The sequence below is a fragment of the Silurus aristotelis genome (genome assembly GCF_946808225.1).
Source record: "Silurus aristotelis genome assembly, chromosome: 2".
Lineage (NCBI taxonomy): Eukaryota > Metazoa > Chordata > Actinopteri > Siluriformes > Siluridae > Silurus > Silurus aristotelis.
In genome coordinates, this window is record NC_139575.1 from 26,432,623 (window position 1) to 26,576,801 (window position 144,179).

General features: G+C 38.3%; 5 protein-coding genes across 6 annotated transcripts; 2 read left to right on the plus strand and 3 right to left on the minus strand.

The window, feature by feature from the left end:
- Positions 1-21,715: 21,715 nt before the first annotated feature.
- avpr2b.1 (arginine vasopressin receptor 2b, tandem duplicate, 1) lies at positions 21,716-24,838 on the minus strand. The gene is made up of 2 exons (XM_083534151.1): positions 23,280-24,838; positions 21,716-22,675 (listed from the first exon to the last, which is right to left on the minus strand). Exons 1-2 carry the CDS (start codon positions 24,121-24,123, stop codon positions 22,476-22,478), a joined length of 1,044 nt encoding a protein of 347 aa, XP_083390277.1. The 5' UTR covers positions 24,124-24,838; the 3' UTR covers positions 21,716-22,475.
- A 2,787-nt stretch (positions 24,839-27,625) lies between these two features.
- Positions 27,626-32,800, minus strand: trnt1 (tRNA nucleotidyl transferase, CCA-adding, 1). Of its 2 annotated transcripts, none has more exons than XM_083533714.1 (8): positions 32,674-32,800; positions 32,195-32,333; positions 31,709-31,902; positions 30,714-30,852; positions 30,502-30,628; positions 29,659-29,852; positions 29,196-29,449; positions 27,626-28,507 (listed from the first exon to the last, which is right to left on the minus strand). In XM_083533714.1, the coding sequence occupies exons 2-8, from the start codon at positions 32,331-32,333 to the stop codon at positions 28,259-28,261; spliced, it is 1,296 nt and encodes a 431-aa protein (XP_083389840.1). In that variant the 5' UTR covers positions 32,674-32,800; the 3' UTR covers positions 27,626-28,258. The 2 variants fall into 2 exon arrangements, with proteins under 2 accessions (XP_083389840.1, XP_083389841.1); XM_083533715.1 differs by having other exon boundaries at positions 32,195-32,351; positions 32,674-32,799.
- A 37-nt stretch (positions 32,801-32,837) lies between these two features.
- arl6ip5a (ADP-ribosylation factor-like 6 interacting protein 5a) lies at positions 32,838-40,169 on the plus strand. The gene is made up of 3 exons (XM_083534628.1): positions 32,838-33,258; positions 38,727-38,944; positions 39,291-40,169. Exons 1-3 carry the CDS (start codon positions 33,023-33,025, stop codon positions 39,464-39,466), a joined length of 630 nt encoding a protein of 209 aa, XP_083390754.1. The 5' UTR covers positions 32,838-33,022; the 3' UTR covers positions 39,467-40,169.
- frmd4ba (FERM domain containing 4Ba) lies at positions 39,640-85,336 on the minus strand. Its single transcript, XM_083532236.1, has 25 exons — positions 85,191-85,336; positions 72,038-72,103; positions 71,800-71,894; positions 71,393-71,485; positions 71,045-71,129; positions 67,861-67,917; positions 67,238-67,260; positions 62,059-62,142; positions 61,379-61,444; positions 61,113-61,170; positions 60,758-60,844; positions 54,661-54,737; positions 53,904-54,042; positions 53,378-53,519; positions 52,904-53,037; positions 52,695-52,811; positions 51,895-52,120; positions 51,645-51,698; positions 51,415-51,541; positions 50,718-50,882; positions 49,644-50,380; positions 49,207-49,339; positions 48,569-48,768; positions 44,893-47,651; positions 39,640-44,329 (listed from the first exon to the last, which is right to left on the minus strand). The coding sequence occupies exons 2-24, from the start codon at positions 72,101-72,103 to the stop codon at positions 47,641-47,643; spliced, it is 2,976 nt and encodes a 991-aa protein (XP_083388362.1). The 5' UTR covers positions 85,191-85,336; the 3' UTR covers positions 39,640-44,329; positions 44,893-47,640.
- A 41,023-nt stretch (positions 85,337-126,359) lies between these two features.
- On the plus strand, positions 126,360-129,576 carry mitfa (melanocyte inducing transcription factor a; the record flags this gene model as incomplete). Its single annotated transcript, XM_083533887.1, is given in 12 exon segments — positions 126,360-126,548; positions 126,756-126,968; positions 127,400-127,495; positions 127,591-127,708; positions 127,966-128,046; positions 128,309-128,365; positions 128,464-128,539; positions 128,704-128,851; positions 129,171-129,448; positions 129,450-129,506; positions 129,508-129,524; positions 129,527-129,576. Coding segments are annotated over 12 exon segments (1,224 nt in total). The 5' UTR covers positions 126,360-126,515.
- Positions 129,577-144,179: the final 14,603 nt, after the last annotated feature.

The window sequence follows — 144,179 nt, forward strand, 5'->3', positions numbered from 1 at the left end:
ATCAGTCCCAATATCTACACAAGATATGTCACTGTAACATCTAAGGCTTATGTAAGCCTCATATATGTGCCGTACCATCTGGTAGGTTAAATCAAGATCTTTTCGTTCTTGACAGATTATCTAATCAAACATAGCACAGAAACATAGTGAGTTATACAAACCTATTTTAATCAGTTACTTCACATTGTGTTCACATAAATTACCTGTAATCAGCTGCCCTCTGAAATAGCTTTAATGGAAGTCTCCTCAGAGCATGAAATTGAAGCAGTTAGCATTTCTACCTCTTTCAGACTCACCCACCTGAATGAAACACAAATTAGTGTCTAACACATTTGTGCAAATTACATTTGTAATCACATTCACCCTCATCACCCTCATCTCTATTTAAAAATGTAAGACTTTTTTGTCTTATTGGAAAAAGAAATTGAGAAACAATGGTTTATTTTGCACTATTTACAGTAAATGTAATTCTGGCGCTGTATCTTTTAACTGTCTTTCACTCATCAGAGTCACTGGGTTCATTGTGGTGTCTGTGTGTGTGTGTGTGTGTGTGTGTGTGTGTGTGTGTGTGTGTGTGTGTGTGTGTGTGTGTGTGTGTGTGTGTGTGTGTGTGTGTGTGTATGGGGCCAGAGGGGTATTTAAAAATTGTACTATTAAATAAAAAACAATGGCTCTATGGTTTTCACATTAGTAAGCAAAATTGTTTTAATTCAAAGCACTTCAGCAGTTTTTGTATTCTGCTGTATTCTGCTTTCAGCATTATTTCTTTCCAACATGGTCCTTAAGGTTTGTGAGTTTGTAATGATTTGCACAAAGTATTAGAAGGGACAGCATGTTTAGTTTTTCCTGAAATGCACTTAAATAAATACTAACATTACAGTTATGCATAGTAAAGCTGTCCAAACTGAAAATATTACGATAAAAAAACAAAACTTATAAAAGTACCTAAGTACAGTAGGAATGTATAAATGCTTTTTTTTTACCAGTCACCACTGTATAAATTAGAAGAAAAATCTGTTTTACTATAAGTTTTCATCAGTTTTTATATTTTCAGAGAATAAAGTGGACGTAAATAATCAAATGTAATATATAACATATATCAGAGAGCAAATTAGATTGACACATGATTTCTCCAGTGAGATTTTGGTATATGTCTTTTGCTGTCACCTATTGTTAAGGTATGTATTGTTAATAGGCATAGTGTCATATGTGTATAATGTCATAAACAAGAACTCTTTGCAGGTAGATCTTGATTCTGAATTCAAACACTCAAGCTATAATTAAAATTTTAAAACAGCTCTACACAACTCAAAATTAAACATTTATACTTTTTAATTGTATAAAAATTAGTGCTCATGCATCCAAATCTTGACAAACTGAAATAAATGATTGTTCTAAACATTCTTTTTTTTGTTTGTAATGTATTTTGCATACATTTCTACTGTACAACTGTGTCTTATACCCTTTCTTGTTCTCAGACCTTGCATTAGGGATACTTTGTTTAACTTAAACCCATCTGTGCTTTGCCGAGTAATTGATTTTTCACCCTGAAAAGAACCGGTTTTAAGCTAACTGCTTGGTCCATTGGCCTACTTACTCACTATACATTTATTCTGTAATCTAGGTCAATTTTGTGTTCTCAGTCCTTAAAAGAATTTGAGGCTAAGGTTGATTTTTCTATTCTTTCTTTCACATAATCAGTTTGGCTTTTGTTGGGAAAAAGCTGGAGCTTGTCACTCACACACACACACACACACACACACACACACACACACACACACACACACACACACACACACACACACATATATATGGGGGAGTGGTGGCTCCAGCGGTTAAGGCGCTGGGTTGCCGATCGGAAGGTCTGGGGTTCAAGCCCCGGTATCGCCAGGCTGCCACTCTTGGGCCCTTGAGCAAGGCCCTTAACCCTCTATGCTCCGGGGGTCCCTTACGAGGGAATTATCAAGGCCTGTGACGTCGGAGTGACGTAGGGCCGCCTTCCCGTGGGCTCACCACCTGCAGGAGGGACCGTAAGGGACGGTGCTGTGAGGATTGGGCAGCAGTCGAAGGCGGGGGCCTGCTTAGACTGCTGCCCCCGCGACCCGAATTATGGATAAGCGGGAGAAAATGAATGAATGAATATATATATATATATATATATATATATATATATATACATATATATATATATACATATATACATACAGTGGTACCTCGACATACGAGTTTAATTCGTTCAGTAACCTTGCTCGTATGTCAAATTGCTCGTATTACAAAGCAAATTTCCCCATTGAAATTAATTGAAATGCCATTAATCCGTTCCAGCCCCCAAAATGCGACCCCAGTTGCTTTTGTTACGTGTTTTTGAATAAGAAAAAATTATTTATAAATGACAAATATTGTATAAAAACATAATAAAAGAGAATGTAAAGATATAATAAGGTTTTATTCAGTGTATTTTCCTTGGAGATTTGAGCTAACGAAAACACTGGTGGTGTGTGTGTGTGTGTGTGTGTGTGTGTGTGTGTGAGAGAGAGTTTGCGGAGGGGGGGTAGAGGCGATAAGCGGAGGCAGAGGGAAAACTCGTTTTTTACTAATCACTCCTGCACACTACGTATTCCTAAACTTTACATTTTTTACTTTTTCTTCTTTGCTTATTGTTACTTATCCGCTTGAACTTTTCCCGGCGGCAGCGTAACAACTCATTAGTTCATGCTCGTGGAATGATGAGATGGACAACATTAGCCGATGCATATTACTTGGTTTTATGAAGATAGATTCGCAGGGTTACAGTATAATATAACTCCCAGGTGAATAAACTTGGATCACACAGGAAAAACCTCCAGCCCGCACACTTCTTTCCCGCACTACACTACCCATAATGCATTTTACTCTGGACTTCAATACCCAGAGATAGAAGCCTTAAAGAAACAGCTCTCATTTTCCCTCTAATCATATGCAACACTATCTTAATTTTCGTCACAATCTTCGCTTTCTGGCTTTGATTCGCCATCTTGCAGCGGCGTCTCGAGCTCGTATCTCAAGTTTTTGCTCGCGTATCAAAGCAAAAAATCGACCGAGTGACAGCTCGTATCTCAAAAGTCTCGTATGTCGATGTACCACTGTGTGTGTATATATATATATAAAAATCTCTCCACACATTCTCTTATCTTTGAGCAGTGCATTTTTTTTTTCATTACCTGACCCCAAACTTGCATCCATTGTGTCAGCAAATGAAAGGATTGAAAGGATTTTAAGACTTTAGGAAACAGAGAAATACATCAATTATATAATAACACACCCATTCCAATGTTGCAAAAAAAATTCTATTTTTAAAAGCAGATCCAATTTACTACCATCATCCATATCATAGTGCTTCATGTTAGGCTCCACATATGGGCACTAAATAAATGTTGCAAACTTAGTTTTAAGTTAGTAACATAAATGTTTACTTTATCATATTCATCTAAGAGCTCACAATTACAATTACTGAACACTTTCTAGATCTTTACTGTGTGTTGCTTGATGTATATACAAGAGACACATCTCTACTTGGATATTATATGGACAAAAAAATATGTTATATAACATCAGCCAATCAGCCAATCATACCACAGCAGCACAAAGCAAAAGCAGGTCAAGAACTTCATGTGATATTCATATCAAACAGAATAAAGAAAAAGTGTGATCTCTTTGATTGTGCTATGGCTACAGATGGGCTGGATTAATTATTTCATAAACTGATCTCTTGGGATTTGCACACACAGCCAACAGCCAAGGTTTACACAGTAAAGTTCAGAAAAAAAAAAAAAAAAATTGTGTGACAGATGTGTAGGGGGAAAGCTTTGATAAGAGGGGCCATAAAAATGGACAAATCAGTTGAAATCTCTCTACAACAGTGGGAGCTTTATAGTCTCTCAGCATGCACAACACATCAAACCCAGAGGTGGATTCAATTCAGTTCAATATTATTTTTGTATGGCATTTTGTTTTACAATGGACGCTGTCTCAAAGCAGCTTTACACAGATAAAGTGATAATAAGGGTTATGTAAAATAATGTGTAAGTTTATTGCATATAAGTTAGTTCCTTATAATTGTTTATCCTTGATGAGCAAGCCAGTGGTGACTGTGGCAAGGAAAAACTTCGTGAGATGGTATGAGGAAGAAATCTTAAGAGGAACCAGACTCAAAAGGGAACCCATCCTCATCTGGGTGGCAACAAATGTCCATTGATTGCAGTCCTATTTTTGAGGTGGGTAGTAATAGGTGGGTAAATGCGGAACTATTCATTTAACCTATGGTCCTAAGGCATTGTACTAGACTGTTAATATTAATTACAGTCCAAATAAGTCCTCAACGTTCTTGTGGTGCTCAGTGGCTTCATGAATCTTTAGGCTGTAGGTGTGGAACCATCCCCAGCTGCACAAAGTGGTCTCAATTGAGAAGGACTCCATCCAGAGGTAGGAAGTCAGGATAAACCAGGAGATTCAAAGAGAAGAAAGGACTCTTGTCACTGCATGTTAAGCATTGTTTAACTGTTTAAGGACACTATACAATGTGATCTAAGACCTAAGGAAGACAAATTGCTAGATTAAATAAATACGTATTCAGCCTCAACTTGAACACCGAGACTTTTTTTGAGTCTCGAACACTAATTGGAAGGCTGTTCCATAACTACAAGGCTTTGTGAGAGGACGTTCTGCCCCCTTCTGTAGTCTTTATTGTTTTTGGTACCAACAAATAACCTGCACCTTTGATCTAAGTACATGTGGGGGATCATAATTTATCAAAAGTTTTCTCAAATACTTTGGCGCCAGACCATTTAGTGCTTTATACGTCAGCAGAAGTATTTTGTAATCAATACGAAATTTAGGTGGATGAGCTATAAAAACAGGGGATGACATAAGGCTCCACTCCTGTCAGCCAAGAACAGGAATCTAAGGTTGTCATGGGCACAGGCACATCAAAAAAATCACCTGCTGTTTTTCAGTCTTCAGCTGTCTATTTCAATAACTCTATGCCAATAATAACATAATAGATTCTTGTGATCCAGTGTCACAAAGCACAATTTATATCCAGTTGGTTCCCTGAACACGTGCACTTCAAATGACATAAAAAATCAGCACATCTGAATCCACTAATGTACAACTGGGATTTAATAGTGCATGAGATTTGCAGCATTATTGTGCAGCTGGCATGTTTCCAACAGCGTTAAACTGATGGGTTCACCATCAGTGTCACATCTTGAGTCTGTAGGAGAAGGTGCTTGCCATAAATGGTAGAAATTCAGCTATTTACAGTTTTTCTCAGTTGCTTTGGAGCATTTCTCGAATCATCCTTAAGATTTGCAAATCAGTAAGTGCACTCTCAAAACAATGTGTACAAACAGCACAATACATTGGATTTCTTGCAAAAGCCTTAGTTCTTCTCTCAGAAGTAAGTATTTGTGTCAATAAACATATCATTATCATCAGAAAAACAAGTCCTCTTATCATTGTTTACAAACAAGATAGTCAAAATGTTTATTCATTTTTTTAATATGACAATGCTTTATTTTAGTATTTCCTATGTTTTGGATTACAAGTATTGAAAATGCACAAGGCTGAATGTCTTCTAAGTGGCATCTATACACATTACTGTATGTTGGATATTGACTGTAAGAGACCGGACAGGATTCACACTTTTTTTTGGACTGACAAAAAAAAATACAATTTAAAGTCATTGTGATAGAAAATAAAAGACAAAGATTAAAATTCAAAAAGATAAACATAGGAAACACTTCTTAGGAACTCAGAACTGTGCATGTCGCTCTATACAGTGCAATCTGTCTATACATTTACATTTACATTTGTGGCATTTAATTCAATTCAATTCATTTTTATTTGTATAGCGCTTTTAACAATGAACATTGTCTCAAAGCAGCTTTACACAGATAATGCGGTGATTAAAAATGAATATGTTCTTTATGAGTAAGTTTGTCCCTGATGAGCAAGCCGGTGGCGACTGTGGCAAGGAAAAACTCCCCGAGATGGCATAAGGAAGAAACCTTGAGAGGAACCAGACTCAAGAGGGAACCCATCCTCATCTGGGTTACACCGAATGTCCATTTGTGGCAGATATACAATGTTGCGGGGTACAGTGATGATGATCAAAAGCGAAATGTATTCCTGAGTCAGTGTAGGAGACTGTTGACATCAACTACAGTCCAATCCATCCTCAAAGCTCCCGTTCTTACTCCGGAATTTCATGGAACCACCCAAGGCGTTGATGACAAACCTTCCCCAGCTGCACAGAGTTGCCTCCAGTCAAAGAGAACACTATCCAGAGGCAGGCCTGGATGAAGTAGGAAGATCCACGGAGGGGAGAGGGGCAGGAACAGTGGTCACTGGAGCCTCAGGAGCATGTTTAACTCGACCGAGAGAGAGAGAGAGAGAGAGAGAGAGAGAGAGAGAGAAAAAGAGGGTGACAGGAAGAGAAGGATATGGATTATTAAGTGTACCTATTGTTGCATGAGAGTTAAAGTCACTGTGCAGTTTGGACTCCGGCAAGACTCGCTATGGCAGCATAACTAAAAGGGAGAACCAGAAGGCAACACAGACATGAGGGATCTCTGGGATAAGAGACGACCCACCACACCACCGTCAACAAACCTGAGTGAACGCGTGAATGTGAGAGGACGACAGCATACAAATATCCCAGTTCACCAAACACTCTATATCCATGTTCCCTCCAGATCTGAGCCTTTACCTGAGAAAAAAATCTACTGATTAAAGGCTTGACTGAATAAATATGTTTTCAACCTCGACTTAAACACTGAGACTGTGTCTGAGTCCCGAACACTGATAGGAAGGCTGTTCCATAACTGCGGGGCTTTATAAGAGAAAGATCTGCCCCCTGCTGTAATCTTCATTATTGGAGGAACCAACAGATAGCCAGCACCTTTTGATCTAAGTAGGCGCGGAGGATCATACTGGTACAGAAGTTCACTCAGATACGGCGGTGCGAGACCGTTAAGTGCTTTATATGTCAGTAGTAGTATTTTATAATCAATGCGAGATTTGATTGGGAGCCAGTGTAGACTGATTAATACAGGGGTGATGTGGTCATATTTCCTAGATCTAGTGAGGACTCTTGCTGCTGCATTCTGAACTAACTGAAGCTTATTTATGCACCTACTCGCACACCCAGACAGTAAAGCGTTACAGTAGTCTAATCTAGAAGTAACAAAAGCATGAACAAATTTTTCTGCATCCTGTAACGATATCATATTTCTAATTTTAGCAATATTTCTGAGGTGAAAGAAGGCAATCCTGGTAATATTATTCACGTGAGCCTCAAAGGAAAGACTCGGGTCAATAATCACACCAAGGTCTTTGACAGCCGTACACGCTGAAACAGAAACACCATCCAGAGGTGCTACGTAATCGGAAAGTTTGCTTCTAGCTGCATGTGGTCCTAGTAAAAGTACTTCCGTCTTATCTGAGTTTAGCAAAAGAAAGTTATCGAGCATCCACTGTCTAATGTCCTTTACACATTTTTCAACATTGTTAAGCTGATCTCTCTCATCTGGCTTTGCTGAAATATACAGCTGTGTATCATCAGCATAGCAATGAAATCTAATAGCATGTTTATGAATAATTTCTCCAAGAGGCAGCATATATAAAGAGAAAAGCAGAGGGCCTAAGACAGATCCTTGAGGAACACCAAACTTTACCTCAGAGAGTGTGGAGAACTCACCATTTACATAAACAAACTGATAGCGATCAGTCAAATAAGACCTGAGCCAAGAGAGAGCTGTTCCCTTTATTCCAACAACGTTCTCAAGTCTAGCAAGTAGTATAGTGTGATCAATGGTGTCAAAAGCTGCACTAAGGTCGAGCAAAACAAGTAAGGAGACAAAACCCTGATCAGAGGCCAATAACAGGTCATTTACCACCTTAACTAGCGCCGTCTCTGTGCTATGATGAGGCCGAAATCCTGACTGATACATTTCAAAAATGTTATTTAGCAGACGCCCTTGTCCAGAGCGACGTACAAAAGTGCTTTAAATCTCTAGCAATGAATAAATCTACACTGGTATGCCAGATTACAAACTTAATATAAATATAACCCTAGAATTCTACAAACTTGGAAAGTGCTAATTTAAGTGTTTCAGGAAGAGGTAGGTCTTCAGTCGTCACTTGAAGATAGTCAGGGACTCCGCTGTACGGACATCTAGGGGAAGTTAATTCCACCACCTTGGTGCCAGAACAGAGAAGAGCCTTGAAGTGTACTTACCTCTCATTCTGAGAGCAGGTGGTACCAGTCGAGCAGTGCTGGAGGATCTCAGACAGCGTGGTGCAGTGCGAGATGTGATGAGGTCACTGAGGTAAGATGGTGCTGGTCCATTTTTGGTCCTGTAGGCAAGCATCAGTGTTTTTAATCTGATACATGCAGCTACTGGAAGCCAGTGAAGGGAGCGCAGCAGTGGGGTGGTGTAGGAGAACTTGGGCTGATTAAACACAAGCTGTGCAGCTGCGTTTTGGATCATTTGCAGTGGACAGATAGCGTTCAGGGGGAAGACCTGCCAGTAGTCGAGTCTTGAAATCACAAGAGACTGAACAAGCACCTGGGCAGCCTGTGTGGACAGAAATGGTCAAATCCAATATATATATATATACACACACACATACACACATACATATACACACATACATATACACACATACATATACACACATACATATACACACATACATACATATATATATATACACATACATATATATACATACATACACACACACACACACCCCCCCAATATATATATACATACATATATATATATATACATACATACACACACACACACACCCCCCCAATATATATATACATACATATATATATATATACATACATACACACACACACACACCCCCCCAATATATATATACATACATGTGTATATATATATATATATATATATATATATATATATATATATATATATATATATATATATATATATATATATATATATATATATATATATATATATATATATATATATATATATATCTCCTATACCCTCTGACGTCCCAGTCTGTCAGGCCACAGATTTTCATCCACATCACAACAGTTATCATCACTTGCAATACAGCGTGGAAAAATTCTTTGCAGGCTTCTGCTGTGATGTCCTCACATGCTGCATCCATGGCAGCCAGCAGGGTCATCTGAGTATGTGGCTGGCAATCATAGACCTTCCACCTCCATGCTGAATAGAACTCCTCAATTGGGTTAAGGAATGGGGAATAGGGTAGGAGAAATTGCATCAGCATCCTGTTATGGGTCAGAAACCATTGCCTGGTGTTGTTTGAGTAATGGAAACTCACATTATCCCAAAGTATCAAATACTTTGGCAAATCATCTCGAAATGGATGAACCCTCTCATCATCAGGGATGAAACCCCTATAGAGGGTCTCTAAGAAAGTGAGAAGATGCTGTGTGTTGTATGGGCCTAAAAGGGGAATATGAGAAAGCACACCCTGCTCTGACATAACAGCACATATAGTGATATTTCCTCCCCGCTAGCCTGGCAAATTAACAGTAGCTTTGTGGCCGATGACATTGCGACTACATTTTCTGCTTTTGCTCAGATTGAAGTCAGCCTCATCCACATATATAAAGTTGTAAGGTGGTTCACTTGACTCCAATTCCATTATATGCAACAACCCAGAAGATACCCAATTAGTTATGCACATTCATTTCATTTCACAAGATACAATTATATCATTGTGTTAAACATGGTGTGTAGAATGACTGCCAAAAAGTTCAATTTTGCTCTATAGTCTCCCAATAATCAACAGGCTTTTCCAAATGCTCTTTCGCAAACTTTAACCGAGCCCAAACATGCTTTTTGTTCAGCAATGGAGTCGTGCGTGGTGAGCGTGCATAGATGCCATTGCGGTTCAGTGCATTGCTTATAGTTTTCTTTAAAACAACAGTACCTGCTGATGCAAGGTCTTCCTGAAGTTCTGCCCGAGTGGTTCTTGGCTCTTGGTGAACTCTCCTGATTATTCTTTGGACTCTTTGGACAGGGATCTTACGTGAAGCACCTGATCGTGGCCGGTTTATGGTGAACTGGTGCTCTTTCCATTTCCGGATAATGGCCCCCACAGTGCTAACAGGAACATTTAGCATTCTGGAAATGCAACTATAACCATTCCCATCGAAATGCTTTTCAACGATAAGATTACGAAGATCTTGAGAGAGTTTTTTGCTTTTACCCATCATGAAGTTTTTCCTGTGTGCCTCCTGGGTAATGAGAAGCTTTTATAGGCCATCAATTAGGACTAAAGCAGCTGATATCAATTAGTACTGATAGAAGGCAGGGTTTCTCTCTTAATACTGACAGATTTCAAGTGATCTCCAGGCTTTCTATGCTATTTTGCACCTTGTTATCTTCATGTGTTCAATACTTATTCCCTGTGTCACTTTATTTATTATGACAACTTGTATACTTAAATGTTCTGATTTCTTTGTATGAATTCAATATTTGGCTTGATGGCTACATCTGGTGGACATTTTGTGTCAAAATCCCCTTACTGATAAAAATGCTGATGTGTCAAATACTAATTTTCCCCACTGTACATAGGTCACACATGCTCTATTATATGTAAGTCACTATAAGAAGTTTATGTAAATTAGATAAAGTATGCCCATAGATGTTTTACCTGTACATACTGGTACCGTTGCTTCTTTACTCTGCCACCATTCCTTTGAAATGGTACACGTTACAGCTGTTTCATGCTCATGTGGTGTCTCTTCAACACACTATTAATAGTTGAGAAGCTAACAGACTGGATGTTTTCAAATACATTATAATCTTCTACAACAGCTTTTTGTATTTCCCTCAACCTAATGGCATTGTTTGCTCGGACCCTGGTCCAAATAGCCTCCTCTTGTTGGGGTGTCAAAAGGGGTCCTATGCCACCCCTATGAGGTAATCCTTCAGTCCTGTGTGGAAAAAATCCACTAATGCAATACATTTATACTTAGATGTGTTACAGAATGTATATACACATAACAGCACAGTCCACACTGGTGGATTACATACCTGTTCTTTCTACGAAATGTTTGAATTATTGAAGACAGTTTTTGAATTATTTAAGACCATCCCAACAATGGACTATTTTCTTTGTTGCGTTCAGGGAAGCGCTTCCGCTCCTTGAAAGCAAACATAGAGAGATTAAGAAGAAGCTTTGTTGACTATGACACTTTAACTTGACTTGCACAGTGCCACTTTATATCACACAATACTGCACATGGATCACTAAATCACTTTAATTTAAAATTATTCATGTATATACATATATTTTCATATATTTTAAATAGTTTATACATTTTATTTATCTACCTTTTTTTGTTTGTTTTATTTTTATCCTTAATTCTATTCCTTTTTAACCCAGCCATTATGGATGCACAAGCCAGTGCACTCTTAGTGCCGGTCCCAAGCCCGGGTAAATGGGGAGGGTTGTGTTAGGAAGGGCATCCAGCGTAAAACATGTGCCAAATCAAATATGCGGATCACAAATGAGAATTTCATACCGGATCGGTCGAGGCCCGGGTTAACAACGACCGCCACAGGTATCGTTAGCCGACAGGGTACCGGTGGAAATTAGGCTACTGTTGGCCGAAGAAGGAGAAGGAGAGGAGGAAGACGCCTACAGAGACGGCAGGGAAAGGAGCAGTGTAGGAGAGTGGAGGTTAGGGTTGGTACTTTAAATGTTGGTACTATGACGGGTTAAGGGAGAGAGGTAGCTGATATGATGGAGAGGAGAAAGGTAGATATGTTGTGTGTTCAGGAGACCAAGTGGAAAGGGAGTAAGGCCAGGAACATTGGAGGTGGGTTTAAACTGTTTTATTATGGTGTGGATGGAAAGAGAAATGGTGTAGGGGTGATTCTGAAGGAAGAGTACAGTAAGAGTGTAGTGGATGTGAAGAGAGTTTCTGATAGGGTGATGATCGTGAAAGTGGAATTTGAAGGGATGATGATAAATGTCATCAATGCCTATGCTCTACAAGTTGGCTGTGAGATGGAGGAGAAGGAAAGATTCTGGAGTAAATTAGATGAAGTGGTAGATGGTGTACCTAGGAAAGAACGATTGGTGATTGGGGCAGACTTTAATGGTCATGTAGGTGAAGGGAACAGAGGTGATGAGGAGGTGATGGGTAGGTATGGTTTTAAGGAGAGGAATGTGGAAGGGCAGATGGTGGTAGATTTTTCTAAAAGGATGGAAATGGCAGTGGTGAACACTTATTTTAAAAAGAAGGAGGATCGTAGGGTGACGTATAAGAGTGGGGGAAGGTGCACACAGGTGGACTATGTGCTATGCAGGAGATGCAACCTGAAGGAGATTGGAGACTGTAAGGTGTTGGCAGGGGACAGTGTGGCTAGACAGCATGGGATGGTGGTCTGTAGGATGGTTGTGGAGGCGAAGAAGAAGAGGAGGAGAGTGAGGACTGAAAGAAGAATAAGATGGTGGAAACTGAAGGAGGAAAAGTGGAGTGTGAGGTTCAGGGAAGAGGTCAGACAGAGGCTCTGTGGTGTTGAAGAGGTGTTGGATGATTGGGCAAATACTGCAGGAGTGTTGAGGGAGACAGCTAGAAAAGTACTTGGTGTGACATCTGGAAATAGAAAGGAAGACAAGGAGACGTGGTGGTGGAATGAGGAAGTGCAGGAGAGCATAAGGAGAAAGAGGTTGGCAAAACAGAAGTGGGATAGACAGAATGATGAGAAAAGTAGGCAGGAGTACAAGGAGATGCGGCAGCAGGTAAAGAGGGATGTGGCGAAAGCCAAGGAAAAGGCATATGAGGAGCTGTATAAGAGGTTGGACACTAAGGAAGGAGAAAAGGATTTATACCAATTGGCCAGGCAGAGGGACCGAGCTGGGAAGGATGTAATGAAAGTTAGAGCAGTAAGGGATGGAAATGGAAATGTGTTGACTAGTGAGGAGAGTGTGTTAAGAAGGTGGAGGGAGTATTTTGAGCAGCTGATGAATGAGGAAAATCAGAGAGAGAGAAGGTTGGGTGATGTGGAATTGGTGCAGCAGGATGTAGATAGGATTAGTAAGGAGGAAGTGACAGCAGCGATTAAGAGGATGAAGAGTGGAAAGTCGATTGGACCAGATGACATACCGGTAGAAGCGTGGAGATGTTTAGGAGAGATGGCAGTGGAGTTTTTAACCAGATTGTTTAACAGGATTTTGGAAGGTGAGAGGATGCCTGAGGAATGGAGAAGGAGTGTGCTGGTACCGATCTTTAAGCATAAGGGAGATGTGCAGACCTGCAGTAACTACAGGGGAATTAAGTTGATCAGTCACACCATGAAGTTATGGGAAAGAGTAGTGGAAGCCAGGCTGAGAGAAGAGGTGACCATCTGTGAGCAACAGTATGGTTTTATGCCGAGGAAGAGCACCACAGATGCCTTGTTTGCTTTGAGGATGTTGATGGAGAAGTATAGAGAAAGACAGAAGGAATTGCATTGTTTATTTGTGGATTTAGAGAAAGCGTACGACAGAGTGCCAAGAGAGGAGTTGTGGTATTGTATGAGGAAGTCAGGTGTGTCAGAGAAGTATGTGAGGGTGGTGCAGACATGTATGAGGACAGTGTGATGGCAGTGAAGTGTGCAGTAGGTACGACAGAGCCCTTTCCTGTTTGCAGTGGTGATGGAAAGGTTGACGGACGAGGTCAGACAGGAGTCTCCCTGGACTATGATGTTTGTGGATGATATTGTGATTTGTGGTGAGAGTAGGGAGCAGGTTGAGAAGGTGAGGTGGAGATATGCGCTGGAGAGAAAGGGAATGAAAGTCAGTAGGAGTAAGACAGAGTACATGTGTGTGAATGAGAGGGAGGGCAGTGAAGTGGTGCGGTTGCAGAGAGAAGAGCTGGAGAAGGTGAAGGAGTTCAGGTACCTGGGGTCAACAGTGCAAAGTAATGGAGAGTGTGTTAGAGAAGTAAAGAAAAGAGTGCAGGCAGGGTGGAGTGGGTGGAGAAGAGTGACAGGAGTGATTTGTCATAGTAGGGTATCTGCAAGAATGAAAGGGAAAGTTTATAGGACTGTGGTGAGACCTGCGATGTTGTATGGATTAGAGACAGTGGCATTGAGTAAAAGACAGGAGATGGAGCTGGAGGTAGCAGAACTGAAGATGTTGAGGTTTTCGTTGGGAGTGACGAGGATGGACAAGATTAGAAATGAGTTTATTAGAGGGACAGCACATGTAGGTTGTTTTGGTGACAAGGTGAGGGAGGCGAGATTGAGATGGTTTGAACATGTGCAGAGGAGGGACATGAATTATAATGGTAGAAGAATGCTGAGGATGGAGCCACCAGGTAGGAGCAAAAGAGGAAGGCCAAGGAAGAGGTTCATGGATGTGGTGAGGGAAGACATACAGGTAGTTGGTGTGAAAGAGGCAGATGTAGAGGACAGCGTGGTATGGAGACGGATGATCCGCTGTGGCGACCTCTAATGGGAGCAGCCGAAAGAAGAAGAAGACGAATTCTATTCCTTTTCATGCTTAAATGCTGGACAATCGTAAAAAGCATTTCACTGCATGTCGTACTCTGTATGTATGTGTATATGACAAATAACATTTTATTTGATTTAATTTGATTCGAGTTGATCTACCAATATTAGCTATACCTGACAATGCCTCAGCCATTGACCATTGGCCATGATTGACAACATGGTCCACAATAGGCCCTAATTTCATCTGAAATGTGTCTATGTTTCTGGCCTCTTCTTTTGAGTTTTGAGAATTTCTTTTTTAATCTGAGAAACGCGCCAAAGCGACTGAGAAAAACTGTAATTTAAATATGTAGCTTTATTTTTATGTAGACTTATTCTCATTTAAACTTTTAATCTTTTCAATGATGCTGCAATGTCCTCTGCCACTCCAAACAGGGAGAGAGGAAGAACAGACAGACAGACAAAATGATGGCAACTGTTTTTCCTTCACATGTAAATCAAAATCAATGTACTTTGTCAGAGTGCAAGAAATAAATGGAGATTTTGTCACCACTGTCTTCCTTATAAAGGATAAAGATCTCTGGATTGTTATTAGGCTCATAAAACATAAGAAAGAAAGAAAGAAAGAAAGAAAGAAAGAAAGAAAGAAAGAAAGAAAGAAAGAAAGAAAGAAAGAAAGAAAGAAAGAAAGAGAAAGAAAGAAAGAAAGAAAGAAAGAAAGAAAGAAAGAAAGAAAGAAAGAAAGAAAGAAAGAAAGAAAGAGTGAGGAAAATAAGTATTTGAACACCCTGCTATTTTGCAAGTTCTCCCACTCATGAAAGGGTCTGAAATTGTCATCGTAGGTGCATGTCCACTGTGCGAGAAATAATCTTAAAAAAAACAAAAAAACGGAAATCACAATATATGATTTTTAAACTATTTATTTGTATTGTACAGCTGCAAATAAGTATTTGAACACCTGAGAAAGTCAATGTTAATATTTGGTACAGTAGCCTTTGTTTGCAATTACAGAGGTCAAACGTTTCCTGTAGTTTTTCACCAGGTTTGCACACACTGCAGGAGGGATTTTGGCCCACTCCTCCACAAAGATCTTCTCCAGATCAGTCAGGTTTCTGGCCTGTCGCTGAGAAACACGGAGTTTAAGCTCCCTCCAAAGAATCTCTATTGGGTTTAGGTCTGGAGACTGACTAGGCCACGCCAGAACCTTAATATGCTTCTTACAGAGCCACTCCTTGGTTATCCTGGCTGTGTGCTTCGGGTCATTGTCATGTTGGAAGACCCAGCCTCGACCCATCTTCAATGCTCTAACTGAGGGAAGGAGGTTGTTCCCCAAAATCTCGCAATACATGGCCCCTGTCATCCTCTCCTTAATACAGTGCAGTCGCCCTGTCCCATGTGCAGAAAAACACCCCCAAAGCATGATGCTACCACCCCCATGCTTCACAGTAGGGATGGTGTTCTTGGGATGGTACTCATCAATCTTCTTCCTCCAAACACGTTTAGTGGAATCATGACCCAAAAGTTCTATTTTGGTCTCATCTGACCACATGACTTTCTCCCATGACTCCTCTGGATCATCCATAGGTCATTGGCAAACTTAAGACGTGCCTGGACATGTGCTGGTTTAAGCAGGTGAACCTTCCGTGCCATGCATGATTTCAAACCATGACGTCTTAGTGTATTACCAACAGTAACCTTGGAAACGGTGGTCCCATCTCTTTTCAGGTCATTGACCAGCTCCTCCCGTGTAGTTCTGGGATGATTTCTCACCTTCCTTAGGATCATTGAGACCCCACAAGGTGAGATCTTGCATGGAGCCCCAGTCCGAGGGAGATTGACAGTCATGTTTAGCTTCTTCCATTTTCTAATGATTGCTCCAACAGTGGACCTTTTTTCACCAAGCTGCTTGGCAATTTCCCCGTAGCCCTTTCCAGCCTTGTGGAGGTGTACAATTTTGTCTCTAGTGTCTTTGGACAGCTCTTTGGTCTTGGCCATGTTAGTAGTTGGATTCTTACTGATTGTATGGGGTGGACAGGTGTCTTTATGCAGGTAACGACCTCAAACAGGTGCATCTAATTTAGGATAATAAATGTAGTGGAGGTGGACATTTTAAAGGCAGACTAACAGGTCTTGAGGGTCAGAATTCTAGCTGATAGACAGGTGTTCAAATACTTATTTGCAGCTGTATCATACAAATAAATAGTTTAAAAATCATATATTGTGATTTCTGGATTTTTTTTTTAGATTATGTCTCCCACAGTGGACATGCACCTACGATGACAATTTCAGACCCCTTCATGATTTCTAAGTGGGAGAACTTGCAAAATAGCAGGGTGTTCAAATACTTATTTTCCTCACTGTAGATAGATAGATAGATAGATAGATAGATAGATAGATAGATAGATAGATAGATAGATAGATAGATAGATAGATAGATAGATAGATAGATAGATAGATAGATAGGCCTACTATTCTACAACACTTTTACAATGATTCAGAACCATTTGTGGTTATATCAATATATATGGGAAATATCAATGATTAGGTTTTTTCTATCACTGTTGCTATTTACACATTTTCTCTCTCTTGAAATTAATAAGACAAAAAACTTTCTGCTTGTCGTCTGCCAAAACGATTACCCTCTTATGCACTTATACCTTACATAGCGCTGACACTCGAGTCCTTCTAAGCATGCTAATTTGATGTCTTCTTAGTTTTCTTTGTTAAATAACAATATGTTTTTTTTTTTTATGATTATTAGAGTGAGTGGAGCTTTGGAAGCTTTTTCATAGAGGTTCCTGTAGATATGTTGTTCCTGTGTATATATATATATATATATATATATATATATATATATATATATATATATATATATATATATATATATATATATATATATATAATATATATATATATATATATATATATATATATATATATATATATATATATATATATATATAGTAATTTTAAATAATGTTGTTTTCCATTTATTTCAGTTTTTAATTTAGTGACAGAAAAGTATGACAGCTTTTCCATCAGCCATATTTTTTTCTGGAGCTGGATCTTTTTTTTTTTTTTTACTAAAAAACACAATTGATAAAAGATGGTTTTGTAGCACATAAATGCGCTTTAGTGAAATACCATGGCTTTGGTAGAGGCTGGTCAAAATGTAAATGTAAATGGCCATATCCGAAAATAGATTTCTTTTGTTTGGAGAGCAACTTGAACTATACAACATATTTTAATCTGTAAAATCATGTTGAAGCCAAACAAATGGTGTGGGTTCACACTCCTCTTGCAAATAGAGAATGCTGTTAATGCATGCTAATGAAAAACTCTCACATGGTGGTACAGCGTGATGTGAATCAAAGCACTCTCTGGCTCCTGCTAATAATACTAAATGGTTGAACACATGCACATGCATGAGCTTGCATTAAGCTTATATATGTTTGCCCACCACCATAAACTGCCCTTTTTCAAAGTGTGAAGGTTTTACAGAGGCTTGTTAAAAGGTAAATTTAGAGGTTTTAATCGTTTTTCCAGTATATTAATATCATTAGTAAGTGAATTAAAAATTAAAAAAATTAAATTTCTTTTTCATTTCCTCCCTCAGCCACTGTAACGTTACTAATTGGCAATGTTAGAGGCAAAACAGCATGCATTCTATTAACACAATTGTCTGAGCTCTATATGTAATTTTCACATGGCCATCAAATGACACGACTTGCATTTTTAACAGCTAAACCAAAATCTTTATGAGGTGCTTGAAAGTGTGTTCATCCATCCGATGAAAAACATGTGCCCAAAGTCTCAAATGAACACTCGTGGATAGGAATAATGACTAGTTCGATTTTCTAGCCTACTTCCGCTCGCTTTTTTTTGCACACCACTTTCACACTCTGCACAGATAAATAAGCCCCAGCAGGTCTGTTTTCTTGGAATAGTGATTAAACCCATTGGCAATTGATTTTGTAATCAACAGAGTCACTGAGAGCCAGTGTGAAAGCTGTCCACACATTAAAGCTTTTCTGATCATTCAGCCTGGTGTGGGATAAAACATAAAAGCCAAGTAGTCAATTTTTAGCTGAGATGAAAGGTGCATTTTTTTTTTTTTCGAATGCTTCAGTTGAATTAATGCATTTTGGCACAAGACATTTATAGATCTGTTATGAAAAATTAATATAATTGTGTGTTGACTGATCTATAGCAGAGTGGTGCACATTAATTAATGTTCAATTTACTTCACTTTTAACATCATCTTTTTTGTGTCATTTTGAATAATTGATTCTCCTGAATAAAAAAAAATATCAAGTTATATCTTGCAGATACACATTATGCTTGCTAGGTTACATATTCTATTAAACAGCACAGTTATATGTAGCAATAAAAATATAATGTTCCACTCAGGCAGGAAAAGGTTAATAAGAGGTTGATCTCACTAGGGACCAAAAAATAGGATTAAAAAAAAAAAAAAGATAGCATAAATTCAGAAATATTGCTAAAAATGTCAGATTTCACCTAAGTGTACATCAAAGTTACAGACCCAAAGTGCAAAATATGTACATTTGATCACATGTATGTAAAGAAATGCTAACTAATAATTAAGATCTAAGAAATAAATAAGCAGTATAAGCAATTATTGCTTAGCTTCTTACTTCCATGCTCTCTGTATTTCTTTCAATCCCTCTCAGTCTTAAAACTGCAATTCTAAAAAAATTGGGGAAAATGTAAATAATAAAAGAATGCAGTGATTTGCAAATCCCTCAAACCCATATTTTAAACGTATATATTTACAATAGAACATAGAAAACACATCAAATGTTCAAACAAGATAGTGTACCATTTAATAAATAAGAAAGAAAGAAAGAAAGAAAGACAGAAAGAAAGAAAGAAAGAAAGAAAGAAAGAAAGAAAGAAAGAAAGAAAGAAAGAAAGAAAGAAAGAAAAAAAAGGAAGAAAGAAAGAAAGAAAGAAAGAAAGAAAGAAAGAAAGAAAGAAAGAAAGAAAGAAAGAAAGAAAGAAAGAAAGAAAGAAAGAAAGAAAGAAAGAAAGAAATACATTTAAAATTAAAAATTTGGGATGGGGGAGCCTGGAAAAGTAAGTGTTACTAAAATCAGAGCAGAGTCCCTCAGAAGAACGTGGGCATTAATTAATCAATCTGCAAATCTAAAAATCTACAATCTACAAACTGTGGAACAATTTTAGAATAATGTTCCTAATGAATCATTCTTCATTACTGAATGAATGTGCAGATTTCACAACTGGGAAAAGCGCCATCAATACTAAGTGTTAAAGCAATTACTTCTCCCATACATTCCTTTCCTTTAGGAAGACTATTTCAACAAGACAATATAAATTGCATACTACATTTACTAAAACACCATGGCTTCAACATACAAGAGTTCAGGTCTGGTTGTCTGCAGTCCAGACCTTTAAGCAATTAAAAACATTTGCCGCTTCATAAGAGGAAAAACACAACAAAGAAGCCCCAGGACCGTTGAGCAGCTAGAATCCTGTATCAGACACAAATTGAACAGCATTTCCCTCACAAAACTCCAGCAACTGGTCTCAGTTCCCAAATGAATACAGACTGCTGTATAGAGGGGATGCTACACAGTGGTAAACATAGCACTGTTGCATCTTTTTTAGATGTGTTGTGCCCATGAAATTCAATATATATTTTTTCTTTTTTGTTACATTTCTTCAGTTTAAATGGCATATATAATATCTATGTTCTATTCTGAATAAAATATGGGTTTTAGCGATTTGCAAAGCATTGCATCCTGTTGTTATTTGCATATTTTTTCCCAACTTTTCTAGAACTGGCATTGTAAATGTAACTAATTACATTTACAAAAGTGGAACCTTTTTTTTTTTTTGCAATACATTACATTTGTTAAAGATGTCTCTAGACGTGTGATAATATAAGTAAAGCATAGTAAGACCATGTTATATAGATGTGTAATATAGAATGTGTAAGACACATTCCTTTAAATTATCAGTCATTGTACATGACATATACAAAGAGACTACTAACTTAGAAGTAACTTGAATTTATTTATTGTGTGTGCCAAAAAAGTGTTACTTAATTCGTCATTTAATACCACTTCATTAATTTCAATCCTGTACAATAAAAAATATAGTCTGTGTATAAAACATGTATGACTAATAATATACAGTCATTGGAAAAATAAGGTACAACTTGTTAAATGTTGTTTTTATTTATCAGTGCCTAGGGGTTTTTCAGCCTCTCATTATTTTGAAAAAGAGAGAAAGAGAATTTGAAGAAGCTGCTCACTCTTCTGTACCACATTGTTTCTCAGCTTTCATCAAATCCCACCACGGTACCCAAGGCATCTAAATGTTGAGTTGACTTCAACTTGGCCATCATTCCAAGTGAGTCATTTACATTGATGTCATTTAGCAGATGCCCTTATCCAGAGCGTTTTACAACTGAGTAGTTGAGGATTAAGGGCCTTGCTCAAGGGCCCGGCAGTAGCAGCTTAATGGTGCTGGGATTTTAACCTATGACCTTTCGATCCAGAGTCCAATGCCTTAACCACTGAGCTACAACCTTCCCATTATCATTAAAATAACTAACACTAAAGAGCATTCTTTTTTACAGTTTTCTAAAGTTTATTGGAAATGTATTAGCAAGTTTTTTTTATATAAAATAAATAAATACATACATTTTGTTCATGATTAGCAAAAAAGAAAGAAAAGAGTGGTTACTGAGTTGCTGTAGCATTGCTGTCACCTAAAACCAGTCTGCCCATTTTCCTCTGACTTCTCTCAGCAACAATTAGCATTACCACCCCTAACTAGATTTCTTCCATCATTCTGTTTAACCTCAAGACACAGTTGTGTGTAAAAAAAATCACAGGGCATTATATATTTTTTAAATATTCAATCCAGCCCATTTGGCTTTGCTTACTATGCCACAGTTCAAATCAATTAGACTTCGCTCATTCTGGTGTTTGATTATGCTGCCACTTGATTGGCTAATTAAAAATTCTAACAAATTAGCATACACATATTCTTATTTTGTTAGTAAATGCATCTAAATCCTTTTTTCACTTAGTGGAAATTTTTTGTATAGATTTTGAAGTGTGCGAGGGCATTTGGGAACACAAAGATTCTTGGAATGTGTGTAAGAACTCCTGCACAATTTTTTATTATTAATTTATGTTTATTAAACGCTGTATAGTGATACACAGAAACACTTAATTAGCACTTGAAAAGAAATATACAAGCAAAATATACAATAGAAGCATGAACATTTGCCATAGTAACACTTTTAGAAAATCCAACATCAATGTTTCTATATGAATGTATTGTATTTTAAATGATTGACATTTTTATGCTGCTATTTTCAATTCTGTACAATTCTCAAATACACAGTAGTCTAGGTTAAATCTTCTGAAGCAAACGAAGCTAAATGCCATAATAAATGTACATTAATTATCACAAGAAAAGATCAATTATGCCCATAAACGTCTATAAACATAATGACTATGCTCATAAATGTTCAAGGGGATATATACATAGCTTATGTCATATTGTGTAACTATTATCCAGTATTATATTGAGTAATAGGGAGGTGGGCGAGGTGATGGTTGTATCAGCAACTGTAATGCACTCTTGGAAGCATACAGAGACTTTTAAAATGGAGTTTCTTTCAAATTCATTGAATATACAAATAGTTATTTGCGTTTAAGTTAACCATTTGATTCCAGGACAATTATGTTCTGTCAGTAGATTCAGAAAAATCAACGTTCCATGGCTCAAATAAACAGGCAGAATCTTATGCTAATTGTATATTATTTAAGTAGTACATAGTCCATCCTGGATTGTGTAAGATGTGAGTGGAATGGGACTGTAAGAGTGAAAGTTGTAGGTGTACCTTGAAGTAATTTAGTGGAAAAATACTAGCCACCAAGATAGGTGTGCAAACAGGGCATTTATCTAAGAGAAACTCTTTAAGCTTAGGTACACAGAACTGACTACAGTGGCGTCTTCTGGTACAGACCCTTTACTTTCACTGTGGCTCTTACAGATGAATGCCAACAGTTGCTTGGGTACTGGGCCACAAAAAATAAGGTAGATGCAGGGGTTGGCACAGCTGTTCAGACTTGCAAGGAGCATAAGGATGGTGAAAGTTGCAGCTGCAAAGGAAACAATATGTGGTCAGAATGGTTATACAAGTAAACCAGAATAATGACTATTTGATTTCATCTCAAGATAGCAATAAGGATGAAACATTTTTTTTCCCACTTGGACCACTTTTAATAATACAAGCTACACTCAGGTTCTTTAGTTACTTCCCTGGGAGAACCAATAACAGATAAAAAGTTGAAGCATTTTTATTTCCACTAAAGTCAATTTTTATGTCAAAAGTCCAATAACCAAAAAATAACCTTTTACTCATGACCCCTTAAAATGAATTGTTTTAGTCCAATCCTTTGAAAATTAATATGATCTAATGATAATTATGTTTTGTCGGTAGATTCAAAAAAAGAAATGCTTCATGGTTCTAATGAATAGGCAGAATTGTTTTCTAATATTATATATTTTTTAATGGTAAACCGTGGAATTTATTGGCTGCAAAATATGTTAGATCCTGATGATGCTTATATAGAACCCTTTCTATTATCTATTGTGATTGCAGATATGACAGTTAAAATATAGGGTTATAGAGCAAAAGCAGGATTTGTAATAGTTATCCCTAAGTTTCTTCCAATGTGATTTATCAGTTTTCTTTACACTCACATTCAGTCGGAGCGTTGTCGTCCCACACTGACCACAGCTGCACGGTGAAAAAAGGCGCCCAGCAAACCACGTAAACGAGGACTATCACGACGGTCATCTTGGCGGTCTTGATGCGAGCCTTGGAAAGCCCGAGCACACTGCTGGCGTTGGTGCAGCTCTCTCGGTGCGTCTGCATGTGCAGGCTGATCTGCACGGCACGGCAAATGCACACCTGGCACGCGATCACGGTCAGCACAGGCAGCGCGAATATGACCAAAGTTGTCCAGGTCACGTAGGCTTTGAGTCCCCACGGCTGAACGAACTGTGCCCAGCAGTCGTAGACTTCCGGTGCCACCTGAACGCGGGAGAAAATGAAAATCTGCGGCAGGGCGCCCACGAGCGACACTACCCAAGCGATGCACACCGGGAAGTTCCAGTGCGCTCTCCTCCTCTGCAGCGTGGCCATGGGCTTACACACGGCTTGGTAGCGATCTACAGTCATCACCACAATCATGTAAGTAGAGGCGAACATGCCGACCACCTGGAGGTACTTCACCAGTCGGCACACCAGGTCTGGACCTACAAAGCGGTCCGTAATGTCCCACAGGAGCTGTGGACACACTTGAAAGAAAGCTACGGTGAGATCGGCCAAGCACAGGTGCAAAACGAATACGCGCATGCGGGACATTGAGCCGCGTCTCCTCAAGAGCACAAGCAAGAGCCCGAGATTCAGAGCAGTGGCGCTCAGGAAGATCACACTGAGCATACCGATCTCAAGCCGAGCTAATCTCTCATCTCGTGGCTGGTCGACCAGGACTTGCTGCTTCAGGCTCACATTGCTGAGGTTTGAGCTTACAATTGACATTTTCCACTATAAACACTTGCTGTGAGTTTGCGTGCTGTTGACTCATAACAATTTCTGAACCATTTTAAGAAAGGAAAAAAAAACAGACTTTAAAAGAGGTCCACCAAACGTTGACTACACCACTTTGAAGTAAAGACGCAGGCAGGAGATGTGAGCAAGTCAGAGAAGCTATTTATATGTTGTCTCTGATGGTGTGTAAATACAATGGAGCTGTCCTTCAGAACCACACTCCACCACGCCCCTTCCACTTAAGTGTCAGGGTTACGGAGAGAGGCTTCATCACCTCAACGTGATTTAGTACACCTTCTGCGTAATGCACACGCAATAACCCTCTTCTCTATATTGATTCACCTGTCGCTCTATATCTGTGCTGCTAATGCTGCTCTGCCTTTACGCATAAAATCAAGTGTCCTGTCTCGATTTTTTTTTTTTTTTTTTTTTTTTTTTAAGAGAATCAAGTATCATGCTTGCTAGGAAAGCAATTAGATTTTCTAAACATCTGGATCTTGCACAAACCAGATCCAATTTCAGCCACAGCAAATAAAATGAGAAACAAATAACGATTTATTTATCAGCCTAAAAACAGATCAGCTGAGGAAAGTGTGGTAGAGGACAGAAAAAAACGATCCACTCAACCTTATTTCTGCCTAAACAGTAAGGTGTCTGCCATTCATAATCAAAAAGAGATTATCATTTAGTTTGTTGGTTATTTAGTAAACTGACATGTTCTTCAGCAAATTATATGCAGCCATACAAGACAAAAAATATATATACACTTCTGGAGTAAATGGCACCAGCAACCAAATGTTATTTTTAGTGTGGATGTAAACTGGCTACATGTGCTTTAGTAATTGTCTATTTACAAGAAAAAAATCCACTTAGAGTTGTCAATGGAATTAAATGGTAGTGTTTGTTTTGGCCAAGCCAGTCTTCTGAATTGTAGCCATTTAAGCACATGGCAATCAGCTGAAAAAAAGATGAAGAAGGTCTTAATCCCCTTAGTTCCTTGGAACCTAAAATCATTGCAAGAGATTAAAGCATCCAGAAGGTGATGGGAATAATGTGTGATGTCAGTGGGTCCTAAAATTACCGAACACACAGAATATCCAATAAATAGATTTAACTGAAGTCTATTGTACACTCTATTTTACATCTGCCCCCATTTTTACATTCGTCACTACCATGCCATTAATCACATACATTCAAATTCCTACTCCAACGGTCATACTGTGCATTTCATTAAAAACAATGTAATAATAAAAAATTACTATAGATATAAATATAAAGCTGGAAGTGATGAAAAATGTCATCAGTGCCTAAGCTCCACAAGTGGGCTGTGAGCTGGAGGAGAAGGAAAACTTCTGGAGTGAGTTAGATGGAGTGGTAGAAGGTGTACCTAGGAATGAAAGATTGGTGATTGGGGCAGATTTCAATGGCTATGTTGGTAAAGGGAACAGAGGTGATAAGGTGGTGATGGGTAGATATGGCCTTAAGGAGAGGAATGTGGAAGGGCAGATGGTGGTAGATTTTGCTAAAAGGATGGAAAGGCAGTGGTGAATACTTATTTTAAAAAGAAGCATAATCTTAGGGTTACGTATAAGAGTGGAGGAAGGTGCACACAGGTGGATTATATTATATGCAGGAGATGCAATCTAAAAGAGATTGGAGACTGTAAGGTGTTGGGAGTGGACAGTGTAGCTAGACAGCATCAGATGGTGGACTGTAGGATGTGCTGGATGATTGGGAAACTACTGCAGAAGTGATAAGGTAGACAGACAAAATTAGGATCGGCAGATGAGAAAAGAGGGATGTGGCGAAAGTCAAGGAAAAAGCATATGAGGAGCTGCATGAGAAGTTGGAAACTTAGGAAGTAGAAAACGGATTTCTACCGATTGGCCAGGCAGAGGGACTTAGCTGGGAAGGATGTGCTGCAAGTTAGAGCAATTAACGATGGAGATGGAAGTGTGTTGACTGGTGGGTATTGGGTGTTGAGAAGATACAGGAAGTTTTTTGAGCAGCTGATGAATGAGGAAAATGAGAGAAAGAGAAAGTTGGATGGTGTGGAGATGGTAAAGCAGGAGGTGGATAGTATTAGTAAGAGGAAGTGAGAGCAGTGATTAAGAGGATGAAGAGTGGAAAGTCGGTTGGACCAGATGACATACCAGTAGAAGCATGATGTTTAGGAGAGATGGCAGTGGAGTTTTTAACAAGATTGTTCAACAAGATTTAGAGGGTGAGAGAATGCCTGAGGAATCGAGGAGTGTGCTGGTACCAATTTTTTTAAATAAGGGATATGCGCAGACCTGCAGTAACTACAGGGGAATTAAGTTGATCAGTCACACCATGAAGATATTGGAGTAGTGGTAGCCAGGCTGAGACAAGAGATGACCATCTGTGAGCAGCAGTATGGTTTCATGCCGAGGAAGAGCAACACAGACGCAATATTTGCTTTGCGAATGTTGATGGAGAAGTATAGAGTAGGTCAGAAGGAGTTGCATTGTGTGTTTGTGGATTTATAGAAAGTGTACAACAGGGTACTGAGAGAGGAGATGTGGTATTATAGGAGGAAGTCAGGTGTGTCAGAGAAGTATGTGAGGGTGGTGCAGGACGTGCATGAGGAGTGTGGCGGCAGTGAAGGTGGAGGTTGGACTGCATCAAGGATCGGCTCTGAGCCCCTTCCTGTTCGCAGTGGTGATGGACAGATTAATGGACGAGGACAGACAGGAGTCTCCATGGACTATAATGTTTCTGGATGTTATTGTTATTTGTGGTGAGAGTAGGGAGCAGGTTGAGAAGAGCCTGGAGAGGTGAAGGTGTGTGATGGATAGAAGGGGAATGAAAGTCAATAGAGGTAAGACAGAGTACGTGTGTGAATGAAAGGGAGGGCAGTGGAGTGGTGCAGTTGCAGAGAGAAGAGGTGGAGAAGGTGGAGGAGTTCAGGTAACTGGGGTCAAGAGTGCAAAGTAATGGAGAGTGTGTTAGAGAAGAGAAGAAAAGAGTGCAGGCAGCGTGGAGTGGGTGGAGAAGAGTGACAGGAGTGATTTGTGTTAGAAGGGTATCTGCAAGAGTGGAAGGGAAAGTTTATAGGACTGTGGTGAGACCTGTGGAGCAGAAGGTAGCAGAGCTGAAGATGTTGAGGTTTTCGTTGGGAGTGACGAGGATGGACAGAATTAGAAATGAGTTTATTAGAGGGACAGCGCATGTAGGACGTTTTGGAGACAAAGTGAGAGATGCCCGACTGAGATGGTTTGGACATGTGCAGAGGAGGGACATGGGGTATATCGGTAATAGATAAAGAGGAAGGCCAATGGTTTATGGATGTGGTGAGGGAAGACATTATTTGGTGTAAAAGAGACAGATGTAGAGGACAGAGTGGTATGGAGACAAATGATCTGCTGTGGCGACCACTAATGGGAGCAGTCAAAAGAAGATTATATATATATAATTTGAAAAGGTTAAAGTTTAAGGTTAAGTTTAATCTATTAACAATGACAGACAGACCTTTTTAGTTTGTATTTTTATTTACTTCAGTTTTACAATATGTTACATAACGACCTGCAACCTTTTTTTGCCCTCAATATTGAACTCATGACCATAGGTGCATAAAGCAAACATTTTCTCTTTCAGTGCTAGCTAAACATTGCCTTTTTAACCGATGCAACCTAACTGTACTGTATTAAGGGCACATTTTGAAAACAAAAATGAGCTTAAAAATATATTTTCTATGGTAAATTATGTCTTTGAATTTACATGAATTCTTAACAATGGACAAATGGCAAACTACTTAATAAGTAAAGTATTAAGTAGTTAAAGAAAAATTTACCATGGCTTAAGTAACAGAGAACAGAGAGAACAGAGTTAAATGAATCCTTGAAGTGTACCTGTTGAAACTGTGTGTATTGGTAAATCATCACCAAATAGTCCTAGCTCTCATGTAGCTATGATAAGTAGGAGATTACCAAACCAACACATCCTTTACCCGCTGTACTGCCAGTTTTCCCCTATATTTCTCACCTCCTTGTTAGCTGTAATTCATATGGAGGTAAGAACACAGTGCCGCTGCTAACCTCTAAGATTTAGGTTTTAGAGCACTCCGCTGAGACGACCACCTCACAGTGGTTTGCTTTGTTTTATATTAGGACGTGCTGATGGTACTCAAGAGTTCCTCTTTGGTCAGTCGATATCGACTCTTCTTCCAGACATCACGTAGCTCCTGCAGGGTCGTACCGATCTCTTTGCCTGAGGTGATTCCCAGGCGACGCAGGTCATGGCCGCTGACAGGAAAACGAGGAATGGCCCAGCGACTCAGTTCAGCCAGGAGCTTCTTCTCACCCTGATATTTCAAGAGCTCCAGCACCTTGCTCTGGGTATCTGGTTCTCGGGACTACAAATATAATAAATGTAAGAAATTTTATGGATTTATTATATTATTTATCCCTTGTTATTTATTTTAAGTTTTTACTCAAATAAGCAATGCTTAACTGAATACTATCCGTATTATCTTATATTGTCAACATGACTGTCCTTAATATTATACTTTAAAAAACTTCATATTTGTATATTGATTATTCAAATTCAATTATTCCTGCATTTTATATATTAAATATATTGTGATATCCTACTAGATTTCTGTGGCCTTTTATTTCTATAGTTCCTTTTCAATTCAACCCACTAGCTTTTAAATTAATATAATTTCTATCTTAACCCAGTCATCTTTCTTTCCAAGTTGAAATGTTTTTACATACAATAGTCAGGACCAGAGCAATCCGTTTTACTGGCCACACTTCAGGGTGTTCTGTAAAAGATTGCTCCACAACTGAATACAAAATATGTCCAAATTGTTTGCTGATTGTACAGTATGACCCTAATTTGTGACCCTAAAGTGTTTTATATTTTATTTTAGCCAAATCTTGAAACCAAAAATAAATAAATGAATAAAATGTAAAAATTTAAAAAATCTTGAAAAGTGACATTTTTATCATCAGTTAGGTTTGTAGTAATGTACTATGGTCCATGACCCTGTGGCAGTTTCTGTATTCTGTCAAAAACACCACATCAACCAATATACTTACATCAATGATAAAATCAGTAAATGGCTTCAGGCCTTCCTTCTCATCTTGTCCCTTAACAAGGTCTCGCCTGTGCTTCACCAGAAATATACCAAGAGTCTTCTCCTCTCTAGAGAGCTTCAACCTGAGATCCAGCCTTTCCACCTCTTCTGGACTACGCAGCAGAGCTGAGAGCACGGTCATTGGTTTAGGAGAGCAGCCCTGAGTTCTCTGGTACACCTGCTTCATCTCCTCAATACAGACATCTGCTGGGAGACCTGAAAAAGAAACAAACACAAGTCAGGAAAATTAGGATTAATACATATTAACAATCAAAACTTCTTTAAATGGAAAACCTTTATATAAGAGGCAAAACATTTATTTAGGCTTATATTTAGACCATATTTAGACCACCATTTTATAGAAACCAAATTCATTCATGTATATAAAATTTCTAATGAAGGTCCACTGTGTGTGCATATCTGACCTATGTACTGAGTCAGATCTAGCTCATATATAAGCTCGAGCAGGTGAGACGCATGATTTCCCACCAGCATCTTCTTTAGCTCTACCCAGATTCTCTCCCCTGAGATTCCTGCCAGGCCACTTGCATTGTCCCGGATCGCCTCCAGAGTGTCCGAGTCATGCTGTCCTGGCTCGGACGCCACACGCCCATAAAACCTGCACCAAATATACAGTGTAATAAGTATGTACATGGTATGTGAAATAAACTATTAGGTAACATGCTATAGTCCAATGCAACTTCAACTTCAATGCATTTGGCTTGGAAGTTTTTCCTTGACAAGGTTGCCTCTGGTTTGCTCATTAGGAATAAAATGAGAGGGACTAATTTATGAGGCTAAAATTTATATTTGCAATCTATTTCATTCTGTAAAGCTGTTTTGGGACAATGTCCATTGTTAAAAGTGTTATACAAATACAATTTATTGAATTAGAAAATAGCAAAAACATTGTTATTAATTCAAAGGCCTCTACTGGCCCATGAAAATACCAGAAAAAAGTTAGTAAAGGGCACCACAGACTCATAAGCTTTGTCACAAGTCAGAGACATTTCCTCTATATGCATCCTTAATCACTTGCTGTTGATGATTATTTGGATTCTGTTAACCTGCTTAACCATATAAGCTTTTCACTTTTGCATCAGTATTCTAACCATATTGTGCTGCTTCACATGCAAACACACAGCAATTACTGATCGCATCTGATACTAAAGCAGCTTACAAGCACACTGATTATACCCTATTTAAAATCATTGAAATACACTTAAATTAAGAAAGTGCAGTTTGCCCCAAATGAATTGCTAACGCACCTGAAATATCGCAGAATTCGCAAGTAGTCCTCCTGAATCCTGAGTGCACTATTCCCAACAAAGCGAACTTTTTTGTTCTGGAGATCCTCATAACCTTGGAAATAATCATACAAGGTCCCATCCAGCCCTAAAAAAAGATTGATGTACAAGTAAGATGATAAGGTGCGATTGAGAAAAATCTGCAATTCAATATGGCACAAAATAATAAATACCAAGAAACATGGAGTTAATTGTGAGGTCTCGGCGCTCAGCATCTTTCTGCCAGTCTGTTGTGAACTCTACTTCAGCATGTCTCCCATCTGTCTGTACGTCCACACGCAGAGTGGTCACTTCAAAATTCTCGTTATGAAGCTGTATGTGGGTTGAACCAGCAGATTAACATCCAATACATAATGATATGTCGCTTAATATTAAAAAAATAACTACGCTGATACATAATTTTGAATAAATTTGGGGTTTTACTTTGGGTTTCTGACATGGACAGATAATTCTGATTTTTTAATTTCTTAATGTGAAAAATACTGGCTCGAATTCTCTAAAATTCTTATACTGAACATTCAAATTCCTCAGCAACAAGTGTAAATGAGTCAATTAAAGCATGGGTCCCCACCCTTTTTTGTGCCAAAGACCGGTTTAATGTTTTTTAAAGGACCGGTCTCTAAGGTGTGGCGGATTAATACAACAAAATAAAATAATACGACCGGCATTAAACCTGGTATTTTCTAAATATAATAATAAACGTGAATCCACTTTGTTGTTATTTGTTTATTTTGCTAGCTTGGGGGTTTGAATTTAGTGGTAATGTGTAAGACATGTGACTTATGCAGGCATCTTGATATGCAATAAAAGTGAGTCATAGACAGATGTGGCAGAGAGAATCCGGTAATTTTCCAAAATAAAACATCTTTCAGAATCAGATAATAAATAAAATGGAAATAATGTAAGTTATGTATTCTTTCTGTGTGGCCCTTTACCAATTGAACCCCCTGGCCGCCTGTCTGCGGCCAGGGGGTTGGGGACCACTGAATGTTTACTTATTTTTACAAAAAAAAATTAAATAACAAAATTTAGCTAATAGACACCAAATATTTGAACACAAAAACAGATATTTCCTCATGCATCTTGATTGAACTTGGCAAAAGAAAAACTGAAAAGTGAATCAAAAGACATCTGAACAGTGCACGACATGTGGGACATGCTCTCTCACCCTGGCGGTGATGGTACCATGCTTCTCTCCTTTGTTGTTGATCATTCGGATCCCTACAGCTTGAAACATTCGCTTCATCTCCTCAGGTGTAGCGGTAGTAGCAAAATCCACATCTTGAGGTTGTTGTCCCGACAGGAGGTCCCGCACAGCTCCCCCTGCAATCCTCAACTCAAACCGGTGCTTCTGAAAAATCTCTGGACAAACACAACATGCATTATCATTTGATGAAATTTGTATGTAAAAAAAGATTACATTTAAAATACTCTGGACAATTGGATGCTTGGAATATTAAAACACCATGAGACAAGGAGGTAAAGCTGTTTCCGGAGATAAATGAATGAATGATGCATGCAAGTAGACATAAATTAAAAAAAAAAATGGTAGTGATTAATTAAAGCAGATAGCATTATTATATCGGATTTTATGTAAAGTTATTACTGATTGTATTATTAAGCAGTTAAGCAGATGTTCTATGGGAAGTTTTACCTGCTAGAGCATTTAGTCCATCAGTAAATAATGACTGGAACTCCTTGGTTTTCAGCTGCATGGTGAAGAAATGCCTGTGACTCCACGTGAGGCGAAGTGTGTTTATCACCTGGGGAATGAGAAATCCTCTTCCCCACATCTGGCAGTGGATAAACAGCTGTAAATTAGATACGGTGCCGTTCTACATGTTATATACTGATGGTTTTATTTTGTCTCTCTCTCTCTCTCTCTCTCTCTTATATAAATGACCCACATACACGACTTTAAATCCATTTGATTTGTAATAACTTCATTATTTGTAATTGAAAGCCTGCATGCAGCATGTTCTCTCTCTCTCTCTGTCTGTCTTTGTGTGTGTGTGTTCAATGACTGATTGTGATTAGCTTAGCACTAGTTATAATGGTTGCTGTGACTGTTCATGAAAACTGTCCGCAGTATTCACATCCGTATTGGAAAACAATTGTATGAAATGAACTTACCTGCAAAATAAATTAAAGGTCAGTGCTCTCCGATGTTGGAGTTTTCTGCTTGCCGTTGTTCGGCCATGACAGCTGAAAGGAAGCGCAAGTGTGTGTACAACGTCATGAAGCACGTGATACACAAACAGCGCAGTCCATGGAATTACTCTGAATGATATAAGGAGTACATCCAAAACGGAAAAAATAACACACACATTTATTCCATACTCTGTATAATGCATTTTATGTCTTGTCTCACTTATATAGTTGAACGTTCACAATAAATACAATGCAAGTCTGGTTACTCTACACTAGCGGACACTCGTACTAATGACTCTTGTGAGTTCTCGCGATATTTTCCGAGACTCTGATGTTGTATGAGATCCGCGTTAAACACCAGCTGTCAAGAAGTTTACAAGGAGGCGGAATGGCCAAAGTGGAGTTAACGCCGCTCAGACCGTGGGAGGATTTCTTCCCTGGATCTGAGCGATTTGCCAAACCAGACTTTCGAGATTTACCAAAATGGAACAACAGGGTGGTCAGCAACCTACTTTATTACCAGACTAATTATATGGCCATGGCAGTGATCGTGTTTCTTATAGTTGGGTGAGTGCCGTAAACATCAGCCTCTCTCTTACACACACACACACACACACACACACACACACACACACACACACACACACACACACACAGTATTACACACGAATTGTTTTGTGCAAATATTTATCATCAATATCTGTTTGTGTCGAGATCATACAGTATAATTTACAGTATTTACATAAAACTGCTTGCAAAGTCCTTCCTGCTTGTAGGACATCCTGAATCTGGTCTTCCATATGTATGCTTGATTTAATCAGTCTTTTCTCATCATCCTAATATGAACTTTAACTTAACAGTATCCAAACAACCTAACATCAATATTCTTAAACCATAAACAAAAGAAATGAGTAAAAGAGGCCATATTGCCACATGCACATCAGCCCTGCAGCTCACTGACTTGGGTAATGAGCTGCATCATTTAACATTTCTGCCAATTTGGGAACATGAGGTAATTGTTGGTTGTAAATATAGAAACCCATAGTGATTGCTGTGCCGATGACACGGTGCCTATAAATTGCTGACCATCCAAATGGCAGATCCACAGGGACTCAGAAGTATTGGTGAATAAAGTCCAGCTCCAGTCCCAGTTTTTTTTATACTTTATCCTTTCATTCACACAAGTTACAACTGTTTTTAATTTCAAAGTATACATTTTAAATCCAGTCATCAAAGTTAAAAGTGCAGTGCAGTCTAGGAGACACATAATGTAACACAGCCATAACCCTAAACCACTGATGGGTGAAGAGAAGAATGCTAATTATCCCCCTTACAGAAGCACCAGTCAAGGGCTTGGATATATTAACAGTTAGTTCTTGAAGTTGTGCTGAAACCAGGAAAAATGGGCAAGCACAAGAAGTTTGGTGACTTTCACAAGTGCTGGGTTGTGACCGAGCAGGAAAATCGGCGGTGTTCCTGGTATAATGTGGTTAGTGCACAAAGTGTTTCAAAGAATGGCAACTGCTGGACCGGCGACATGGCCATATCAGCAGCCAAGGCTCTTTGATTCACGTGAAATTTGATTCATGAAAAAGTTAATAGAAAGGTGTCAGAACTCACAGTTTAGCACAGTTTGCTGTGTAAAGGCCTGCATATGTTTTACATCACTTAGACGGCTGGATACGTTTGAACCCAGAAGAAGGCAAGTTGCCAGAGGCACTATGATGGTCTGGGCAATGTTACTAGGAAGGCTTTGAGTCTTTTATTAATAGATGCTACTGCGATACATGTCACCTACCTGCCACCTAACTAAGCATTGTGCACCTCTTTATGGCAATGAAATTCCCTAATGCCAGTGTCCTCACACAATGAAGAACATGAGTTCCTGATCGATCTGATTAAGCATCCATGGGATGTGCTGGACAAACAAGTCCGATCTATAGAGCCCCCACCTCGCTGTTTATAGGATTAAAGGTTCTGCTGCTAATATCCTGGTTCCTGATGCCACAGCACACATTTAGAGGTCTTGTGAAGTCCATGCCTCAGTCAGGTGCTTTGGCAGCACAAGGGGGACCTACACAATGTTAGACAGCTGTCTTAATGTTGTGGCATATTTGATTTTTTTTTCCTTTGCTGCTATTTTCGAATGCCATCATGTAGGCCAAGAGTTTTCTTCAGCTCTGTTCAGCTGTATTGCATGTCAGCTTAACATTCTGGAGTCCAATGTGTAACACTTTAATTCTACTAATTAATTCTTTAATTTAAGTCATAGATTTCTCACTAATATGACAATGCCACTGGAAATGGAGCATGAAAATAGAAACTCCTGTGACTTTAGAGTGAGAAATGACTGCTAGCTACTGATGGGGGAGGGGGGAAAGAAGCTCAGTTATAACGCATTATTATTCATCTTGCAAATGTTTTACCAAATGCATATGTTTGTGGTAATAGATTTTTATAACATTTTCCTCAAGATCTGAGCAGATGGAAATCCAAGACCCTAGATCCAAGTAATTAACAAAAGGAAAGTCTGATCAAATCTTTATGATATAATGGTTGAGGGAAACGAAACCTGGCAGGATGAAAAGTGGCAGCTTCAGGAAGCTATATTCACTAAAAATAAAACAGTCAAATATTGAACTAATTTGAATAAGTTTGCTTTGGTTACTAATGACATTCTGATACAATTACAAAGAACCTCACCCAGCATTTTCTTCCTCATTTAGTTCAGAACTTTTCAGATGTGTCGTTCGTGCTGAAATTTCATTACGCAATGAGAAACTGTTGCAATGATCAATCATGCATAGTTGCATGGTCATAATTGTAAGTTGTATGGTCATAAATGAAAATACGCGTTGCAGATTATTATCTTCTGAGAAGAATGTAAACATTTTTGTGGCTTCTTTTTTAGCTTTTGCATGGCAATACTAGCTAAAAAATAATGATAAATAATAACATTTACATTGGTCATCCTGTTCAATAGTTTACATGCTTAAGAGCCCTTAATGTATCATGTTGCCTTCATCAACATCAAATAATTATGCAGTTTTGGGGCAATTTATTTTAAAATAAATGGGGATTTAATTTTGCAAGACTGAAAAACTATAACAAATCAAGTCAAGTCAAGTTTATTTCTAAAGCGCTTTTCACAACAGACATTGTCTCAAAGCAGCTTTACAGAAATCAACAGTTAAGGTGAATGGTGTGCATTTATCCTTGATAAGCAGCCATGGCGACTGTGGCAAAGAAAAACTCCCTTAGATGTTATGAGGAAGAAACCTTGAGAGAAACCAAACTCAAAAGGGAAACCATCCTCATTTGGGTGACATCAAGAGTTTGATCATAAATATTTCAACAATACAGAACACTGGAGAGAACTAACATGAGTACTGGAGTATAAGATTATAAGTAAATGTTCTTTCTACAGTCTTTGGTATAAAAGTAGGAGCTACTGAGCTCAACATTTGTGATCATCACAGATCCAGCAACAGCTTCTCCACACCAGAGCCTTTAAACACTCCAGGAGGTCCAATGTCAAAACTCCACACATGTAGTGGGATCCAATTGGCACTGGTACGTCTCTAGATGGTTCAGGATGTTTGCGAGTTCGGCATCTACTTATTTAAAGTCCATAATCTTCACGAGGTGGGATGTGACTAGAGCTTGCCAAACCTCAGGAAGCCTCGGGATGGGGAGAGAAAGAGAAGCAGTGGAGAGCAATTAGCGTAGCTGCTGTTCATGATATTAACAGCACAAGTTGATAATGTGCATGTGATCATAATAAAAAGTCTTCGATCATCTAGGTAAAAACACAGTATCAAGAATCTAAGATTCGGAACATTTAAACAGTTTCATTTGTATAAGATTTACTATTTGTTCATTGTTCATTCATTACTATTGTGTCATGTGAACCTTATGCAAACATATGCTATTTGCAATAATGTGAGATGGAGGAGAAGGAAAAATTCTGGAGTGGTAGAAGGTGTACTTAGGAATGAAAGATTGGTAATTGGGACAGATTTCAATGAGCATGTAGGTGAAGGGAACAGAGGTGATGAGGTGGTGATGGTAGGTATGGCCTTAAGTTGAAGAATGTGGAAGGGCAGATGGTGGTAGATTTTACTAAGAGGATTTAAATGGCAGTGGTGAACACTTATTTTAAGAAGACGTGAGAAGAGTGAGGACTGAAAGAAGAATAAGATGGTGAAAACTGAGGAAGGAATACTGTAGTGTGAGATTCAGGGAAGAGGTCAGACAGGGGCTCGGTGGTGTTGAAGAGGTGCTGGATGAGTGGGCAACTACTGCAGAAGTGAAAAGGGAGACGGCTAGAAAGATACTTGGTGTGACATCTGGAAATGGAAAGGAAGACAAAGAGATGTGGTGGTGGAATGAGGAAGTGCAGGACAGCATAAGGACAAAGAGGTTGGCAAAACAGAATTGGGATCAAAAGAGTTGACAGACGAGGTCAGACAGGAGTCTCAATGGACTATGATGTTTGCAGATGATATTTAATTCAATTCAATTCATTTTTATTTGTATAGCACTTTTAACAATGAACATTGTCTCAAAGCAGCTTTACACAGATAATGTGGTGATTAAAAGTGAATGTTCTTTATAAGTAAGTTTGTTTCTGATAAGCAAGCCAGTGGCGACTGTGGCAAGAAAAAACTCCCCGAGATGAAGATAGGAAGATACCTTGAGAGGAACCAGACTCAAGAGGTAACCCATCCTCATCTGGGTTGCACCGAATGTCCGAGATATTGTGATTTGTGGTGAGAGTAGAGAGAAGGTTGAGAAGAACCTGGACAGCTGGACGTACGCGCTGGAGAGAAGGGGATTGAAAGTCAGTAGGAGTAGGACAGAGTACATGTGTGTGAATGAGTGGGAGGGCAGTGGAGTGATGCGGTTACAGGGAGAAGAGGTGGAGAATGTGGAGGAGTTCAGGTACCTGGGGTCAACAGTGCAAAATAATGGAGAGTGTGTTAGAGAAGTGAAGAAAAGTGTGCAGGCAGGGTGGAGTGGTGGGAGAAGAGTGGTAGGAGTAAAAGGGAAATTTTATAGGACTGTGGTGAGACCTGTGATGATGTATGGATTAGAGACAGTGGTATTAAGTAAAAGCCAGGAGGTGGAGCTTGAGGTAGCAGAGTTGAAGATGTTGAGGTTTTCATTGGGAGTGACAAGGATGAACAGAAATCATTTGGAAATCAAGGTCCCAGAGTCTGGAAGAAGAGGGGAGAGGCACAGAAGTTTGCACAGTCAGTGGTGGTTTGGAGAGTCATGTCATCTGCTGCTGTTGGTCCACTGTGTTTTATCAAGTCCAAGGTCAGCACAGCCGTCTACCAGGAAGTTTTAGAGCACGTCATGCTTCCCCTTTGCTAACCAGCTATATGAAGATACTGATTTAATTTCCAGCAGGATTTGGCACCTGCCCACACTGTCAAAAGCACCAGAAGTTGATTAAATGACTATGGTGTTGGTGCGTTTGACTGGCCTGCAAACTTCCAGACCTGAACCCCATAGAGAATCTATGGGTTATTGTCAAGTGGAAAATGAGAAACAAGAGACCAAAAAATGCAAATGAGCTGAAGGCCACTGTCAAAGAATCCTCGAACCACCTCAGCAGTGCCACAGACTGATCACCTCCATGCCACGCCGAATTGAGGCAATAATTAAAGCAAAAGGAGCCCCTACCAAGTATTGAGGTTTTTTTTTATTTTTTATTCTAATTATGAGATTAGAGGTTTTTGTTTAATGTGAGCCAAAATCATCAAAATGAAAAGAAATAAACACTTGAAATATATCAGTATGTGTGTGCTGAATCTATATTATATACGAGTTTCACTTTTTGTATTAAATTACTAAAATAAATCAACTTTTTAATGATATTCTAATTTATTGAGATGCACTTGTATATGTGACAAATAAAGGCTGCTCCTTTTTATATTCTCAGTCTATCACTAGATGTCACTATTTTCAAATACTGTCTCTGTTTCCCCTTAGTGATGTCCTGCCTTTGTCTATTCCCCTGTCCTCAGGTTCTCAAACCCCATCAGCATGTTCACAGGAGCAGCAGTGGTCGTAGCAATGTTCCTTGCCGCCGTGTGGGCTGGAGACAACAAAGCTATGATTAAGAACTTTAAGCAGGACAACCCTACCTTGTTTGTCTTTTTAGTGATGCTTACCAGCTACCTGCTGATGACCCTCTTCGGCGGAGTAATGGTCTTCTTGCTGGGAATAAAACTCCCCCTAATCTGTGAGTCAGATTTGTTCCTCTCTTGTGATTGATGATTCAGATGATTGAGGAAGTGCACCGCACTCATGCTGTACACCCATAGGTGTCATCGTTCATAATTTTTAAACTAGGCTACGATGATATGAGATACGAGCACAAACAAACAGTAAATTTGGAGTTTATAAATACTATCAGGAGCTTTTTAATGGGAAAAATCCCCACTGTTATCCTTCCGAAGTAGCAATGTCCCTTTTAGTAAAAATGTTCTTTAAGGTTTATAATGATATCACACATTACTTTATACATATTCTTAAGACAATAAGCATCTCATTACAGTTCAATCAGTGCTGTTCTTTTTGAATCACAGTGATCTTTGCTCATGCCTCACTGCGGCTGCGCAACATGAAGAACAAGCTGGAAAATAGGATGGAGAGCGCAGGGTTGAAAAAGTCGCCTATGGGCATTCTGCTGGAAGCGCTCGGCCAACACGAAGAGAATTTAAACAAGATTCAAGACTTCCTAGAGACCAAGCTCAAGGAATAACTGCTGGGGGGGTTCTTTACTTTCATTCACGATCAGATCCGAGTGTACTGATGATTACATCTCAAGATAAGATGTGTGAATGTATGCTTGCAGTGAGATGTCTGTCATGCGACATAAAGAGGCGACAAAAACTTTTTTCTATGAATTGAAATACTCTTCTTTGTTCTATCAAATGATTAAAGGAGAGCACCAAAGATTGTGGAGAACCGGTGTAGGATGTGATGTTAGCCTGATAAAAACTCCTGATGAGTAAACGCGTATGAAAGTAGCTTCTGGGCTCAAGTTCCGTTATCATGAATTGAAGGTAGATTTATGGCTTTGTAGATGATCCTTCTATGATCTTTATTTAATCTATGATAAAACCAAAGTCCTTTGTTATTAGTTTCCTGGGTTTTTTTGTTTGTTTTTTTTGTGGATTTCCTGGATTTAAATGCATCTCATTTAACTTAAACAGGCATGTACAGCAGCATGTTTTAGTGTAAGAGGAAGTAATGCAAGGAATCATGTAGAATGTGAAAGTGTCTTTAACATATTCAGGGTTACAAAATGTAGTGTTCCTCCGTTATCTGGTCAATCATTTATAAATCCAAAAATGTTAATAACGAAATCGCAAAGGTAAACTATGTCCTGAAAGATTCAGTGTTTACATTTTGTGGAGAAAAAAAAAATAAACCCACCATGGTGGTATTAAATGACACAAAAAGCTTTTTTTGTATGTTTTTTTTCCCTCCCAAAGTACATGCTTTCATGGCTTATCTTAACCAGAGAATAAGACTGTCATAAATCATGGAGTATGACTGTGGTGTTCTCATCAAAAGGTGCAGTAGATGACTGGGTCTGTTATGTCTGTTATATGCATGGCTTGACTTAAGAGTGTCTGTAGTTACTCATGTGGCTGCTCTTCTGCACTGCTGAATCAGCAACAGCTCTCATAATACGCTTCCTTTTCCAAGCTGCACCCCATGTGACCTAATTAATCCCGCTTTGTTCCTCATGAGCCCAGGTTTCTGGTACATGTTAAGTAAGAAATAAAACCATATGAGATGTGCTGTTGTAGAAATATGGTTGCATTGTGCAATTCAAACTAGACCCTGATCGTTGTCCAACAACAGCATTTTACTCTTTTATTCCATGTAAACCATACCAACAATTACAATTCTTCTTATGTGTGAAAACGATGCCATATTTTTACTATTAATGTACATACATATAAACGTCTAGGTTTTGAATGGGCTTAATATCACTAGTTGGGATAATTAGTGTTATGAAATAAATCCAAGTTTGATTTATAAGCTTGTTATCAGGCCCTTGATGAGCTGCATCAAGTGTGGCATATGATGACCTAAATATTGTAGACCCATACATGTGGGGGTTTTCTTTATCATGAATTGACTATTGCATTCAGGAAGAAGTGAAGTTCACTGCAGTGAAAGCAAACAAAACAAATTGGTGGAAATAGGTGTTTGAAATGCCTTTGTTACATTATTGATGAATGCTGACCTTTTAAAAGCTTAATATTTTGCCTTTTTTTTTTCCTTTTCCCAGGAGTCCACAGAACAATTTGTTTCCTGTAATAAGGTTGCATCAACAGTAAACAGTCATCGCTTCACCAGGCTCATATTTTCCTCTTTCTTGAGGTTAATAAGGCAAGAATTCAACTTGCTGGAAAAAAAAAATCAGAAACCATCATAAAGTCTGTCCTGTGAGAGAAAACAGACAGACTGTTCAAATACTGGCGCACAAGACTCCATAGACGTTACATACATACAGGTCTCTGTTCAGAAGACGTGAAAACATCAGTGTACTTGTTAAATATCATATTTTTAGTTTAAGATTATGTAATGCATCCAGCATGCAAATAAGTTGCTGCTATAGAATTTATATAGAATTTGTTCAAACTATTTAATGTAGGGTTCAAGAATTTAACAATGTAGATATATTTTAAACCACTTTCAGTACATAATTTATCAGGAAGAATATCATTTTCAGTAAGCAGTATTACTGTACATAAGGTTCTTCTCAACATCTCTCTGAGGCTGGTGTTAGTGTTTCCATGGAAAAGTGTTCCACAAATAACATTCGATTTGAGCTTCAAGCAATCACAAGCAACAGAATTAAATTAAGTACTTGTTTCTCAGGCTGATGACTATCAAGCAACATGGACAAGCACTACGAATGGATGTAGCAATAAGTCAGAGTGAGTGCAGATGCTATTACAGGAACCTCTCCAAACAGAGCTTGAACAGCTGTGTGTGTTTTCTCTAGTGTTGTCCCTAAATGACTGGAGTGCTGTGGTCAGCGTTTCTATCATACACACTACCAGCTAATATATAACAGCTAAGTCGATTATGCAAGTTTTTCTCTTGTTTATGCACATGTAAGTTTTATGCTGGTTTATGTATCTCATTCTGATCGGGGTCACCATACAGTAGATCGTAAGTTTAACTGTGTAACACAGGGCATCACAAACATGTGTGCAGTCTCATGACTCTCATTCATAAATACAGGCAGAACTGAAACCTGAACCTGATGAGGAAAGGAAATCTACACGTGGAACTACACACAAACGGTAATCTGAGCTCAGTTAGTGTAAGGCACCAACCCTACCTGCTGTGCAGCTAAGCCGCCCTGTTTTGCAAGCTAATTTTTTTGCAGAAAAAACTCCTGCAACAGCTGTACACAAGACAACATGAAGTGGTTTAAAAGACAAAGCTGCACAAAACAGCCGAACAATAGAAAGTTGCCCAGTGAGAGGGGAATAGTTTTCCCGGTACAATACACGGACAATGTGAGACAACCTAAACCGTAATTAAAGTATCGAGATGTTTTTCTATATGGGGACGTGTTTAAAAACTTTCTGTACTTGAGATACTGACACACCACTGTATTCTGTGATTAACTAAGTTGCTCTTGGGCATGAAATCTCATGATTTTATCATAAATAATCTTGAGATGTTTTTCTACAACACTTTGTTACTGCAGAAATGTTCTTACTGTATAAAAGTAGGATTATGTTCGGCAATTAGGGCAAAAAAAACCCCTCTCAATCTGCTTTTAAAATTATGCATTTTGGCTTTAATAATTACAGGCCTTTTTTTAAGTACTTTTACAAACGTACTTGCATGTGGTTTGCCTCATAATTAGAAGGCTGCTGCAAAACCAAATTCCGACCTAAAAGTTCAAAAGGTCAAGCCATTCCTTTTGAGGTAAAAGTGTGTTCCAGAAATAGACATGTTTGAAGAATGATCAAGCTCCTACTCCACAGAGGTTGGCCACCAAAGATAGAAAGACCGACCCAGACTTACACGTGTTAACTCGGACTTTGATGGAGGAAGAGGTGCCTGGTAAAGTCAGATACAGATAGAAGGCCATTGTCTGTTTGAAAGACTAGTGTCAGCTGCTGCTGCCCCTTCCTGATGTCTTTGTGCAGCTGTTGTCTTGAAGGAAGAAGGAAGAGAGACAGCAGGGCACAGCTGTGACCCTAACATCGCAGTTTGTTTGGGGAGAGGTGAGCTTTATGGAAGAGTTTACTAGAGAACAATAGCCAGCTCCAGTTGAATGTAAGTTCTATGGTCAATGTGTAATGGGTCTCATGTAAGGTAGATCATAGACAGTAAATGGTACTAGAGTGTAAATTGATCACAGCCTACTCGTTTTAGGAGAAAGAAGCTAATGCATGCTCCGAAAAAGTCATGCTCATTTATGAAAATGTCAACACGTATATGATTTAATACAAGAACAATTGTGTCAAAATACCAAGACTAACATTTCTGCACCACCACCAGAAACTGTATTATATAGACAAAGGTTTGTGAAGACTTGTCTTATAGCTGATTGTGTTTTTTTTTTTTTTAACATCCCACTTCACATTAATAGTTTACTATTAACTTCCACTTTTTTGAGATGATGTTCCACTAGATTTTGGAGTGTGCTTATGGAGATTTGTGCTCCTTCAGCCACAAGTGTGTTAGTTGATGATACCGTTTAATGAAGTCTTTTTAAATCTTTCAAATTTTGTAATATATATATATCATTTTGGACAAACATATTGAAATCATTCTTGTGTTGGGGTCAAGGATGCGATGGACCATAACAGGAAACCACAAGCTCATCAGACATGACACTGCTGCCAAACCGGGAGCCAAAATTTGTAGCGGCAATTACAAAAAAAATATGCCAATTTGGAAGATTTCTTGTGTGTGAAGACATTTGGAATACACTTGATTAAAAAAACAATTTAAAGCCAAGCTAAATATTTACATATTTATAAAGTACACTAATTCTTAGTCACCATGACCCTGTTCAGTAGAAAGTGCATGAGTGTAATTTGCTCCCAACATTGCAGTCAAAAACAGCAGCTGCTTTGAATATGGATGAGCAGAACATTCCAAAAGTATCAGTACTTTCAATGCTGGTGTTGCATAGAGAGGATAGAAATCAGAAGAGTTGATACTTAACATATATAGGATTTTTCCTCCAAATACATTTCAGCTTTCTGTTTCTGTAACTTTTGAGAGATTTTCAAAAGCACGAGTTGATCAGTCAAAACAGAAACAAGGGGAAGGATATAGATGGGATTATATTTTTGTTAAATATTTATTGGATTAATATTGTTCAGTAATTAAAGGTGAATCTATTTCAGATTATCTTATATTTACAATTAATTGCGTATTACAAGCACACAGCTACTGTAAGTATTGCTACCAGTATTGATGGACAACACTGCTCCTAAAATTACTTAGTATTGACCATGTCTTGTTTAGGAGGAAATGCTAGTGGGTGGGACAAACAATTGTGGTCATGGATTAGTTTTTGAGAATTTCATCTTAGGCAAAAGCAAGTCAAGCTTTGTATACTGGTGGACTGGTGGTCAGTTATAACATACAGTACAGACCAGAAGTTTGGAAACACCTTCTCATTCAAAGAGTTTTCTTTATTTTGATGACTATGAAAAATGTAGAGTCACACTGAAGGCATCAAGGGCTATTTGACCAAGAAGGAGAGTGATGGGGTGCTGCGCCAGATGACCTGGCCTCCACAGTCACCGGACCTGAACCCAATCGAGATGGTTTAGGGGTGAGCTGGACCGCAGAGTGAAGGCAAAAGGGCCAACAAGTGCCAAGCATCTCTCGGGGAACTCCTTCAAGACTGTTGGAAGACCATTTTAGGTGACTACCTCTTGAAGCTCATTAAGAGAATGCCAAGAGTGTGCAAAGCAGTAATCAAAGCAAAAGGTGGCTACTTTGAAGAACCTAGAATATGACAGTTGTTTCACACTTTTTTGTTATGTATATAATTCCATATATAATTCCACATGTGTTAATTCATAGTTTTGATGCCTTCAGTGTGAATCTACAATTTTCATAGTCATGAAAATAAAGAAAACTCTTTGAATGAGAAGGTGTGTCCAAACTTTTGGTCTGTACTGTATATAATAAAAATGTAACTCGCCATGATACAGAATCAGCAGAAACCTTTTTTATCGACACGTTGAAAATAAAAAAATAAAAAAAACTGCGACTGAAACAAGTGTTGGAAATTGACTTTTAAAATATGTGGTCAACTATCAAAATATGTGAAAGGCAATCAAATGGAAATAAAATCATTATTTAAAAGTTTTTCATTTGTTCCGTATGGCCTGGTGCTTGGGGACCCCTGGAATACAGGACAGTTGTTAAATGTCTGCTAAATCTAAAGCTGCTGATGGGGTCTTAAACATAAGTAAGATCATGATCACAAATCAGCTAATCAACAGCACAATCTGACTCGAACGAGGAAGTACATCAATGATTGAGACAAGGAAGCACTTTCCCAGAGTAATATTTCAATCATACAAGGTATGTGACAAGTTATTTATCTTTCCAAAATGTAATTAGTACTTTACAATATAGAACAGTCTTATTTGTACTTAGCTGTTGTTCTGCTTGAGCTTCTGTGCAACAACAATTATAAATAGCAGACAATTGCAGTTAAAAATATGAATTCAGTATTTCCAACTTGTTGAATGTTTAAACCTGTTTAGCTTTTCCAAATAGAATTAGTGACAAATTAACGTACTGATGATAGTGATCGTTCACATTGTGACCTTCAAGCAAGGCAGCTACTAAAACTTCGGCCTACTAAAGTTTACCTATTAACAACAACTTTGCTGTTCCAGGTTGCACTTGTATTGTGTTTTGTTGCAGTGTGTCTTAGAATCCTTTGTTAGGATAATGAATAGATCTCAAGTAGCCCTCAAGTGTTTGATTAGCATTAACATTGAAAGATTCACCTACACCCATAAGTTATAAAATAGAACAAAATGAAAAAATCTGGATTATTTCTTTATGTATACAGTGAATATTTCCATTAACCTCGAGTATACTATATACACGCAATGAATGGATTTTGCATGCGTGATCTGCTCTTACTCAGCTATGTAAACGTAGCTGATCAGGTTTTGGTCTTTATGAGGAAGGAGTGTGTCGGCTCTCCTACAGGTTCTTCTGGTTTTCTATATATGCAGCAAAATAACTTTTGTCTTTCCTCATAGTGTGACACTGGAAAGAATGCAAGGCATTAGATCGCTTCCTCGAGAGAAAAAAAAAAGAAAGAAAGAACTGTGTTGCAAAAGAAGGAAAAAAAAAAAAAAAGAGCCTTAACTCTTCATTTCATCTTAACCTGCCGAGTTTTAAATGAAAATGCTTAGTTTTGTCGTTTTTTGTTTAATTCAAAGAGATTTCATTGATTGAAACTACTAAGAACCAGCTTAACATTTCGGATTACTATATATTACACATTTTTCAAAAAGGACATACAAAAAAATTCTCTTTAAAAATGACAAAAAATAAACTATACACAGAATTTACATATACATAAACAAGTCTCTTCTGGAGAAAGAGAGAAAGAGGGAGAAAATGGCAAAAGCCAGGCCTAGGTTTCTGCTATTGTATGCAGTAAGATTGGAGAAGAAGGAAAAAAAAAAAAAACAAACAAACAAAAAAAAAAAAAAACTGCATAACCTATCCACATGGTAACCTCATTAGTGCTATATCTTTGAAATTAAATTTTACATTGAAAACAATTTGGGCTTTAAAAAGTATTTTGAAAAAAAAAAGGGATAAAGAAAAGCTAGAAATGCTATGTTCCAATGATTAGTAATAAGTTAAGTAGAATATTCCATGGCATGATTTACACATATGTATGTCATGTGCCTGCCACCAGGAGTCTGCATTTTTCATCCCAATGTAATGTTTATCTAATTAATGTGAAGATACAGATTTCTGATCTTTTTATACGATTTACACCCAGCAAACTGGCAGACCAACACAGTGCACATTAAATAATGTGTGTGAATAATTCAGCACGTAAATACATGATTAAAAGCACAGCACCTGCTAGAGTGGGGTGGAAAGAAAAAAATAAAAAATAATAAAAAATACTGAATGAACTTCCATTTTCTTGCATAGCCATTTTCAAAAGCCCTTGTGAATCCAATGTTTATGCATAATTATATATAGAATACTTTTGCAAAAAAAAAAAAAGGAGACCTTCAACAGCAATATAAAGATCAATGCTTCAAGTTCTTTAAACAAACGGCAAAAAAAAAAATAAAAATGTCCATGGGAGACTTTTCACACAATAGAAACCAGCTGAGCTTAGTCCTTCATATTATTATTTGCTTTGTGTCCATGAAAAAGATTTACGATTGTAATATCCCTCCATGGCAATGGAATGGTCCAGGCTATTTGGCTCGATTACCACCTTACTCGGCCCAATCACTTTTACCATATTAACAAATCCCAAAGAAAATTCCACAGCAGACGTTCATCATGGCAGGCCAAGTTCCAGAAGTGCTAGCACCACACACAATGTGTTGCTCTTCAGTGTGCCCCAAAGGCCTGTTTTGGTTCTGTTGCAAGGGAATTCACCCGTGCTCTCTGAGCTGGCTGAATGATGTTTTACAGAATCCTTGCCTGGTAACATTCCTTAAAGTTCTGGTAGTTAAACTTGTCACCCCCAGAAAAAAATGAACATAAACAGGGGTTTTGTAAAAGGCACAAAGCATGAGGAACTTCTTTTCATTTCCTAAACTATAGTTCCAGGCTTGGAGTCTTCGTGCCAGTAAAGTGTCTGATCCTCAGAGTCAAAACTGTCTACTGGACTACTCAGGTGTAAATCCATTTGGTTTACATCTATGTATGACCTGAAAAAGAAAAAGATGGCATTAAAGAAGTGAGTCATGAAATCAAAATTCTGAATGAATATTTCTGAACATTTTAACCCCTGGTTGTCCACGTTAAATTAGAGGAAATTATAGTGTACTACTAAGTTAACTTTTTTTGTGTGTTGAAGATGCGTGTTCAACGTGGGGTTAAAACATTCATACATCAAATGAAAAAATGCGCACAACACAAACAGTACAAATGGCAGCAATCAAGACAGAGCGATCAAGACATGTCACAAGTTTGTCCTCAGGACAAGACGCCACCCGTGTAGTTTGATGCCCGACACACAGGATCAACCCGCCACCACTGAACACACAAACCTATCCAGCAGTTTGGTGCAATAAAGCTGAGCTACCAGACAGGTTTAGTGCCTCAGGAAAATGATTGTTAGAAGTGAGAACAGTTCATTAAAGCACACAGGTTAGAGAAAGCGGTGTCGGGGTTTTGTATGCAGCTCACCACATTGTTTAGTGCTGCAAGTTGCTCTAGCACTGAGTGTAATAATAGTCCTGGACATAGCCACTGGCAACAGCACCAGGCATGTCTAAAGTTCCTGGAGCTGGGCTCCTCCTAGCAAACGGAGATGGAACTCTGGGCCCTGGGGGCGGAGCTAGAAGATGGGGCTGGCGGCTGGCATGAAAGGTATGGTGGTTAGTCAGACAAGGCAGAAACCTGAGGGTGATTTCTCTTCACACACACACACCGAGGAATAAGTGAGTCAAGGACTTTACGTTAAGACCTTGTCTTGCCAAACACTGACACTTAAAGCCATGCAACTTCCCTATCATGAGAAGACAAACCCAGAAATGGCACATAAAACGTACAAACAACCAAGGACTTTAATAACTTAGCTCACGAAACACAAAGAAAACAAATAACTATCACGTTTACTTACTATCAAGGGCTACATTTAATAAGGAGGCTTTATTAACCATGTCAGTTCTGGAGCCATCAAAGCCTGAGCGCTCCACTCGATAACGAGAAGAAGGAGGTGGAGGGAGGGAGAAGTAAGAGGATGAGGAGGAACAAGCAGTAGGTGAGAAGAAAGGAGGTAGGTAGTACCAGGAGGGTGCAGGGTGTGCACTGAAGGCATGTCTATGGAAAAAGAGGATGGAAGAAAGTGAGAGAAAGGGGAGGTGCAGGCATTCGAGAGAACATAGTACAAGAATACAATCCTATCTCTATAGAGAGTTAAAACTAAAAATCACAAAATGATGTAATAAGTAGGTAAATCAGTAAAATACATTTTGAGTGATGCACATTACTTGGCCAAATGGGAGCTCAAAGTTAAACAGATGTGAAATTAGAGCATTTCCTAGGCATAGGGGCATGAAATTGTGGTTAAGACAATATATATATATATATACATACACATATATATATATATATATATATATATATATATATATATATATATATACATACATATATATATATATATATACATACATACATATATATATATATATATACATACATATATATATATACACACATAAATATAAAAACCCATTAGGTAAATAACTTGCTTACCTGCTTTGTGGAAGGTGACTCTGATGGACTGAGTTTAAGCTATAGGTGTGCTGTGGATGAAGACCCATGCCGTATTCGGATAAACCCACTGATAAGTGATCACGCCAGTCCCCTGTGTTGGATGCTGTCGAAACTGGAAATTAAATATAAGGCAATTCAAGACGGTGTATATTTAGAAAATATTCTAAATATTTAGGGAATGTCTTTCGATTGAGTCTTCTTATGAACTACTCAAAGATTACAGTTCTAAGAAATTCTTAAACACAAAACACAAATGGGTTTTTATTTAAATATTCTACGCACGTTTAAAATCCACTTTTATTTGTAACAATTAAAAAGAAAGGACAATTAGCATCTTTAACTCAACGAACAATCAAAAACCCTTCTGCTGCTTCAACATACAGGTTTATATAAAAACAAAAGCTGAAATGCCTAACCTGAGGCATATGAGGTGCAGCGGTCATTAGAGCTGTAAGCGTATGGGGTCATCCTGTAGCCCATGTTTTGCTGGGTCTCCCGCTCGTACTCGTATGACACTTGCCTGTGTGCACTGTTCCGGTTATACCAGCCTCGTAAGTGCTCGGCCACTATAGCCTTCTGCATGTTGCGTGCTACGTTCTCGGTTCTCGAGGGCGGACGACTCCGTGCCTGCCTCAGTGTAGCATATGGATTCTGGTTCATGCTTTCCATCTCACTGTGACTGTAATTACTGTATGGTTGCTGTCCATGGTAAGACATTGTCTGGTAGGAAGGATTTACGCTATAATGGCCCGCTGTCTCTTCCTCATAGGCATAGCTTCCGTTAGTGTATGGATCCGCATAGCAGGGGTATCCAGTGACGTAATAGGCTGTTGTGGTGGGCCTGGTCGGTGCCTTAGGGGTGTAGCAGCGAGAATCGTTCTGTGCAAGGTTGGGCATGCTGCCTGTATTAGCATAAACGTAGTCCCTCTGGCGACGATGGCGATTTCGAGCGCGCGAATGAGCGCAGTACTCTGTACTTGACTGGCTGGTGTGTGAGGAGACGTCGTCAAGTACCTCGGTGCTGTTGCTCCGTCGTGCAGCAGGGGTGATTGTAAACACAGGCTCGGGACCATCACACTCTGAAGTAAAGAGTGACTGAGACTCAAGACTGCCACTGCGCTGCCGGAAATGCTCAGGTGTGTCCTCTTCACACCTGTGTGCACATCCAGGGGTCAGAATCATTCTAAACAGGCTTTTAAATGAAAAGTTTGACAAACATTTCTAGTATAACTAATTTTGACTAGGTGATAAAAACAGATTGTAGCAGTCAGCATGAACTCACTGGCAAAATTTAGTGTGCGTTTCTTTCACTAGATGTAATTAAATGCCCCATGTGTATGTGTGATGTAACTCTTCTCCAGCAGTGTTGAAATTAAAGATCATGTTATCAGTCACAGTGAAGTTGATATAGGTATACATTAAGTGGAGCAGATGGAAGCATGTTGGAGAGCTGGAGCTAAAAATCTATACACTGTAGGTGTGTTCATTACCTGAGCTGGATGCTGCTGAATGCATTGCGTGTCAGCTGGGGTGTGGGAGGCATGCTGCGTGAATTTCCTGTTTGCCTGGATTGAGAGTAATAGGGGCTACTATGTGGTGATAAAGAATCTTGGTGGCTGTAGGAATAAGGTTCATGGACTTCGCCGTAGTTTAATCTATAACAGAAATAAGGAAACCACTTTTACATTGTTCACTTCCTATAATGAGCTACTGATACAAAAACTCAATCAAAAAAACAAACAAAAAACACCGGATTATTTCCTTTTACACTTGAGTAGTACCTGAATGATTATTTCATTGATCAAGCAACTTATTGGAGAAAAATAAATACAAAATTTCTTTTCAATTTACAAAAGAGCTGAAAGACATTTTATTGACTCACTAAAAGAGGAATTCCAATAATTAATGAGCAATTTTGCAAACGCTTCTTTTTTGCCTGCTAAATTTGTTGTCCTTGTTTTAGCAGTCAGTCAAGAAGAAACACGTCTTGCACTATTTTTAACACCCTGAGTGTACTTAATATGATAAGAGGTAGAAGAGATAGAAACCCAAGCAGGAATGTATGTCTGGTTTCTAACAAGCCATAACATGAGGTAACAAGCCTCAGCCAAGCCTCAAGTGCTGGGCAAACCCCATTTAGAGAACAAGCAGTGATAGAAAAGACTGTTACTGCTGGGGAAGTCTTACCGGTCGGGGTTGCGTGGGTCTTCGGAGGCCCGGCGATTGGATTCATATGGAATGCCTAGGTTGTCTGAAGGCCGTGGTGAACATTGAACTGAACGGGAACGCTGCCGTTGCACTACAAATGCCTCATCTGTAAAGAGATTGAAGGTTGAAGTTTGGTTAATCCAGATTAACATGCATAGACAGATACAATTTATATCGCGAAGCAATGTGTAAACCGTTTTAACTTTTACCATCATCCAGATTTAAGTCGGATAGCGAGCTGAGTTCCGCTGCATTCACGTCGTCTATGAAGAAATGAAAGCTTCATTTTAACACAATATTTGCTAACTTCAGCCATATATAAAGCACTATGGGGGAAACAATTTATTTTATAAAACAAAGAATCCGTGCAGTTAAAATCATGTAACCCTAATACCATTAATATACAGTCAACAAACCACTAGAAATTCTCTCAGACAGGGAATTAAAAAAAGCATGTACCAATGATTAGTGAGGCCCTTTGTGTGGGTTTCTGGCCCGTTTGAACTCTGTAGTCATTAATTTCATTCTCGATCATTTGAAGGGTCTTCATAGCATCCTCAAAGTTTCTCCTTCGCTTCTTCTTCACAGTTTTGCAGAGTTCTGTTTCATTGGCAAGCTTCTTTGCTGCTTCTACAATCTTTTGCTGAAGAGCAAACCGGCTTTCCAAGTTCCTTAACTGAGGGTCCTGAAGGCAGAAATTTTTATTTTTATTTTTATAAAAATCAAATACAGTGGAACCCGGTTATGTCGACGGCGTAGGGGTGTGCCAAAAAGCGTAGAGATAACCGATGATCGAGAGATTTACCAGTATACAATACAAACCACCTTCGATTATCATTATTTTCCGCCACTTCCGTGAGAGTGCCGTCTCACTTCCGTATTTTCGCGTATATAAGATGCACCCTGGGTGATGGGTATGTAAAACTTTCTATAAGACACGTCTTATATACGCAAAAATACGGTAGTGAAATGGTGACGTGGCAAAAGCTGGCGATTGGTCATGCGGATCGAGATAACCGACGTTAAGTGGCAAATTTGCCCCCCCTTGTGCTCGAGATATTAGGGTTTGTCGACATAACCGATGAGAAAATGCTAAGACAAAGCAAAAATTCAAAAACGTCGACTTAATAGGGTTGGCGAGTTAACCGAGGTCGAGATAAGTGGGTTCGACTGTAAATTAAAAAAAATAAAATAATCTTGCCTAGTCATAGTTGATGGTGTTATATTACTGAAGCACATAACTTTAAAATGTGACTTACAGCATGATAAGGGAAAAGATCGTCCAGTTTGAAAGCAGTTCCTACACGTCTTCTTACAGTTGGAGGCTTCTCTCCAGGTGCTAAAGGGTACTCTTTAGACATCTTGCCAGTTAGTTCCTGAGGAAAAAAACATTTTAATGCAATCTAGTTCAAATTGGATTTATTTATCTACTTTATTCATTAAAAAGACAACAACAAAAAACACTTACTGCTTCTCTGAGGCAGAGCTCCTTAAGTTCATTTAGTTTCTGAGTCAGAAGATCCTGAAGACCCTTCTCTTTCTTCTTTAGTTCAGCAATCTTCTCTTTCTTCAGCTCCTCATTTAGCTCAGAATCTACAGAACCTAAGCACACAAACAAGCTCAACTTTACATACAATCTCCAGGCATATTACACACACACACACACACACACACACACACACACACACACACACACACACACACACACACACACACACACACACACACACACACACACACACACACACACACACACACACACACACACACACACACACACACATATATATACATATACACACATACATATACATGAAAATCATGTAAAACTTCAGAGCAAATACAGGCTTCAGCTGACCACACCTAATAAACCAATAAGATGGGAAATACAGCTGAACAGCTTTCATAGAGAAGAATGGTAGTAAATTATTAGATTTATTACCTGCAGAGGCCAAGCTCCCATTGCTGGCCATGATGAGCTGGTCTTTGCTTTCTCTGCTCACCATCTTGCTCACTCTGGAGGCTCCGATGTCTGTAAGGTCCATTGCAATGCCCCCCAAGATCTTTGATGTGGATATTTTAGACTATTTAAAAAAAAAAAAATGTATATGAAGGTTTAAGCAGAGGTGAGGGTCAATGCCTCAAGAAAAGACAATTAGCTCATGCTAAATACATATAGGGTGTACCTTTTAGTCATCTACATCATACTGAATCTATAAACATACATTTTGAATTGCGGTATAATTTCGCAAACATCAGACCTTCACCCTTTATGATAAATCTATTTGTCTTGTTATTTTTACAATTACTATTAAACATACTGCATAAGCAAACACATTGTGTAGAGACTAAAGAAAGTAATTTATAACTTCCAATTCAGGTTCTAATTAAAGTTCACCATTATATACAGCTATACGAGTTCTAAATACAAATAGAAAGCCTGATGAAGCTAATGCTAAAAGACTCACTTTGCTCTGTTTGCAGTCCAGGTAGAACTGGTGCTGGCTAATGGCCATCGCCCAGATGGTTTTGATCAGAGAATGGCTGGCATACCATGCGTGGATAACCTGTCCAGACTGGCCGAAAGTGGACTTAGACAATGCGCTCCTAAAGGATTAATAAATACATACATTTAAAAAGAGCTGATTGCCATAGTCAAGCTTATATAAAATAGCCAACTCTAAAGCCAGTACAATGTTAGGTAGGAAATATGAAGACAACATTGCAAATCAGCAAACTAATATTGGATGCATCATAGACTGCATGAAGTTAGGCAGAAAAGAAGAAAGAAAAAAGTCAAGCAGTAATCTCCTGTGTTTACACATCAACTCAAACCCCCATTACATATCAAATAGTTCAACATAGATGCGTACTGACCTTGATGCTGTAAACAGTTACAATAAAATGTGAAAAGATAAATTGAAATGCTTGTACTACACTTTTCTATATTAATGGCTGCTCTGTGGCCACTGTACAGCTTAAAACCTCAGTCAAATACAAAATCAAGAGCAATACATCAGTACCTCTACATTATAACTATTGTTGCCATTAGTAGCATTTTACAATCCAGGATCATTGTAGCAAAAAAAGCTGAAATGTTTCAACTGTCGTATCCTTAATCTGTAGAAAACATTCTCCAGCAAATGTAGAGCATTGATACTATTTGAACAGTGAGGATGTACAGATTGAAATTCAAGCTTAGATGTGTAAATTTTTTGGTTTTACCTCGGAGGATCGTTGACCTCAACTGCAAATTTCTTCTCACGGAAATACAAGTTCTCTAACTGCTTCCAGTGAAAGACCTACAAAGAGAGAGTAATAGTTTGAGGTACATGATTTGGGGCATCAGCAGATAAACATGGGGTGCTCTAACTCATGTTGGATAGAAAAACCATATGAATTCCTTTGTTTGGAAAAACCCAGGTGACAAGGCAGACACTGTTACATTTTCTCTCACTTTTTTCCCCCCTCTCTTTTCGAGACTAAACAATCAAACAAAAACATAAAACCTAGTCTTGTTTGTTTATCATTACATTTAGCTGGAAACGAATGACAAAAGGCATTTGCTACATGGTCAATTAAGCACCACAGCTGCTATAATGAAGCTACAAGAGATGAGCAAAGTTCAAAGTCACAGCTTATTTTCAAATCTGCCCTAAAGGAAGGGAGCTTCAAACAAGGTAGGGGACATGGTCACTGCGAAACATCTGCTGCCGATAGACAAACTTTTCCTTGGAACGCCTCTCCAGCTCTGTCAAAATCCAAACAGCTATAAAACAGTACCTATTCAGCATGTAATCTTGATGACAGATTACCTAGAACAGGGCGGAAATACTAATGGAGAATCGGACAACCAGGAAACTCACTTCAGTTCTTTGAAACACACACACAAAATGAAGGACATTAAACAAATTGCCAACAGTCGAAACCAAATATAAATGTGTTAAATCTTTAGGCTTCATTTAAAGATTTTCCCTGAACTTTCTAATATCAAATACAATTCACTCAGCTCATGTAGACCGCTCTAACAAAAAAATAAAAAATAAAAATAGAAACTCTCAAATGCACCTGGTAGTATACCTTTTTTAACGTTTGCTGGGCTGCACCTTAGATAGAGCTCATTTCAGGAAAGTTAAGAAGGCAGCATAAAGTCCGTGGTGTATCAAACAGGTTCCATGGAGTCCTACGCTCAAGTTTCCCACAGGGTCGAGGCTTCGTTGAACAATACTCTCTTGTCTGCTCTCACAGAAAGCAAAAGGTGTTGCAAGAGTTTCAGCTCAAGTCCCTCCTATTTACTCCTCCTCTGCATGACATCATAAAAACCTCACTTTGACCTAGCCCATCTACGACAGGTCGACATCTCTGTGTGGAATACACACTTTCTACCCCTCCCTTCTTCTCTCGTTCTCTGACTAACCTTATACTCATTCTCCTAGCCTATCTACCACTCCCTCTTGTACTTTAACTCCATCCTCAAACTAGATTTACTGGTTATACACTTGTATATCAAAGACATTTAAACCTTTGCTGCTTATGCTCTAACTCAGGGGAAAATGCTGTACATTAAATGTTTCTTACCACGCAGCAGATTAAACACATTCTTCTGTAACCCACCATTAAACTTTACATAAACGTAAACTTTGGTGTTCATGTGTAAATTTATAAAGCCGGAATTGCATGTACCACCTAGAGTGAATCCACTGCCACAACTCCTCACCACACCCGATGCTTCTCAGGCCAAATATGCATGGAATCTACTACTAGTATGTAATCATTAATCGCTGGCCATGGCACTCCTAACCTCTTAGTAAAAACAAGATGGCCCCTTTACCACTGTTCAAGCTGACAAAAGAAAATGTTGCACCCCTTTATCAGAAGCCCCAGAAGTCCTATCTCCCTCCACTAGATGCCACAACATACAGATCAAATTTATAGACATAGTACAAAAGATAATGGTGGAAGCAATGCGCACACGCACACGCACACGCACACGCACACGCACACACAAAAAGCCTAAGTCTGGAATAAAAAATAAACCAGATTTCCTTGTTGAATGTTGAAACTAAAAATTTAAAAATAAAGTCAATAAATAAATAGAAAATCAGTAATATGATGCTTCCATATAACCTCCTGAAGAAATTTCTGCATATGAGCAATTGGCTGTAACCAATAACAGTGAATTTTAACTACAAAGCAAAATGACCCCAGATCACTTCTCACACCTCTTAACATGGATAATCCAAAGTTTATCCAATTAGATGTCTTTTTACAGCAAGTTAGGTGCAATTACATACAATTCAGACAAAACTGAATTAAACCTAATTTCATCAAGGGCTCTTTTTTTTTTTTGTTTGTTAGCAACGTCTTGCAAATTAGACACCTTCACCGCATGTAAAAGCGGTATACTCCATCTTCTTTTCTTTCGGCTTCTCCCATTAGGGGTCGCCACAGCGGATCATCCATCTCCATACCCCCTCGGTCCTCTACAGCTGCCTCTTTTAAACCAACTACCTGCATGTCCTCCCTCACCGCATTCATAAACCTCCTTCTGGGCCTTCTTTTTTTCCTCCCTCCTTGCGGCTCCATTCTCATCATTTTCCTACTGATATACCCCATGTCCCTCCTCTGCACATGTAGAAACCATCTCATTCTCGCCTACCTCACCTTGTCTTCAAAAACATCCTACATGCACTATCCCTCTAATGAACTAGTTTCTAATCCTGTCCATTGTAGTCACTCCCAATGAAAAACCCTCAACATCTTCAGCTCTGCTACCTCCAGCTCCACCTTCTGTCTTTTAGTCAATGTCACTGTCTCTAAACTATACAACATCGCAGGTCTCACCACAGTCCTAAAAACTTTCCCTATCACTCTTACAGATACTCTTCTATCACAAATCACTCCTGCTATCACTCTTCTCCACCCACTCCACCCTGCCTGCACTCTTTTCTTCACTTCTCTAACACACTCTCCATAACTTTGCACTGTTGACCCCAGGTACCTGAACTCCTCCACCTTCTCCACCTCTTCTCCCTGTAACTGCACCACTCCACTGCCCTCCCTCTCATTCACACACATGTACTCTGTCTTACTCCTACTGACCTTCATTCCCCTTCTCTCCAGCGTGTACCTGCAGCTGTCCAGGCTCTTCTCAACCTGCTCCCTACTCTCACCACAAATAATATCATCTGCTAACATTAAAAGCAGTATACTCTATATATACACTGCTATATTACAACCGTGTGTAACGGCAATTGAATTTCTACTACTTGAATTTTAAAAGAGCGATTTTACCTAGACGAGTTTGGATGTGTGAACGAGCGACTGGTGCTAATGAAACAGCCCTAATGTTTCTGGAATAAACTTGTTGTCTTACGAAAACATTACACTGGTGCACTGTGTTTATGAAGCAAACATCGCAAGAAGATCCAGGTCACGTGAAGAAGCCGGGCTTACATATTCTAGCATTTGCTACAAAATATCAGCTTACTTTAGTCTAATATTCTGTGTGGATGTCAAAATATTATCCTGCAGTGTTAGAAAAAAAGAATGAAGCCTTTCTGATAAGAAAACACTCCTAGGGTTTGAAGGGTTCTATACAGAAATATTATAGCTTAAACGAACCTCTTGAGAGTTAGAAGTTCAGACCATTTATCTACAAGACGTAGCTACACATGTTTAGTAAGGAAAGAAACAATAAGGACATATTTAGTATATAATTTCACATCCAAACACATGCACACTTCTATGAGTCACTCCAAGATGGCAGAGAGAACGACATGTCAAATTATGTCGTAAAAATTTGGACACACCTTACTTCTCTTGGAATTTCATTACAAAAGATGGCCGTGGAACATCAATCAACATAAGTAGATATTAACATCCAATCCATGTGTGTTTATATAGAGTTTTACAAATTAAATAATAATTACGAGGGCTATGCTTTCGGGCAGTTACAACTGAATTTTGTTTATTGGGCCCCAATCCAAGATGGGACACACTGATAAAACCTGAGTAATAAGATAGGAAGAGTAACTGCCTGTTTTTAAGCACCAATTTTTTTTTAAATACTCTAATAAATGGCCTTAGGTGTTTAAAAAAAATCTTAAGCCTCATCAAGAAATCCTGATCCTATGAATACGCAAACTTGACATTTCTGTAACCCCTACACAATCCCCTGGTGAACAGATGTAAAAACAGAAGACAACATTTTGCAAGGCCTGCGTTTGTGTATTGGAACAAGATTGGCTCTCATTATGCTAATTAAATCTGCATCTGGTAAATGTAATTCAATCTAGGAAACATGCACCCAGTCATACAGCAAAGTAGCATTCCTACGCTCATTACTGTGGAAATTGACGTTCTTTGTGTCAGTGAACAAGTAAAAGAAATGGCATGTAATTATTATCTACTTCATGAAGAAATCACATCCTCTGTGGTGAACAAGAAAAAATTCAATAAAGAAAAGAAGAAAAAAATTAATAAAAAAAAAAAAAACCACACACTAATACTAGTCCAAATATATTTAGAACTTTAAAGAGTATTAAGCTACAGCCTTTATACTCATGATCTTCTGTGTAGGTTAGGAAGCCACATCCTTGACATGTTACTTAGTTTTTTCATTCGTTGTTTTCCAGGAAAAAAATAAAAATAATTGCCAAATGCGCTTTCCCATGATTTTACAGTGCGGGAAAACACTTTAAATCCAACGACCCCCAATAGATAGCTCACGTAAAGCAGGCCCAGCGCGAGGCCCATCCTCTCTTCTCTTAGCCCCCTGCCAGACTAATTGTGTTTTATTGCTTGATCAATTGTTTGGGTTGAGCGAAGAGCACAATGACTGGGGTGGATTTGCATAATGAGAGTAGTCTGCTGGTAGTGGGCTGGGATGATACAAAGGCAGCCAGTGTTGACAGCAAGCACAATCAATACTGGCAGGCTGATGGGGTGCACTTTGACAACCGGGTGAGGGGGTACTTTTAAAAAGAATGTACACACACAAAAAAAAAAAACAACAAAAAAAATATTTGCCAGGGAGCAAGGCAGAATAGAAGACAGAAAAACGACGGGTGAGCTTCCTCCCCCTTCACATGTCCTTGCTATAACTTTGCCAGGAGAAGAGCTGGTCGGGAAAGAAAATGAGAGTGAAAGAAGGATGTGCTCTTGGGATATTTCTACTCAAACCCCTGTCTACACCTCTGCTTCGCTGGAGGAAAAGTAGGTTGGCAGGGAAGCACAATATAAGCTAAGAATCCTTTCAGAAACGGTGTCTCTGGCTGGCATCGTGCCAGAATTGGTCCTTTTTCTGCTTTCGAGCTTCACAATTACACTCTGTCTCAAGATTTGAGCTTACAGGCAGGGGAGATGCCAATTAATACTGTGCCACCAGATACACACCAAAATACAGTCAATTTACAAATGGCAGAAATGACAAACTGTAACGTTGTTACAAAAAATAAAATAAATAAAAAACTGATGAAGGCAAGACCAGAGTGTTAATTAACGTGAAATAATGTGAATGTTCCTAGCAGTAAAGCATGATGTCCTGTTGCAGTTAAATATTTGAATGAGGTGTGGTTCTTTTACCCGGAAGGCAAAATAACAATACAGAACTTTTTTAGGAGCTTTTTAAAGCACATGCACACACATTGCTGTTTATATTAACACCACATAGTTTCTCCCATTATAAATGGGTCTTTTACCCCTCCCTATAATTATCACAAACTGTGCCTTATGGACCATACTACCACCTAAAACTCCACCTACACAGGGTTTACAACACTGCAATTTAGGAGTTGGATGACTGCTGTGTATTAAGGAAAAGTAAATTAAGTATAAATATAAATGATGTATTGTGTTGCTTCCAAGACTATTGACACACACACACACATTATATATATATATATATATATATATATAGCCATATAAGTACATGCATTACTATTTTTATAATGTGACGCTATCAATGTCGGGGAAAAATAATAAGAATAGGGGGGAGGAGTTTTCAGAGAGTGTCAGTTAACATCCAAATTCCCAAAACACTTTAAGAACTGTCAGTCATTTCAGATTCAGATGATTGTCAATCTGCCATTTTATGAGTGATAACTCAATTTATTTCTCATTAGACAGTGAAATTTTCTCGAATATCACCAAAAATATCAGGCGAGTACATAATGTGGGAAACTGATTGATTTACTGCCTCCTCTGAATGTTCTCTTACAGATTTGCCTTGTTGTGGGCATATCTGCAGTTTGGTGAAACATTAACTTAAAAGGTGAAAGGGAAAACGTCATGGTCTCCTCTGCTGTACACTGTAACCTACCTTCCTGGGTTTCAGTTTGTCTTGTTGGTCGTATTGGCCAATGCCTTTGTAACTAATTCCCAACCACCACGGTATTCCCTGCTTGTCCTGTGAAAGAGAGGTTTTAAAAGGAAGTCAATTATTTGGGGTAATTAGCCCAGTAAGTAATCTCCCAATAAATAAATAAAGTTTATGTGCGTACTATGGTTGGTCAGTAAATCAGTAAAGCACCACAATCAGCTTTAATATGCTTGATGATAAGTTGAGTTGACTTTGCCTGCAGCAAATGCTAACATATTTAATGTACTGTACCATTGCTAAAGCAAGCGAGATAAATGTAAACATAAAAAAAATTTATATTTAAACATTAGCATACCTTCACTTCATAATAATGAACACCATATGAAGGTAAGGATTCCACTAATGTGAGATACCTGAGGATAAAATAAAGATTAATCAGAAATGGGCAATAAGTCAAGCATAATGCTTAGTTTATCATACAATAGTCTACTGTTTAACTTGCCATTTAATTTAGATTTAAACCTGATTAAACCACATAGAGACTGATGTCTTTCTGGTCTAAATATGTTTTGGAGAAGGCAATGCACTTCGTGTGTTAGTAAGAAATAATTGACCACTTACTGTACAATTGCCTTTCCTCTGGTGAGTCCTCGGAGGGTTTTGTAATGCTCGATGACTTGGTCTTCACTACAAGGCGTCGAGGTGAAGAAAGAGAGACAGATTACAATCTGTACATGCAAAATGAACAGCAATTGAATTGAATGCCAGGCTGAATGATGAAATGTGCCATTTATAAAGTCTGTACTCTTTAGACATGAGTTCAGCACACTCATCCATGAAATGCCATCAGGCCAACTGTCCTGTCATACATACAAGCTCTGTCTAGGATATGCTCTAATTACACACGCGCGCACACACACACACGCCTTGCCTCCACAGCTGTTTCTGCACACATACCCACACAGGTGTTTCTCAACACACACTCTCTTCTATGAGCCCTTATGCTTCACAAGAGAAGGCATTTCAAGATTCAATAAAACAAGAATAGCTTCCCAAGATTATTATTCTAAACAAACTTTCACATCATTACAAATGGAATTATTGTCTCATTAAACTGCATGACCTAAGCCCATTGCACCTGGCTGCAGTAAAGAGACTTGCAGTTTAGCACATATGGGCAACAATTAAACATGTTGGAAAGGGTAATTGCAGGGGCGGCAGAGCGAAATTTGAGGCTGTTTGATAGTAAAAGTTTTGAGTAGAGGTTGGAAGTGCTTAATGGTCCTCTAAAAGTTTCTTACCAATAGGCCAGGGATGGGTGCTCCTTTAAAACAGCTGTGGGAAACACGGGGAGCTTTTTCAAGTCTGACTTTGCACTTTCGTCACTGGGGGGGGAAAAAAATTTATACAATTTATTAATTTATTCTACGCATATTATGTATTCAATATGTAAAAGTGCATCAGTTGGTTAACACATTGTTTGCGTAAAACTGAACGCCAATACAGAGCACATACAGAAAAACCATAGGAAAATGTTATGACTAAGCAAAATGTATTTACCAGAACAAAGACTTTGTATTAACACAGAAATAATTGGATAAAACACTTTTTGCCAAACAGTAACAGAAAGGTTATAAATATTTGCTTCAAGAGAGTTTGCTGATGTTTCCAAATCACATCCTCTAGCCATTACAAAGGTGAATGATTTCTGAAACAGTGAATATTGACATATTTCCAATACATATTTTCAATGCAATCCAATACAGTTTTAATGGTAAAAGTAATATCTCTTAGCGGACCGAGCTTGTCTAGCACGTCACAGTGGCTCTGTCTGTAACGTAAAACATGTGCAGTGAAAAGTGGCTTGCAATTAAAACGCCATGAACAGAAGTGCTGCTTGGCAGGGTGCAGTACTAATAAACTTACACAAAAGCCATTTAAGAGGTTTTGGTCAGCTTGACAGTGCTGAGAGCTTGTGACGTAAAGCAAATAAAAGAATACAAAATTAATTAATAAATTTTTTAAAAAAAATAAAAAAATTAAAAAAGGAGAAGAAGCCAATCCTCTTTTATCAAGCTTTTTGTATGCGCAAATAAATGTATATCCCATAAGAGCTTGTGTAAATCATGGAATATAAGGAATACTTCTGCTACAACACTTCCTTGTTAGCGCATGAACTCTGCTATTTTAAATGAAACCTAAATGTAGAACAGGAGATGGTTTGTATAGAAAGACAGCAGTCTTAAACAGTTGCTGATTCACAGTTAATGTTTGATGCCTTTAATTTGGTTGCGATTTGATCACGTGCCAATGTACAGAGCGGTTCTGCTCTCACCACAATGCCCAGTCAGCAATCTGGTATTCATTATAATGTCTGTACTATCAAACAGTTGGCTACAGGAGGCAACGTGTCAGAGAGGAACACTAATGTGTCAGCTATTTCACTGCAGACCAAACCCACCTCCTGCAGAGAGGAAAGCGAAAACAAGATCATTTTGAAACAAATGCCATGTGTACATGCCTCTAATAGTTGATAATCAAACTGCAGATTTTAGTTAAAAGAAATTGACAGCATTTGGTTAAAGCCACAAAATGACGAGAGCAAACAGTGGGTTACCTGCTAGTCAATTGAATAGAAGCAAAATGACTGTTATACAATGGGATTTCTTTCATATTCGGCTGTTTTGCGTGCATTTGCAGTATGTGTTTGCATCTTATCACACAATGGGTATAAAAAAAAAAACCTACCAAATTTTTCGGACTATAAGCCGCACCTTTTTCCCCACGTTTTGAACCCCGCGTTTTTTCCCCTCTTTCACAAACTTCAAGCCAAAAAACTGAGCCCCATAACATTAGACCAATCAAATTTTCCGAACGGAAACGAAAAAAACGCACCTCACCTATGTTCTGAGCTGCACGGCTTCGGGAGTAAAAACTTTTTTTAAACGCATGACGATGCCAAAAGATAAACTCCCAAGAGAAATAGTTGTGAAAGGAAGGAGGAAGACAGTGAACAATGACTTTCTTGGTAGGCTACTGTTTAGATACAAGCCGTTGTAACGCGTTGAGTCTGGGTGAAGGGAGAGCTCGCTAACTCCAGTTGCAAAGAAATCATATAAGCACAGACAGGTTTCCAAAACTCGTGCTTTTTTATTTTTCTTGACAACAGCGTAACGGGTTAGTCAAAGAAACTTAGAAATGAGCATCAGAAAATAATGACATATTCCTCGGTCTTGCACACATGCAGTAATAGCGGAAAAATGCGACGGCAGGCTATTCCCAAAATGCCACTGTGCTCTTAATGGAGCCACAAAATATTTCACCCGTTACACCGTGTAACAGACACTGTCTTTCGCTAAAGCCTGTGTAAAGTAAATTAGTTTCAGTGTAGACAGGTGCGGCTTATTTATATTTAAAATAAAAATCTTTGTAAAATTCAGTGGGTGCTTATATATGGTGCGCTTTATAGTCCGGAAATTACGGTAATCTTGCGTGGAAATATAGTAGAGTTTAGCAGAGTTTATATATAGTAGTTTTGCAGAGCGCAATGTCTAATCTTGCTGAAGACATTCATGACAAACATTTTTTGGAACTTGACTGAAAACTCAGCTAACCTGCTACACCAACATTGTTCATTTGTTACATAAAAAGAACTCATGCATCCTATTGGTACAACAAAAACAACACTAAATAGCTCAATGTGCGCTTACATTGGGTTTACATTACACAAACATGTTTATCAGTGCAGAGTTGTCTGCCAGACAGTGTTTTCCAGCATTGTTGTATAATAGTGATATTTTTAAACATTCTGTTAAATGCTTTATTGTGCAACAAATTATCAGCACATTCCTCATCAACACTGGTCATGCACAATGGAGTGCAGGGTATGTTTCACACCAAACCAGGATGTTACTGACTTCCTCTTAAAGAGTTCCGAGGAGTTTCTTGCACTCGTGTGTGATTACAAACAAACTGATAAATTTTAGTGCACATGATAAGATGCTCAAATGTGTGGTTTTGATGCTTTTAAAGACAAACATCACTGATGCATCAATAAAAAGCCTGACGCCTAAATGTCTGCAAGGGAAACAATTTCTATACTCCCTCAAGCTTTACATCAACTCAGGCTTAAAGACAGGGGTAGAGGTAGAAAAGGAGGATGGGGGTTTAATCTCTTGCTTGTGCTTTATGGAGAGGATTTGGGATCTTTGGTCATATGAGGAAAATACAAGTTATTATCAGAAGTGGGGGAGAGGGAGAGCAAAGAGATTCAGTGATTACTGACAAAAAAAGTGTTAGTTTCGGTTTTAACCTGACTGCCATGGAACTACTTTAAATATTTAAGTACAATAGTTAAAAATGTAGGCAGACAATTAGCTGTCAATATATACAGTACAGTAAATCCATGACGAAATGATAACGGAATGCAGGGCAAATGGCTGTAGAGGGGTGTGTGTGTGTGTGTGTGTGTGTGTGAACGTGTCACAATGATCTGTGAACGTGTCGTACGAAAAATACAGTGTCTAAAGCAAATGCTATTAATACAGATATTTGCGTTGTGTATAGTGGATAAATTTTGCTTTAGAGATGTTTTGGAGCCAGTAGTCTAGGAACTCTGTTGTCAAGACTGATAGAATCATGAATTCTTCCTACCACCAGTATGTGTCACCACAAAACCTTGGTGCCTTTGCCAGAAGGTTCAGACTTAGATATAGATGGCAGCATTTAACAAGCTGACAAAACAATACAAATCAACACACAAACCTTTATAAGAAACATGAAAACAACATTCTGGAATTTTCAATCGCAATTCCTGGATTGAAAACTTACTGAGAGCCTGTGGTCAGAGTTGAAGAGGGAAACCCGTGTGTACAAACCTAAGAATATGAGGAAGCCTAAAGTATTCTGAATGGGGGAGTTTACCAAGTTCCTCCAGTTTAATTAGTTGGAAAGAGACTGTTCTGTATCGAGTAAACGATACAAAATATTAGAGTGGCAACCATTTTCAGCTGGTGTTTGTTAGGGGGAAAACAAACGCAAGAAATGTATCATTTAAATAAAATGATAGAATGTGAATGCAGTTTTAAGCTAAAAATCTCACAGGTTATTCTCACAGGTTATTCTATTCTATTTTTTTTATTACATTTTCAGAGGCAACCAAAACAATGTTGATGTTTTTTTTTTTTTATCCACCAGAAACACAAAACAAAAAAAACAAGCTGAGAATAAACGCAAGATAACTGAGGCCATGTCTTTAACATGTTCCTATATGCTGTGATGTTAGTCCATACATAGTGTACTGTTTGTACAAAACCTGTACATTATATCACAGCGCCGTCTCAACTGGAAAAGGAAGTAAAGGTCACTGATGTATGAAACACTTTAGCCATGTTTTTTTTTTTTTTTTTTTTAAGCCATCACTGAGCACACAAACAACTCGGCTTCCACTTCACACAACTAAGAGTGTACAAAGCGTTGGGCGTCATGAGACCTATGTAGGGACAGAAGTAAACAAACGAGTTTGGCGTTAACCTGCACACGCGTTTGCTTTACTGCTGTGATGAACCCACATTATGCAACCAGGTACTGTTACCAAAGAGAAGAAAAATGGTCAAACTGGGCAATAGGAGGACGCCTCCAAAATAATCATGTCATATGCTATTCAGCCTTTTTTTTTCTTTTTTAATCTGCCTCCTATCATGCCCTTGGTGTCTCAGAGTACAGTTGAAAGAATAATTAACTACACTACCATGAACAGAATCAACCAGAAATATCAACCCGTGCAAATAAAGTGTCAGCCTCTGTGGTGGCATTTTATATGCAGAGCATGCATCTAGGCCTGCTTAAAGTGAGCAGTCATTAACAACAATAAATCTAAGTTACAATAAAGCGACAAATACAAATCTATTGCGAGCACTTCTTTGAAATGCATTTGGTTTACTTAATGTCTGTTTTCACATCAACCTCAATTTTTTTATGATCTGGTAAATCACACTGCTCACCTTTTATGGCCTGCACAATATTTTGCGCAGGTAAGTTCCTAACAACGAGACTATAACATCAACCCATTCAGCATTAAACCCACAAGTGATGACAGTCATCTGATGACAGTCATCTGATGACTCAAACCACAGATATTTTCCCAAACACACCCATTCATGGATATGCAGCTAGGGTTGAGGCAATAATACCTGCATGGTTACGCACTCATACAGATACATTAGGCATATTTGTTACACACTGCAGATATAGATAATATCACAAAACATCCACAACTTCTAAACATGGAAACATATACTTCAAGGTACAAACATGCCAAAAAACAACTTTTTTTCTGAAACCCAAGGCTATGAAAAATTCTTACAAGTCAGTTTAAACAACTCTCCAAAGGTTTCTCTAGGCAAACAATTTTGACAGACATGGATGCAACTTTAACGAATGTTTTCATTTTATATCTTTCGACAAGTAAGAGGACTTTACCTTGTGTAGTCCCCCTTTGCCTCCTGAAAAACAGAAGAAGAAAAAAAAATGTATAACGAACACTGCACATTCTTACTGAACTTTACTGCATTAAGTAAAGAATTGCACAACATGATTTCTAAATACATACATAAATATATACATACACACACATATACATATACACACATTATATATATATATATATATATATATATATATATATATATATATATATATATATACACACACATACATACACACACACACATCTGAAAAGGCATTTAGATAAACGTGCACGAGCATAAATCAGAAGAAAATCTGAATTGGATTAGTGAGAAAGCTCATGATGCCTCCTCCCAAGTATCTTCTTCACACTGATTAAGAGACTTAACTGTCCCAGTGGTGCACAAGCTTTTTGTGAGCACAAATACGCGTTTTCGAAATGCCTTCTGGAGGGAACGAGAAACAAATATACGCCGCAATTTCTCCTAAAACTTCTCACGAAAGCACGTGTTTCCAAAAAATAAAAATAAACAAGCACAACAAACAAGCACCAGCTCCTGCTTGGCAGTCGGTTTTGATTCAAACTGAAGCTACGCAGCGTGTTTGTGGGAGCATTCTGTCAAACAAGGCGCACTTACCTGCAAAACGAACGCGGCTAACTTAAAAACATGTTCAGTCTCCAATTCAACAGCTCCCTGTAGAAAACAAACAAAAAGAGTGTAAAAAGATAAATATTTATATATAAAAAAAGACTGCCGACTTACGGCTGTTACTTTTAAACTATTGCAGTCCCACCCGTCCCCTCGCAGGTTTCCACGAGGGAAAAACCATTCACCACAAAACTGCAGGCATTCGTGCCTCTCTGTTTAAAAAAAAATCATCTAAATACATACAAATTATCATCATATAATAATCGACACGTTATAATAGTGATATATGATCATATCAAACACAAAACGCTTGAAATTCCTCGATACAAGTAATTAAAGTTTAGAGTTCGACCCCTGCATTGAGTTGGTACGGTCTGCCAACAGGTTCAGCGGTTTTCAAGTAGCATCAAGTAGAACAATGTTACAGCGTTTTCAAAGCAGAAAGTAAAATTAGCAGTAGAAACTTCAGTTTTTTTTAAAGTGATAATAAAGGACAATATCAGACAATTTGGAAGTATTATAATTAAGTTTTTTGTCATTAATTCAGCATTTATCCAAAACACTCCATTCCTTTTCCAAATCTCCATGTTGTCCAGTCATAACACTAAAGACCTGGAGATGATAGTCAGAAGGTACACGAGTTCTTGCAATAAATGCCCATGTTTTATCATCAGGTGTTATTTTTCAATCTTAAATGTCTTAAAAGTGCTTTTGCCTGGGCTACTACAGATAAAAATTCAAAGCCATAATGTAAATGTGCTCTAATAAAACAGTGAGGTAGGACCTACTCCTGCCAATGCAAAATAAATAGTATATATCTGAAGTGATTTGATGTGATAATATTATTTACATTAACTTAACTTCATTTCAAGTGCTAAAAGAACACCTGAAACATTGGGGGAAAAAAACAACATAGTTGAACCTATGTAATATTCATTTTATAATTTTCATTATTTAATTTTATGTAACAGATTTTCAGCCTATAGGTTATAACCTCACAGAACTAATTAATGTTTGGCTAATTATCAATAACCATACTTAATCTTATGCTCACTATGATAAGATTTTTGTTAAGACTGCATCAATACTAAGGCTGAGTATTAGTCATGTTTACTTGCTCTCACATTACACAGGTTCATCCTATTTGTAATGTGGCCTTGCATGTGTAATACAAACCGGCTGTGGTTAGATCAGCAGAGCCAAACTGCATTACTATCAGAATCTGACATGTGATGTTACAGTACAAAGAAAAAAAAAAATCAAACAAGGAAAACACACCCAATGAACACGCGTAGAAACACCTGTATCAAGTATTTCTATACTTGCTCTTTTAATGGGATTTTCTAATGGGAAAAATCAGTCAAGTTTTGCATAGAGAAAGATTTTTTTAGAAGAAAGATCATCTAAAAGAAAACAAGCTAAGGCAAAGGCTAAAGTAACTACTCTGGACAAATGTGGTGTGCAGAAAACCATTTTAAAATGCACAAATTATCGAACCATTAGGTGGAAAGTTTACAGGAACAGAACACTTTTCAAAGAATTTTGGATAGCTTAAGATTTGTAAAACATTGCTTGGTCTACTGAATCTCGATTTCTGTTGAGGTACACTGAGAGTTAGATGAATAGCTGGAGCCAAAAGCATGAACCCCTGGACTCAGACTGCCTTATGTGAACATTTGTGGGAATGTGGGGTTTTCTTGGCACACTTTGGGCCTATTAATACCAATCAATCACATGAAACAGCCCAGTTAAGTATTCTTGCACATCTCCTAATGGGTAATTCCAGCATGATAATGTGCCATGTCACAAAACAAAAGTAGTCTTAAAGTGGTTGCATGGTTATGACAATGTGTTCTCCAATGGACTTTCTGTATCCAATAGAACTTTAGAATGTGGAAGAACTTTAGATTCGCATCATGAACCGGAAAACTCTTCAGAATTTGCACGATGCAATCATGTCAACATGGACCGGAAGCTCAAAGGAATGTTTCCGACATCTTGAGTCTGTTTTGAGAGCAAAAGGTGGTACTCAGTATTACACAGTATTAATAAAAATGTTCCTAATAATGTGCTTTGTTAGTGTATATTTAAAAGTGTACTTAATTAAAAAATGAAAGGCAATACAAAAAATAAGATCATCAAATTGCAAACCAATATTGCAAATTTTGTTTCATTATTAAAAAGCCTTATAAACTTGAGATATGATCTCTGTAACACTTTTTGCATGTGTGTATGTGGGTGCACAAGAGTGATAGAGAAAGAATGCTTAGCCAGTTCTCCTCACAGTTTTTGGCACTGCTGCACTCCCCTTTTTAATTAACACACTTCCAGCTTGTGTCTGTGTGTGGCACAAGCTTCAGATTACTGAAGACCTTTTATTCATTTTATTCCCCACTTTCTGCTCCAACTGTTATTACAGTGGCACACTAAAAAAAATCTATGCAGTCAAGTGATATTTTTAGAGGATTATAGAATCACTTGGTACTTTGTACTAGAGCTGAATGCCGGCATTGTTTTGTGGCATCAGACACTAAAACTAGAAGCTGAATAAAGATGAAAAATCTAGAGTCTTAGAGCAAATCTAAAATGCTTTACTTTACTGGCAAGTGCCTAATGTTAAGCTACTGTTGCTTTGTTCAGTGACAGAAGCAGTTCTATGATGTAAATATCAATCATGGAGAGCATACTGGGATTGTGTTCCATTTTTCTCCCTTGTTCTGTCCTTGTATGTGGTACTTTCTGTTTATTGCTGTTATCGTGTACTACATTTATTATTAATACTTGGTTTACATTCACTGCTAAGACATATATAGTATAACTAACTTTTTCCATCATTCGTTTTTAAATGCACCTTCTTGTATGTGTGTAGTTGTGTTGAAATTTCTCTTTCTATACTTCTATCCTCTCTTGTGACTTCATGTAAATTCTTTCTTTGTATCATTGGCTTTTATTTTTTACCAGCTCTACATTTGCAGTGTAATCTTTGGATGAATTTAATCAGCATGAAACTCCCAAAAAAAACAAAAAAAAAAAGAAAAAAGAAAAGAAAAAAGCCAAACTCACAATCGAAAAATAAAACAAATTATTTATTATAATAACATTTTGTATTAGTTATTTAAGTATATTAAATATTTCTAAACTTTTGAACACTTATAAATCATAAAGCACTCACATTATAGACAGAAGACTTTGCATTCCAGTAAAACAGCTCCACGGTGGTTGTCTCTTTCAGTAATATAATGCTTTCAACGTAAAACCTGTCAGACAACACACAGAAATCTTACTCTTTGGTGTTTAATAAGATGTTCACATTTCCATCTGTACTTAAGTATAAACATTATGTGTATCAGAAATAAATATAATATTCCTGCAGCTGCTGTTTTATGAACATACATCATATGCATTTGGAAAATAAATTCCACTTTTTTGTATGTTGCACAATAGCGCCCTCTAGTAGACGTGTCATGTCTTACTGCACAACTTTGTGAGACAACGCACAGTTTTAAAAGTCTACACTCACCTAACTTTAAATTTGAGCTCCAGAGGTCCAGTCTTTTTGGAGAAGTTGTGCTCCAGTACTCTTCGGTTTAGCTGCAGCCAACTAGTCTGGCCACTAATAAATACATCACACACAATACACTAGAGTAAATCATAACAACATATATGCATTTAGTTCTATCTGTCTACACACATTTAGGCTGGTTATCCATTCATCTTTTATGCATGGTCATGTATATTGTGCTTCCTTTATTTTCTACATTTCAATTAAAAGCAAAGAAGAAGTTCATGGACAGATAAATAGATGAACATAATATACTTTAAAATATGCGAGTACTTATTTTACATACATATACATTTACATATATGCTTAAATCCAGCTTAATGGTTATAATAATAATAACCATTAAACACAGTGAGCTCACTTACTTTGTGTCAGTGTATGAAATTCCAAAATACTCCTTCTCCTTCAGGTTAAAATGGGACGAAACCATGTCCAAAAGATCTCTAGACAGCAATTTTGGCTGAGAAAAATGAAAAAAAATTTTTTTTTACAATATTAAACATTTCCTTAAATGTTTAAGTGTGCTTTTATAGGTAATACAGCACAAACCTTCACAAAATGTACCCTTGTAAAGCCTTTTAAAAGAGATTATTAAAGCCTTACCTGGACCAGCAGGTCCAGCTGTCGATCATCCAGCAGAATCACCTGACATTGCCGACCTTCCGTCATCTAAAACAAAGAATACGAGGTGTTGTAACTAACAGCATTTAATGTTAGTGGCATTTGATAAAATGTTTATCTTTGTATATTCTCATGTGATCCTTAAATACCATTCTGAGACAGTAAAACACAAAGCCATAATCTAGGAGAAAACTAGGTTTACAAAAGAATCTAATACACTGTGCCCTCCACACTTTCATGTGTTAAGGGAAAAAAGCCTGATTTGTAAATACGTTAAATAATCATACACATGCAATGCACACACAGAACGAGAGCAAGGAAGAGAAATTCAAGTGCAGTATTTTCATAGCAGTAAAAGGTTCATAACACACGTTTCGTGCATTTTTGACTTAAACTTTGCGAAAGACCAAAACATTTTATTATTCTTATTTCCATTTAATTATTAATAAAAGACTCATGACAAACTTGGCAATCAAACGAAAAAAAAAAAAAACCCTCATCTATATTTTGCTTTTAGAACATCTATTGTGTGAATATGTAACACTGATGACACTCAATAATAGTTTGCTCAGCTGCCAAACACACATGTGACTGAATGCTTTTTAGAATATTTTTTATATTTCAGGATACATAATAAAAGTGATTAAGTCAAGTAAAATGTTTATTTAAACCCAGTTTATTTACGCAAGACCAAGTCCGTGATCAAATATATAAGACAATTCAGGACAATTCAGGACCTTTACAAAAGGTAAAAATAATATAATGTTTTACGAGAAGATAAAGTAAAAAGGTAAAATAATAAACAAAGCATTATGTTTGAAATAAATAATTGTAATAAATAAATGTTTATATACATAGAATATACATGTATGGCCATACATAGCAATACATAACACAAAAGTAAGTATACTTCTATACTTGATCTATAGTACCTGTTATTTTATTCTTCACTTGTACACCAGATGCTAACCTATTAATCTACCACACACACACACACACACACACACACACACACACACACACACAAACACACACACACACACACACACACACACACACACACACACACACACACACACACACACACACACACACACACACACAATTACTTACACCTTGGGGCAATTTAGTATAGCTATTCTGCCAACATACCTGTCTTTCACAGGGGTCAGAAGTTGAAAACTGTAAAAAAAAACCCAGAGATAACCTACATGAACATGGTAAGAACATGTAATACTCCCCACAGATAGGACTGAACCAAGAACCAAAGTGGCAAACTTTCTTGTCACACGGATGTGAAAAACTGGAGGAATGAGGAGAAAACTAGAAAACTGTTTAAAACTAGATAAAACCCAAGCACACAAAACCCAAACACACAGTCACACAGCTGTTTGAATGGTAGAACACACTCACCATTGGGTTTATTAAAATACTCATTCCACACATCCACTCATTCCACAGATATTTTTTGGCTTTAGATTTTTATGTGCAACTTAAAAATGCATTAAAGATAAGTGAATGGTGTGAGCACCCATTATAAAAATAAAAAAATCATTGCTGAAAAAGCTAGTGTTGTACACAAAGGCTGGTTCTAGCCAATTATATTAGGGTGGGCTAATACAAATAACAGGTGTGCAATCAGTGGTAGTGGCCCCAACACCTAATTCAGTTCTCCCCATAACTAATATTTACAAAATTAGAAAGAAATCGAATTCAAACTAAAACTGAACAGTGACGAAGAAAAAACTTTGATAACCTAAAACCTTCAACTGTATTTTATCTTTAAACTCCATAAATCTTGTTTTCATTGGATCAGAATAATTCACAAATGAAATTAAATTCTGAATCATCTTCTCAAACCTATTTTCAAACTCCAGTACAAAATCAGAACACAATATAAAAAGTTTATTTTTCCCATGTTTATAGAATTTCTTTTTTTACCTCAATTCATTAGCATCAGAACATTATATAACCTTTTTCTTTTTTGCCACTTTCTACCTCACTTAATTACTTTGGAAACAACAGCAACCTAAAACTTTATTTGTATTTATTTATATCAGTTATATCGATAATAACTTTTTTCTGTCTATCTTTTCTCACTCTATCTATCTACAGCATTTGTCTTCTGTTTCCTTTGGCAAAAATCCTTACAAATTCATCCATGTCTAAAGTATTTGTTATGGATTTCTCTATGGACCAAAGTCACTTCAGTAAATTCCTCTTTATTTTATGTAGCATGGTGTGACGATAGGGAGTTATGTTTTTTGACAGTGTGGAGAAGAAAGTCATGCAACTCAAGAAAAGCTTCCTTATAGTTTTGTGGATATATACACACAGTGGACAGGAAGGATTAAATGAGTGGCATACATTACCAAAAGCACACTATGGGTAATTAGCTAATATTGGCTGGGATAAAGCTTAGTTATTGAAATTGCTAACCGCCTGCACTGAGGCTGAAACAAGAGATGAGTCTGCTTTGGGGCACTTGTTAAAGACTGAGGAGGAGCAATGTTTGTGGTGGGTAAACTAAAATTAGCCGTAGCCTAATGTGCTAGCAGCAGCATCGCTAGAAACACATGCAGCACCTATCTTTGGGTAGGAGTGGTGCAGACTGATCATTGTTTACTGGCTGTAGGCTGCCATCCAATCAGAAGCTAAAATAATAAACTCAAACTTTGATTGGGTGGACAAATTTGAGTGGGCTAAGCCCACCCCTGCCTACTGCTGCTGCTGGCCCTGTTGTACACAGGTACACAAACATATTAAAGGAATACACCTGCTTTATAAAATCCAGCTCTGTGAATACTGTATACTGTATATTCTGTTCCACAGAAACTAAGGCAAACATAATTTTGTGCTATTTCACTGCATACCAAGACACTCCCCCTGACAGAAAATCTGCACACCTAGCCATACACACCCACACATACAATACACACCCCAACACCAATCGCTGGAATAAATTTAGCTGCTGTAAACTTCATTCATTGTCTTTTTTAAAAGAGCACCACAGAAATGTTTCAATTATCGTCTGTGAGGTTTTTTCTCTTGAACACATTTCGAGGAGATGTATTGCAATCGAAGATGTTGTATGACACAAGCGGATTGTTTGTCTGTCTCAATGTCTTTGTCTTCATAAGGCTTTCTAGCAAAAGTGTAAATCAATACTGACAAGCTGGTTGCCTCCTGAACTTTGTCCAGTAAATTAATTTCAATTTACTGAGCTAAGTGGATCAATAATTGCCAGCTATGAGGTTTCAGTTCATTAAAATCTTTTAATCAGCGTTAACTCTCTTCATTATGTCCAGAAAATTTAATATTATATCATTTTTGTATTACAGTGTACTCACTTTTTACAAACACGACCATTATCGTGCTTAATCCATCTTTTTCAAGCGAATTATAATGGCCTGTATATTACATAAGCTTCATTGTTTAAGTAGGAATTACTCACTATAGTAACCCCTAAGAGACTTCATACAAGTCTGAGTTGAACAGCTTTATCAAAGCTGCATTGTAATGGCAAAATCACACCAAATTCAACAACAGTCTCAAAACACAATACACACATAAAAACATATAACTTGCTTTATCATTGTTTTATTCATCATAAAATAAGGAATAAGAAATCTTGATTATGATTGGTCAGAAGCCAAGCTGTTTAATAACTTTCATTAATATCAGTATTATCATATCTAGTAAAGCTCCATCGTAAACCACAGAAAATTCTATTGTCGTTTTGCTTTCGACGTTTCCTTTTTGACCTAATTCTCTCCAAATTTATTACAACTTGTAAGGACTTTTTTGGCTAATAACGCCTTGCTCTGCATGGTTCTTTGAAAACAATTTGGCACATGTACGCCATTTTTAAAGCATTTTAATAAGCATGAAATGAAAAAATATATCAACAAAGCGAAAAAATTAAGAACTTTTAATGGAGAAATGTTACCTTGACCAGAAGACAAAAGATCTTAAGAAGGATTTTATACTTCACAATGCGGGCAGTTTTTGTGTTATGTAAGCTTAATACACCCCCAACCCCTCCAACCCCCACCCAATCTATTGTCCTTATCCACCACTCACACTTATCCTTCACTGATAAGTGCCTGTTTGGGCTGCTATGAATTCGTATGTATTCTCAGCACAGCAGATTCATTGTGCTTTTGTCAATCTATCTATGAGGCGGTGGCTCTGCCTGGTTCAGAGTGGTTTTTGCATCACCAGGGATCACCGTGTCACATGGAGAATTGCTATTACCAGTTGTTTTTGCTGTCACAAACCCACAAAGAAGAAGAATTTTCTCTTAATTGTTACTTATACAGTCACACAGCAATTCATTGTTTTTAGTGTGTATGTGTGTAAGGGGGTGCACCATGGTAAAAACAAGAAGGGGTCATGTGATGTGCACTGCTTATGACACAGGGGTCGACATCCCCTGAGGCCCATTCTCAGGGATAGATACTTCAAACAAAGCTCCCTCACAAGTATCCTCACCCCCAAAAAGACTGTTCAGACTGCACAAAAGCCCAAACTAGCTCAGCAGTGCTTTACTAATTTTCCTTATAATGCAACAATGCAGTGTCAATGACCTGAAAATTCTTAAATCTCTACTGATCATTTAAAAATAAATAAATAAATAAATAAATAAATAAATAAATAAATAAATAAATAAATAAATAAAGCTAACTACTCTACATTAAATACACAAACAGTCACCACTGGAGTCACCATAGAACAAATTAAACTCAGAACTGACTCAGTGACTCAGAACTACCAGCCCCAAAAACTACTATAAAGGTCTGACGCCAAACACAACATCTGGAGAGGCAATTGTCTGGATGTAGGAATATCCAACCCCAAATAAAAACTGTGAAGACAAGAAGACACCGGATTACTGAAAATTAAAATGTTAATAACTGGTTATAAAAGAAGAAATTATCTTTGGTGACTGACTTGATCCTGACATAAATATTCCTCTGCAATACAACATTATGTTGTTCACACTTTATGCCTTGATATTGATTTACCCAGCAAACCAAAGACTAACGACAATTCTAAATGCATTATACAGTGAAATTCTTAAATGATAAAAAAAAAACCTACCCTCGCTTCTTTAAGTTGCAGTGTTCTAAAAACATTCTGCTCAAATAATTCTTCTTAGGGAAATATGCAAACTGCTCAGTGCAATCATTCAAATCATTTAAACTGACAAGGATCTCATGGAAATCAGTTCTTTTTCCACAGCAGCTCTGAGGACCATGGGAAACATGGGAGCATCTTCAATCACTAGACACCAACCCCCCACCGGTGTTTTATCACACAGTAAAATTTCTTATCTTATCTTATAGCTGATGCAATGCTGATGATGCTGTATACAATTCAGCTCAATATTTCCCTGTCAAGACTTAAAATCATAATAAACATTCAAAATACATATCATAATAAAAAAAGGAACTTGTGCACTAGAAGATAGATAGATAGATAGATAGATAGATAGATAGATAGATAGATAGATAGATAGATAGATAGATAGATAGATAGATAGATAGATAGATAGATAGATAGATAGATAGAGGATGACATGCACTAAATGAACAGATTATGATTAATGAGGTACATAGCTGTCTAATCACAAAATCTTGATTATCATGACCCTGTAGTTAAAAGCTTAGCTTGTTACTGTCATACCTGATAAACATCTCCAATATGCCACCATGATTGAATTAACCTCCTACATGGCAACAATCCATCACTGTAGCATCTTCTCAGCACCTGCTCAGTAACACTCCATACTAACTGACTTCCTGAAGCTAGCATATCCTCCATGCCACACAGGAAGCCCAGGGCCATGTTTTTCCTGGAGGAAACAGTAAGAACCGATATTCTTGCCGGATTTCTCTTCACCTAACTGTAACCCAAAAAAGATTTGAGTTTGGATGCTGGTAGCTTGTGTTTAATGCTTCATAAACAGGCTGGAATCCAAGACTTTCCCCCTTTTGGACGAAAGAACCAGAGGGCAGGACCCAGAGCTTGCCAGTTCTGCCCACTTTATCCACACACACACACACACACACACACACACACACACACACACACACACACACACACACACACACACATATACATGTGGATTTAAAGTATATACACACACAAGCAGACACAATGACTGCCCCAGTCTTTCCGCTCCATCCACATAAACAGGCATTGTGGTTTCTTACTCTGTTATTTTCATGTCTTTCCAAAGCCTCTCACTCAAACACTGCATGATGGCTAGACATTAGGTAAAGATGTGCGTGCACACAAAGAAAAGATGTTTTGGTGCTTATGCTGATTAGCAGATAATGATGTCGAATGATGACTCCCATAGCTGCAGTTTTTAACGTTTTTTAAAACGTGCTGATGTCCTGCCATATATAATAATGGCTCTGAATGTTATGATGGGGTGTGCATGTGTGGGGGTGGGGTGGGGTCAGGGGGTTTGATGTGTAACTGCTGAGCAAATTAAACATACTTTTGAAGATATTTTATGTAGGTTTTCTAAACTTATACAGGGGTGTCATTTCCTCCAGACATCAGATGACTCCACCCGGCATATTCCGAAGGAAATCCTTTTAAAAATAACCTTTATTTCGCCTATCCGTAACATGAGGTTGGCACTAACACAAAGAGGTTCTGTGTATATTTTGACTTTTTTTTTTACAAGGAACTTCAGGAAAATCATTAAAAACCTCAGCATATTTGCACATGTGGGTAACCTGAACATGAAAAGTAAAAGAAAATTTGCCTTCTCATTCGCTTAAGTGGATAATCTCACTTAGATACTAAAGACATTCCTGTTCACAATTGACTCCTAGTGTGCATTCTTTTAATGCACTTTACATTATTATATAACTTTATAGTACACATTTGCAGAAGAGTAATGATTTATAATCCCACGATCCATGTAGCCAAGGGCTCACTCTTCCATCGAGCCTTCTTCCACATGATGTCTCAAGGAGCTTGCCATTGCCATTAGAGATCAATTTCGAGACAATATCTAAAAGCATTACTCCAATAACATTAAATTTAATTAATCATTAATACACCAGATAAAGGAATCATGGTTCTTCATGGGAAGATAAACCTTATATAATAAATATTTATTTCACAACAATGAAAAGGGTATTTCCTTCGTGTGTGCTACCAACCCTCAAATGAAGAAATTATGCATAGTCTCACAAATAAGAAGACCAACACATTCAACTTTCATGTGATGCATCTGGGAATCCATTTTCCCTCAGTTTGTTTTGTGAGAGCAGCCTCCCACTAAGAAGATGTTAGAAATTAAAGATTTGTACACACGCACTAATGTGTAGTTCCTAACTTTACATGATTCGTATGTTTGGGTAAAATACATATGTATGACTGAAACTGAGGAAAGTAGTATAATATACTAAACACAAACTTTGCTAGCTAAATCAGTGCACCAAACTGCTTTATGAATCCAGGCCAATCAACATATAAAAAAGCTGCAGCAACAGCTCTAATTTGATTTGCCCCAAATTGGATAATAACCCAGCGACCATAACCACACAACCCAAGCTGAGGATAACAGTTACATAAACAGTTATTCATTCACTGCTAATTTTGCTAATGATAAATGGAAGAATTAAGTATCTAAGATGTTTATTTAAAACATACAGAATATTTAAAATCCTAATACTGTCATATAAAAATGGCAATAATGGAATAGAGCTTTAAAAAAACACAATCAAAATGAATTAAAAACATGTTGTGTCATGAATCTTAACATACTGTTTTACACATATTTCATTTTGTATATAAAATAAGTACGATTGCAACAGTGGTGTTTGGACTAAATCCCACCAACATCTGTCTCTGTTAGGTTCTTGAATACTCATTTAGTCTCATTTGCTCAACAATCTCCTGCCTCTAAGTCTATAAGGTCATCCAAATAAGTAAATAATGTAAATTTAAACAGGTCCACTCTTAGGCACCTCTTGTTTTCTGGCATCTCACACTAACGTGGTGAACATCTTCTCCCCCAATGACCACCACAACAAGCAAGGTACAATACTGGAATGTGTTTTTTTTTGCTCTTAGTGGAATGCACAGAAGCTTCGGAGCAGGCTTGAACATGCCACTGTGTATAAACCAACATCAATCATTATATTCACGGTACAAACACAGTAGCAGAGGATCAAAACAAAGACTTACCCTGAAGCAGGTTGGCGTTTTGGGAAGTAGCTCCTATTTCCCGCTTGCAAATTAGGAATGAAATTCGGGAACCTCAGGATGGTTTCAAAATCTGTCACCATTGATAGGGCATTCCATGTTGACCACTATACAGTATATTTCAGGTATATACAGTATATACACACACTACACAACAAATGTCAAATGCATGTTTTACTGCTCTGCTCTGCACACAGATAAAGTCGACATCTTGGTGGACCTACGATGGTCCCTTTTCATTCACATATAAAATAAGTACATATAGTAAGTGGACTTGGTGTATAAGTATAAAAAAATTGCATTTTTCTATTATGTCTCTTTTTCCCTTTGCTTCTACACTCACAGCAACACTCTTCTGGCAAGTGTATCCAAATTACTACAGGTTTGGAACAAACCACAGTAGCAGACAAAGAGGACTATTGGCAACACTTTTCCTAATCACAGGGACATTTTTGATTCCACTGATTCAGGTGTTTGGAATAGAGCAGTCTCTCAACGTTTCAGCTTTCAAGAGTGAGGGACAATGTGTGAAGGAGGAGCAGGAAGAAGCCTGTTTGCTTCAGTAAAAAAATGAGCCTGTGTCAGCTCTCTGAGGTTCGGCTTGTAGTCGTAGACAACACAGTAGTGAGCACAGACCAAAACAAACACTCCCACATCCCCAGTTTACACACTTAATCCTTCTAAAACACATAGACACATATATACACACAAACACACACACTCACACATTCACACACATAGCACCTTTAGGTTGAAAGTGTACACTACTGTCCTTCTACAACCCCAATTCCAAAAAAGACATCAAATTAAATGTAAATAAAAACAGAATGCAATGATTTGCAAATCTCATAAACCCGTATTTTATTCACAATAGAACATAAATAGAGGGAAAAAAGTGTGTTACAAAGTGTTAAAAAAAAAAAACAACAACCCGCGTTTATTAGAGAGGCAGAGTTGCTTAGATTAAGAGATTACAATGTAAAAAAAATTAAACAATCTGTGAAAAATGTGTCTACAAATTGTGAAACAACTTTGGAATAATGTCCCTCAACATCAAATTATCAAGGACTTATCTCATCTACAGTACATATGATCATCAAGAGATTCCAAGAGAAAATCTCTCTGCGCAGGGGATAAGGGCAAAAATGAATATTGAATGTAGGTGATCTTTGGGTCCTCAGATGGCACTGCATTAAAAACAGGCTTCTGTAATAGAAATCACTACATGGGCTCAGAAACACCTCCAGAAGTTATTGTCCATTAACACGGTTTGCCATACCATCCACAAATGCAGGTTAAAGCTCTATCATGCAAAGAAGTCAGAGTGGTACCAGTGGTACCGATCGTATTCACTGGTCTGGAAGTGCCGAACAAACCCATTTCCTGGGCTGATACAGGATAGCTAGCTTCGGGGTTGGCTGACCTCTCCTCACGGTGTATAGCTTTTCTTGAAAATGTAGAAAATTGACCAAATCAATTTCTCTTCATCAATAGGCATAAAAAATCTAACTCAGATGTATGAATGTGTGCAGAGCGCTACACAAGTGTTTTGCCAGTCGAACTTGGCTGTAACAGTTTCCCTCTATCCAACCAATCAGAGGATGGAAAAATGCTGACTCTATTCTGGGCCAGCTAGCTGGTCCTGTGAGGCGAATATGAAATCTAATTGGTTAAAGAAATAGAGCTTTTTCTTAGGAGACTGTGATAAAAAGCAAGCAGAATAGACTTTGCAGGCCCTGGGTAGATTAGATTGACATGGCAGCACATGGAGGCTGAAATCTGATTGGACAAAAAAATTTAACATCCACATACACGTACTGGAAGCAGTGCAGCCAAGAGAAACGCTACGAAATGAAGAGAAAAAACTGTTGGGAATAAATTTATACAATTTCATGGAACAAATTGTCGTGTTTGTCTGAATATCAGTATATTCAACAGACAAACACACAATGAAGGCCGAGTGCACTTAATCACCGTTTTCTTCTTTACCCAATAACCATTCAGCAGTATATACACAGGGTCAGACAGCACCACCAACAGCACAAAACAACAATTGCAGGATTAACCCAATTCTGAACAATAAATACATAACACAAATATTAGAATTTAGGTTGTAAATGTAGGTTAGTGCTTCTGATAGTGTTTAGGCCAGCAGAGGAAATTTGGCTGGCCCTGACCGCCCACCACTGGTGAACATGATCCCTAAACATTATCCTGAATCGTATGTACAGGCTTTAAAGTAATATATATATATATATTGGCAATAGACTCTGGGGGCATGAACCTAGCCTGCCTGCAATCCAGACTTTTCACAGGTTGGAACATTTGCCAAATTATGAAACAAAAAAACAACAAAGAAACCCCAAGACTGTTAAGTAGCTAGAATCAGATACAAATGATACAACATTTTTCTCCCAAAACTCCTGCAACTGGTCTCATTAGTTCCCAAATGTATTCGGACAGATGCTACACAGGGGAAAACATAGCTCTGTTCCATAGCTCTATATTCTCTGATTCTCTGTGTGTGTACTAAACTTGCACAACTGTATGGAAATTGCACCGAACCGTGACTTAAAAACCGAGGTACATACCGAACCGCGAATTTTGTGTACCATCACACCCCCCTAATATATATATACAGTATATATATAATATATGAAATTTAGTTTTGAAATAGCTAAAAGAACTTGCAGTGGAAACACTGAATAGGTTGTCCAGTACATCTGTCAATTCTTGCCCGTTTTTTGTCTGGTATTCCTAGTTCAGCTGGACAATTCATGATGACCTCATACCCTGACTCACAGTTGTCCATCAGTGTCATCTGTGTGACCTCAGCATTGTAAAGACTCTATACATCAGGGGTTGTACAGACATATCTTTTCACTGCAATAGCAATTACTCTTTATGATACATGCTGCTAAACCTTAAGGGCTTATTATCTGTTTTTCAATATTGTGCTGTTTTAGGAAACACCCACAATGCATTGCTCAACCAAGTACCAACTGTTATTGCACAGATTAAAGCTGTAGAGGGCAGGAAGTCTTTCAATACGTTCAATTAATTGATAAAGTATTTAGGAATTTATTTATGTTCAACACACACTTACACATCCTTTTTTTAAAGGCTGTTCCATTGATAATTCTCTCATTTTCGTGATCACATTCACACAATGTAAAATGTGTGAAACTCTCACAGTGCTGAGAAGGAATCAAAACTACATCTACTGTACATGACTTACACAGACCTAAAGGGCAAGAATCTGTATGGTGTTTAAAATCCACACATTACACATGCATAAACACACATGTCCCAAGTCCATACTGACTGACTACAACCGCTTTATTACTTAATAAACTACAGATTATTACATCAAAAAATCCATGATGATTTGGGTTGAGAGTTAATATTAATCATATGCTCAGTTCAATAGTAGACTCTACCCTCTAAGTCACATTTTATTGAAGCTTTTTTTCATAAACCAAGTGTTCACCGAAAAAAAAAAAAAGTCTGAACAAGTCTGATAAAAGCACAAGAAGAAATGTTTTGTGCAGGAAAAGGCCCCTCCTTTTGTTAGTCGCGACAGCATGTCTGCCTCTGCCACTACTGAACCATTGAGATGTCCATATAGACTAAGATTTGGGGTTTTGCTCTTGGCATTGGGCTACAGAAAAGCACATCACAGAGCAAGCTATGAACCGTGGTAAACAGTGTGTGCCTAACACAGATGCCACTGAGCAGAAGGAGGAGGTAAACGATGCCACTGCCTAACGTCACTTGCATGCTGTCCCTCTGCCCCCGCTAATAAGGTCTCTGAGGGACAGCACAGATGCTAAGCTTTAGCAAGAAAGAAAGGCAGAATAGAGAGGAGAAGAAAAGGGGTGTTGGGTTTAAATATCACATGCAATGGATGAATAGATTGCCTTAGCGTCCCAGTATGGACCAGTATGACCTGAGGGGATATGCACCTCCCTGTAAAACCACAGTGATCTTTTCACATTCTATCACTTTATAAGAATATTTGTATTATTATTATAATATATGCAAATATATCAATAAAGAAAAACTTAAGAGAAAATATAGACATGGGGCAGCTGTTTAAAATAACAGTTCCTGCAAAACACTTGTTAAACTGGTTAAAACACTTTGTGTTGTAATACTACTACTCATGTTCAGTTTCGTTAACATCACTTGCCAACTAGGATTACAACTAATCATGGTTAATGGAATCATGAGAACGGTATGTTTCATCAAAACCTAATTTGAATGCCTATTTAGTCACTCAGACAGAAGATGGGACGATACTCAGTGTGTGGGCGGAAACACACACCATGTTAGAGTTCTTGGTTACAAACACTACTGTCATTTCAAATATTTATATATCTATATGATTTAGAAAAACTCTAATTACTATTAAAAAATACATAATATATGCACATATATGTTAAAGGGTATGTACATTGAACATATATATATATATATATATATATATATATATATATATACCAGAGTATCCAGTATGTAGCAATTTTAAGTTTCAAATCCTCAGAGTTCTTTTGCAATGAGGTGCCATGTTGATCATCCAGTGGTCAGTATGAGAGAATTGTACTCAAATTGTTTTATACAATATACAGAAATTTGCATGGTCTTGTCAAGAAGGAACCTAATAAATAGGACATGTGGCTTTGATTGGTTAAGTGACATTCAGCTTTTATCACTTAGGGTGTACTCACTTTTGTTGCCAGCTATTTTGACATTAATGGCTGAATGTTGAGTAATTTTCAGATGACAGTAAATCTATACTGTTATACAAGCTGCACATTGACTACTTTAAAGTATATCCAAGTTTCATTTCTATTGTATTGTCTCTTGAGAACATATAATAGAATGGAAAATCATATACCTTTACAGTCTGTTGATGATTCAATTCAGGTATTTTCAAAAGTTGAATTAATCTGTCTTTAAAAATATTGAAAAAAAGCTATTCTTAATAATGGATTCATTTATTTAGAGCCATCCCTTCATCACTCTTAATTCTTAACACATTTTGTTACAAGAACTGTTTGTGCTCCACTATCCTTCTTCCTGTTGACTCAGATGGAATGCTACTTTGAAATAAGGAAGTGTTGTCAAAACACAAATCAGGACTATGCAACACCTCACGCTTATTACAACACAGCATGCTTATTTAACTGGGAAAATGCTGTATTGCATTAAGTTGACTACATCAATTTATTTGACCTTATTAAAAATTAATATTAATGAACTGGATTTAATCAACTAAGAGAACAGCTAGGAGAAGGAAAGCCTTTACCTATAAAATTCATGTTTAATAAACTTTTGGGAAGCTCATGGGAAGAATAAGGCCAAAGTCCACTTCATGTCACAACAAATGTGTCAAGGGTTAGGCACAGTACATCCACTAAGCTTTACTGCTTTGAGTGTGCATTAGGCTAAACCTTTCCTGTCAAGAGCCTCTATATTGTTTTCCCTAATATTGCCAAACATTGTATTTGCATTAAATTGCAATCACATTTAAATTGTATTTATTTACCATTTTCCACCAATTTAACAATCATGAGGGTTGTAAACTGTTCCAATCTTTGTGCTATTCCTATTTTTATCACTATAACACAATTACATAAGGTATAATCCACAACTGGGAGTGCATTGTGTGCTTCATGCTCAAAGTGGAGGCAAACGACCACCTGATACGAAGCGGAGTGCATTAAAAACGTATAATGAACTTGCCAATGAACTTGGACTGTTTGCAACTGTAACTGTATGGTACTTTGGTTGCAATTACATTTAGGTGATCGAACTGAATGGAATGGTTTGAACAAACACCTTCCAGCCAATTAGTATCAGGCATTCAGGCAGACTATTGTACTGTTTACAACCTCATGTATTTGCAACATTTGGGGTTAATTAAATGTTTTTTTATTTTTACTGTTGTTATTATTAATATTATTATTAATTACATTGTTATTACTGAATGAATTACTTTATTTTAATTGAGCATATGTGCCAAAGTTATATGGCTACATAGGTTTACCCTACATCTAAACTTTGTTCTTTCGAGGTATCACTAACATTAGGTCACGGTTCATCACCTTTCTCCACACATAGTTATTCCCTCATCATCCTGGAGTCAATCGCACTGTATATAGAGTCAGCTCATATTTAACAACGTTTAGAGTTTGGGAGCAGTGGTCTCAGCATCAGGTTTCAGCTCAAGCTCAGGTCATATTGTTAGTGAGACTGACACCATTGTGCTCTAGGTCATTTTCATTAGCAGACAAAGCTATAGCATAGCACAGTGCTTTCTTTAAGGGCAGTAAAAAATGGTAGAAGAGGAAAATACACCACGACCTAGTGTACACCTGCGGCTGGTGCAACTCTACACCATACACTGCAACAGTATTCTTACACAAGATTTAAAAATGTGTCTATGGAGGATATTTTTACATACGTTTTTAGCCTTTTCAACCTTTTTCTTTTAACTTCCAGTCCTGTGTGCTCTTACGATAGTACAGTCATTATGAGATCCTCAGTGACATGGCAAAATGTCATGGCACAATTGTGTAAATGGAGTTAACAAAAGAAAGGGCTGATTCATAGCAGGAAATCCTGTCTCATCATCTCTGGATATTTCATTCAGCAGAAGAGAATGCACGGGTCATTGGGTATTGCGAAATGCTCTTCTCTGAAATTAATTATGTTTCCACTGCACTGAACTCTATACCGGGTAATCATTTTCTAATGAAGGCCTGAAAAAGTCAGCTAGTTCACATTAAACACTATGTGGGGTCAATGAGGCTGTCAGGCACAGGTGATCTTTTTCTTCTGAAGTTATCTTCTCAAAGATAACCAAGCCGGTTCTAATCAGAAGGAATATCTAGCTCTGTCAAAAGGCCTTCTAATTTGGTTCAGTTTTTGAACCAAATTAGCACAACCCTACACAGACATGTTCCAAAATACAGTGAAAAGCCTACCCAAAAGAGTGGTGTTTATTACAACTGCAAAGAGGGTGCCCATGGTTTTTAGAATTTAAATGTTCAACAAGAACATAACAGGTGTGCTGCTTGCCATAATAGATGGGTTTGATTTCATAACCTTTTTTTGCTATATAGGGTCTATCATTGTCTCATGTTTCGAATCAGATATAATCTAATCTCACACACTCTTTTCAGACAACAATTGGCAAAGATTTACAAATAGTGTTTAAAAAGGCCTGAAAAATGTAATTATTAAAGCAATTAACATTCACAAAGTTGTAATTTCTTGTGAACAGTGAGATCAAACAGGTAGCAACAATGATGTACAGTGGCAGTGTTAAACTTCTTTTGAATTTACAACAGCTAATGGTCAAATTAACAGCACGACTTTCAACCAAAAGCCTGCACTTTATTCAGTATTTGGCTTTTGACTCACCCCACAGTCTAGTCTGACTAATGGTGAGAATATACAACAGTCGAACGTGGTCAGAAAACCTTGGCCTGAGAGCCTGACATTTTTGCATGCTTCTTTTTTCCTGATTTACACACACCGGCAGAGACAGATACAAAGGAAATACAGGAAAAGGGAGGAGGGGTCCTCTATCTCACTCCCACTCAGTACAGTTTACCTCTCCTCCCCCACATTTAACTAGGCCTATTCATCAGGGACATTGCACTTTACCCATGCTGCTCTATTGATTTCTGCTGTTTCCAGACTGTAGGTCATGACTGCTCCCTAGTGCCCTTCTGTTTCTATATACTCCACACTAATGTCTCTCTAGAGAGGAAACACACTTACAAATACACACACTGAGTAGTGGCAACGTCTATCCCATCATCGATGACCCATCCTGCTGAGGTCAATCACTATGGAATTAAATTAACAGTTGCTATTATTTAGATTCTACAGTGGCACCATGTGTATGTGCGTATATTTAGGTGTTCGTGCGTATGTCCTAGTGCGGTACAATTCAGTGATGGATGAGGTAATTACTGAACAAATCATCTTCATCTTCATCTTCATCTTCATTTTCCCCTCTAGTGCATCAGGTGAATAGCAGACAAGCTACTGGGTACTGTAAGAGACAGAGCAGCATGCTTTGTTCTCAGGGTTTTCTGCCAAAGATTTATACTGATTTATAAATGAACTGAAAAACGATGCCAGAAATGCAAACACCTGAAGCTCTACAAGAACAGTCTAACCCACCACTCAGAAAGGCCATAAGGCTTGAGGCTACTGCAGCTACATGGTATATTTTCTTTGATTCGCAGGGGAAAAAAAGGCAGTGAAACCTGTTTTAGAGCCGATCCAAGAACATAAACCGAGAAGGAAAAAAAAAACAATGGAAAACTCAGCCGTAAATAGACATCAGAGTGCAACAAGTAACAAAGCAACAAAGACTTACAGCATATTGTAAATGTTTGGTTTGTTTAGCTGCATTACAAGCAATGGGCTTTGAAATGCAGGCTTACATTTATTCTTACAGAACAAATCACCAAAAAAGGCAATGCTCTGAAATCCATTAGGTAAATAATAGATATCATTGGGGAATGCACAGTTTTTAGAGGGGATTTGTTAACAAATGTGCAACCTATTGTTCCATAAACATCCCTGCCAAGAGAAGTACAGCATCCCAGAGGGATCCCACAGCAGCAAAAAGCATCTGCCATCAAGTTGCCTCCCGCACACACACACACACACACACACACACACACACACACACACACACACACACACACACACACTCACACACACTCACACATGTGCACAAGGTAAACCAGTGTGTCACTTTGAATTAGCCTAGAAATCATTTGAGTGACTAATATAACTCAAGAGACTCACAGATAAAGGAGGGTATTAAAACAATTTTTCATGTGTCCATGATAATAATGTAAATCTGTCTACTAATCTTGGTCTACAGTTTTTCACTGAAAGTTTAATCAGACATTAAGGCAAAACACTTTTCATGAAATTTATATTGCAAGGATTAAGTTAGAAGGTTTCTGCAGTTTGTTCTTTTTTTAATGGGATTAAGATTAACACTCATGGTACAGCTACAAATATATATAATGCATTCACTTGGACATGTTTTGTATTATTGGAAAGATAAACATTTTAATATTATTGATAAATACAAAGCAAAAGGGAGCAAAGTGGAATAGAATGATAACAACAAATCTTTTTCGTCAATACACTGAACATCCAGTCAATCTCAACAGTCAAAGACCCGACTTACATCACAAGGTGGTCATTTCTTTTTAAATCAAGCCCAAACCCTGCAGCCCAAACAATATGCAGCAGCACGGTTAATTTGTTCTCTTGAATAATTCGGGGACCTGATGTGACTGCGAACAGCTTGTCTTGTTTTACACTCTTGCTGTAGGCCCACACTGTCCATGACTACAGTTCATAACGTAGCCCAGGCACACTTTAACCGATTCTCTTTAAGTGACTCTTCCTCATTTCCGTGTCCCTTTAGGCCATTCCAGCTGTGACCATTACAGGGGACCTACAGGGCTTCAAATTGATTTCCACTATAAACCTGAAAGCCTGCTTTTGTTTCAGTAACAGACTTTATGGCTCTCCAGAACTCAAAGTCACGCACACCCATGCTGGTCAAATCTATAAAAAATATAAAAATTGCACACATGGATTCCTGCTTCTACTATAATTATATACTCTACTATATACATTATATCATTCATTCTCGATTAGGATTGTGTCCTTTGTGCAGAGCCTGCACTTGAAAACCTGTCCAACCAGAAACCTGTCACCATAAATTTGCTCATTTGTCATATTAGTCATCACAAACAAGACTGGATTTACAACTGTATCAAATAACATTTCACTTATCTCAAATGTGTGAAAAAAAAAATGCTGGAAAAGCAAACAAAGTGGCATCCAATGCCAAATAAACACCGACTTTACACAAATCCCCTTCATGCTGAATAGGGCATATAATAAAGTCTACATAAAAAAAAAAAAGGTTGGATTTTGGAGGCTTTTGTTTTAAATATTAGGAGAATGACTTCTATATTTGAGACCATTAATGTAGCCTGGGAGTCCAAAAACTCATGTGTTTTGACTGGGTTTTATTCTTTTGTGTCTGTTAATAGCTTTATTGAATAGGAACAGCTGACCGCATTAAAGGCAACTGAACATCCGAGCCCAAAAATCTGCACAATGCCTGTCTGCTTTTGTTTTGTTTGTTTAGGTGTGTGTGTGTGTGTGTGTGTGTGTGTGTGTGTGTGTGTGTGTGTGTGTGCATGTGTGTGCTCTTTTCATAATCAATATAATCCTACCCTCATTACAAGCCTGCATGAAATGTAAGGAACGGTATGTCTGCCCTCAAGTAATGCATCACCTGTGAATTCACACCCGAATCCCTGATGGACTTTTCTTTTCTTTTTTAAGTGTGTCTCCTTCCTGTTGCTTACACAGCATGCCTCTGACATCATCTGCTTCAAATATCCCAATCCTTTCCAACACTTTCTGTAAAAGATCAGTTTTATTAAGACTTGAGGACACTGGTTTAAATCTGGTCTGCGCTCTGTCAGCTTCAGACACAGACCGGATGTCACATGTCCTCCGTTCTCCTATTGTTTGTCTTTCCCAGGAAACGGGAAGTTCACCACCACAGCCAGGAACACTGAAGGGAAAAGTCAAGCTTTTTCATAGAGTTTGGGTCTTTAAAAAAAAACACCACCACTCAAGACACTCAAGACCAGAGGGTTTATTTAACATCCACTATGTGTCACTCCAGAAAAAACAAGAGCATGCATGCCTGGTGCAACACAGGTTTTTCCTTAAGATTTGCTAAGTGTTGTGTGATTGGCAACCTGGCACAAGATCATATAACAACACAGCTTTGTAATGAGCTACAACAGAAACATTTTTGTTGCCATGTTTCATAATCAAATCTGCTATTTTTCTTCCATCACTTCTTCGATACCATCTGATAGATTTCAAGAAATACTACAATAAAAGAGGAAAGTCAATCTTTTGTCTTAGTTGTCATTGTGTCCTCTTTCCCAGTTCTCCAGGCAGATCATTTACTTTATTCAGTGTCCGGTTCATCCATAAACTCAAATCGTTTTAATAACACTGGGCAGTGCAATACAATACATATAACTACGTATACGCCTATTAGATCCTGCATGTCAGGTTTTTGTATATTTTGTATACAAGTTGTATATGAAAAAAAGCAGCTTGTCTCAAAGATAACAGAACAGATAAGACACACTTTAAAAAATAAAATCAAAAAGTGTCTTCTTGGTGGCAACTAAAGCAATAAAGGTGGCGATCAGTGGCAGTGAGTGACAAAGCGCGCTCACCTCTCAGATCTGTTCCAGTCCAGTGTCAGGTCCCGGTATTGTCTTTCTCTCTTCGCCCGGCTTTATACTACAGCCTCATATCCCGTAAGGAATAAAAGCATGAGTCGGTAAGCAGTCATTAATGCTGAAATTGGAGCAAATAAAAAGAAAAACGCAATGTGAACATACAATTATTCCCGATCGCTTTTTTTGTGTATGTTAGAACGCAGGATCCCGTCGCCACGGTCGCGTCCCATTCACACAAAAGCGCCTGTTCTCCGCCCCTTTACCTCTCAACACACACACACACACACACACACACACACACACACACACAAACCAGCCCGGTCTCCCAGTAACGAGTAATTGACAGAGGACTGAAGTAACGAAGTACAAATACTTCTTTACTGTACTTAAGTAGATTTTTCTGTTATCAGTTCTTCACTATTTATTTATTCGACAACTTTTTACTTTTTCACGCATAAAATATTTACACAAATATCTGTACTTTCTTCTGTTTACATTTTCAAACCAGACTTTAGTTTTAATCTATTTGGTGATGTTTTTACTTTTTATTGCGCGGCTTTTTTTCATCATACCACTGGTGTATTATTTTCTGGTTATCACACACCACAGACGTAGGCTATTAAACAAAGACAACAATGAGCAGGCAACATGAAGTACAGCATGACTAATGTGGATGAGACAGAGGGAGTCAGCGACTGAGCATGACTGAGAACATGATCATCATCATCTTTTCTCTGATTATGTCCTATCTGCTGGGTGTTCAGCCAGGATACATTTATTAGGTAACTAAATTAGAAATTCGTTTTGTATTAATATATTAATTAGGGGTGTCAAAATTAACGCGCGATTATTAACGTGCGATTATATCGGTATGACCAGTTCTTTGATTAAAAATATGAATATAAAAGAGGCGAAATTAGAACCTTCAGCACAACACACGTTTATTCATGACGTCCTTTCTTTACTCGGATGTATAAAAACTATTTATTCCACTGAAATGTTTTTTATAATCAGTAAACATTTGTTTTACTGATGCGCCCAGTCTCAAATTAGCACCAAAATCCGCCATGATGCGCACATCCGGCAATACCTGGGGTCGACAAACGCACTAGCGCGTTTTGTGGCATTTTGCTCTCAAAACGAATTAAAATTACCGTCATACACATGAAAGCAATACATCATTCAAAACTGTAAAGTGTCTACTTTTATATGTATACGATAACATCTAAACATTGTGCTTTTGTAAAATAAAGAAGACACGTGTGGCACTTTCTGTCATCTCTCTTCACAAACAAATAAAACAACCTGAATCTCAGTGAATACTTACCTCACAGGCATAATAAATATATGAATAGAAAGCCCAAAATGTCTAGTTTTCTACTAAATAAATCTAAAACATATTCTCTGATTATATAATCTATATGAAAGTTACTGTTTCTTTGATATCACCTCATTAATCTTCCGTGTGGAAACATAGCAAAGGTTCCGTTTGGTGTCATTATGATTTACGTAATTTAAAACACCATAATTTCTCGAAAACATTTACAAGAATATTTAATCTTTCATTAAACATTCATTTGCATAAAGCATCCATATTTGTCCATGCTGATTAGAGTATTCAAAACTTGAAAAGTATATAAGGTACATTTTAAACAGATAAAAATGTGTGATAAACGGCTACTTTTACTTTAAGTACATGTTAAAGCCCATCATTTATTACTTTACCTTGAGTAAAAAAGATTTGTCAGTACTTTAACTTTTACCAGAGTCTTTTAAAACGAGTATCTCTACTTTTACTTTAGTGAAGGATGGTGTATTTTTGCCATCTCTGGTAATTGACAACAGCATAACTCATCTAAACCAAATATGAACAATAAAACAATATAATTTTATAGAACTAAATATTAATACACTTTGCATTTCTAGAGTTTTCTGGGGGGTTGAATTCTACCTGTGTTCTGTGTATGTAATGGTTAGGAGCATTTTGTAAACAAGTGAACATTTTGTGCAACATTATTAATGAGAGTATACGTATAACACTATAACACAATAGTACATAACATTATAACACAAGACCAGTATAGTAAAGCCACTTTACCATGCACTGGCTTATTTAGTTTTGGTGCTACCATTCTCTATGTAAGCATATATTCAAAAAGGAGGAGGAAACCTGAGAACCCAGAGAGAGCCTATACAGACTTGAGGAGAACATGTGTATAACTAAGGACACATCCTGAGGTCAGGACCAAAACCAAAGATTCTTAATACTGTATATAAACTTGTATCTGTAATTTCACAAAAAAACCTCAATAATTGGTTAGGCAGAGTGATTGGTTAATGTAGTATACATGTAAGCCAACTTTGACAATAATGATTGCAACAAGGACGTTAACAAAGATGTGGCATATACCTACAAAATTTAGGATAGTTAGGACATGTGTTGAATAATTGTGGTAAAATGACTGTGAAATCATACCAGTGATACAAATTCAGACCTAAACTCAACACAAAGCCATTTTAAAATTTATTATAAGATCACCTTCCAGGTATTAACTTTAAAAACATGAAGTAACTCAATGTTCAAATCAGGAAATTTAATTAGGGTTTTTCTTTTTCACTGCTAAAACCATGTTGATGTTTAATTGAAATAACATGGTTCTTATTGCTCAAAATTCAAGATCATGTAAGCAGTCTGAAAGTTTTATTTCATGTATAATTTATTGCTGAAAAAAATACAATCTTTTATGAATGCCACTCTGGGGGTAATTTTAGCCAAGCAAAAAGTGCAAACAATTTTGGGCAGATTATTAAACAATAAATAAACGTCAAACAAGCATAATGATCATAAATTATTATTTATAATTTATAATTATTAAATCAATATGGAACAGCTTTTTCTTTTAGATTTTTTTCTCTTTGGACTGAACTTACAGACTTATAAACATAAACACTGCAGTGTTGCTTTATTCAGTTTTGATTGCCAAGTATCTTCTATGTTTGGTGTGATCTTCAGGACTTCTGTGGCAGAAAGAATCTTATTCCATGGAAACCATGGGGTCATGTTACCATATTGGTATTTTTAGGTAAGAAATAAGCAATAAGGCAATTAAAACATGTCTGTGACTGTATTTTATTACAATAATCTAATCTGAGAGTCTAGACCACCAACGATGCTTCTATTGTTTTCTTTTCAAGCAGTTTTCATTACAAATTATATTACTGACACCAAGCTGAGTGCAAAGCAAAATCTTTTCTCTCAAATATTTGGCATTTCTCCTTTTCATTTAAAGAACATGCACTTGAGCTGGCATGGACTTCACATGTTTGTGCAAAATTATGATTAAATTTGACTAGGAATATTATTTACATTATTTTATTATATGTATTAAACATTTACTTTCTTTATTTTAATTGTAAATTCTGTTTATTTATAAATATATCAATTCTAACTGTAAAAGAATTTGCGAAAACAGGGGGAAAAGATCTAGTCCCAGGCTATATTTGTCTTATATTTAAAATGAACACTGCTTAGAATTGTACTGGTTACTTTACTGTGTGACAGAAAGGAAAGGGGCTATTTTTAATGCAATATATGTTTTATTGGACAAACCAGCAAAGACAAACCCAAAGGCAGCGATCAGACTAGATAATCAGGCAAAAGGTTTGGTGATCTACAAACATGCTGAACTTGGCAAAGGCAACATTAAAAAGAAGCAGCTCAAACCCGGATATACAAAACATAGGGAAATAAGGCTCAGTATAATTGTCATATCAAAACAGGAGCAAGACTCTGTTGGAAGATCAGGATAAGGCAGTGAGTGTTATCGTAAAAAAAACAAAAAACAGATTGTATTATGAATGTAGAAGAAGTTGAGCAATCTATTAATCCAGTCTATAAATGCAATTTCCTCCTCCTCCTCCCCTTTACTTTGCAAACTTACTTACTTCTGAGATACATTCAAAGAAAACCATTTACGTTAATGGCAATTGCCAGACAACTTTATCCACAGTAACTTACAATTATGTCATTTATACAACTGGGGATGGGGATTTTGTCTCACAACCTTTATAATCGGAATTCCAACATCTTAACCTCTTACAACTTGCTTAAATATGTGAGGAAAATCTGAAGTTTTCATAGGAATATTGAGAAAAATGTCAAAATACTGACGTGTAGGTTTTCACAAAATATTGAAGTATAGAGTTTCTCAATAAAGGGTCCCCTGGTGGTCTAGTGGTTAAGATGCAGCGCTCTCGCTGTTGCGACCCGGGTTCGATCCCCGGTCAGGGAACCATCCCCAGCCACTCTCAGTGCCGGTCCCAAGCCCGGATAAATTGGGGAGGGTTGCGTTAGGAAGGGCATCCAGCGTAAAATATATGCCAAATCAAACGTGCGGAGGATCCGCTGTGGCGACCCCTAACGGGAGAAGCCGAAAGAAAGCACAGAGTTTCTCAATAAAGATTTCATGTAACAACATATACAGGAAAAAATAATGCAGGAATGTCAGAATTGTGTGATAAAATAAGGGTTACTTTTTGGAAGGGCAGGGGTTTAATCTTCAGTATTGCCAAGCTTGAGGTTAAGGCCCTTAACCCATTCTGCTCCAGAGGTGCTATGTCATGGCTGACCAAATGTTTAAGGACTAGTAGCCTTGACTGATCCAGCTCAGTGGTTTCACACTTAAGAATGCACAAAATTGCCTGCTCCTGCTCTAACATCGATAATCATTGACTAGACAATGTGAAGTAATGACTCTCTTGTGACTCACCAGCCACAGAAATATTTGCACCTTTCACCTTGTGAGTAAGGAGAAGCAGGAGGAGAAGGAACAGTTCAGCTGGGAACTGAGGTTAATTGGTTTAAAAAAATATTTTTAAATAAATTAAGTTCATAGCTATTTAGGAGTCTTTTAAGCAACAAAATCTGTAACACAGCTTGACAGCTTGTAAATGTAATTGACATTTATATATTTTTTGTAATACAAGTTTGTTTTTGTCCCTGTGCCACTCCCTTTTATTCTCCCTTCTGCAGAAGAATTTCAAAAAGCTACAGCTGCACTGCATGAGAGCTTATTTGCATGTGGAGGTGTGTGACCATGGTTTTGCTCTAAAAGGCAAAACATGTGGGGTAGGCCATGCAGAAAGAGAGACAGAGCACGAGAGAGTGAGAGAGAGATAAGGAGGGAGAGAGAGAGAGAGAGAGAGAGAGAGAGAGGGATGGATGAATGGGGGAAGGAAGGGAGTGTCAGAGCTTTGGGACTCCATAGCATTTGAAACAATGGAAACACTTCTAAAATCATTAAAATCGACTGTTGCAGGAAAAAGGAAGAAATAAAAAAAAGCAACAAAAACCAAAAACAATCAGCTTCGTAGAACATAAATTCACCATATTTACTGATAAAGACTTTACAGAATACATTTACAATCTGAAAACAAGCTACAAAGACAGGTACAACAAAAGAACTTTGTCTCAGTACAGTACATACAACAAAAGAGTATCATTAGCTTGGGTGTGTGCGTGTGTATGTCTGTGTTTGTGTTTGGAGAAAAATTGCATAGTTTCAGCTTGTTAATTAGAACCACACACCTTGAAAAAAAAAAAACACACCCATCTGCATCACACACTAAGCAAATGATGTCCTTGTTTTTATTGTAATAAATACAGGAAGACAGAGTTATGTTCACATTAAATGTTATTGATCAAAAAGAAGTAAATGATTATATTTGCTACCCTGTATTATGTGTAGAGTGTAATTCACGTGATTTCAAATTAAGCACACGTTCCTAAACTAAAAATAAAACCAGTTGATATAAGGATTCCCCTATACAATTCCCCTTTCCATCCCCCTCTGACTGAGACTTTGGGAAGACATTATCACATTATTCCTTATCCTCCTCCTCCTCCTGCACCTCCTCCTCCTCCTCCTCCTCCTCATCCAGTGCCATGTGTGCAGTGCGCATCTCAGGGCCCCACTGAATATCTCCTCTTGGCCTTATCCACCCTAGGGATTATCAAAGACTTGTCATTTCTCTGTCTACCATTACTCTGCTGCTCTGTAATTTGCATCCATTTACATGTAAATGCTAATGTGGTAGGCTGGCGCTCTTTGTCAGGGATTTTGTCGGAAGGCTGTTAATCGTATTGAAATCAAAGGATTGTGTGATTTAGGCTTGCGTATATAAACCAACAAAGATTAGTACATTAAATGATGGCCCCATTGTAAGCCATAAAAAATGAATACAATATAAACACCAGGTCATCAGCATATTTTAAAAGTCATGTTTTGTAAAGTATTATGCACTCCATGATATATTACAATACATTGTAAAAAATAATGTAACACTTTTCTGATTTGAGAAATAAAATATATAGCAAATAGTTGATTATTGTCTGGCTTGTAGTGAATGTTAACATGGGGAAATTAACTGTCAAAAGCAAGCCCATCACTTGCTTTCTGCACTTTACTGTCACCCAACATCCTGATTTCATATTATACAGCATTTCTAATATGATAGCCTGAGGGTAATAACACAGTCTGAAAATAATACTTGAAAATAATGGATGTGTAGTGGATATTGTTATGACAAATGATCTGTCATTTCTTGCATAATTGCCCTAAACAACACATTAGTACATGTCTTATCAAAAATGATCAAAAAAGATTGTTGTCATGGAGTGCATTTAAATTCTGTTTGAAAAGGGTAAACAAAAAGCTGTCAGGAATTTCTTGTCAAAATTTATTTTATCCTCTGTTTATCTATGTTATGTTATAGGATGGGGTTTGTAAGAGAGGATACATTTGCATTCTAGTTAAAAAGAATATAATTTTCGGCTATCATCGCAATTAGGTCTCGCAGTTGCTACTCGGAAACAAATGTTTGGAGTTGCAAGGTTTACATTAGAATGTAATGTGTTGATCTTCATGCTATAACACACATACCAAACCAATAATTTACTGAGCAGCTGAGTCTGGTATGTTAAACATGGGCATCAAACTGTGCCAGTTCTTCTGCATAGTCACTGGGTCTGGCTTGACCTATTGCATACTGACCTCTAGTGGTGTTTCGAGTGGATCTTGGATCCACCTTGACCCTGACCAGAATAAAGAATAAATGTATAGTTCAATAAAACAAGTCTAGTGGTGAAGTTGCTAGTAACTTGTTGAGAGTCATTTGGCTAAGCCATAAAACATAAAAAAAAATAAAATAATAATAATCTCTAATATATCTATAATACATATTGCTGCTGTATGATTTTAGAATAAAATTATTTGTCTGTGGAAACAGGAAAAGTCGGTACACTGCATGCACTCATATGTGGTTCCATCATATGGATATGTGGTTCTTTCCCAAACTGTTGCTACAAAACCAGAAGCATACAGCTATCTATAATCTGTTTGTATGCTGTAAAATTACTATTCTTTTTCACTATTGATTAAAGGCCCAACCTTATTTCAGCATGACAATGACTCTTTGTACAAATTGAGCTTTATTAAGACATCATTTGCAAAGGCTGGAGTGGAAGAACGTCTCTAGGTTACGACCGTAACCCTAGTTCCCCGAGGGAATGAGACGCTGCGTCGAAACGCTAAGGGAACGCCCCTGCCTGACCGCGCTCTGAACCACGTGTGTAATCTGACCAATAGGCGTTTGGGATGTGACGTCATCAGCAGGCGACGTCGCGTAAACAGGAAGCTACAAATGGCTGCGAGATGGACCAGACGCCAGCTCCTGCGAGAGAAGGTAAGCGCCGCAGGGATGCAGGGAGTGTGGCACGGAGACGCAGCGTCTCATTCCCTCGGGGAACTAGGGTTACGGTCGTAACCTAGAGACGTTCCCCTTCAGGAACTCGAGCTGCGTCGAAACGCTATGGGAACGAGTGTCCAATCACGCCACACTGACCAGACCCTGTCTAGAGAGTGAGGGCCTCGGCACCAGCACGCAGGACAGAGGAGCCCGGGGTGGCTCTGAGGTCAAGGTCATAGAACCTGACGAAGGTCAGCGGGGTGGACCAACCCGCCGCGTCACAGATGTCCTGGAGAGGGACTCCAGCGGACCAGGCCGTAGAGGCCGCCACACTCCGGGTGGAGTGAGCTCGAACCCCGAGCGGTGCGGGGAGGCCAGAGGACTCGTGAGCCGACACAATCGCATCCACAACCCATCTGCTCAAAGTCTGCTTATTGGCCGGGAAACCTTTCCTATTAGGGCTAGAACAGACTAGCAGCTGCTCCGACTTCCTCCAAGGACTCGTCCTGCGGAGGTAAGCATCCAGCGCTCGCACTGGACACAGCCGGTGCTGTCGCTCCTGGTCGGGGGCAGTAAACGGAGGAGGGCAGAATGCCTGCAACACGACAGGACGTGAGGGAGCCGAAGGCACCTTAGGCACGTACCCAGGTTTCGGATAGAGAAACACTCTGGCCATGCCAGGGGCAAACTCCAGGCGAGACGGGGCCACGGACAGAGCCTGCAGATCCCCGACCCTCTTCAGGGAGGAAATCGCCAACAGAAAAGTGGTCTTAATCAACAGAAACCTAAGGGACACATCGGCTAACAGCTCGAAGGGGGGCTCAGAGAGAGCCGCCAGCACAACTGCCAGATCCCAGACAGGCACTCTGGGTCGCGTCCCGGGCCTCAGCCTCCGGGTGCCACGGAGGAAACGTGTCACCAGTGGGTGCCTACCCAGCGACTGCCCCACAGGTGGGGAGCCATAAGCCGCGATGGCTGACACGTAAACCTTCAGGGTCGAAGGGGTTAACCCTGCGGCAAACTGTTCCTGTAGGAACTCCAGAACTGAACCAACCGGGCAGTTAACAGGATCCAGGCCACGGTGCTCGCACCAAGACGTGAACAGCCGCCACTGTGTGGCGTACGACGGGAGCTCTGGAGTGGAGAAGGGTCTCCACCACCTCGGTGGAGAGACCAGCCGCTACCACAACTCTGGGCGGGGGTAAACCAGGGTTCCGCCCGCCTGAGAGAGAAGATCCCCCCTGGGAGGAATCTCCCACGGAGGGCCCTCGAGTAGGGACACCAAATACGCAAACCACGGTTTGCTCGACCAGGAGGAGACGGACTCCATCCCGGTGAACTCTCTCCAGAACTCCAGGGAGCAGAGCGATCGGGGGAAAGGCGTACAGGCGTAGCCTCGGCCACAACTGTACCATGGCATCCAGCCCCAACGGGCTCTGTAGAACCTCCGCCATACGAGCTCCACCACCTCGGGGTGGAGATGCCATTCCCCAGGCCTCGGCCCCTGCCTCGACAGGGCGTCTGCTCTGACATTCAACCGACCCGGGATGTAAATGGCCCTCAGGGACAGAAACCTGTCCTGAGACCACAAGAGGCCTGCCTGTGCTAGCTTGTACAAGGGGCGAGATCGGAGACCCCCCTGGTGGTTGATGTTGGAGACCACCGCCGTATTGTCCGTGCGGACCAACACATGGCGATCTCTCAGGTCCGGGAGAAAGTGTTTCAACCCTAAAAACACTGCCATCATCTCCAGGCAATTTATGTGCCACGAGAGACGCGGGCCGCTCGACAGACCTTGGGCGGAGTGGCCACTCATGACCGCTCCCCACCCGGTGAGGGAAGCGTCCGTCGTCAGCGTCACGCGATGACACGGAGCCCCCAACACTGGGCCACGGGACAGAAACGTCCGGTCTTTCCAGACATCCAAGGCTCGAAGGGCACGCCGCAGGACCTTGATAGTGCGATGTGGGTTTCCCCTGAGGGAGAACCCCCTGCCCCGGAGCCACCACTGGAGGGGCCTCATGTGCAGGAGCCCGAGCGGAACTATGCTGGATGCTGCTGCCCTGAGCCCTAGCAGCCTCTGGAACTGCCTTACAGTGAGTGGCTGGCCTTCCCGCACTCTCCTGACGGCAGCAAGGATGACTTCGAGACCCAGCAGGCGACAACCGTGCCTGCATCCTGGCCGTGTCCCACACTACGCCCAAAAAGGTGGTTCTCTGTGCTGGAGAAAGCACGCTCTTGCTGGCGTTTAGCCGAAACCCAAGCACCTTCATGTAGGCGAGGACGACATCTCGATGCCGAACCGCCGAGGGAGCTATGATCAACCAATCGTCGATGTAATTCAAAATGCGGATGCCCTGAAGCCGCAGCGAGGCCAGTGCAGCATCGACGCACTTCGTGAAGGTGCTGGGCGAGAGTGCCAGACCGAACGGGAGGACCCGATATTGGTATGCTATGCCCCCGAAAGCAAACCTCAGGAACCTCCTGTGTGCAGGAAGGATGGAGATGTGAAAGTATGCGTCCTTTAGATCTACAGTGACGAACCAGTCCTTGGACCTGATCTGCGTCACGACCCCCTTGAGGGTGAGCATCCTGAACCTGAGTCTCCTGAGAGAGCGGTTCAAGGAGCGAAGATCTAGAATGGTACGCAACCCGCCATCCTTCTTTGGAACGACGAAGTACGGGCTGTAGAAGCCTGACTCTTGAACCGAGGGGGGAACCACCTCGATGGCCCCTTTCCCCAGGAGTGTGTGCACTTCTCGTTCCAGGACCAGAGCCTGCTCGGGACCCACCAGGGTGGGACACATCCCGTTGAAACGGGGAGGAGAGGACACGAACTGAATCGCGTAACCACCTTCTACCGTCCGCAGGACCCACCGGGAGACTTCTGGCAGCCCCTCCCATGACACCAGAAAGTTTCTTAGGGGAACCAGCCCCTCGGGGCTGGCCTCTGACCGACTCAGAGCAGCTGGGGCGGGGCCCTGCAGCTGATGACACCTCGAGAGAGGCGGCGGGTCTCCCCCATCCGTACCGAGACTTTGGGCGGAAGTGGAGGGAGACCCCCGCTGGAGGGCGGCCGTGCTCTGAAGCACATCCTGTGGCAGAGACCTGGTGGTGAGGGGGAGGGACGGGCACCGTAGCGTGAGGCGTACACCGCCCCCTCGACTAAAAATCGTCAGGATTTCCGCACCACAGCCCGTTTGCTGGAGGCGAGGGTGACCCTCAGGTCAGCCCGCTCCTTTTTGGGCTCTGTTTCTGGGCTTCGCAGTGCCCGGAGGGACCGGGCTGGGGCTGCCGCTGACCAGCCCCACATGATCGGCGAGGGAGGTACTGCTGAAACGCAGCCGACTGCTTCTTAGACTCCTGAAACCTGATCACGACCACCGTCACGGCGACACCAAACAGGCCAGGCGGAGCCATCGGTGCGTTCAAGAGCACAGCTCGATCCTTGTCTGGGAGGTCGGACAAGGTGAGCCACGGATGCCTCTCTGTGGCCGCCATGGACCGACCAACGGCCTGCGCCGTGTGCTTCGTGGCCCGAAGGGTTAAGTCGGCAGCGCGACGTAACTCCTTAATGTCAGTGGCCCCAGAGCTAAGTCCCTCATCCAAATCACATAGCAGGTCAGCCTGGTACGCCTGCAACACACCCATGGTGTGGAGACATCCCGCAGCCTGACCTGCTGCCGCGTAAGCCTTCCCCACTAAAGCCGATGTAGCACGTAGTGGTTTAGTAGGGAACACTGGAGCCTTTAGCGACGATGCCACGCCAGGAGAGAGATAGCTGGCTAGCGTCTCTTTAACACGCGGCATCGCCCCATAGCCGCACGCCTTAGCCTTAGAGCGAAGAGTGGCGAGACGAAGAACGCGCTGAGTACGGGGTCTCCCAGGAACTGGACACCTCGGCGTGCAGATCGGGGAAGAACGGCAGGCCCCGGCGCCGAGGAAGCGACACAGGTCGCAGAAAGCGCTCATCCAGCTTACTGGGTGCGCGCTGTCTCTGCTGCTTCACTGGCCAAGCTAGATCCGGCTTAGCAACGGCTCGTGTCACGACCTCGAGGAGTTCCTCGTACAGCACAGGCTGCGAGGACTCCACGGGCTCGCTAGCATCCATCAGCTCACCCTCCTCGGAGAGAGAGACATGTAATGCCGCGCTGCTCATACCGGGAGAAGAAGCAGCCATCGGGCCTGCTTCTCCGATAGAGCCGAAGCTCAATTCAGCCGACGAAGCTAAAGCGGACTCATCCGACTCCAACCCCGCCGCTAAATCGGCCTGCGACTCCCACGAGCGCCGGCGCCGCTTCGCCTCGGCGAGAGCGGGACCGGAGCCGCGAGGGAGAGAGCTCCTCTCAAAGAGCGCTCTCCGGGAGCGAAGCATGCGCATAGCCATGCGGCTACAATACGAGCAATCGACTCCCTCGAGAGCTGACTGTGCATGCTCCACTCCCAGGCAAATAATGCACCGATCATGCGAATCCTTGCCGGTAATGAAATGCGGACACGGATGAACACACTTACGGAAACTCTGCCTGCCAGCCATCACTCGATCAGAAAAACACAGCGAAACTTACCTGAACGAGCAGAAAGCTGGCGTCTGGTCCATCTCGCAGCCATTTGTAGCTTCCTGTTTACGCGACGTCGCCCACTGATGACCTCACGTCCCAAATGCCTATTGGTCAGATTACACACGTGGTTCAGAGCGCGGTCACGCAGGGGCGTTTCCATAGCGTTTCGACGCAGCTCGAGTTCCTGAAGGGGAACTCCAGTTCCCTGCACAGAGCACTGACCTCAACCACAGTGAAAATTTTTGAGATGAACTGCAACAGCAGACCTCCTCACTAGAATACCTAACTACCTAAATGAGCACAAATTCCCATCGGCACACTATAAAATCTAGTGGAAAGTCTTCCCAGAAGAGTGGGCAGGTTATTATAGCAGCAAAAAAAGGAGCAAATCTCTTTTAATTTTGTTTTGGTAACATATGACTTGATAACGGTATCTAATTCTCTTTTTCATTTGAAAAATCATTTAGTAATATAAAAATCTAGTAAAATGTTTTTACATCATACTTTTATATTGTAATTAGTCCTCAGATGTATAGTGTGCAAGGTGTTGGCCAAAAGGAGGCGGCAGATTTTTGTCTATTTAAAATCAATGCATATGGTCTTCTGACATGCATAAAAGGTCTAGTATTATGTGTGTACATTTAATTGCATGTATTCTATCTATCTATCTATCTATCTATCTATCTATCTATCTATCTATCTATCTATCTATCTATCTATCTATCTATCTATCTATCTATCAAATGAAAAGATTAAATAAAAAAATGTGATCAGTTTTGACTATAGAAATTGACTTTTGACAAATGTTAGAAAACGTGAAACAGTTGCTTTGCTGAAGTTGCAGTTGCTAAAATTATTAGCATTTAATTGACTGTGCAAGAAAAAAACGTGTGATTGGCTAATTTTGGATTATAATTTTGGGATATAATTTGAGGGTTAAAATGTTTTTTATTTGTATTTATTAAATAAAAAGTTTTGTATGTCTGTTGTCTGTTTTTAGTATATCATTAACACCATTACAATTTTAAATATATATTTTATCCAATATTGTTTTTAAGAGTAAGTATACAGTGTCATGTACTTGACAATGGCAAGGTTACTAGGACAAATAATAAAAAAAATAGTAATAAGGTAACAATTATACAAAGTACAAGTACAATGTGAAGTAATGTAACATTTAAGTATGATATGATAAAATGCTACCACATAGTTTGCTTGCTTGACTGGATACCATGATAACCTCATAAAATTCTATATTGCAGGTTTGTAACATTGCAACGTTTTTTCCATTATCATGTTTAAATTACCATGTATTAGCAAAACATGTGAATGATGACTATTATACATATTGTATGCAGACTAAAAACATAATTTTAGGCTAATTTTCACGTAATTGTAATCAAGTTCATTTAGTGTCCTTGTTTGGTTTTTAAATAGTTCTCATTGCATTAGCCTAACCTATCCTAACAACAATGTTTTTGTAAATAGATACATCTGGTCCGCAGTATGCAATTATTTGTTTTGTGGTTCTTGTTTTGTCCTTGTTTTTTGTTATGTTTATTCCAGCCTTAGCAGGATGCACATGTATTCATCCAGTCCTCATAGACACAACAGATCTAGGCCAAAACAAATCCATATGCATATTTTAAATACAAAATGAATAATAGTGTGCAGAAGCTGGGAAAAAATGCCACAGAAATGTGGAAAGACATCACATTTGTTGCTGGTATGTAATTAAGACTGATGGCCCTAAAACTATAAACATACCAGTCAGCATTATATTTGTTTCTCTCTCTCTTTCTATCTCTCTCTTTCTCTTCTCTCCTTCCTCAGGGAGTGTTCACTTTTAGAAACCACACTCTGCTGCTGTTGATGGGCAATTAGATGAATACCACTAGAAGCTATGAAGGTGGCTTTGGACTGCAAATAGTTTTATTATGAAAGCTTTTCATTGCATCTTATTACAAACCATTTTTGCCCTCTTCATCAGTGGACAATCAACTAAACAGACTTCATGACAAAACTATCATGGATTTTCTGATTGCACAATTGCAAATATAATACATTTATAGAAGATAATTAATTACATATAGTTTTACCCAGATCAGGATGGGTTATCTTTTGAGTCTGGCTCCTTTCAATATGAAGAAGATTCCTTCCCTATATTGTTTCAGAGTGTTTTACCTTGCCACCACTGCCTTTGTAGGAATACATTTAATATATCCTGAATCTGTTTACATTAAAGCACTATGCAAATCAAACTGAATTGAAAATCAAATAGAAACCTTAAACCTCTGTCAATCTCCCTGAGGTGTGCAAAAGAAACAATTAATGCACATGTTTTATAGCTGTATCTGTTTCTCTTACAGCATTGCCTTATAACTGAACTCTGGAAACTGGATAAAAAAATAAAAAACATAAGCCTTTTGAAAATGTTAACACCTATTATAATAAATTGCAATGTTTATATAATAAATAATACTATTAGAAATCACACTTTTACAATGGATATACATCTACAATCATCTGAAAAAAAGGGCAATTTATATTATATTATATTATATTATATTATATTATATTATATGCATATGTACAAGGGTGAGAGTGATTAATGTACAAAAGGTGCAGTAGGTAAAGTCAAGAAGACGTGTCAAGAATATAATATGCTCAAATAACATGATTTACATATGTACATATATGCGTGTTTGTATGATACAGTATTTACATAAATAAATATGGGTGGAATATACAGCGATACAATGATAAACATAAGTTATAGATGATGCAAGGATGCAATTGATAAGGCAGTGCAACAGACAGAAGTGACAGTGCAGTAGTGTATTTGTTAACATTATATTATTTACATTTACATTTGCAACATTTAGCAGATGCCCTTGTCTAGAGCGGAGTACAAAAATGCTTTGAGTCTCTATCAATGAATAAATGTACACTGGTACGCTAGATTACAACCTTAAGATAAATCTTAAGAGAGTATTTTTTTGAACAAAGCAAACTTGTAAATTGTTAATTTAAGTATTTCAAGAAGAGGTAGGTCTTCACCTTCTGTTGAAGATATCCAGGGACTCCACTGTTCGGACATCTAGGGGAAGTTCATTTCCCCACTTTCGTGCCAAGACAGAGAAGAGCCATGAAGTTTACTTTCCTCTTACACTGAGAGCTGGTGATACCAGTCGAGCAGTGCTAGAGGATCTAAGGCAGCGTGGTGCAGTGTGAAGAGTGATAAGGTCTCTAAAGTAAGAGAAAGCTGGTCCATTTTTGGCTTTGTCGGCAAGCATCAGTGTTTGAATCTAATACGTGCAGCTACTGGAAGCCAGTTGAGGAAGCCCAGCAGTGGGGTGGTGTGGAAGAACTTGGGCAGGTTGAACACAAGACGTGCCACTGCATTTTGGATCATTTGCAGTGGATGAATAGCATTTAGAGGTTCCAGCAGGGAGTTGCCAGTAGTCCAGTCTCGGAATTGTAAAATACTGAACTAGCACCTGAGCAGCCTGTGTGTACAGAAATGGTTGAATCCTTTGGATGTTGTAGAGAAGGAATTGACAAGAATGAGCCACATTAGCAACATGTAAGCAGAAGTACAGTTGATTGTCCATAGTTACCCCAAGGTTGCGAGTTATTAAGAGATATTCTGAAAAGATAAGTTGAGTGTCATCAGCATAGAAGAAACCCATGTAGGGATAAAACTTCACCAAGAGAGTGTTATAGAGGGAGAAAAGGAGGGGACCAAATACTGAGCCTTGTGGGACACCAGTGGAGAGTCTGCTTGGGGCAGATGTGGACCCCCTCCATGTTACCTGGTATGAGCGACCGTCCAGGTAGGAAACAAACAAGAGAGTCTTGAGGTTGACTATGTCGAATGCTGCTGAAAGGTCTAGGAGGATGAGTACAGATTTACATTTAAATTGATGGCATTTGGCAGATGCCCTTATCCAGAGCGACTTACAATTGAGCAGGGGAGGGTTAAAGGCCTTGTTCAAGGGCCCAGCAGTGGCAGCTCAGTGGTGGTGGGATTTGAACATGTGACCTTTCAATCCAAAGTCCAATGCCTTAACTACTGAGCTACAACCACAGATGACAGCTTGGCTGATCGAGCAGCATGTAGTTTCTCAGAGACAGCCAAAAGGACCGTCTCTGTGGAATGTGCTGCTTTGAAGCCAGACTGGTTTGGATCATAGAGGTTGTTCTGTGAGAGATAGACAGACAGTTGGTTAAAAACCAGAGATTTAGAAGAGAAGTGATGTAGTCTGTAGTTGTTGATGTCTGATGCATCCAGAGCAGGTTTCTTCAAGATGGAAATAACCCTTGCTTGCTTAAAGGTAGTTGGCACATTGCCAGATGCTAAAGACCTGTTGATGATTGTGGAGATGAAAGGCAGGGGGCCTTGTAAGATGGTCTGATGTGTAGTTGAAGAGATTGGATACAGAGGGCAGGTGGTGGGATTGAAAGATTGGATGACTTGCAGTATCTCTTCTTCTGCTACAGTTGGGAAGCTTAACAATGAAGGAGGAGGGAATTTGTGTAGTGTAGGCATTGTTGGGGAGGAATGTAAGGTCTGTCAGATTTCCTTAATCTTCTTATCATAGAAGGAGACAAAGTCTTCAGCATTCAGGGAGGATGGAGCAAGTGGAGCAGGGGGGTTGTGTAGTGAAGAGAAGATGTGGAGGATATTGTGCAGAGGCCTTAAGCTTTTCCTTGTAGAAGGCTTAGCAGTCACATTCAAAGAAAATTTGGTCAGGAGTGCATGGTAGGATGCGAGGTTTGCAACAAGTTGCACTTTTTTCCACTTCCTCTCTGCTGATCAGAGTTATACTATTTGCTTGCTGTTTGCTGATAGGCGGGAAGCGGGACAAGAAGTCTTCTTGGGTTTAGTGGTCAGGGGGCAGAGTAGGTCCATGGCTGAGTAATGAGGAGTGTGTCCATCTATTCTAGTAAGTCTTCAAGGGGACCAGGAGGGCGGTAATTGACAATGATGAAAAGGTTGATTGAAGAGGTAAATGAAACTGCAGGGAATTCAAAAGAAGACATGGTTAGATAAGACAAAAGAAGTGTAAAACACCATCTCTGTGACAACAGTAAACCCATACCACCACCTCTACCTGTTTCTCTTGGTAACTGAGAAGCATAGGCAGAAGACAGAGCAGCTAGTATAGCGGTGGATTGCTGGATATCCAGGTGTCATTTAGTGCCAGAAAGTTAAAAGGATAGTGGGAGGCTAAGGCTGTGATAAATTCAGCTTTTTTTTTTTACAGCGCACTGGCAATTCCAGAGCCAACCTACTACTGCTGTTTGAGCTTGAGACAACAGAAGAGAGTAGATGAGGTTACTGGCAATGTTACCTCTGTTCTGTTGATGAGAACGTCTGTGTCTGTAAGCGGTGACTACAGAGATGGATTTAAGAAACATGATTGATCTGCCAATTTGAGATCAATATATGATTTTAAGAACACAAAAGAACAATATATGTAATAATATCAATGCTAAATATTACTGGCCTTAGTAGGGTTACCTTCAACTGCTACAGACACCTACCATATAAATGAGTAGCCCTGCCCACAAATCACACCTCAAGTGAGACTGAAACTGCCCTTGATTAGTTACCTGAGAGAAATAAATAACACTCCAGAATCAACTGAGTTAAGTAGATATACAAAAGCCAGACTCCTACCTTACCAGAATAGAATAGATTCAAGATGTGTGAGCTCCGAGGCACCTGTAGCGTCTGATGATTGGGGTGAAAGTTATCTTTGATAATGCCCCTCATCCTCATTATGAATGTCACTTCATATCCTTGCTCTGCTTAGGACATCACAATGCTTTTTCTGGCTCCACTTCGATTGTTGCTTTACCATCCTGCTCAGCTAAGGATGTCACTGTTTCTTTTTGCACAGTTGAGAACGTTGTTAAGGACTTCGCTCCAACTACGTGCTCAGCACAGGACGTCACTTTTTGGCTAAGGACTTTGCTCTTCCTCCTTGCTCCACTGAGACAAAGCTCCTTGTTGTAGTGTGCATTGCTCCCCCCTTGTGGTGTTTAAAGGATGTAGCTCGACCCATTTTTCTTTGCAGAGAACAGCTGTCCTGCCTTTTGACTCATGAAGAACACTGCTCTTCCCTCTAGCCTTGTGGAGTGTGTTACTCCCCCCTCAGGCTCACCTTTGAACTTTGTTGAGGTTTATGACGATTGTCTCTCTCATTGATCTGCACAGAGCAGGGGATGGCACCTCAATATGCCCAGGAATGGGAATATATATATATATATATATATATATATATATATATATATATATATATATATATATATATATATATATATATATATATATATATATATGATTTTTCCTCCATGCATCCATTTTTCCTACCATGCATCCTCTTGGTTTCAAACTTCTAAAGCCAGTTTCCATAAAAAGCTAACAAAGCATGCATGGTATCAGGATAGCTATATAAAAGAATTTTCAAACATTAAATGAAACATTGGAAAGAATATCATCAACAAATAGAGAACATGGAGCACCACACCGCCTTCACCAAGAACAGTACTTCCTGACAAACATTTATAAAAAGATAAGACAAAAGCTTACCAGTTGGGCTGCCAAAAGACTTACAGAGACATTAGGGGAGCTGCAGAAAGCTTTAATAAATACTAATTACGCTCTGCATGTGATAACAATCTCTAATATTCTTCACACTCTAGGCTGTGGGGTAGGGTGACTAGACGGAAGCCCTTTCTCAAAGAAACATCCAAGCTCATCTAAATCACCCCAAGCCATGTGGCAAAATGTGTTGTCAATGAGTCAAATTCCAATAGGTGTAATAATTCAATAATTCCAAAATGTATCTTTGGTACAATAAAGCACATCACAAAAAAACCCCACCATGTCCAAGGTGCATGGTGGTGGTAGCATTATTTTTTAGATCAGCATTATAATAAGAGTCCAGACTTTAATTTCAAACTAAAAATGTGTGTCCTGAAACAGGCTGTGCACAGCACAGACAGAACAAGAATGTTTTTGAATATATTGCCAAGTAACGATGTCCCATACTTATACACTTTTTCAACAAGATTAATTGTGGTGTTGTGAAATTAAAAGTATTAATAGTGTGTAACTCGGTTTGCTGTAACATGTTGTAACATGAAATATTTTGGCTTAATTTTTTATATATCATAAGTACCTGCCATTATAAAAGGGTGTGGAGACTTTTTATATTCATAGCATTATATAGCTATACAGCTGCATTAATTCATGCTAAAAAGGACAAACAGAGGGAGGTGCTAAAACCAGCAGGAAACTTTTATGAAAGAGGCATATTTTTGGATTCAGTTAAAGCCTGGAGACAAATTTGTCATGTCCCATTCTTCCTTTTTTTTACCAGCTATGGGCACAAAATGGCTACACACATAGACCTGCTATGGAATTGGAAAGACTAGAATGACTGGAAATTTCCATGCATGAGCCATGTTTCTGTGTTTGTGCTGTACATCCTGATTTAGAAAACAAATTATTTCTTTATTTTTGCTTAGGTTGAGCAATTTCCATATTTTTCATTACATAACACTTATTACTTATAAAAAAAAAACTGATGGGGCATTACTCACTTTTTTATAACTATGTCTTTGCTATTGGTTTCACTGTTGTTGCATAATAATTCATAGTAGTTACTATGTAGCTAGAATAATATTTGTGAAAATGTTTTACTGACTAAAATGGTAGAACAATAAGAGGTTCATTGTAGACCAAGTTTTAGTTAAACCTTTTGTACATAACAGCAAAAAAACAATAGTATATAAAATGCCACTTTAAAAGATTTTTCCAATGTGGCTCAGTTATTAGGTTATATATAATCAAGTATGTATGTACTGTATATATGTAAGTATATATATCTTCTAATATCAGCTCATAATGTGTATAAGGGGCACCCATCACAGAATCATCCTTTTCCGTTTAAACCTCTTCACCACCATGAAAAAGACCAAAGAGCTGTCAAAGGAGGTCAGGGACAATATTGTAGACCTGCACAAGAATAAAATGGGCTACAAGACCATCAGCAAGAAGCTTGGTGAGAAAGAGACCACTGCTTTCGAAAATGTTGATCTCAAGGTCTCCCAACGTCTCCCTGCTCAAGAAGGCACATGCTTGTCTGAAGATTGCCAATAAACACCTGAATGATACAGAAAAGGCTTGGGAGAATGTGATGTGGTCAGATGAGACCCAAATTGAGCTCTTTGGCATCAACCCGACTCGTTGTGTTTCGAGGCACAAAAATGCTGAATATGACCCCAAGTTCACGATCCCCACTGTCAAACATGGAAGAGGAAACATTTTGCTTTGGGGCTGTTTCTCTGCTAAGTGTACAGGAAGACTTTACCAGGGCCATGCACTGCAGAATCTTGGATGAGAACCTTCTGGCTTTAGCCAAAAAAACTTAAGATAGGTCGTTGATGGGTCTTCCAGCATGACAATGACCAAAAACATACGGCCAAGGTAACAATCTGAGGGTCTTTCCATTCCAGCCTTGTGCAGATCTACAGTCTTGTCCCTGATGACCTTTGACATCTTTTTGGCCTTGCCCATGGTGGTGGAGAGGCTTCAATGGAAGAGGTTGGTTCTGTGACAGGTGTCTTTAATACACATAATGAGTTGATGTTAGGAGTTCTTTCTAAAGAGACAGGACTAATTTGGGTCTGTGTGAGTCAGAATTCTTCAAATACAAATTAATTTATAACTTTTTTAGTTTGTTTTTTAAATTGATTGATATATATATATATATATATATATATATATATATATATATATATATATATATATATATATATATATAAAATTTATTTATTTATTTATTTATTTATTTATTTATTTATTTATTTAATTTTTTTGGTCTCTCGCTGTTAAAATAAACCTACCATAAAAATTCTAGACCGTTCATTCCTTTGTAAGGGAGTATCAATCAATGAACTCAATCAAAATCATCAGGGGATCAACTAATTATTTTCCCCATTGTATATATATATATATATATATATATATATATATATATATATATATATATATATATATATATATATATATACATATATATATATATATATATATATATATATATATATATATATATATATATATGTATATATATATATATATATATATATATATATATATATATATATATATATATATATATATATATATATACTCTAGTCTTAGATGTGCCTGTCAAAATGATAAGACCTACTTATTTATTAATCTATGTTCTCTAATATCTTTGGAGTACTAATTTGGGGATTTGGGGTTTTATGGAGTACAATAGACTCTGTTATCGAAAATATTCTGGCATATATTAATCCATGAAGGGGTTTGTTACAAGTGGTCATTGTTTTAAGATGTCCAAGTGGTGATTAGGCTGCTGCTAGTGAGCCTATATGGTCATTGTCCCAGTTTCTGACACTTAAAACCAATTCTAGTTCATTGTGTGTCTTCCACTAAAAAAGCAGTCACCTAATATAATAATACTTCCTTCTTAGTGTTAGATGTGTAATACCATCCTTCCCTTTTTAGCTTCTTTAATGATGTTTCTCCCTATTTTCTCACTTAGTTAGTTTGGCTGCTGGCTCAGACTAATGGAATTAACAATCTTGTTGTAGGAGAAACTGAGGATTCATTTCTTTTGCTGTTTCTATACCCTGTAATATAATTTGAGATTTCTTAATGAATTTGGGATTGAAACACCTCTGCAGTTAAGGTCAGTGTCAAACATCTTTGCTGGCATATTCATCATTGCTGTTCCATTAACAGTAAATGCATAAGCAGTTAAAGTCGAAGAAAAAAATAGAGCGCAATCATCAGTTAGGCTGAGATGCACCACACTTTCTGTCAACATTATATTATTAAAGGTGAGAATTTCTCAAAATTTATAATAAACATTTGGAGGTACAGGCAATACTGCATGTTGGGGTTAAGAGTAAGGACTGAATGGTTGAAATACAAGTAAATCCAGCGGGTAAATCTGTAATTGAGGAATATCTCAGCCAAGATATTTGTGTTTAAATGCATGTTGTATGATCTTTGTTCATTAATAATTAATATACTAAGATGATGAATTAAAACAGAGGAAGTATTTGTAGGATTGCACAAAACCCCCATGTGAATTCTGTAGCCCGTGTCAGTCCTGGGGTAAAGAATATTGCTCTTTGCGACCAAACTGTGTTAAATCCATAAGGGGGATTATCTCTACTCAGAGAATTCCTCCTTTAATTCGCGCTGTGTTTCCAGACTTTTGGCGTTCAGCACGTTTAATCCTATTTTCTCCACTACACTGACGTATTTTTCATGGCTTTGATTTTCTGGTTGGCCAGAGTGGACTGCATAAACTAAATGTGAGAGAAACAACATGGACTTATTGCCCATAAAATGATTAATTCTTCAAGAAATCATCCATTTAAAAAATTCTGGTAAGATGCTTTTATTTATATGTAAATCTTTGTGCTTCTAAGTTAATAGAAGAAATGTAACCTGTTTGCAGTAACAAATGAAACAGTTCATGAAACACTTGATTGTCTAGCTTGGTGCAAGTGTTTCTATTGACTTACATTAAGACAATCAGTGAGAGCAGACATTTATTTTTGCAGTATTGCAGGTGATGTGTTCATTTTTCTTGTTTGGGTTGTAACATTGATATATTGATATATTTCGCTTTTATATTAATTTGCTACATTTAGTGCACATATGCTATTTAGTAAACCATGTTATATATATATTTTTTGTGAAAACTTAAGGTACCATTTTGTCTTTTGAAATTATAGATTTAGTTTTTCATGGTTTAGTGTTTGAGTGAAAAGGTTTTTCATAGTAAATGTGCAAATGTAAACACATACATACATAAGGTTTTTGTTTGTTTTGATTCTGTATCTTAACTATTAGATTTGCATGCTTGTTAAGGGTTATGTGGCAGTTTCAGCTTTGATTAGACAGATTAGCTTGTCCCTACAAAAAAAGCAAACTTAGCTATGAGGTACCAGGCATTAAGTGGTTAAGCATTTAGGTGAAAACATTAAGCCCCAATGGTCCAGACCAATTCCTGGGTGAGCCTTTAATTAGTACAATCACCTCTGACCTGACTAGCAAGAAGCAGCTCAAGATGACAAAGGCAAACATGGTTTTACTACACACACGTACATACACACCCAGCTAATTCAAGCAAGAATGCACATAATTCCACATACTATTCTCATACTAGAGCATATTTAGGAGAAAAAAAGTCTCTCCTTTGAAACTGTGTCGACCAGATCTGTAGGATTTAATGTCACGATTAACAATGTAAGAACAATTTCTGTATAGTAGGGCAAGTTTTTTTTTTTTAATCGAGCTCAATTCAGATGTTTCTGTAATGAGACATTTGAGTTTTTATTCTTTTTTGTTTTGTTTTTGAAAAGACCAAAAATGAAAACAAGTAGCAAAATTCTTACAAAAATAATTATACTTGCTATCAAAAAGTATAACCCAAATCCGAATTATACACAATCAGTTGTCAAGATTCCCTAAAAGTTTTTTTTTTTTGTAATTAATAAATGAATATCAAAAACATACTACATTTTGGCCTGTAGGACTTTCTCATTCCTTACTACTGGCATATGTGTTGCATTAAAAATAAAAAGTGGAGACTGATACTCAGTTGCATACTGAAAGGGGGGTTGCAAGTCATTAAATAGTTTTTTCTTAGTAATTAGCCAATCTTTTGGTTAGAATGGCAATTGGCTTGCAGTTGATACCATAGGGTCAAAGCCCCAAAGTCGATATTAAATCCTTCAAGATCTTGGATGCGAATTGGAGCTTCCTATCTGCAATGGCATCAGGGTGGCAGCTATTTGAAAAACAGGGTCATGTTTACCAGTGTGTAGCATCCCGTCTTCTGTCTATATACATCTGGAAACTGAGGAGACCAGTGGCTGAAGTTTTGGGTGAGATTTGTTGTACCATATGTGTCTGATACAGGATTCTACCTGCTCAACACTTGTGGGTGTCCATTGTTGTGTTTCAGCTCAGCTCTTCTACTATGAAGTCATGTTATTGTAATAGATGCAGTATGTAGTCTTGCTTAAATATGCAAGGCCTTACCCAAAAAAGACTGAAAGGAAGCATTTGTTGTTCTAAAACCTGTCTAAAACGCTGATAACAAGCCTGATGATCCTTTTCCTCTTTAGTCCAAAGAACATGGTCTCAATGGATTCCAAAAAGAAATTAAAATGTCAATTCGTCTGACCACAGAACAGTTTTCCACTTTGCCTCAGAACATTTGAATGAGTTTTGGCCCAGAGAGGATGGCAGCATCTCTGGATCATGGTCCTTCTTCATTACAAGATAGAGATTTCTGGAGGTGTTAATAAGCCCATGCAGTGATTTCCATTAAAGAATCATGCCTTTTTTTAAATGCAGTACAGCCCAAAGATCATGGGCATCCAATACTGATTTTTGCTCTTGTCACTTGTGCACAGAGATTTCTCCAGATTCTCTAAAACCTTTGATGATATTATGTACTCTAACTGATGAGATAATCAACTGCTTTGCAATTTGGTTTTGAGGAACATTAATCTGAAATTGTTTCACAATTTGTAGAAACAGCCTTTCACAGATTGGTGAAGTTCTACCATGCTCGAAGAAACACTATTTATACCCAGTCATCTTACTGACCTGTTGTCAGTTAACTTAAATACTTGTTACATTTTTCTACAACTGTTTATGTATTTTTTCAGACCTTTGTTTCCCCTTCCCACTTTTTTCACATGTTTTTACTTTTTATGTGTTACAGCCATCAAATTCAAAATAACCCAAAATGGTACATTTATTCAGTTAAAAAATTTGATATGTTTTCTATGTTCTACTTTCAACAAAAAAATGGGTTTATGAGATTTGCAAATGATTGCTTTCTGTTTTTATTTACATTTTACACAGGGTCCCAACTTTTTTTAAATTGGGGATGTAGGTTTTAAAGGAGTTGATTACCAGTATAAAAAAACTTACGCTTCAGTGCTCTTAGACCATGGATGGTATACTAAGGTGAAAATAATATTGCTGATATATTTGATGTAACTTGATTTGGCTAGAGAGTGCTACAAGAGTATAAAGCAATAGCATACAGTTTAGGCGGTTCAAAATACAATATATCTCTCCCATCTCAGAGCCATATAAAACTCCCACAAAAGCAAGTGATGGGCCAGAGAAATTTAATATAGGAGAAGTAGTATGGCCTACTTCAGGGTGTTAAATGACTGATAATTTGTTTGAGTCAGTGCAGGAAAACATCAGTGGTAGTAAAACAAGTAAAGAACTACTCATACAATTTTGTGAGGCCCAAGAGTTTTTTTTTCATGGATTGATAATTTAGCCATTCGGAATGCACATTGAATTTGTCTATGAAAACAATTTCCTTGCATAGTATGTAGACTTGAAATTTGCTTAATTAATTCCCCCTACATTCCCCTCAAAGTGTTTATTTAAGATTATTTGTTACATACAATTATATGACTTTTTTAAGGAAATATGTTTATTTTAAGATTTTAAGATTTAACATTTACAAATATGTACCCCATGGCATTATTTAACACCTCAAAAATTGGGAGGCACTGATCAAATCATAGTTTAAGGCCCCTTATTTATATCGAACAAAAATATGAACTTTGCCTCTCTTAAAATAAACACTTGAGTTCCACATCTTGTTTGTTTCAAGGTTACATGATGTGACTAGAAATACGTCATAGTTTTTGAACATCTCTGTTTTCTCAGCCCACATTATATAGTGAAAGCAGCATTTTCACCCAGTTTTATTTGGGACATTGTTTTGAAACCCTCAGTTTAGCTGGACATAATTTCAGTAAGTGGGGACTTGTAAGCTGTATAGTAAACAGAAAACACATGCATAATAAATCTAAACAAAATTGCCATAAAATTGCCTCACTGCTAACCAGCTGACTTTTAAATGTCATCAGATGGGAGCTCCACATGCAGATTAGACTCACGGTTGCCTGTTCAGCTTGTTGGTGGTCGAACTGCCCTTTAAATTGCATTGCTTTAAGCCCAAACAACTCATGCTTTGTGTAACAGCTTTGGGAGACACAGGCTCAGTACTTGATGCTCTATCAAATCTCAGAACCTAGAAATAGGCTCTCTGTTCTCAAAAAAAAAAAAAAATCTCACTTTTGTGAGAACTGTGGGGAAATAATTAAGTTTGAAGGCAGATTTAATGGAATAGGAAAACTTTTTTTCCTGAATGGATTCAGTTAAATTAGCCATTACATGATCAATTTTACTTTTAGTTGAACTTAAGTTTGCAGTGCCATCAAATCCAAATCATTTGTTTAATCTATAACCGTAAAATTATAGTGGATGTTTTTTTCTGTTAACTGAAGTTTTACTTGAGTTGAGTAATTTTTACACTGAACTTTAACCTAATTTTATTGCCAGACACATTTTTGTGTACTTCATCTAACATATATGATTTATTCATTGTCTGCTGAGAGAGAGAGTGACTAATTGCTTGGTCTTTCTCTCCTTGTCTTAGATAGAAATCATGTATTCTGTTTTTGGTGCTTGTGGTTTCTGTGACAAATCTGTCTCTGTCTCGACATCCCCATTTGGGTGCAACAAATATTTACTGGCCGGACATCAAATATGTTCTGGCTGTCATATCATCCTTTACTGGTAATTGCTCAGCTAGCCCAGCTGAACTCATGAACACTATGATTGTTATCATTTAAGCAACTGTAATTGGTTCATCCTAATGCCAGCCAGTTCATCTTAGACCTTCTGGCAAGTCAGCGCCACATTTTTCTTAATGCCTCATTGCCATAGGCTGAGAACACCTCTGTTCATCCTTTTGCTTACACAGCTGGCTATGAAGACATTTTTTAGCAGCTATAGAGGGAAAATGGGAGCTATATTGCATAAACTACTTACCAACCTAGTTTGTTCATTTGTTTAAATCTATCTCTCAAAAATGAAACACTGATATGTATTGATTTTCATAAAATATAGCTTAAACCCATCTGCTTAAAATTTCTTTTAAAGTCAAGAACCATTCAAGGACATGAGATGCTTCACTTTCTGGTGATTAGGTGAAACAGACTGACCATTACACTGACATCATCAGCAATGTTGCATTAACTGCAGGGTTGTGTTTCTCTCTTTTTTTCTTTTTCTTTTTAAGAACATAGCTTCTATTTAGAATGCAATCTTCTTATTCCAAAGACCTCAGGCCAAAGGAAGATGCCATAAACTTACAAAAAAGATAAAGGGGAACAAGGGGAGCATTCTTATTTTTTTAGCCAAGGTTCATTTGGGCTGGAGGGAACTGTCTGTAACATGCACCACCTCTTAGTTTGCTTTCATAAAGTCCACCCCCACACTATTCCTACGTCATGCCATACTCCCAGCACAAACTGTTAAAGAACCAAAGAACATCAAACATTTCAGACAATAATTTCTGTATATTCCAAATCCTCACACTTCACCACAAAAGCCTTGTTTAATAAAAAAACACATACTGGGTTGAAAAGAGTGGGGGGATGATGAAAATGGCAAAATAGGAAACTTTTAATGTTTTTAAAATCATTGATAAACTTGCAGGCACTCAATGCTAATGATTCGAACATTTAACAATATATATTTTTTTTAAACCAAGAAATGTGTTAATTTCACATAAATATTTGTAATCATAATCATAATCACTATCATTATCTCTTTTTAGATTTATGAGTTAGTAACCTGGAATGGTTTTTACTTCACAGCTGTACCTTGTCAATAGGTAATTTGTGCAGTTATTGCCTTCTTAATGTGCTTTAGACCATCAGTTGTCTTGTATAGAGGAAGGGTGAGTAAAGAGTCAATAGGCCAATTAGTGATGCTACAACTACTGTACAAATTCATATTATGGTGAGAAACACTTCCAAATCATTTTAAACTCAATGAATTGAGACTGCTTGAACTAAGAAACACAAGGAATGGACATTAGACCAGTGAAAACTGTTCTTTGGTCTGAAGAGTTCAAGAGTCCCGAGATGTTTGGTTCTAACTGCCATGTATTGGTTAGATGGTGAGAGGGTGAACAGACAGATACTAAATTGTGGTTCTCGTTCAGGAACTCGAGCTGCGTCGGAACGCTTGGGGAACTTGGCTGCATTGTCCATGCGCTGAATAATGAGACTAATCAGTCAAAATTTAAGTGTGTTTGATGTGTGACATTACGACCAGGGAGTATAAAGTGCACCTGGAGAGAAGCCAGCTTTAGATTCTGTTTGTTCATGAAGCGCTCTGTGTGTGTTTGTACCCTTCAGGTATGTGGTAAATGTCTAAAAAGCAAGCGATTGCTCCGACTGTGAACTGCGTACCCGGACGTGAGAAGCTCCTGGAAGTTGTGACACATGCCGTTCAGGAGCAGGATATAGCTTGGCTGGCCTGTAAGCATAAAGTCCCTCCCTCGAGCAAGCTCAATGAGTGTTTTTTGCCCCCAGCATCACAGCCTCCGTGTCAGGGCTTGACATTTTTCCCTGACCTGCACACCGAGGTGTTCAGGCCCTGGGTGTGGCCTTTCTTGTCCCACCCCTTCAGCCCCAAGACTACGGTTTATTTCAACATCTTAGGGCATGGGGATTATGGCTATGGTGTCATGCCACCGGTTGAAGAGATGCTAGCACGCTATCTCTCCCCGGGGGTGGCATCTTCCCTAAAACCCCGGACATTATGGGGCTGCTCGGCGGGCGCAGCCCCAACCCTGCACTTTGTACCGCCAAGTGAAGAGACAGAGCGTCGTGACGTGCCCTGGGTCAAAGCCCCTTGAGGTGACAGATCTGAGGACTGTCATATGTGTCCTGTGGAAAGATGACCGGGGGCATGTAGCACCACTTTTCTCAGTGCCCATTTCCCCCTGGCCCCTTCAGGGACCTGGATCGTTAACCCTGTCACAAAATGTGCTTCAGGACATGGCCAGCTACACCGAGCTCCCTCCTTTGGTTCTGCTCGGCATCGTTGCAGAGCAGGAGGTCTCATTTCCAGAGCCGCATTTGGGCACTGCCCCGGCTCTGGACACACCGGAGGTCAATCTTGAGGGACTGATACCCTTAAGGGAAAACATGGCAGCTTGAAGGGCTTTTCCAGAACTGTCTCTGTGGTCCTGCGTACTGTAGAGCGAGGCGACGTGATTCAGTTCGGGTCTCGCCCGCCCTAGTTCAACGGGCTCTCACTCACTCTGGTGAGAAGCAAGCAGGCTCTGGTCCTGGAACGAGAAGTAGATACTCTCCTGAGGAAAGAGGCCATCGAGGTGGTCCCTCCATCAGACAGAGAGTCCGGGTTCTACAGCCGGTACTTCATAATTCTCAAAAAGGACGGTGGGTTGCATCCTATCCTAGATCAACATCAGCTGAACCGCTCTTCGATGAGGCCCCGATTCAAGATGCTGACCCTCAAGCAGGTTGTGTCTCAGTTCAAATAAGAGGACTGGTTTGTCACAGTAGATCTAAAGGATGCGTACTTTCATGTGCTTATCCTCCCTTCTTACAGGAAGTTTCTAAAGTTTGCTTTGGGGTCAAAGCATTCCAATATCTGGGTCCTTCCATTCGGCCTTGCCCTGTCACCCCACACAAGTGTGTTGATGTGGCTCTGGCTTCCCTGAGACTTTAGGGCATCCGTATCCTTAATTATATTGACGATTGGTTGATATTAGATCATTTAGAGCAGTTAGCAGTCCGGCATCGAGATGTTATTTCTTGCTCACAGATTTGGGAGAAATTCGGCACAGCGCAGGTGGACCTGTTCATGTCTTTAGAGACGTTGCACTGTCCCCTATGGTTCCCCCTAGATCCACCAGCCCATTAAAACTGGATGCTATAGCACAACCGTGGCCAAGGCTGCATCTTTACGCCTTCGCCACCATTGCGATGCTTCCGGGAGTTCTGGGGAAAATTCGCCAGGACGGAGTCCGTCTTCTCCTGGTAGCCTCGTGGTGGCTGGGCCGTCCGTGGTTCATAGACCTGGTGGCCCTCCTCGAGCAGTCTCCATGGGAAATTCTTCTGAGGAGGGATCTCATCTCTCAATCTGCGGGCAATTGTTTACCCCGCCCCAAGTTGTGGAAGCTGTGGCTGTGGTCCCTGAAAGGGCACAGCTCAAATGCTTGGTCTCTCCACCGAAGTGGTAGAGTCCATTCTCCAATCCAGAGCTCCCACCATGAGGAGGTCGTATGCCACGAGATGGCGTCTGTTCACTGCGTGGTGCTCTCGGCACCAATTGGACCCAGTCCACTGCCCAGTTGGTTCAGTGCTGGAGTTTCTGCAGAAGCAGATCGCAAAAGGGTTGGCTCTGTCCACCAGTAAAGTCTACACATCCGCCGTTTTGGTGTATCACGCCCCCGTGTCTGACCATTCACTGGGCAGAGTTCCACTCCTGACAGGTTTTCTCTGCGTTACCCGTGATTTGCAGGCCCTCTCTGTGGTCCCCTCTTTCCTGGAGTTTACCCCGGGTATGACCAGTGTCTTTCTGCACCCTAGAGCGGGTTACGTCCTCAAGGTGCCCTCAGTCATCCCATGACCTGTCAGGCTCCAAGATATCAACCCTCCTCCATTCCTGAACCCAGACCAGGAGCGATTTAACCAGCTGTGCCTGGTCTGAGCGCTGGACTGTTATGTCCACCGTTCGAGTCCCTTGAGAAAGTTGGAACAACTGTTCATCTGCTACAGCCCTCCGAGGAGAGGCTTTCCTGCTCATATGCAGATGCTCAGCAGGTGGATTATTGACGCTATTGTTTCTTCTTAAGGGTCCGCTGGTCTCCCCGCTCCATTCGAGGTCAGAGCTCACTCCACCCAGAGTGTGGCAGCCTCTAAGGCTTAGTCCTCTGCAGTGTCCCTCCAAGACCTCTGTGATGGTCCACCCCGCTCACTTTTACCAGGTTTTAGAACCTTGACCCTTGTGCCAGTCCTGGCACCTCTGTGTTTGACTCGGTTGTGCTCATTCACACTAGTCAGGCACTATTATTATCATATTTTCATACATGTTCTTTCATAGTTTGGATGTCTTCAATATTGATGTACAATGTTGAAATAAAGAAAAAAAACACTGAAGCAGAAGCTTTTCAGTGGTACTGTATATACTATAGTTGGATAAATAAATTTATGTTCACAAACCAACTTGTGAATATTCACTAACCATTTTTTGGAAAGTTTTTGTAATGTAATTTATCATATGAATTATATGTTATGAAGTCGTGTGTTCAATTTGATTGAACACTATTTAGCCTTCCTATTTATGATAACGGTAATCACTACATATACAGTGAGGAAAATAAGTATTTGAACACCCTTCTATTTTGCAAGTTCTCCCACTTAGAAATCATGGAGGGGTTTGAAATTGTCATCGTAGGTGCATGTCCACTGTGAGAGACATAATCTAAAAAAAAAAATCAATTATGTCTGGAGACTGGCTAGGCCATGCCAGAACCTTGATATGCTTCTTACAGAGCCACTCTTTGGTTATCCTGGCTGTGTGCTTCGGGTCATTGTCATGTTGGAAGACCCAGCCTCGACCCATCTTAAATGCTCTAACTGAGGGAAGGAGGTTGTTCCCCAAAATCTCACAATACATGGCCCGGGTCATCCTCTCCTTAATACAGTGCAGTCGCCCTGTCCCATGTGCAGAAAAACACCCCCAAAGCATGATGCTACCACCCCCATGCTTCACAGTAGGGATGGTGTTCTTGGGATGGTACTCAGCATTCTTCTTCCTCCAAACACGTTTAGTGGAATTATGACCTAAAAGTTCTATTTTGGTCTCATCTGACCACATGACTTTCTCCCATGACTCCTCTGGATCATCCAAATGGTCATTGGCAAACTTAAGACGTGCCTGGACATGTGCTGGTTTAAGCAGGGGAACCTTCTGATTTTAAACCATGACGTCTTAGTGTATTACCAACAGTAACCTTGGAAACGGTGGTCCCAGCTCTTTTCAGGTCATTGACCAGCTCCTCCCCTGTAGTTCTGGGCTGATTTCTCACCTTCCTTAGGATTATTGAGTCCCCACGAGGTGAGATCTTGCATGGAGTCCCAGTCCGAGGGAGATTGACAGTCATGTTTAGCTTCTTCCATTTTCTAATGATTGCTCCAACAGTGGACCTTTTTTTACCAAGCTGCTTGGCAATTTCCCCGTAGCCCTTTCCAGCCTTGTGGGGGTGTACAATTTTGTTTCTAGTGTCTTTGAACCGCTCTTTGGTCTTGGCCATGTTAGTAGTTGGATTCTTACTGATTGTATGGGGTGGACAGGTGTCTTTATGCAGCTAACGACCTCAAACAGGTGCATCTAATTTAGAATAATAAATGTAGTGGCGGTGGACATGTTAAAGGCAGACTAACAGGTCTTTGAGGGTCAGAATTCTGGCTGATAGACAGGTGTTCAAATACTTATTTGCAGCTGTATCATACAAATAAATAGTTTAAAAATCATATATTATGATTTCTGGATATTTCTTTTTAGATTATGTCTCTCACAGTGGACATGCACCTACGATGACAATTTCAGACCCCTCCATGATTTCTAAGTGGGAGAACTTGCAAAATAGCAGGGTGTTCAAATACTTATTTTCCTCACTGTATAAGGTTATTGCATTATAACTTTGTACCTGCATTAAAAATTAAAAGTATTTACTTACACATATAATGCTAATATGAATTAAGCACAACATTTAATTAGTCAAGTGTCTCTCCTTATTACTAACTGAATGTAATGACTGTATCCTGTGTGACATTTGCGAAGTTTGCATTCGTTTGAAAAACATCTACTGTAACAACAGCTTGCTCAGAGAGGCAAGATGGAAACTAAATATATTGCAGCAATGCTGTAGGATTGGAAGGTTTATAAATATTCTGTAAACAAATGTGTTTACAACACCCAGACAACTTGAACATGAATTCAAACAAAAGTTAGTATCAAAATGTGTAAACTTAGGTTATCAAAATGAAATCAGGTCATCACCAGCTTACAAATCATGAAATCATGCACTCAAACTGAAAAGTAGGAAGTATTTAAGTAGCATTATAAAATGCTAAGACTGGTAAATTGGGACTTGTGTGCACACTCAGTCCCACACGTGTTGGATGTTAACATGCCTCTTGCCCAGGGCTCTAAGAGGAAGAGTGTCTGAATTGCTTCTCTGTTTAGACCAAGGAACAACAGGTTAGCTTTGTTAACACAACCAAGTAATATTTGTAAAATTTGCTCCGAGAGTAATTGATTTTCAGTATCCTTCCTTATTCTAACAATACAGCTGTAATCATACTTTTGATTATAAAAAATTCCTTTTCAAGTATAGACAGGGAAAAAACTTGCCTCTAAGCAATTCCTAGGCATGGGTGTGAATTTAGAGTTGATTCACATTCCTCAGCTAATTATAATTTTTTCAGTCAAGATTTCTGTTTAGACATGTTTCCACATGCAGACTTATAATAGAGCTTGCATTAATCCTCATATTATCATGCACATAAAGACAGATCAAAACTAAATCACAGCCATGTTACAACTGGGAAATATACTTAATATTAAGACATTTTATACCTTTTTACCAGTTAGAGGAGAAATAGAAGTGACATTCAAAAGAATACTGATCGGCATAGTTTGGAGAAGAAAATAACAATTTGTTTAAATCTGTGTAAAACACACACTAACATGTAAAGCCATAAAATAAAATCTGTCTAAAGTTCATACAGAGCACCAAGACCAATCTATAAAAGGTTCCACTAATGCCTTTTTGACATTCAGGACTAAATGTGTAAAGTACTGAATATACATTTTAAAATGCTGGTATGCACCAATTTTATGTTGCTTTAATAAATATGAAACTAAAATCAATAACTTTAGTTACACAAAGGTTAACTAATTCAAATTTTTTATTTTAACGTTCAGTTCCACCAATATAGCAAATAAAAAGCTTTTTACTTTAAGGCAGACATAGGTCCATTTTAAATATATGCTTCTTAAAGAATGTAACTATCTTTCAATAATGCCTTTAGATGTGTGTTTGTGTGTGTGTTTGTGTGTGTGTGTGTGTGTGTGTGTGTGTGTGTGTGTGGATGGGGGGGGTAGTTCAGGGGTGCCTGAGATATGGTCATCTCATTGCAACATTTAGAATTTACTCTGCCTGCTTTTTTCTGGAGCAAAACAGTAGCACTATTTGTTTCTTGGATGTTTAGAACAAATAATGTTTTATGCAGGCAGAGTGGAACTAAAGATGAAACAGTAGTTAGCCCTAAGCCAGTTTCAGTGTAGAGATGAGCAAATTGGTTAAAAAAGAGTCTTTTGTGAACTGCGAACAGTGACGTCAAATGAGCTCTATAAAATCATCGTTTAGAGGGACAACTCGGTAACAAGGCAAACAAATTTTCTTTCCCCCTCTTGAATAGTTTTTTCTCTGTTAGTGGCATTTAAAAAGAACCCTGATTTGCTCCTGACTTCTCTTGTTTGGTCACGATAACCTGGCTGAACTCACAAACTGACTTTTTTTGAGGTCTCTGTGGTGATTTATTTTGCCTAGCAATATGCTGGACATGCTTGAGTACAGTCATTATCAGGTAAGATACAGTTTTAGTGTTCGTTTAGTTGTAAAGTAGTTCAATCCATTGCATTGGATTGAGAATGTTTGACCCAAAAGTTTTTTGGTTAGACAATGCATTTCATTCGGTTTATGTAATAACACACAGAATATAACTGTCTATGGGATATTATTTAGCATGTCTTTTCAACACGATTAAAGTTTAGATTTTTTTGTCATCCTGCAGGTACAAACTCATTTGGAGGGTCCCAATAAGTACCACCTTCAACAGAGTCCAAGGCAGCAGGTGAAGCATTATCTGCCCAGCACACTTGGGGCTAAGCTCAGCCCTCCATTAAACAGCCAGCATCCGGAGCACGGCATGCCCCCCGGCCCCAGAGCCAGTGCCCCCAATAGCCCTATGGCATTGTTGACCCTCAGCAACAACTGCGAGAAAGAGGTAACTAAAAGTTTTTACTAAATGTTACTGTAATTTTGTCATAATTAACACATATTAATCAGATTTATACTGTAGATATCATGTTAAGTTTACTTAACATGATTAGAGCATGATTTACTGGTATTTATATATATAAAGCAAAAAATGCTTTAAAACTTTTTCCACTGAACAGCATTTGATTTGCTCTTATTATTGCTTAATCTTTAATGTTAATAATTATGAAGCTCAGCTGAGAATTTTTTTTACCGATGCTATATGAAAGGATATGGTATGAAATGTGCATTCTAAAAGGGTGTCACTTCTTGTAGATCATGTAGCTCATTAGGTTACATATATTGCGGAAATTTTCTCATTTTAAATTCACTCATGGTTTACAATTTACGCAGTATTATTCATATATTTTATTTCATGTTTCTATGTTCTGCTGATAGATGGACGACGTAATTGAAGACATTATCAGTTTGGAGTCAAGCTATAATGACGACATTCTTGGATTAATGGATGCTGGACTTCAAATACCAAATGCGGTAAAACAGAAATAAAATAAATCCCTGATTTTTTATTTGTTTTAATCATTTATGCATTTGTGTATTTTTATTTGAACATTTGATTGTTTTTTTAGATACCAGTTTCTGCAAATCTCCTTGACATCTATAGTAATCATGCGCTTCCTCCATCTGGAGTCAGCATTGGGAATTCCTGCTCATCTAATTTACCAAGCGTGAAAAGGGAATTCTCAGGTATATCTGCTTTCTATTATGTATGTAATATCTATACAATAATTACACCTAGAGTGCCATAAAAGCTTTTTAAGCATAGTTTGTGATAAATGCCCTACCTGTCAGAATAAAATCTCCAACAAAAAAATATAGTATTAAAAGTATCTAAAAAGAAAATATATACATATGTATATATATATATTATCCACATTGTGTGCAATTTTTTAGTGCACATTTGCCACACTAAATAAAATCTATATTGTACCAAATGACCCCAGCTCCTGACATGATGCACGTTGACCAACCTGGACCATGTGGCAAGTTTGACTCTTATCAGAGGCCTGAAGGCCTTCCAGTAGGTATGTGTCCCTCTATATCCCAAACAATGTCTTAGATTAGGTTCAGGTTTGTACAAGCAAAATAAAACATTTTAACCGGGAAATTTTCATATCGTGCATTTTGAAATGAAAAATTGCACACAATTTGGATGCCTGATGATGAAAACCTGATATGCATAAGCATATGCATGTGTGTATATATATATATTTTTTTGTGTGTGTTTTGCTTAATTTATGTTAAATGAACTTAAATATTTAAAATATTTTTTTCTTTTTTTTTTAGAAGCAGAAGTAAGAGCTTTGGCAAAAGAGAGGCAAAAGAAGGACAACCACAACCTCAGTAAGAATAATTCTTACATCATTGAAACACAATTTACTTAAAGATCAACTTTCTTCCAGTCTAACAAACAGGTTTCTTTGTTTTCACTCTTTTCTTAGTTGAAAGAAGACGGCGCTTTAACATAAATGACAGAATTAAAGAACTTGGGATGTTAATTCCCAAATCTAATGATCCGTAAGTTAACTGAAAACATAAAAAATGTAAAGTCTACCTAAAAAAAAAAGGGGCAAAATGTTTTCTCTTTGTGAATGGAAATAAAAGATTTTAGCTAAAATTGTACTTATATTTGATGATGGTAAGAGTTATGTTCTTATTAATAGGTTTACTTTTTTTTCTAGAGACATGAGGTGGAATAAAGGAACTATTCTTAAGGCATCAGTTGACTATATCAGAAAGCTACAACGAGAGCAGCAGAGAGCAAAAGAGCTTGAGAACAGACAGAAAAGACTGGAGCATACCAACAGACACCTCCTGCTTCGTATTCAGGTACGAATACGAAGAGTTTACAAAAATGAGCTTTTATATTAATATGCCATCCATATTAAAGCTGTAAGGTAACAAGTCTGTAGCAGTTTGTAGCGCTCAATTTAGTAGAAATTATCATTTATTGAAAGATATATTATGTAATATAAACATTGTTTTGTTGGTAAAAACAATTAAAGTTTAATATTTTGCCTTCTTTTACCCAATAATATAAAATATGTACTTCACCATTGCATGCCCCATTGGATGGGTGCATTGCATTGGGTGTAAAATGTGGATGCAGGTTTAGAGTAATGAATATGTGCATGTGTTTATGGGTCAGGAGCTGGAGATGCAGGCTCGTGCTCATGGCCTGGCTGTAGGTGGCTCTTCGGCACTCTGCTCCTCTGAACTGGTGACTTGCTCCATCAAGGAAGAACCCATCAGCTACACAAGCTGTTCATCCGAGCTGTACACACGTCCACACCTCCCCAGCCCAGATCATTCTCGGCCTACCACCCTGGACCTCAACAATGGCACAATCAGCTACAGTGACAGCACCACAGAGGAGGCAGAGGAAGAGCTCTATGCAAACCACAAAGAACCCACAACCAAGTTAGATGTTCCTGAAAAACATTCTGTCATCAGTGGGCATCAGTAACCCGATGATCTTCTTTGGTTCCCTCACACTTCAGTGACGCAGCAGGCGAAGCAACAAGAGCACAGAGGAGCAGGACAAGGATTGTTAGCACTGATAATGAACTATGAATAGCTCATTATGGCTGTTATTTTTAATGTTGTTGGGTTGATTGTGTTGATTGGTATTGTCTGTGTATAATTTCTAAATTCTGATATGGCCAGGATTCTTGAGTATGCTAGTAGTGTATTTAAAAGATGTTTCTGTCACTCCTAAACATATGCAAAATTTTTGCTTCTTTTGAAATGCTATTTTTTATATTTGAATTATTATAAAGAACTCTGTTACATCTAGTGTTTTTTTCTAACAAATCTGATTCTATTATACCCATGATTTTTTATATATGTATATTATTTATGGAAAAAAATATGGACACTGCAAAAAAGGAAAACAATTGCAGGGGAAACATCAGTTATGCCATGACTTCTTATCTGAGGTTGTACTTGCATTATTCTGTATATTCTAAGGACATCTGTAAACTGTCATTTAGTCAAAAGTAACATTATCATGCTGTAGGTCATGCTTTTACTGTTATTATAACTTACAAAGTTTAAAGTACTCACAAAATGTCTTTCGTGTGCACCCTAATAACAATAATAATAACAACAATAAAAAAATAATAATAATTATATTAAAAAAAATAATAATAGCTTTTACTAAAATCTAGTTTTAAAAGCACCTTAAATACTGTAGTTATAGCAAATTAAGAATCATTGTAACAAATTACAAACAAAAAAAAATCCCTAAAGGATATAGATAATAAATAGATTACTTATTTTTAGGGTTTTCTAGTGTTTAGGGGTTTCTATTAGTAATCATCCACTGTAAATATATTTATCAATTTCCCTCTTAGTTATAAGAAAAGCACATAAATAAGTGTAAAGAAACATGTGATTATAAACTGAATATTGACAGGACAGAAATAATGCTTATTCAAATTTGGTTATTCAAATTTACTATATTGTATTCTTTGTGTTTTATTTTTAAAATATTTTTATTTAGATTGTGGAACTTTTATTTGCTTCCATTATATACATGTTTACATCATAAATATACATGGTTGTATTTGCTTATTAATGTTTTGAAGGTGTATTTGTTATATGACTTTATATACTCTTAATACAGATATTGTGTTTCTACTTAATTTCTTAAGGGGAAGGAAAATACTGGTTCCCACACAAGCACAATTAACCCTTAATAGTTCTATTTGAAAATTTTTAAAAGAGTGTGATAGATATGAATCATTAGTTCATGACTGAGAGATGTTTTTGTATATATATTTATATATATTTATAAATATATATATATATATATATATATATATATATATATATATATATATATATATATATATATATATATATATATGATAAGATAATTTTAGAAAGGATAAAGACTACATGAAAACTGAAATACAATACATTGTCTGGCTTAACTTAATTTCAATTTCTAACACATTAACGCAAATTCATTTTACCGGCACTAATGTTATCAACACGCGAATAATGCAGCGTTTCTGTTTGACTGTTTTTGTTAAAAACATAAATAGGAATATTGTCAGGTATATAAGATGACCCTGATTACAAGACGACTCCACCTTTATGGTGTGTGCCTCTTGAAAAAATGTTTTTTGAAGACCAACTTTTGTCTTTTATAAAGAGAATGTATTCATTTGAAAATACTTTTCATATGACATGCCATGATTTTATCATTTGCATTATAAGCTTGCCTCAGAAGCTGGTTTACTTGGCTAACTTCTGAACCGCTATGATCTGGACAGTCACTCACCATCATGCAGTCCTGGTACTGTAAACGACTGTAGTTTATCAGGTTGCTTCCGTCCAGGGGAACTCATTTACCTGTATTTGGCGCCATCTATTTTTGCAGGTGTATGGAATATAAGACGGCATCATTTGAGATGCATTTCCATTTAAATAATTCAGTGTCTTATATTCGGGACAATACGGTAAATAAATAAAAAAGAGGCAGAATTAAAACCTTCAAGGCAACACACATTTATTCACGTTGTCCTTTCTTTACTCAGAAATATATATATTTTTTTAACCCACTGAAATTTTAAAGTTTTACTGATGCACCAAGCATCAAATCAAGCACCAAAAGTCACACATCCAGCAATTAAAACGGTCCGTGTGGAAACATAGCAAAAGTTCCATTTGGTGTCCTGGTGATTTACATAATTGAAAACACCATAGATACTTTAAAACCTTTATAAGTATAATTTGTCTTCATGCTCTATGCTGAGTATGGTTTCACTATTAAAAAACATACATTTGAATAAAGCTTCAGTATTTCTTTAAGCCCATGTTGATTATAGTATTAAAAATGTAAAAAGTTTTAATTTAAGGTACATTTAGAACAGATGTGCGATTAAGTGTGAGTAACCGAGTGTTGACATTTAATTTTTTTAATTGTGATTAAATATTTGAATCAATTGATAATAATAATAATAACTATATATATATTATATATATAATGACGCAGATGCAGACGCACACACGCACGCACACACACACACACACACACACACACACACACACACACACACACACACACACACACTCATGCACACATGCATTACACAGATGGGGTCTTACTAATGTAAACTATTTCATTAAAATTTTCCATTTCTTTAATTTTATTTGATAAATTTAATTTGTGCCAATTTAATTGATTACTTAATTTAATCAACATTAAAAAAATAAATATATTGCATTAATTTGATGTATTTAATTTAATTTCTTTTATAAAACACTATAAAATATTCTTATATATTTTCAAATATATGTGTTCAAATGTTGATCACACGTATATATTCATGTGTGTGTTGAATAAATGACATACATCATCAAGGATGTAGGATGAAACTATTGTGAATATTCAGGGTGTAGTAATGCTGTCAGGAATGCCAATTCAATAAAAAAACATCTATGGTAGTGATACAAATAAGTCTGGATGTCTGGATGTAGTCTAGCAGACATACCGTATATAAAACCCCCACCTTTAATGAAATATTAAAACTGTTACTTAAAGGCTACAGTAAATTTTTTTTTTTTTTACAAACAAAATGTTTTTGCTGTATGGAAGACGGTTATTTATGAGTTTCAATTAACCTTAATATACTGATTTAAGTTCAGGAATGCTACTCTTTCCCAGTCCTCAATAATCTGTATTGGTAACTAAATTAGATTCTTCAAAAGTAGTGTTTTAACCTAAGTAGGTCACCACATTCAAACACTAGAGTCGACACATACTTATATATAAGACTGTTCTCTTGTTTTCACTTAACACACATGATTAGTCTAACAACAGTAGCATTATGTCGAGCAGCATTTTTTCTTGTCAAAGGACAGACAACTCTTTTTTAACCAAATCTGACATAAAGCCCCCAATCCATAATGTGTACGGTTGGCATTTGGGCCACCTATAGACTAATATTGTTATTTCCCAAGTATGAATCTGCAGCATACCAATGTAAACATCCATATGTTTATGATGTCATCCAGAGATTATGTTTTTTTTTATTCAATTAGAGTCATCAGAAGGGACAAATATTAGAGTGAGTTAAATAAAAATTGTGACATGAAAATTTTTTTAAACAACATACAGATAACAAAATGCTTCAGAATACATCTGGACCCATTACATTTATTGAAATAGTGTCTTCATGTTTGACAAGTTTTTATGTTTTCATTTCAATCATGAGGTATGAGGTGGTTAGAATCAGGTTTCCTCAGGAAACATGCTCTTACTTGTACAGATAAATGTTCTTTGCAAGAATTTCACAGACTACTAGTATGAAAAACGTGTCATCTGCATTTTAGTGCCAACATTTCACCCTGTGGTATGCATTCTGATATATGACTTTTAATTGTTCATCAAGCTGTAAAGTGATGTTTAAGTACTGGTTTTGAGTATACATACCAACACTATTGGTCTCTTAGCATTAGTGGTCTTTGAACTTAAACAGCACTGCTGTATTAACAATAAAATAAAAAATATAAATAATCAAATATATAAAAATATTATCCTCCAAAGTCTTAAAAAAGCAAAAAAAAAATGTATACAAAAATAAAATACAAATAAATAAAAATAAAAACAGGAAAAAAAATGGTAAAATATAAAATACCAAGATTGGCCACTAGCTGGCACCAGAGAGACTTAAGGCATGCATGAAATAAGTGCAAAACCGTGCATTTTCTAATTGTTGTTCAGGTTAAAATCTTATTATCTGTTCAGTTTGATAACGTTAGCTTAGTTATCTGGCATAACAGTAAATGCAATGTTCAATCGTTTAAAAATAAATCTATTTACATTTAATTCTTTTATACTGTATTAGTGTTTTATTTAATTTAATTTCATTTATTATTAAATTTTTCACCCCTTTTTTGGTGTAAGAATGTACAACATGGATAATTTAGAAATGCATGATAAATAAATAAACAAATAAATAAACAAACAAATAAATAATATAATATAAAATAGAGTATGCTCATCAATCTGCTTTCATATAGAATCTTTTTGAAATGTAGTAAATTAATAAAAAATTTATTAATTAAAAAAGTCAATTAGATAGACTTATGGTATTAGGGTGTTTTTAAGGATAGCGATTTCAAAGCTCTGTCAAAATGTCATAAATGTAAAAGAAAATGTGTTGTTCTTTCAAGACATTCCAAAAGATGGCGCTCTTATAACACGTTACAAGTTTGGGTTCTCTTAAATCTGGTCTTAGAAAGTGCCAGAGGAAAAAAGAAATTGCTAGTGATTATTGCACTGAGGACGTGCTTGTTATTTATGTAACAATATGTTTGCGTTAGCATTATACATAATATTTATACATTGTTGACAATTAAATCTGTTTGTATATCAATGAACATTTCATAGACAACAGTGTGTTGGAATCACATTGTGCTTCACATTCTGTACAATAACACACTTGATTTTCTTTAGTGATGGCACTATTTTTGAGGACTGAGACCAAACTAATAAATATTTCCTCACTTTAAACCAATTTTACATTTAAATGAGTCTTTACAATCCCCATATTTTCCATTATATTATTCATTGCACACTGAAATTTTATTAATTAGAAATTGGTGGTAGTATGTTCCATCTTCCATATTCTAAAAAATACATATGCTACATATGGAATAACTGCAATTGTTCCATGTGTGTAATAGATTAATTATTTCCTTGTTGGAATCTTTAGATAAGAAAAACAATCCATTTGATTACTAGTACAATATAATAGTATTTCACAAAGTTTTGCTACACATTTCAATTATGTCCATACATCAGCAACAATGTACGATGTTTGGCTCTGATTATTAAAGGTGTATGTAATGTGACACACTACCAGAAGCACATTTGTGTGTCGTTTTTGTACATTCATTTAAATCCATAAGCACCCTGACGTGTAATGTTGTAACACGGCTACACACAGATAACCAACATTGGATCCATGGGCGAAAATGCAGTGAATATTTACTGCTGGAGAAAGTGAAGCAGAGGAAATAGCCTTGTGGCTAAATTCTGTGCACCATTTGCACAACTGGGGTTGACAATAGTCTTCACCTGCCAGTGAACTTCCAATAACTTCCAATGATTTCAGTAAGGAAACGAATATATGGTGCACAAATGACAAAAAAAATAAAACAAATAAAAATAAAGACTCATATACAGAACAGTATGTTGTTATACACACCCGTCCTGCAAACAATTCATTTGACTTGAATACTTACCCATAAAAAATTTCCAGCTGTGTCTTGTTTAAATTACCACTATCTTTAATCAATGAATCTTTAATGATTTGCAAACCCCATCCGTGTTATTGGCAGCATTCAGGAGCATTTTGGTTCACAACTCAAAATGGATAGGCCGTGTTAAAGTGTTATAAGGCTGTAAACTGCAGTCTGTTTGAAAGCTTGTAGTGAAACATGCTTAGCAAACATGGATCATTTTGGCTTACACACTTTTTAAATGTATGTTTTTAAGAATTTCTAAATATGAATATGTATAATTTGTTCAACTGTGTAGCAGTTCTGTGCTGTGCAACAACTGCACTCAATCAACAGCGAAGTCAAGTAGCCAATAAACTTGTGTACCATATGTACACAAGTCCCAACTGTGGGACAATCTGTAGAACAAGAGCATGTTGCTACACAGTGAGCCACTGTTGTAAAAAAAATAAAAGAGCGCGTGTATGAGCGAGAGAGAGAGAGCGAGGGGGGTTTTTGAAGGGAAAAGAAAAGGGGACAAAAGTGATCAATTACTCACATTACATGCAGTCCTTTAGGAATTTGCTTTATTGGCCTGGACATCTGTTATAATATTGTCATAATGTGTAATCAGATGGGGCCTGTTATAGCCAAGGCAGGGAAGAAAATGCAGCTATGAAAGTTCAATTAAAATGCACAGGGACAGCAGTTCTGTCCATCTGGCAAAGCGGACACTTCTTTTTTTTTTGCTGTTTTCTTTCCTCGTCTTTTTGTTTTCTCTCTTCCTGTTATGTCCCTTGAGAATAAAACAATGTGGCCTGGTTGCAGGTTTATACCCCTCTTTTACTGAAAATGAAACAGGTGACACCTGTGTAGTTGGGCTCGTGGGCCAAATACATCATCTGGCCTACCAGCGCAACCGAAGGTTACAACATGCATAAAAAGACAATTTACAATCAGGTGTTTGTTGTCACTTGCAAGTTCAGAGTGGCCATTGTTTAGTAGGAATATGCGGCAGTAGACTCTTTATGATTTACACAGCTGTGCATGACAGACCAGAGAGGGAGCCTTGATATGGAGCTTGTTTTCTTATACTCACAAAGAGTGAGTAAATTGCTGGCTGGATGTTAAAAAGGGCTTAAGACATGTCTCACTCGCTCACACACACAGACACATTAATTTCCTCTGTTCACACACAGCTAGGCCTCCTGCTCGCTAAGAACAACATCAGGGTAGATTTATTTCAGGCATTAAACAATACCATTATGAAGACTAGCTGCTTCTATCAGTGAGGATTAGCGCATGCTGGCTTTTTCTGAGCGATGATAAGAGGGGTTTAGAAATTTGACACCAAAAGTTTGATGTTCTCTCCCCGGCCCGTGTGATAACGTCCGTTGGCCAGACTGCACACGTTTCTCGCCTTAAAGCATACGGGTCCAGAGAGCATTATTCCGTCTCCACAGGACTAGTGCACAGCTGCACCATATTTATCATTCCGTTCCCAATCCCGCCAAATTGGCAGTGAGATCACTGGGTGATGAGGTTAACTACTAAAGTTGCATGTAACTTGGAGCCTCCCACTCTATGATTAATCGGGCGATGGAGAATGAGGGCCCTCTTGACGGTATCACATGCGGCGTAGAGCATCTGCGACGGTCAAGGCAAAACAAATGGTGTGTTGCCTTTGTTCCCGAAGATGGTGCATAACCGAACATCCAGAGTAATTAATTTTACATCGCCTCATCTGCAGGGTCCCAAAAGCTAATGAAAGTGTTTTCGAGTCGCACAGGAGTTCAGGGCCCACGTACTGAGTTATGAGGGGAGTGAAGTAATTGGCCGCCTGAAATGAATCACACATCCAAGGCTTGAGTCGATTTTTAATGTGTTTCGTACATAAAACACGAAGAGGGAAAACTTTGTGGAGAATACAGGACATGATATGATGTCCGGTATGAGGTATTAAAAAAAACAAAACAAATGCTTGTCTTAGTAAACGGACAACCAATTTTCTATCCACGAATATCTCTATCTCTATCTCATACTCAGGAACAGCTGGTGTGCAGAACACATCTGCAGCTCACCAAATCAGTTTTTCACTCTGTGAAGTGGAGAAAACTATCCAAACAATATTGTGTTGACATTTTTTCATCATTCTTTAGTACACTGTAATTGTATCATACAATAAACAGTTGCAGCAGTCAGTGCCAATGTTTCTTGTACATAATACACAAGGTTTTACATTATGATATACTGTATGGGGCGAATCCTTGACTGTTTTCCTGAGGCCAAGAACTATGCATTATTTTTCACTGAGGGATGCAATTGAGAATGAAGCACTAATTTATGTGTGAAACTGCAATCCTGCTTAATTGGATGGCGTCTAGAGGGATGAATCAAGCAAACAGTTTCTTTAATTGTTATATTCAATTAGGGATCCAAATTAGTCTCCTTGGCAGAAGTGTCAGCACAACAATGGCAGTGTTGTTTATATCTATTTGTTGCCGTTGCTGTTCTGAGGAAAGGGAAGAAAAGAGCGAAAAGCAATACATACCAGTGCATCCCAAAGCCTTTGTAATTCCCATAGCAAATCCATTACACTCTCTCTCTCTCTCTCTCTCTCTCTCTCTCTCTCTCTCTCTCTCTCTCTCTATCTTCCTTTCTTTTCTTCTGTCTGTCTTTCCCTCTCTTTTAATTGCAACTCATTTTTATTTATCACAAGCCTGTTTGCTAATTTTATTTAGCAAGAAAGCAATCGTTCCCTTTCCCCTGTGTGAGCTCTCTCAATGGGCCTCTGATTCCTGTGAAGTGACAGTGGGTAAATATGCATAAAAACACGACGGGGAGGGGGAGACACACAATTAGCACGAACGAGGTTGACTGCCTCCTGATTTCATTGGCAACTTTGGCCGCTGCAGTGATAAGCCGCATTATCTAGAAAATTGGCCGAGGGAAAACAGCAAGCCCTCTGATTGCCAGCAATGGTTTGCAGATAAAGTGGTTCTGAAGAGAAATATAATTGAAGTTGAAATATGTTAAGCAAAGGTGTCACATACAGTGGGAAAGTAGTCATTCAGCATCAGGGGGAGAGCCATGTATTTAGTTCAGGTCTAATGGCAGGGATTACTTTTTGGACAACTTTTAATTGTATTTGTACCAAAGAAAAAAAGAGTTTATGTGTCCTTAGTTTAAATAACTAGTCTTATTGGCTACCACAAGATCTTCCTCTGACTGGACAAACCAAAGAAATTGCTAGAACAATACTTAGGGATTTTCTTATTTATATAAAATAGGGAAATCTAATATATTTAGTAAAGTACTGTAGGAAGAAAACAACATTATTTTTTATTTTCCCAAATCTTTGGAATGTACATAAACCCAATTCTGGATTTAATTTCCCAATTAATGCAAATTCTTTCACTGAACATCATTATATCACATGCATGTGCATATATAGAAGATTTGTGTCATTGAGATTAAATGCAGAAAACACAGAAAATAGGCATCACAGTTGTGATTTTTCTAGCACTGATGGTGAATGGCATCTGTTTGATTTAATGTGCCAGTAAAAAAAAATTGTTCTAGGTGCTAAGAATGTGCAGAAAATGTTTTTTCAAATATAAATAGGGCACCTGAAGTCAAGCCACTGAGTGGGCACTGATGCTTCATCTGTAGAGTCTTAACCACAGTGCCAAGTGATTAAATGACCAACGTCCCACTTCAGACATGCCTGATGCCCTATTCCTGAAGCACTCGAAGGGTAATTGGTCTTTCTTTTGCGTCCATGTGACTGATGCCAGTGACTCTGAGACAGTACTGTCACTCGATGCCTCTGATGTCAGATGCATGTGCTTGTTTTTCTTCACTCCCTTCTCTCTCTCTCACACTTTCAAGGGAGCAGTTGACACGACTCTTATACGTTCGGAGAGTCTGAAGCGTCTGGTGCAGTGCTGGCTGTCAGGCATTGCAGCCGGACGGCTGGCTTAAGTGACAGACCTGCAAGCGATGGTGGTCTACTTGGCATCTGAAGCCTTCCGAAGACATGACAGGGCATAACTTAGTCATAGAGGATGGGCAAAGTATGAAGAGAAGCCCTGCCGTTTGCTGCATAAGATCAGAAAAAAGAAAAGCAATGCCTTTGTATTCTCCACAGATTGTAACACATTCTCTTTGTATCTATTTCCAGATGATAAAGCTGAAGGGATATATAAAGTGCTGTTCTTTTTAAATCTGGACTTGATCATAGGTTGCAGTAAAAACCAACCCCCCCCCCCCCCCCAAAAAAAAAAAAAAAAAAGGTTTTAAATCAACAGCTCTGCAATGCAACAGACAAATTATTCGACATGTGCATTTATCATTCACTGTGAAGTTTGGAAATTCCTTTTTGAAATTCCAAAATAATTGAACCAAAACTTAAGCACTCTTACAATTATGTTTAAAATTGGTCTATATACACCACAACAGATAAAAAAAAAAAAGACTGTCCACACTCATACCTCTTAAAGCCACCACTACCAAACCACATATAACAAAAGACATCTTCAAAATCTCGCTCTTGTGTCCTCTCTGTGTCCTTCATACACATCATCTTATTGTTTTCCTTTGCTGCTGTCCTCTATGACATGCCGAAATCCTTTACTAGTCCCTTCTGCTCTGTTTATATAAAGAAAGAAAAAACATTAATTGGAAGAAGAAAAAATGCTGTCAGAGAGCTTGACCCTGGTCACTGCCATTATTCTGAAGGAGGGGACAATTAGTGTCATTAGTAATGCAATAGGCTGGTGGGCATGTGTGATATTTCAGGTCACATATTTACATAATGAGAATTGGAAATTAGGAGGCTGGTGATGAAAAGGTCTATTATTTTGTTATATTCGGAATTTATGACGAAACACCCAGACAGCTGTCTGTCAAATCGGTGGGACCATGAACCATTTTTTGGTGATCATTTTATATTAAATGTTCAGTGATTTAAAAATTAAGATGATGATAATGATGATGATTATTCATATTATTCATATTATTCATATTATTATTATCAGTAAACAATAAAAGTGTTAAATTAGAAATGCTATTGGAAGTTTTGAAAAGCTTGCAGCCTGGAAGCTGGTGGACAAAGATCCACCAAGGGGCAGTATGCAGCTAGTTTTCTTTTTTTTGTTCAGGTCTGAACCTATAAATACAGTAGGTAGTGTACTTATATGAAGCATGTTATGATTTTTAAATTTTTTCATCTTTTTTTGTATAAGTAATGTGTTCTTTTTCTATATAGGAAAATGAATATTTTAAGAACTACACCTCAAATTTGTGTTATATATTCCACAGTTCCTGGTCTTTTTCTGCATTAATTTACTGTAAGTGTTGCTTCACTGAGATGACGGCCCACAGCTGAAAATGAAAGACAGTGAACAAATTACAGTGTGAAGTTTATGATTTTTCTGCTGTCTTATTTAAAGCTGATTTCAAGCCATCTTCATCTCGAACGTGTCCAAACCCTAACATGCCAAACTAGGACTTGAGGAGAAAACTCTTTAAAGTTCAAGCTTGCTGAGGTATAAGTGGTCATAAATGCATTATTAATGACTCCTTGTGCTGCAATTACTGACAGAAGCAACTGCCTTACACACTGTCATGTTGTGCTAAACGGGTCTTGTGTGTGTGTATGTGTGTGTGTGTGTGTGTGTGTGTCTCTCTCTCTCTCTCTCTCTCTCTCTCTCTCTCTCTCTCTCTCTCTCTTTCTCTCTCTCATATGCTTCACATCAGCTTTGATTAATATGGAGGCTTGTCCTATTAGACATCTTCAGTGCAACAGAGTACAGCTCGGTTAGTGAGAACAGTTTGAAAAAGGTATACTTTTGGACCTAGACACCAAAATGTAGTGTAGATATTTCTAAGATTTATGTATACACACATCATATAGCTTTGTACCAATTGTTTAAAATATTAATACTTTTGCCAGAAACAAGCAAGAAGCAAAACTAACAAGACAAATCTCTGTCTCTCTCTATCTCTATCTCACACACACACACACACACACACACACACACACACACACACACACACACACACACACACACACACACACACACACACACACACACACATGCACACACAGGCATCCAAACATCCAGGAACGAGCAATTGACATTTGAGGGACCTTGACATAAACTTGGGTCTAATAATATGCATGTTTAAATGAGCAATTCTTGATAAACCCAGGTTGGTGCACCCATGGGAAGATTCAGTGGCCGTCTCTGTTCCAATTCAATTATTGAATCTTCATCAAGTCCATCCATTTATTTCAACCCCATTTCCAGATCACAGAAATAACCACTTGTACTCTATTTTTATCCCAAATGAACTGGGTACTAGAACGTATCTATATTTGTGGTAGAATGTGTGAGTTTCTGAAGCACGTGCTTTGTTTATTTCCTGTTTGTAATCTCATGGCTTATTGATGCAAGAAATCTCATGCGGTTTACACAGATTGGCTCACCTGCTGACAGGCAGCACTTCACACCCAGACACTGGGTGCAGAAATGCCATGGTGTTTACCATAAATAATAAAAAGGATGACATTTTGTCAACTTGTGTGCGTTTTCAGCATAATATTCGGTAAGGTGCTTAGGTGTGCATTATTGATTCGCACCCCTGTTTTTTTTTACAATGTTTGATGCCTGTATTTTCTGTGATTATGCACCTGTTTGGCATTACACTTCATGAATATATAACTTTATTAGTGATATACACCATACCTAATGCTTTTTTTTTTCTGCTGACCAGCTGCTCATGCCACAATAAACTTGCTTTGTTCAATGTTTAAAAAGCCAAATTTGTTTTTAAATCTCTTTTTCTTCCATTATTAATCAATCTATAAATGTGCTGTGTTTGTCATTCTTTCTGTTGAAAAACAAATCTTATCTTTTTCTTTTTTACTGCTGTGGATTTTTATTACAAAAATATGTCCTGAATGTTTTGGACGCTATGTAAATTCAATTCATCACACATGCATTAATTTGCTGTAGAAATAGTTCAGATATTGCATAACTCATGTTGATTAATGAGGTAGTGTGATTGCCTAACAGTCTGTTGGTATACTTGTTTTTTTAACTCCGACACATTTGCTCCTTGGGGGAGTATTCTGTTGGGAACGGGAAGCATGTTTTGTGCCATTTTGATAAATTAAAAAAGTTGTCTTGCGTGGCACAAAAGTGTTTTGTTTCTTCAAAACAGAGAGCTAGGGGTCTAGGGAATATACAAAGTCACCACACTACAAGGCAGATTTATATAATAGGTATAGCAGACAATGTGCTTAGTGCTTATATCTAATGTATAGTGATAAAGCCCCAATGTGGCATCACTTATCAGCAGAAGTAGGCTAGCTGATTATGCAGAACCTCTAGGATTAGTCCTCCTTTCCTTATTACAACCACAGGCCAGAAATGCTACACTAAACAAAATAATACTTGTGATAACACCATGGTCATATGTACATATATACATTTGTAGATACAGTCACTTCCTCATAAAGGAGCTTGCACTCTTTGGGAGAAAATCCTTATATCACAAGAGTATAGAACACTATCTATCTATCTATCTATCTATCTATCTATCTATCTATCTATCTATCTATCTATCTATCTATCTATCTATCTATCTATCTATCTATCTATCTATCTATCTATCTATCTATCTATCTATCTATCTATCTATCTATCTACAGTGAGGAAAATAAGTATTTGAACACTCTGCTATTTTGCAAGTTCTCCCACTTAGAAATCATGGAGGGGTCTGAAATTGTCATCGTAGGTGCATGTCCACTGTGAGAGACATAATCTAAAAAAAAAAAAATCCAGAAATCACAATGTATGACTTTTTAACTGTTTATTTGTATGATACAGCTGCAAATAAGTATTTGAACACCTGAGAAAGTCAATTTTAATATTTGGTACAGTAGCCTTTGTTTGCAATTACAAAGGTCAAATGTTTCCTGTAGTTTTCACCAGGTTTGCACACACTGCAGGAAGGATTTTGGCCCACTCCTCCACACAGATCTTCTCTAGATCAGTCAGGTTTCTGGCCTGTCGCTGAGAAACACGAAGTTTGAGCTCCCTCCAAAGATTCTCTATTGGGTTTAGGTCTGGAGACTGGCTAGGCCACACCAGAACCTTGATATGCTTCTTACAGAGCCACTCTTTGGTTATCCTGGCTGTGTGCTTCGGGTCATTGTCATGTTGGAAGACCCAGCCTCGACCCATCTTCAATGCTCTAACTGAGGGAAGGAGGTTGTTCCCCAAAATCTCGCAATACATGGCCCTGGTCATCCTCTCCTTAATACAGTGAAGTCGCCCTGTCCCATGTGCAGAAAAACACCCCCAAAGCATGATGCTACCACCCCCATGCTTCACAGTTGGGATGGTGTTCTTGGGATGGTACTCATCATTCTTCTTCCTCCAAACACGTTTAGTGGAATTATGACCCAAAAGTTCTATTTTGGTCTCATCTGACCACATGACTTTCTCCCATGACTCCTCTGGATCATCCAAATGGTCATTGGCAAACTTAAGACGTGCTGGTTTAAGCAGGTGAACCTTCCGTGCCATGCATGATTTCAAACCATGACGTCTTAGTGTATTACCAAAAGTAACATTGGAAACGGTGGTCCCAGCTCTTTTCAGGTCATGGACCAGCTCCTCCCGTGTAGTTCTGGGCCGATTTCTCACCTTCCTTAGGATCATTGAGACCCTTGGATTGAGTTGGATTCTTACTGATTGTATGGGGTGGACAGGTGTCTTTATGCAGCTAACGACCTCAACAGGTGCATCTAATTTAGGATAATAAATGTAGTGGAGGTGGACATTTTAAAGGCAGACTAACAGGTCTTGAGGGTCAGAATTCTAGCTGATAGACAGGTGTTCAAATA

What these genes read in the sequence shown, in the direction of transcription:
- avpr2b.1 (XM_083534151.1), bottom strand. Translation starts at nt 24,123, where the DNA reads ATGTCAATTGTAAGCTCAAACCTCAGCAATGTGAGCCTGAAGCAGCAA. An exon ending in CGACAACGCTCCGACTGAAT is followed by an intron (nt 22,676 to 23,279) that starts GTGAGTGTAAAG and finishes TTTCCTTTGCAG; the next exon opens with CTGCAACTTTCACCATCCTT.
- trnt1 (XM_083533714.1), bottom strand. Translation starts at nt 32,333, where the DNA reads ATGTGGGGAAGAGGATTTCTCATTCCCCAGGTGATAAACACACTTCGC. An exon ending in ATGGTACCATCACCGCCAGG is followed by an intron (nt 30,853 to 31,708) that starts GTGAGAGAGCAT and finishes ACCCACATACAG; the next exon opens with CTTCATAACGAGAATTTTGA. An exon ending in AATTAACTCCATGTTTCTTG is followed by an intron (nt 30,629 to 30,713) that starts GTATTTATTATT and finishes ATCTTTTTTTAG; the next exon opens with GGCTGGATGGGACCTTGTAT.
- arl6ip5a (XM_083534628.1), top strand. Translation starts at nt 33,023, where the DNA reads ATGTTGTATGAGATCCGCGTTAAACACCAGCTGTCAAGAAGTTTACAA. An exon ending in ATCGTGTTTCTTATAGTTGG is followed by an intron (nt 33,259 to 38,726) that starts GTGAGTGCCGTA and finishes CCCTGTCCTCAG; the next exon opens with GTTCTCAAACCCCATCAGCA. An exon ending in AATAAAACTCCCCCTAATCT is followed by an intron (nt 38,945 to 39,290) that starts GTGAGTCAGATT and finishes TTTGAATCACAG; the next exon opens with TGATCTTTGCTCATGCCTCA.
- frmd4ba (XM_083532236.1), bottom strand. Translation starts at nt 72,103, where the DNA reads ATGACGGAAGGTCGGCAATGTCAGGTGATTCTGCTGGATGATCGACAG. An exon ending in AGAGGAAAGGCAATTGTACA is followed by an intron (nt 61,171 to 61,378) that starts GTAAGTGGTCAA and finishes TTTTATCCTCAG; the next exon opens with GTATCTCACATTAGTGGAAT. An exon ending in AGCTCTGCCTCAGAGAAGCA is followed by an intron (nt 52,812 to 52,903) that starts GTAAGTGTTTTT and finishes TTTTTTCCTCAG; the next exon opens with GAACTAACTGGCAAGATGTC.